The 144,179-nt window shown below is 50.8% G+C and overlaps 1 pseudogene; it reads right to left on the reverse strand.

Annotated features, from left to right (window-relative positions):
• Nucleotides 1-68,714: 68,714 nt before the first annotated feature.
• LOC134368960 (F-box-like/WD repeat-containing protein TBL1X) lies at nucleotides 68,715-112,029 on the reverse strand (annotated as a pseudogene).
• Nucleotides 112,030-144,179: the final 32,150 nt, after the last annotated feature.

A 144,179-nucleotide genomic window follows, 5' to 3' on the forward strand; every position in this document is an offset into this window, starting at 1 on the left:
TGTCACTTATAACCCCTCTTCCCAATTCTGGCGGTGACTGGCTGGCCACTCCACTCCCGCCCAAGCTGGTGTCTTAGGGGACCCACTATATAAACTGTCAGGTCAAGTCTGGCTGTGGCTGGGGGAACCTTTAGCCCTGCTTGAAATTCCTGCCCCTGGAAGCCCTGAGTTGAACGAATAAACCAAGCCCAAGGTCCGAGGTGAACTCTTTCCATTTCCTTTCTCTGCTGTCAGGAAAACCTTCAGCAAAGCCAAGTGCCTGAAGCCCTCTCAACACGTGCCTTCGCCCAGCCTCACTTCAAAGTTCTATCTCGGCCCCTTCAAAAGGGAGCTGCGACGTTCAGTGCTCCAGCAAAACGTCCTGTTCTCTCTGCATATGAGGAAGTTCTGCTGCTGTGCTGCTGACTCAGTGACAGCGGGCCAGGCTGCGTTCAGGAGCCGAGGCTGGGCTGTGCAGGGGTGGTGTTTTACCTCGCCAGCATGATGTTGGAGTTGGGGATGCTGGTGGGCGGCCCGGTGGGACTCCAGTTGAGGGTGTATATCTCTTTGCTGTGAGCTTTCAGGTCGTGCACACACGTGTCCTGCTTCATGCTCCAGATCTAGAAAACACAGTGGTAACAATATGAGCAAGCTATGTCCCTCCAGTGAGCCAAGAGAGTGCTGGCTGCGAACCGTACACAAGCCATTGGAGTGTCCCACTGGAAAAACTGCAGGTCATTGCCCAGGAAGGGCTGGGACTCCTAGCAGGACCCTTGACTGGGACATCAGAGTTCACTGGGCGAGAGCTAATCTGACAGTCAGTAATGGGACAAATTACGGAGGAAGGAAGAGGACTCAATACAGATAACCCCCAAAGGAACAGGGAATGTGAGACTTGCGTTGAGTACTGGGGGCTGTTTAGGGTTAAACAGCTCATCCCTGCAGATGCCAACCTTACCTTTAATGTCATGTCCTCAGAGCGGGATGCTAGCCACGTTCCAGAGGGATCCCATTTGATAGCATTGACCTCATTCTGAAAGATAGAACGGGTTTGGAAAAGAAATCAAGGCCTGAGATCAGACCCAGTGGCTGTCCACCAGGGGACAGTAGCGCTCTGTCATCATGGTGGCCGTCCACCAGGGGGCAGTAGCACTCTGTCACCCTGCCGTCCACCAGGGGGCAACAGGGCTCTGTCATCCGGCCGACCATCCACCAGGGGCAATAGTGCTCTGTAATCCCAGCAGCTGTCCACAAGTGGGCAGCAGCGCTTTCTCATCCTGCTTACCGTCCAGCAGGGGGCAGAAGCGCTCTGTCATCCAGCCGACCATCCACCAGGGGGCAATAGTGCTCTGTCATCCCAGCCGCTGTCCACCCGGGGGCAATAGTGCTCTGTCATCCGGCCGACCATCCACCAGGGGCAATAGTGCTCTGTAACCCCCCTGGCTGTCCTCAAGGGAGCAGTAGCACTCTCTCATCCTGCCTACTGTCCACCAGGGGTCAGTAGTGCTCTGTCATCCCAGTGACTGTCCACAAGGGGGCAGTAGCACCCTCTCTTCCTGCCTACCATCCACCAGGGGGCAGTAGTGCTCTGTCATCCTGCCATCCACCAGGGGGCCATAGTGCTCTGTCATCCCAGTGGCTGTCCACAAGGGGGTTGTAGCACCCTGTCATCCCAGCAGCTGTACACAAGTGGGCAGTAGCACTCTCTCATCCTGCCTACCGTCCGCCAGAGACTGCTGGTGGGGGCATTAGCGTTCTGTCATCCTGCTGGCCATCCTCCAGGGGGAGCAAGATTCTGTCATCCTGCTGACCGGCCACCTGACTGGGACTTTCCCCGAAAGCAAAGCACAGAGCCTGGGAGGCCATGCGTTTTGCTTTCTCTCACTTTGCCTTTTTCATTTCTATAAAAGCACAGCCATATACCACAAATGAGCAGCCACCCTCATCAATATTTCTTGAAGGGAAAAACTTCCATACTAGGAAGGAAGCAAATGAAGAATTCACATACAATATAGGCAGCAAATAAAAACACCAAAACCACAGCTCTTTTTAAAACTGGACATGGAAATCACTTCCCTGTGCATTTTTAATGCAACAGCTACTCCTTCTATCTAAATCTGCTACATTTTTCTGGCGAGTGGCAGTGGACGGGGGTCAATGCAGACAAACGAAGCCCCTCAGCCACGGTGGGGTTCCACGGGGAACAGGAGGCCCGTGTGCCCCAAGCGCACGAGCACACGCCAGAGCCCAGAGGGTGGCTCTGTGAGAACACACAGGAGAAACAAAACCCACCCAAGGGGCTTGCGCTCCAGTGCGAACAGCCTGGAAATACAAAGAGCAGGGGAGTTCTACCAGGCAGCTCAGCATGCTGGGTGCACAAAGGAACAGGACTGTTCCTGAGGGCCACCAGGGCCCCGAGACCCCGAGGCTAAGCCCTGGGGGACAAAGGCAGATGGTACTCGGCAGGCAAGGGAGAGGGGGACACACAGGGAACACGGTTCTACAAAGGAACAGCCTGTGGCAGAGGAACACTGTGCCGTACATGGAGACCAAGGAGAAGGTGCACCCACAAGGGTCTTTTCCTTAGGGTGACTGTAGGGCCCCATCTGCTCAGGACAATCCCACAATATTATGCCTGCTGTCCAGCCCAACAATTAACTAACTTCACACTCATAATTCATTTTCTAAATAATTTCACACTCCTAAGATCTCTGGTTTGGAGGACAAATTATACGGTCACACTACTCTTTAAGGAAACTGAGTTCTCAAGGGTGTGAAGAAAAGAAGTGACAGGGCCACCTCAGTGTTCCACATGGCACGGATGGCCTGGGGAAAGGGAGGAAGAAAGCCTGGAGGCCAGGGAGTACAAACTGGTCTTTGAACATCCTTTGCCGTAGCAGCTGTAGTGTCCCAATTGTCAGGGGAAAGAAAACACCAGCGCGAGGAGAGGACGTTTCCCCTTCTGGTTTATCACAGCATTTTGCTCCTTTGTTTTGTCTTTTGTTTTTGTTTTTTTGGCACAGCTTCCTCTTCTCTTGTTTTCCGTTCTGCCATCAGAGCCTCCTCCGGATGGAAACCACACCGTGCACGTCTAGCTTCCTGTTTCCTGGGCTGAATGTCCTGGGTGGAGACCACTCTTCCCCCTCTGATATGACTGTGTGCATGCTTTTGATTTTGCTTGTTGGTTTTGGAACTTCTTGATGAAGATTACGAAAACATATAGACTCCTGTGGCCAGGGACGAGTTGATTTCCAAGTACACTCGAACGCAAGTCAAGTTCGTACAGTTTTGGAGCTGACAGAATGGTGTCTGGAGAGGGCCACGACCCCACACGTTCTCTGCTGGTCCACGAGAACTCTTAAGTTTTTCTAGAATATTTTGTGTTTACTTCTGCAGATCTAAAACACACCCCTGGAAGGAAACACAGAGGCGCCTGTTATCTCGAGAGATGACACAAACGTGCCTTTAGAGCAGGGGTCGGTAGATGGTGGCCAACCACCGATTTTTGTGAGCAAAGTTTCATTGGAACACAGTCATGAAGGTCAGAGAAGCTCCGAGAACAGGCTAGTGCCTGCACACCTGACCAACCCAACTCAAGCAAACAGCACTGGGGGAAACACCAGGGCAAGGACTAAGGTCCACGTGGCAGAGTGACGGTGGCAGCAGCAGGAACCACAGCCAGATGCCTACGTGGCGAGGTAGGTGGCAGCTTAGGCCTAAGTGCAAGGCCTCCAAGAACATTTGGGGAGCCTGGCCTTCGAGGTCAATGCCGTGCTGTGCATGGGAGGAGGTTGTGCTGCATCTCTGGGTTCCACCCAGGAGATGCCAGGGGCCCCCCCAACCCCAAGCAGTGACAGCCCAACAGGCCTCCAGGTATTGCCTAATGTCCTCAGAGGGGCAGAGCACCCCAATTTCATCCAGGAAATGATGACCAGAAGGACATTCTGCAAGGGCTGAAGCGAGGGCCACTCTCAGATGTGAGGCCACCCCAAGCGGTCCCCGCGCACCAGCTGAGCCCTGCCGAGTGCCACCCCGGCTTGTCCCGACCCCACGCTTGCCCCTGCCAACTCGAGCACTGCTTACGGAGCCATCGGAGGTGCTGGCGCCCACTTTGACCCCGCGAGCGTTCCAGCACACCTCGAGGATGCCATCGGTGCCTCAGTAGCTGTGGACGAGACTGCCACTCTGCGGAGAAAGCACAGTGACCAGCGCTTACCACACGGGGTGCAGCCCTTCTGCCCGCCCAGGTGCTGCACGGGTCTCGGGGACAGCGGGGAGCGGCTCATAAAGGGGAAAAGAAGGTGGTGGCTCCTCCAAGGAGGGACGTCTCCAAGATGTCTTGCTTGGAGCTGTGAGCCCCGAGGACAGCAGAAGCAGACACCTTTCCCGGGGAGGGAGTGGCCCTGGGTGTCTGTCGCGGGCAAGGGCACAGCCAGGCGGAGCCGGACAGACAGCCCAGGACTGGGCTCTCCATGGGGGGCGGCAGCTCATTCCTGAGCGCCAGTTCCCCGCTGGCTCTTCTGAGCCCAGGTCACTGCAAACACAGCTACTCGGGCATTACTTTGCAAAGGACTCAACCCCGAGGGTCAAGAGATGACCTGAGTATTCCGGCCATGGACACACTTGTCAAAGGAGCCGCTGGCCAAGTACTTCCCGTCGGGGCTAAAAGCGACACTGTAGACAGGTTCCTGGTGTTTGGTCAGCGTGTGGATACACGCCCCTCGCTCCACATCCCACAGCCGGACCGTGCAGTCAAACGAAGCACTGCGGAGACGGAGGGGACACGTTATCACCTGCGCACGCGGGCGTTTAGCACAGGTCCCTCCAACACGGGCCACACCTCACAGGAGCTGTCTCTCTCTCCCCGCTTCTAGGTCCAGATCGGTGAGCTTCTCCTCCTGAAATGCAACTCAGATGCGGTGAAAACAAAGCCATCGTCACAAAACAAACAACTTTTGGTGCTGTTATTACGAAAGCAAATTGATACCCACGTTCCTATGTTTCTGCATTTGTTTAAAGATATAAAGGGTAAATACTTTTGAGGAATATTTATCAAGTTTTCTAAGATGCTCTTACATTGAAAAACTTCTCTTGTTACCAACAAATGCAGATAGCCAGGTTTGGAAAAACAGAGAATAGAGTGAATAAATATTTATAAAATTTTTAATCCAACAGGAATTAAAACACAGTCACATCTACACATTCGACCACACTGCTGAGAGCTGCAAATTTCAGTTATTTTCAAATTTAAAATAAAGTACCTATCACAAACCTGCTATCTGCCTTTCTTTTTCTCTACAGGGCTGGTACCACACTGTCCTTCTCGTGTGTGCTGACTAAAGGGTCATTTAGGTTCCTAATGGGTAACACGTGACACAAAAGGACCCCCCCGATTCACCAATACATGATTATAGCAAGCGGCGCTGTATCGTAGTAATTAAAGTGGCTTTTAGGACAATTACGTGAAATAAGAGAATCACGGCCTTTGTGTTATTCTGTTCAACCACTCGGCTGATACAGGGATTCTTTCCAGGCTTTTCTAAGAAACAAGCTTGGTTGGGCTGAGCACTTTCCACAAGCTGCTCGCTCCTGGCGCGGCCGGCTGGCTCCCGCTGCCCCAGAGGCAGGTGGCAGGGGTTCTCCCCTGACAGGAGGTGTGTGCCCGCCTGTCACTACCCTCTCTCTGCAGCTACGCAGAATAACCCGCTGCTGCCTCCTGGTACCCAAACATTCCCCTTAACTCTCCTCTCTTGTAGGCTAAGGGGACATCCACATTTCATGGGTCCAGATCCTGGTCTTCAGACCCCTAAGTAGCTCGGCATTGGGTCTCAGAATCTCTTTAGCTTGTTCTTCTAAAAGTTCTTCCTGTAATAACGAGAGTGGAACGTTCTACTCTTAATGGGGTCTGGCGAGCATCAGGGCACAACAATGCTCTTGAATGAAGCCTAAAGCCACGTGGTTTGGGGGAGGCCACCTTTGTCACTTATAACCCCTCTTCCCAATTCTGGCGGTGACTGGCTGGCCACTCCACTCCCGCCCAAGCTGGTGTCTTAGGGGACCCACTATATAAACTGTCAGGTCAAGTCTGGCTGTGGCTGGGGGAACCTTTAGCCCTGCTTGAAATTCCTGCCCCTGGAAGCCCTGAGTTGAACGAATAAACCAAGCCCAAGGTCCGAGGTGAACTCTTTCCATTTCCTTTCTCTGCTGTCAGGAAAACCTTCAGCAAAGCCAAGTGCCTGAAGCCCTCTCAACACGTGCCTTCTCCCAGCCTCACTTCAAAGTTCTATCTCGGCCCCTTCAAAAGGGAGCTGCGACGTTCAGTGCTCCAGCAAAACGTCCTGTTCTCTCTGCATATGAGGAAGTTCTGCTGCTGTGCTGCTGACTCAGTGACAGCGGGCCAGGCTGCGTTCAGGAGCCGAGGCTGGGCTGTGCAGGGGTGGTGTTTTACCTCGCCAGCATGATGTTGGAGTTGGGGATGCTGGTGGGCGGCCCGGTGGGACTCCAGTTGAGGGTGTATATCTCTTTGCTGTGAGCTTTCAGGTCGTGCACACACGTGTCCTGCTTCATGCTCCAGATCTAGAAAACACAGTGGTAACAATATGAGCAAGCTATGTCCCTCCAGTGAGCCAAGAGAGTGCTGGCTGCGAACCGTACACAAGCCATTGGAGTGTCCCACTGGAAAAACTGCAGGTCATTGCCCAGGAAGGGCTGGGACTCCTAGCAGGACCCTTGACTGGGACATCAGAGTTCACTGGGCGAGAGCTAATCTGACAGTCAGTAATGGGACAAATTACGGAGGAAGGAAGAGGACTCAATACAGATAACCCCCAAAGGAACAGGGAATGTGAGACTTGCGTTGAGTACTGGGGGCTGTTTAGGGTTAAACAGCTCATCCCTGCAGATGCCAACCTTACCTTTAATGTCATGTCCTCAGAGCGGGATGCTAGCCACGTTCCAGAGGGATCCCATTTGATAGCATTGACCTCATTCTGAAAGATAGAACGGGTTTGGAAAAGAAATCAAGGCCTGAGATCAGACCCAGTGGCTGTCCACCAGGGGACAGTAGCGCTCTGTCATCATGGTGGCCGTCCACCAGGGGGCAGTAGCACTCTGTCACCCTGCCGTCCACCAGGGGGCAACAGGGCTCTGTCATCCGGCCGACCATCCACCAGGGGCAATAGTGCTCTGTAATCCCAGCAGCTGTCCACAAGAGGGCAGCAGCGCTTTCTCATCCTGCTTACCGTCCAGCAGGGGGCAGAAGCGCTCTGTCATCCAGCCGACCATCCACCAGGGGGCAATAGTGCTCTGTCATCCCAGCCGCTGTCCACCCGGGGGCAATAGTGCTCTGTCATCCGGCCGACCATCCACCAGGGGCAATAGTGCTCTGTAACCCCCCTGGCTGTCCTCAAGGGAGCAGTAGCACTCTCTCATCCTGCCTACTGTCCACCAGGGGTCAGTAGTGCTCTGTCATCCCAGTGACTGTCCACAAGGGGGCAGTAGCACCCTCTCTTCCTGCCTACCATCCACCAGGGGGCAGTAGTGCTCTGTCATCCTGCCATCCACCAGGGGGCCATAGTGCTCTATCATCCCAGTGGCTGTCCACAAGGGGGTTGTAGCACCCTGTCATCCCAGCAGCTGTACACAAGTGGGCAGTAGCACTCTCTCATCCTGCCTACCGTCCGCCAGAGACTGCTGGTGGGGGCATTAGCGTTCTGTCATCCTGCTGGCCATCCTCCAGGGGGAGCAAGATTCTGTCATCCTGCTGACCGGCCACCTGACTGGGACTTTCCCCGAAAGCAAAGCACAGAGCCTGGGAGGCCATGCGTTTTGCTTTCTCTCACTTTGCCTTTTTCATTTCTATAAAAGCACAGCCATATACCACAAATGAGCAGCCACCCTCATCAATATTTCTTGAAGGGAAAAACTTCCATACTAGGAAGGAAGCAAATGAAGAATTCACATACAATATAGGCAGCAAATAAAAACACCAAAACCACAGCTCTTTTTAAAACTGGACATGGAAATCACTTCCCTGTGCATTTTTAATGCAACAGCTACTCCTTCTATCTAAATCTGCTACATTTTTCTGGCGAGTGGCAGTGGACGGGGGTCAATGCAGACAAACGAAGCCCCTCAGCCACGGTGGGGTTCCACGGGGAACAGGAGGCCCGTGTGCCCCAAGCGCACGAGCACACGCCAGAGCCCAGAGGGTGGCTCTGTGAGAACACACAGGAGAAACAAAACCCACCCAAGGGGCTTGCGCTCCAGTGCGAACAGCCTGGAAATACAAAGGGCAGGGGAGTTCTACCAGGCAGCTCAGCATGCTGGGTGCACAAAGGAACAGGACTGTTCCTGAGGGCCACCAGGGCCCCGAGACCCCGAGGCTAAGCCCTGGGGGACAAAGGCAGATGGTACTCGGCAGGCAAGGGAGAGGGGGACACACAGGGAACACGGTTCTACAAAGGAACAGCCTGTGGCAGAGGAACACTGTGCCGTACATGGAGACCAAGGAGAAGGTGCACCCACAAGGGTCTTTTCCTTAGGGTGACTGTAGGGCCCCATCTGCTCAGGACAATCCCACAATATTATGCCTGCTGTCCAGCCCAACAATTAACTAACTTCACACTCATAATTCATTTTCTAAATAATTTCACACTCCTAAGATCTCTGGTTTGGAGGACAAATTATACGGTCACACTACTCTTTAAGGAAACTGAGTTCTCAAGGGTGTGAAGAAAAGAAGTGACAGGGCCACCTCAGTGTTCCACATGGCACGGATGGCCTGGGGAAAGGGAGGAAGAAAGCCTGGAGGCCAGGGAGTACAAACTGGTCTTTGAACATCCTTTGCCGTAGCAGCTGTAGTGTCCCAATTGTCAGGGGAAAGAAAACACCAGCGCGAGGAGAGGACGTTTCCCCTTCTGGTTTATCACAGCATTTTGCTCCTTTGTTTTGTCTTTTGTTTTTGTTTTTTTGGCACAGCTTCCTCTTCTCTTGTTTTCCGTTCTGCCATCAGAGCCTCCTCCGGATGGAAACCACACCGTGCACGTCTAGCTTCCTGTTTCCTGGGCTGAATGTCCTGGGTGGAGACCACTCTTCCCCCTCTGATATGACTGTGTGCATGCTTTTGATTTTGCTTGTTGGTTTTGGAACTTCTTGATGAAGATTACGAAAACATATAGACTCCTGTGGCCAGGGACGAGTTGATTTCCAAGTACACTCGAACGCAAGTCAAGTTCGTACAGTTTTGGAGCTGACAGAATGGTGTCTGGAGAGGGCCACGACCCCACACGTTCTCTGCTGGTCCACGAGAACTCTTAAGTTTTTCTAGAATATTTTGTGTTTACTTCTGCAGATCTAAAACACACCCCTGGAAGGAAACACAGAGGCGCCTGTTATCTCGAGAGATGACACAAACGTGCCTTTAGAGCAGGGGTCGGTAGATGGTGGCCAACCACCGATTTTTGTGAGCAAAGTTTCATTGGAACACAGTCATGAAGGTCAGAGAAGCTCCGAGAACAGGCTAGTGCCTGCACACCTGACCAACCAAACTCAAGCAAACAGCACTGGGGGAAACACCAGGGCAAGGACTAAGGTCCACGTGGCAGAGTGACGGTGGCAGCAGCAGGAACCACAGCCAGATGCCTACGTGGCGAGGTAGGTGGCAGCTTAGGCCTAAGTGCAAGGCCTCCAAGAACATTTGGGGAGCCTGGCCTTCGAGGTCAATGCCGTGCTGTGCATGGGAGGAGGTTGTGCTGCATCTCTGGGTTCCACCCAGGAGATGCCAGGGGCCCCCCCAACCCCAAGCAGTGACAGCCCAACAGGCCTCCAGGTATTGCCTAATGTCCTCAGAGGGGCAGAGCACCCCAATTTCATCCAGGAAATGATGACCAGAAGGACATTCTGCAAGGGCTGAAGCGAGGGCCACTCTCAGATGTGAGGCCACCCCAAGCGGTCCCCGCGCACCAGCTGAGCCCTGCCGAGTGCCACCCCGGCTTGTCCCGACCCCACGCTTGCCCCTGCCAACTCGAGCACTGCTTACGGAGCCATCGGAGGTGCTGGCGCCCACTTTGACCCCGCGAGCGTTCCAGCACACCTCGAGGATGCCATCGGTGCCTCAGTAGCTGTGGACGAGACTGCCACTCTGCGGAGAAAGCACAGTGACCAGCGCTTACCACACGGGGTGCAGCCCTTCTGCCCGCCCAGGTGCTGCACGGGTCTCGGGGACAGCGGGGAGCGGCTCATAAAGGGGAAAAGAAGGTGGTGGCTCCTCCAAGGAGGGACGTCTCCAAGATGTCTTGCTTGGAGCTGTGAGCCCCGAGGACAGCAGAAGCAGACACCTTTCCCGGGGAGGGAGTGGCCCTGGGTGTCTGTCGCGGGCAAGGGCACAGCCAGGCGGAGCCGGACAGACAGCCCAGGACTGGGCTCTCCATGGGGGGCGGCAGCTCATTCCTGAGCGCCAGTTCCCCGCTGGCTCTTCTGAGCCCAGGTCACTGCAAACACAGCTACTCGGGCATTACTTTGCAAAGGACTCAACCCCGAGGGTCAAGAGATGACCTGAGTATTCCGGCCATGGACACACTTGTCAAAGGAGCCGCTGGCCAAGTACTTCCCGTCGGGGCTAAAAGCGACACTGTAGACAGGTTCCTGGTGTTTGGTCAGCGTGTGGATACACGCCCCTCGCTCCACATCCCACAGCCGGACCGTGCAGTCAAACGAAGCACTGCGGAGACGGAGGGGACACGTTATCACCTGCGCACGCGGGCGTTTAGCACAGGTCCCTCCAACACGGGCCACACCTCACAGGAGCTGTCTCTCTCTCCCCGCTTCTAGGTCCAGATCGGTGAGCTTCTCCTCCTGAAATGCAACTCAGATGCGGTGAAAACAAAGCCATCGTCACAAAACAAACAACTTTTGGTGCTGTTATTACGAAAGCAAATTGATACCCACGTTCCTATGTTTCTGCATTTGTTTAAAGATATAAAGGGTAAATACTTTTGAGGAATATTTATCAAGTTTTCTAAGATGCTCTTACATTGAAAAACTTCTCTTGTTACCAACAAATGCAGATAGCCAGGTTTGGAAAAACAGAGAATAGAGTGAATAAATATTTATAAAATTTTTAATCCAACAGGAATTAAAACACAGTCACATCTACACATTCGACCACACTGCTGAGAGCTGCAAATTTCAGTTATTTTCAAATTTAAAATAAAGTACCTATCACAAACCTGCTATCTGCCTTTCTTTTTCTCTACAGGGCTGGTACCACACTGTCCTTCTCGTGTGTGCTGACTAAAGGGTCATTTAGGTTCCTAATGGGTAACACGTGACACAAAAGGACCCCCCCGATTCACCAATACATGATTATAGCAAGCGGCGCTGTATCGTAGTAATTAAAGTGGCTTTTAGGACAATTACGTGAAATAAGAGAATCACGGCCTTTGTGTTATTCTGTTCAACCACTCGGCTGATACAGGGATTCTTTCCAGGCTTTTCTAAGAAACAAGCTTGGTTGGGCTGAGCACTTTCCACAAGCTGCTCGCTCCTGGCGCGGCCGGCTGGCTCCCGCTGCCCCAGAGGCAGGTGGCAGGGGTTCTCCCCTGACAGGAGGTGTGTGCCCGCCTGTCACTACCCTCTCTCTGCAGCTACGCAGAATAACCCGCTGCTGCCTCCTGGTACCCAAACATTCCCCTTAACTCTCCTCTCTTGTAGGCTAAGGGGACATCCACATTTCATGGGTCCAGATCCTGGTCTTCAGACCCCTAAGTAGCTCGGCATTGGGTCTCAGAATCTCTTTAGCTTGTTCTTCTAAAAGTTCTTCCTGTAATAACGAGAGTGGAACGTTCTACTCTTAATGGGGTCTGGCGAGCATCAGGGCACAATAATGCTCTTGAATGAAGCCTAAAGCCACGTGGTTTGGGGGAGGCCACCTTTGTCACTTATAACCCCTCTTCCCAATTCTGGCGGTGACTGGCTGGCCACTCCACTCCCGCCCAAGCTGGTGTCTTAGGGGACCCACTATATAAACTGTCAGGTCAAGTCTGGCTGTGGCTGGGGGAACCTTTAGCCCTGCTTGAAATTCCTGCCCCTGGAAGCCCTGAGTTGAACGAATAAACCAAGCCCAAGGTCCGAGGCGATTCTTTCCATTTCCTTTCTCTGCTGTCAGGAAAACCTTCAGCAAAGCCAAGTGCCTGAAGCCCTCTCAACACGTGCCTTCTCCCAGCCTCACTTCAAAGTTCTATCTCGGCCCCTTCAAAAGGGAGCTGCGACGTTCAGTGCTCCAGCAAAACGTCCTGTTCTCTCTGCGTATGAGGAAGTTCTGCTGCTGTGCTGCTGACTCAGTGACAGCGGGCCAGGCTGCGTTCAGGAGCCGAGGCTGGGCTGTGCAGGGGTGGTGTTTTACCTCGCCAGCATGATGTTGGAGTTGGGGATGCTGGTGGGCGGCCCGGTGGGACTCCAGTTGAGGGTGTATATCTCTTTGCTGTGAGCTTTCAGGTCGTGCACACACGTGTCCTGCTTCATGCTCCAGATCTAGAAAACACAGTGGTAACAGTATGAGCAAGCTATGTCCCTCCAGTGAGCCAAGAGAGTGCTGGCTGTGAACCGTACACAAGCCATTGGAGTGTCCCACTGGAAAAACTGCAGGTCATTGCCCAGGAAGGGCTGGGACTCCTAGCAGGACCCTTGACTGGTACATCAGAGTTCACTGGGCGAGAGCTAATCTGACAGTCAGTAATGGGACAAATTACGGAGGAAGGAAGAGGACTCAATATAGATAACCCCCAAAGGAACAGGGAATGTGAGACTTGCGTTGAGTACTGGGGGCTGTTTAGGGTTAAACAGCTCATCCCTGCAGATGCCAACTTTACCTTTAATGTCATGTCCTCAGAGCGGGATGCTAGCCACGTTCCAGAGGGATCCCATTTGATAGCATTGAACTCATTCTCAAAGATAGAACGGGTTTGGAAAAGAAATCAAGGCCTGAGATCAGACCCAGTGGCTGTCCACCAGGGGACAGTAGCGCTCTGTCATCATGGTGGCCGTCCACCAGTGGGCAGTAGCACTTGTCACCCTCCCGTCCACCATGGGGCAACAGGGCTCTGTCATCCGGCCGACCATCCACCAGGGGCAATAGTGCTCTGTAATCCCAGCAGCTGTCCACAATTGGGCAGCAGCACTTTCTCATCCTGCTTACCGTCCAGCGTGGGGCAGAAGCGCTCTGTCATCCGGCCGACCATCCACCAGGGGGCAATAGTGCTCTGTCATCCCAGCCGCTGTCCACCAGGGGTAATAGTGCTCTGTCATCCCAGCTGCTGCCCACCAGGGGCAATAGTGCTCTGTAACCCCCCTGGCTGTCCTCAAGGGAGCAGTAGCACTCTCTCATCCTGCCTACTGTCCACCCGGGGTCAGTAGTGCTCTGTCATCCCAGTGACTGTCCACAAAGGGGCAGTAGCACCCTCTCTTCCTGCCTACCATCCACCAGGGGGCAGTAGTGCTCTGTCATCCTGCCATCCACCAGGGGGCCATAGTGCTCTGTCATCCCAGTGGCTGTCCACAAGGGGGTTGTAGCACCCTGTCATCCCAGCAGCTGTACACAAGTGGGCAGTAGCACTCTCTCATCCTGCCTACCGTCCGCCAGAGACTGCTGGTGGGGGCATTAGCGTTCCGTCATCCTGCTGGCCATCCTCCAGGGGGAGCAAGATTCTGTCATCCTGCTGACCAGCCACCTGACTGGGACTTTCCCCGAAAGCAAAGCACAGAGCCTGGGAGGCCATGCGTTTTGCTTTCTCTCACTTTGCCTTTTTCATTTCTATAAAAGCACAGCCATATACCACAAATGAGCAGCCACCCTCATCAATATTTCTTGAAGGGAAAAACTTCCATACTAGGAAGGAAGCAAATGAAGAATTCACATACAATATAGGCAGCAAATAAAAACACCAAAACCACAGCTCTTTTTAAAACTGGACATGGAAATCACTTCCCTGTGCATTTTTAATGCAACAGCTACTCCTTCTATCTAAATCTGCTACATTTTTCTGGCGAGTGGCAGTGGACGGGGGTCAATGCAGACAAACGAAGCCCCTCAGCCACGGTGGGGTTCCACGGGGAACAGGAGGCCCGTGTGCCCCAAGCGCACGAGCACACGCCAGAGCCCAGAGGGTGGCTCTGTGAGAACACACAGGAGAAACAAAACCCACCCAAGGGGCTTGCGCTCCAGTGCGAACAGCCTGGAAATACAAAGGGCAGGGGAGTGAGCAAAGGGCAGCTCAGCATGCTGGGTGCACAAAGGAACAGGACTGTTCCTGAGGGCCACCAGGGCCCCGAGACCCCGAGGCTAAGCCCTGGGGGACAAAGGCAAATGGTACTCGGCAGGCAAGGGAGAGGGGGACACACAGGGAACACGGTTCTACAAAGGAACAGCCTGTGGCAGAGGAACACTGTGCCGTACATGGAGACCAAGGAGAAGGTGCACCCACAAGGGTCTTTTCCTTAGGGTGACTGTAGGGCCCCATCTGCTCAGGACAATCCCACAATATTATGCCTGCTGTCCAGCCCAACAATTAACTAACTTCACACTCATAATTCATTTTCTAAATAATTTCACACTCCTAAGATCTCTGGTTTGGAGGACAAATTATACGGTCACACTACTCTTTAAGGAAACTGAGTTCTCAAGGGTGTGAAGAAAAGAAGTGACAGGGCCACCTCAGTGTTCCACATGGCACGGATGGCCTGGGGAAAGGGAGGAAGAAAGCCTGGAGGCCAGGGAGTACAAACTGGTCTTTGAACATCCTTTGCCGTAGCAGCTGTAGTGTCCCAATTGTCAGGGGAAAGAAAACACCAGCGCGAGGAGAGGACGTTTCCCCTTCTGGTTTATCACAGCATTTTGCTCCTTTGTTTTGTCTTTTGTTTTTGTTTTTTTGGCACAGCTTCCTCTTCTCTTGTTTTCCGTTCTGCCATCAGAGCCTCCTCCGGATGGAAACCACACCGTGCACGTCTAGCTTCCTGTTTCCTGGGCTGAATGTCCTGGGTGGAGACCACTCTTCCCCCTCTGATATGACTGTGTGCATGCTTTTGATTTTGCTTGTTGGTTTTGGAACTTCTTGATGAAGATTACGAAAACATATAGACTCCTGTGGCCAGGGACGAGTTGATTTCCAAGTACACTCGAACGCAAGTCAAGTTCGTACAGTTTTGGAGCTGACAGAATGGTGTCTGGAGAGGGCCACGACCCCACACGTTCTCTGCTGGTCCACGAGAACTCTTGAGTTTTTCTAGAATATTTTGTGTTTACTTCTGCAGATCTAAAACACACCCCTGGAAGGAAAGACAGAGGCGCCTGTTATCTCGAGAGATGACACAAACGTGCCTTTAGAGCAGGGGTCGGTAGATGGTGGCCAACCACCGATTTTTGTGAGCAAAGTTTCATTGGAACACAGTCATGAAGGTCAGAGAAGCTCCGAGAACAGGCTAGTGCCTGCACACCTGACCAACCCAACTCAAGCAAACAGCACTGGGGGAAACACCAGGGCAAGGACTAAGGTCCACGTGGCAGAGTGACGGTGGCAGCAGCAGGAACCACAGCCAGATGCCTACGTGGCGAGGTAGGTGGCAGCTTAGGCCTAAGTGCAAGGCCTCCAAGAACATTTGGGGAGCCTGGCCTTCGAGGTCAATGCCGTGCTGTGCATGGGAGGAGGTTGTGCTGCATCTCTGGGTTCCACCCAGGAGATGCCAGGGGCCCCCCCAACCCCAAGCAGTGACAGCCCAACAGGCCTCCAGGTATTGCCTAATGTCCTCAGAGGGGCAGAGCACCCCAATTTCATCCAGGAAATGATGACCAGAAGGACATTCTGCAAGGGCTGAAGCGAGGGCCACTCTCAGATGTGAGGCCACCCCAAGCGGTCCCCGCGCACCAGCTGAGCCCTGCCGAGTGCCACCCCGGCTTGTCCCGACCCCACGCTTGCCCCTGCCAACTCGAGCACTGCTTACGGAGCCATCGGAGGTGCTGGCGCCCACTTTGACCCCGCGAGCGTTCCAGCACACCTCGAGGATGCCACCGGTGCCTCAGTAGCTGTGGACGAGACTGCCACTCTGCGGAGAAAGCACAGTGACCAGCGCTTACCACACGGGGTGCAGCCCTTCTGCCCGCCCAGGTGCTGCACGGGTCTCGGGGACAGCGGGGAGCGGCTCATAAAGGGGAAAAGAAGGTGGTGGCTCCTCCAAGGAGGGACGTCTCCAAGATGTCTTGCTTGGAGCTGTGAGCCCCGAGGACAGCAGAAGCAGACACCTTTCCCGGGGAGGGAGTGGCCCTGGGTGTCTGTCGCGGGCAAGGGCACAGCCAGGCGGAGCCGGACAGACAGCCCAGGACTGGGCTCTCCATGGGGGGCGGCAGCTCATTCCTGAGCGCCAGTTCCCCGCTGGCTCTTCTGAGCCCAGGTCACTGCAAACACAGCTACTCGGGCATTACTTTGCAAAGGACTCAACCCCGAGGGTCAAGAGATGACCTGAGTATTCCGGCCATGGACACACTTGTCAAAGGAGCCGCTGGCCAAGTACTTCCCGTCGGGGCTAAAAGCGACACTGTAGACAGGTTCCTGGTGTTTGGTCAGCGTGTGGATACACGCCCCTCGCTCCACATCCCACAGCCGGACCGTGCAGTCAAACGAAGCACTGCGGAGACGGAGGGGACACGTTATCACCTGCGCACGCGGGCGTTTAGCACAGGTCCCTCCAACACGGGCCACACCTCACAGGAGCTGTCTCTCTCTCCCCGCTTCTAGGTCCAGATCGGTGAGCTTCTCCTCCTGAAATGCAACTCAGATGCGGTGAAAACAAAGCCATCGTCACAAAACAAACAACTTTTGGTGCTGTTATTATGAAAGCAAATTGATACCCACGTTCCTATGTTTCTGCATTTGTTTAAAGATATAAAGGGTAAATACTTTTGTGGAATATTTATCAAGTTTTCTAAGATGCTCTTACATTGAAAAACTTCTCTTGTTACCAACAAATGCAGATAGCCAGGTTTGGAAAAACAGAGAATAGAGTGAATAAATATTTATAAAATCTTTAATCCAACAGGAATTAAAACACAGTCACATCTACACATTCGACCACACTGCTGAGAGCTGCAAATTTCAGTTATTTTCAAATTTAAAATAAAGTACCTATCACAAACCTGCTATCTGCCTTTCTTTTTCTCTACAGGGCTGGTACCACACTGTCCTTCTCGTGTGTGCTGACTAAAGGGTCATTTAGGTTCCTAATGGGTAACACGTGACACAAAAGGACCCCCCGATTCACCAATACATGATTATAGCAAGCGGCGCTGTATCGTAGTAATTAAAGTGGCTTTTAGGACAATTACGTGAAATAAGAGAATCACGGCCTTTGTGTTATTCTGTTCAACCACTCGGCTGATACAGGGATTCTTTCCAGGCTTTTCTAAGAAACAAGCTTGGTTGGGCTGAGCACTTTCCACAAGCTGCTCGCTCCTGGCGCGGCCGGCTGGCTCCCGCTGCCCCAGAGGCAGGTGGCAGGGGTTCTCCCCTGACAGGAGGTGTGTGCCCGCCTGTCACTACCCTCTCTCTGCAGCTACGCAGAATAACCCGCTGCTGCCTCCTGGTACCCAAACATTCCCCTTAACTCTCCTCTCTTGTAGGCTAAGGGGACATCCACATTTCATGGGTCCAGATCCTGGTCTTCAGACCCCTAAGTAGCTCGGCATTGGGTCTCAGAATCTCTTTAGCTTGTTCTTCTAAAAGTTCTTCCTGTAATAACGAGAGTGGAACGTTCTACTCTTAATGGGGTCTGGCGAGCATCAGGGCACAATAATGCTCTTGAATGAAGCCTAAAGCCACGTGGTTTGGGGGAGGCCACCTTTGTCACTTATAACCCCTCTTCCCAATTCTGGCGGTGACTGGCTGGCCACTCCACTCCCGCCCAAGCTGGTGTCTTAGGGGACCCACTATATAAACTGTCAGGTCAAGTCTGGCTGTGGCTGGGGGAACCTTTAGCCCTGCTTGAAATTCCTGCCCCTGGAAGCCCTGAGTTGAACGAATAAACCAAGCCCAAGGTCCGAGGTGAACTCTTTCCATTTCCTTTCTCTGCTGTCAGGAAAACCTTCAGCAAAGCCAAGTGCCTGAAGCCCTCTCAACACGTGCCTTCTCCCAGCCTCACTTCAAAGTTCTATCTCGGCCCCTTCAAAAGGGAGCTGCGACGTTCAGTGCTCCAGCAAAACGTCCTGTTCTCTCTGCGTATGAGGAAGTTCTGCTGCTGTGCTGCTGACTCAGTGACAGCGGGCCAGGCTGCGTTCAGGAGCCGAGGCTGGGCTGTGCAGGGGTGGTGTTTTACCTCGCCAGCATGATGTTGGAGTTGGGGATGCTGGTGGGCGGCCCGGTGGGACTCCAGTTGAGGGTGTATATCTCTTTGCTGTGAGCTTTCAGGTCGTGCACACACGTGTCCTGCTTCATGCTCCAGATCTAGAAAACACAGTGGTAACAATATGAGCAAGCTATGTCCCTCCAGTGAGCCAAGAGAGTGCTGGCTGCGAACCGTACACAAGCCATTGGAGTGTCCCACTGGAAAAACTGCAGGTCATTGCCCAGGAAGGGCTGGGACTCCTAGCAGGACCCTTGACTGGGACATCAGAGTTCACTGGGCGAGAGCTAATCTGACAGTCAGTAATGGGACAAATTACGGAGGAAGGAAGAGGACTCAATACAGATAACCCCCAAAGGAACAGGGAATGTGAGACTTGCGTTGAGTACTGGGGGCTGTTTAGGGTTAAACAGCTCATCCCTGCAGATGCCAACCTTACCTTTAATGTCATGTCCTCAGAGCGGGATGCTAGCCACGTTCCAGAGGGATCCCATTTGATAGCATTGACCTCATTCTGAAAGATAGAACGGGTTTGGAAAAGAAATCAAGGCCTGAGATCAGACCCAGTGGCTGTCCACCAGGCGACAGTAGCGCTCTGTCATCATGGTGGCCGTCCACCAGGGGGCAGTAGCACTCTGTCACCCTGCCGTCCACCAGGGGGCAACAGGGCTCTGTCATCCGGCCGACCATCCACCAGGGGCAATAGTGCTCTGTAATCCCAGCAGCTGTCCACAAGTGGGCAGCAGCACTTTCTCATCCTGCTTACCGTCCAGCAGGGGGCAGAAGCGCTCTGTCATCCGGCCGACCATCCACCAGGGGCAATAGTGCTCTGTAACCCCCCTGGCTGTCCTCAAGGGAGCAGTAGCACTCTCTCATCCTGCCTACTGTCCACCAGGGGTCAGTAGTGCTCTGTCATCCCAGTGACTGTCCACAAGGGGGCAGTAGCACCCTCTCTTCCTGCCTACCATCCACCAGGGGGCAGTAGTGCTCTGTCATCCTGCCATCCACCAGGGGGCCATAGTGCTCTGTCATCCCAGTGGCTGTCCACAAGGGGGTTGTAGCACCCTGTCATCCCAGCAGCTGTACACAAGTGGGCAGTAGCACTCTCTCATCCTGCCTACCGTCCGCCAGAGACTGCTGGTGGGGGCATTAGCGTTCTGTCATCCTGCTGGCCATCCTCCAGGGGGAGCAAGATTCTGTCATCCTGCTGACCGGCCACCTGACTGGGACTTTCCCCGAAAGCAAAGCACAGAGCCTGGGAGGCCATGCGTTTTGCTTTCTCTCACTTTGCCTTTTTCATTTCTATAAAAGCACAGCCATATACCACAAATGAGCAGCCACCCTCATCAATATTTCTTGAAGGGAAAAACTTCCATACTAGGAAGGAAGCAAATGAAGAATTCACATACAATATAGGCAGCAAATAAAAACACCAAAACCACAGCTCTTTTTAAAACTGGACATGGAAATCACTTCCCTGTGCATTTTTAATGCAACAGCTACTCCTTCTATCTAAATCTGCTACATTTTTCTGGCGAGTGGCAGTGGACGGGGGTCAATGCAGACAAACGAAGCCCCTCAGCCACGGTGGGGTTCCACGGGGAACAGGAGGCCCGTGTGCCCCAAGCGCACGAGCACACGCCAGAGCCCAGAGGGTGGCTCTGTGAGAACACACAGGAGAAACAAAACCCACCCAAGGGGCTTGCGCTCCAGTGCGAACAGCCTGGAAATACAAAGGGCAGGGGAGTGAGCAAAGGGCAGCTCAGCATGCTGGGTGCACAAAGGAACAGGACTGTTCCTGAGGGCCACCAGGGCCCCGAGACACCGAGGCTAAGCCCTGGGGGACAAAGGCAAATGGTACTCGGCAGGCAAGGGAGAGGGGGACACACAGGGAACACGGTTCTACAAAGGAACAGCCTGTGGCAGAGGAACACTGTGCCGTACATGGAGACCAAGGAGAAGGTGCACCCACAAGGGTCTTTTCCTTAGGGTGACTGTAGGGCCCCATCTGCTCAGGACAATCCCACAATATTATGCCTGCTGTCCAGCCCAACAATTAACTAACTTCACACTCATAATTCATTTTCTAAATAATTTCACACTCCTAAGATCTCTGGTTTGGAGGACAAATTATACGGTCACACTACTCTTTAAGGAAACTGAGTTCTCAAGGGTGTGAAGAAAAGAAGTGACAGGGCCACCTCAGTGTTCCACATGGCACGGATGGCCTGGGGAAAGGGAGGAAGAAAGCCTGGAGGCCAGGGAGTACAAACTGGTCTTTGAACATCGTTTGCCGTAGCAGCTGTAGTGTCCCAATTGTCAGGGGAAAGAAAACACCAGCGCGAGGAGAGGACGTTTCCCCTTCTGGTTTATCACAGCATTTTGCTCCTTTGTTTTGTCTTTTGTTTTTGTTTTTTTGGCACAGCTTCCTCTTCTCTTGTTTTCCGTTCTGCCATCAGAGCCTCCTCCGGATGGAAACCACACCGTGCACGTCTAGCTTCCTGTTTCCTGGGCTGAATGTCCTGGGTGGAGACCACTCTTCCCCCTCTGATATGACTGTGTGCATGCTTTTGATTTTGCTTGTTGGTTTTGGAACTTCTTGATGAAGATTACGAAAACATATAGACTCCTGTGGCCAGGGACGAGTTGATTTCCAAGTACACTCGAACGCAAGTCAAGTTCGTACAGTTTTGGAGCTGACAGAATGGTGTCTGGAGAGGGCCACGACCCCACACGTTCTCTGCTGGTCCACGAGAACTCTTGAGTTTTTCTAGAATATTTTGTGTTTACTTCTGCAGATCTAAAACACACCCCTGGAAGGAAAGACAGAGGCGCCTGTTATCTCGAGAGATGACACAAACGTGCCTTTAGAGCAGGGGTCGGTAGATGGTGGCCAACCACCGATTTTTGTGAGCAAAGTTTCATTGGAACACAGTCATGAAGGTCAGAGAAGCTCCGAGAACAGGCTAGTGCCTGCACACCTGACCAACCAAACTCAAGCAAACAGCACTGGGGGAAACACCAGGGCAAGGACTAAGGTCCACGTGGCAGAGTGACGGTGGCAGCAGCAGGAACCACAGCCAGATGCCTACGTGGCGAGGTAGGTGGCAGCTTAGGCCTAAGTGCAAGGCCTCCAAGAACATTTGGGGAGCCTGGCCTTCGAGGTCAATGCCGTGCTGTGCATGGGAGGAGGTTGTGCTGCATCTCTGGGTTCCACCCAGGAGATGCCAGGGGCCCCCCCAACCCCAAGCAGTGACAGCCCAACAGGCCTCCAGGTATTGCCTAATGTCCTCAGAGGGGCAGAGCACCCCAATTTCATCCAGGAAATGATGACCAGAAGGACATTCTGCAAGGGCTGAAGCGAGGGCCACTCTCAGATGTGAGGCCACCCCAAGCGGTCCCCGCGCACCAGCTGAGCCCTGCCGAGTGCCACCCCGGCTTGTCCCGACCCCACGCTTGCCCCTGCCAACTCGAGCACTGCTTACGGAGCCATCGGAGGTGCTGGCGCCCACTTTGACCCCGCGAGCGTTCCAGCACACCTCGAGGATGCCACCGGTGCCTCAGTAGCTGTGGACGAGACTGCCACTCTGCGGAGAAAGCACAGTGACCAGCGCTTACCACACGGGGTGCAGCCCTTCTGCCCGCCCAGGTGCTGCACGGGTCTCGGGGACAGCGGGGAGCGGCTCATAAAGGGGAAAAGAAGGTGGTGGCTCCTCCAAGGAGGGACGTCTCCAAGATGTCTTGCTTGGAGCTGTGAGCCCCGAGGACAGCAGAAGCAGACACCTTTCCCGGGGAGGGAGTGGCCCTGGGTGTCTGTCGCGGGCAAGGGCACAGCCAGGCGGAGCCGGACAGACAGCCCAGGACTGGGCTCTCCATGGGGGGCGGCAGCTCATTCCTGAGCGCCAGTTCCCCGCTGGCTCTTCTGAGCCCAGGTCACTGCAAACACAGCTACTCGGGCATTACTTTGCAAAGGACTCAACCCCGAGGGTCAAGAGATGACCTGAGTATTCCGGCCATGGACACACTTGTCAAAGGAGCCGCTGGCCAAGTACTTCCCGTCGGGGCTAAAAGCGACACTGTAGACAGGTTCCTGGTGTTTGGTCAGCGTGTGGATACACGCCCCTCGCTCCACATCCCACAGCCGGACCGTGCAGTCAAACGAAGCACTGCGGAGACGGAGGGGACACGTTATCACCTGCGCACGCGGGCGTTTAGCACAGGTCCCTCCAACACGGGCCACACCTCACAGGAGCTGTCTCTCTCTCCCCGCTTCTAGGTCCAGATCGGTGAGCTTCTCCTCCTGAAATGCAACTCAGATGCGGTGAAAACAAAGCCATCGTCACAAAACAAACAACTTTTGGTGCTGTTATTACGAAAGCAAATTGATACCCACGTTCCTATGTTTCTGCATTTGTTTAAAGATATAAAGGGTAAATACTTTTGTGGAATATTTATCAAGTTTTCTAAGATGCTCTTACATTGAAAAACTTCTCTTGTTACCAACAAATGCAGATAGCCAGGTTTGGAAAAACAGAGAATAGAGTGAATAAATATTTATAAAATCTTTAATCCAACAGGAATTAAAACACAGTCACATCTACACATTCGACCACACTGCTGAGAGCTGCAAATTTCAGTTATTTTCAAATTTAAAATAAAGTACCTATCACAAACCTGCTATCTGCCTTTCTTTTTCTCTACAGGGCTGGTACCACACTGTCCTTCTCGTGTGTGCTGACTAAAGGGTCATTTAGGTTCCTAATGGGTAACACGTGACACAAAAGGACCCCCCGATTCACCAATACATGATTATAGCAAGCGGCGCTGTATCGTAGTAATTAAAGTGGCTTTTAGGACAATTACGTGAAATAAGAGAATCACGGCCTTTGTGTTATTCTGTTCAACCACTCGGCTGATACAGGGATTCTTTCCAGGCTTTTCTAAGAAACAAGCTTGGTTGGGCTGAGCACTTTCCACAAGCTGCTCGCTCCTGGCGCGGCCGGCTGGCTCCCGCTGCCCCAGAGGCAGGTGGCAGGGGTTCTCCCCTGACAGGAGGTGTGTGCCCGCCTGTCACTACCCTCTCTCTGCAGCTACGCAGAATAACCCGCTGCTGCCTCCTGGTACCCAAACATTCCCCTTAACTCTCCTCTCTTGTAGGCTAAGGGGACATCCACATTTCATGGGTCCAGATCCTGGTCTTCAGACCCCTAAGTAGCTCGGCATTGGGTCTCAGAATCTCTTTAGCTTGTTCTTCTAAAAGTTCTTCCTGTAATAACGAGAGTGGAACGTTCTACTCTTAATGGGGTCTGGCGAGCATCAGGGCACAATAATGCTCTTGAATGAAGCCTAAAGCCACGTGGTTTGGGGGAGGCCACCTTTGTCACTTATAACCCCTCTTCCCAATTCTGGCGGTGACTGGCTGGCCACTCCACTCCCGCCCAAGCTGGTGTCTTAGGGGACCCACTATATAAACTGTCAGGTCAAGTCTGGCTGTGGCTGGGGGAACCTTTAGCCCTGCTTGAAATTCCTGCCCCTGGAAGCCCTGAGTTGAACGAATAAACCAAGCCCAAGGTCCGAGGTGAACTCTTTCCATTTCCTTTCTCTGCTGTCAGGAAAACCTTCAGCAAAGCCAAGTGCCTGAAGCCCTCTCAACACGTGCCTTCTCCCAGCCTCACTTCAAAGTTCTATCTCGGCCCCTTCAAAAGGGAGCTGCGACGTTCAGTGCTCCAGCAAAACGTCCTGTTCTCTCTGCGTATGAGGAAGTTCTGCTGCTGTGCTGCTGACTCAGTGACAGCGGGCCAGGCTGCGTTCAGGAGCCGAGGCTGGGCTGTGCAGGGGTGGTGTTTTACCTCGCCAGCATGATGTTGGAGTTGGGGATGCTGGTGGGCGGCCCGGTGGGACTCCAGTTGAGGGTGTATATCTCTTTGCTGTGAGCTTTCAGGTCGTGCACACACGTGTCCTGCTTCATGCTCCAGATCTAGAAAACACAGTGGTAACAGTATGAGCAAGCTATGTCCCTCCAGTGAGCCAAGAGAGTGCTGGCTGCGAACCGTACACAAGCCATTGGAGTGTCCCACTGGAAAAACTGCAGGTCATTGCCCAGGAAGGGCTGGGACTCCTAGCAGGACCCTTGACTGGGACATCAGAGTTCACTGGGCGAGAGCTAATCTGACAGTCAGTAATGGGACAAATTACGGAGGAAGGAAGAGGACTCAATACAGATAACCCCCAAAGGAACAGGGAATGTGAGACTTGCGTTGAGTACTGGGGGCTGTTTAGGGTTAAACAGCTCATCCCTGCAGATGCCAACCTTACCTTTAATGTCATGTCCTCAGAGCGGGATGCTAGCCACGTTCCAGAGGGATCCCATTTGATAGCATTGACCTCATTCTGAAAGATAGAACGGGTTTGGAAAAGAAATCAAGGCCTGAGATCAGACCCAGTGGCTGTCCACCAGGCGACAGTAGCGCTCTGTCATCATGGTGGCCGTCCACCAGGGGGCAGTAGCACTCTGTCACCCTGCCGTCCACCAGGGGGCAACAGGGCTCTGTCATCCGGCCGACCATCCACCAGGGGCAATAGTGCTCTGTAATCCCAGCAGCTGTCCACAAGTGGGCAGCAGCACTTTCTCATCCTGCTTACCGTCCAGCAGGGGGCAGAAGCGCTCTGTCATCCGGCCGACCATCCACCAGGGGCAATAGTGCTCTGTAACCCCCCTGGCTGTCCTCAAGGGAGCAGTAGCACTCTCTCATCCTGCCTACTGTCCACCAGGGGTCAGTAGTGCTCTGTCATCCCAGTGACTGTCCACAAGGGGGCAGTAGCACCCTCTCTTCCTGCCTACCATCCACCAGGGGGCAGTAGTGCTCTGTCATCCTGCCATCCACCAGGGGGCCATAGTGCTCTGTCATCCCAGTGGCTGTCCACAAGGGGGTTGTAGCACCCTGTCATCCCAGCAGCTGTACACAAGTGGGCAGTAGCACTCTCTCATCCTGCCTACCGTCCGCCAGAGACTGCTGGTGGGGGCATTAGCGTTCTGTCATCCTGCTGGCCATCCTCCAGGGGGAGCAAGATTCTGTCATCCTGCTGACCGGCCACCTGACTGGGACTTTCCCCGAAAGCAAAGCACAGAGCCTGGGAGGCCATGCGTTTTGCTTTCTCTCACTTTGCCTTTTTCATTTCTATAAAAGCACAGCCATATACCACAAATGAGCAGCCACCCTCATCAATATTTCTTGAAGGGAAAAACTTCCATACTAGGAAGGAAGCAAATGAAGAATTCACATACAATATAGGCAGCAAATAAAAACACCAAAACCACAGCTCTTTTTAAAACTGGACATGGAAATCACTTCCCTGTGCATTTTTAATGCAACAGCTACTCCTTCTATCTAAATCTGCTACATTTTTCTGGCGAGTGGCAGTGGACGGGGGTCAATGCAGACAAACGAAGCCCCTCAGCCACGGTGGGGTTCCACGGGGAACAGGAGGCCCGTGTGCCCCAAGCGCACGAGCACACGCCAGAGCCCAGAGGGTGGCTCTGTGAGAACACACAGGAGAAACAAAACCCACCCAAGGGGCTTGCGCTCCAGTGCGAACAGCCTGGAAATACAAAGGGCAGGGGAGTGAGCAAAGGGCAGCTCAGCATGCTGGGTGCACAAAGGAACAGGACTGTTCCTGAGGGCCACCAGGGCCCCGAGACCCCGAGGCTAAGCCCTGGGGGACAAAGGCAAATGGTACTCGGCAGGCAAGGGAGAGGGGGACACACAGGGAACACGGTTCTACAAAGGAACAGCCTGTGGCAGAGGAACACTGTGCCGTACATGGAGACCAAGGAGAAGGTGCACCCACAAGGGTCTTTTCCTTAGGGTGACTGTAGGGCCCCATCTGCTCAGGACAATCCCACAATATTATGCCTGCTGTCCAGCCCAACAATTAACTAACTTCACACTCATAATTCATTTTCTAAATAATTTCACACTCCTAAGATCTCTGGTTTGGAGGACAAATTATACGGTCACACTACTCTTTAAGGAAACTGAGTTCTCAAGGGTGTGAAGAAAAGAAGTGACAGGGCCACCTCAGTGTTCCACATGGCACGGATGGCCTGGGGAAAGGGAGGAAGAAAGCCTGGAGGCCAGGGAGTACAAACTGGTCTTTGAACATCCTTTGCCGTAGCAGCTGTAGTGTCCCAATTGTCAGGGGAAAGAAAACACCAGCGCGAGGAGAGGACGTTTCCCCTTCTGGTTTATCACAGCATTTTGCTCCTTTGTTTTGTCTTTTGTTTTTGTTTTTTTGGCACAGCTTCCTCTTCTCTTGTTTTCCGTTCTGCCATCAGAGCCTCCTCCGGATGGAAACCACACCGTGCACGTCTAGCTTCCTGTTTCCTGGGCTGAATGTCCTGGGTGGAGACCACTCTTCCCCCTCTGATATGACTGTGTGCATGCTTTTGATTTTGCTTGTTGGTTTTGGAACTTCTTGATGAAGATTAAGAAAACATATAGACTCCTGTGGCCAGGGACGAGTTGATTTCCAAGTACACTCGAACGCAAGTCAAGTTCGTACAGTTTTGGAGCTGACAGAATGGTGTCTGGAGAGGGCCACGACCCCACACGTTCTCTGCTGGTCCACGAGAACTCTTGAGTTTTTCTAGAATATTTTGTGTTTACTTCTGCAGATCTAAAACACACCCCTGGAAGGAAACACAGAGGCGCCTGTTATCTCGAGAGATGACACAAACGTGCCTTTAGAGCAGGGGTCGGTAGATGGTGGCCAACCACCGATTTTTGTGAGCAAAGTTTCATTGGAACACAGTCATGAAGGTCAGAGAAGCTCCGAGAACAGGCTAGTGCCTGCACACCTGACCAACCAAACTCAAGCAAACAGCACTGGGGGAAACACCAGGGCAAGGACTAAGGTCCACGTGGCAGAGTGACGGTGGCAGCAGCAGGAACCACAGCCAGATGCCTACGTGGCGAGGTAGGTGGCAGCTTAGGCCTAAGTGCAAGGCCTCCAAGAACATTTGGGGAGCCTGGCCTTCGAGGTCAATGCCGTGCTGTGCATGGGAGGAGGTTGTGCTGCATCTCTGGGTTCCACCCAGGAGATGCCAGGGGCCCCCCCAACCCCAAGCAGTGACAGCCCAACAGGCCTCCAGGTATTGCCTAATGTCCTCAGAGGGGCAGAGCACCCCAATTTCATCCAGGAAATGATGACCAGAAGGACATTCTGCAAGGGCTGAAGCGAGGGCCACTCTCAGATGTGAGGCCACCCCAAGCGGTCCCCGCGCACCAGCTGAGCCCTGCCGAGTGCCACCCCGGCTTGTCCCGACCCCACGCTTGCCCCTGCCAACTCGAGCACTGCTTACGGAGCCATCGGAGGTGCTGGCGCCCACTTTGACCCCGCGAGCGTTCCAGCACACCTCGAGGATGCCACCGGTGCCTCAGTAGCTGTGGACGAGACTGCCACTCTGCGGAGAAAGCACAGTGACCAGCGCTTACCACACGGGGTGCAGCCCTTCTGCCCGCCCAGGTGCTGCACGGGTCTCGGGGACAGCGGGGAGCGGCTCATAAAGGGGAAAAGAAGGTGGTGGCTCCTCCAAGGAGGGACGTCTCCAAGATGTCTTGCTTGGAGCTGTGAGCCCCGAGGACAGCAGAAGCAGACACCTTTCCCGGGGAGGGAGTGGCCCTGGGTGTCTGTCGCGGGCAAGGGCACAGCCAGGCGGAGCCGGACAGACAGCCCAGGACTGGGCTCTCCATGGGGGGCGGCAGCTCATTCCTGAGCGCCAGTTCCCCGCTGGCTCTTCTGAGCCCAGGTCACTGCAAACACAGCTACTCGGGCATTACTTTGCAAAGGACTCAACCCCGAGGGTCAAGAGATGACCTGAGTATTCCGGCCATGGACACACTTGTCAAAGGAGCCGCTGGCCAAGTACTTCCCGTCGGGGCTAAAAGCGACACTGTAGACAGGTTCCTGGTGTTTGGTCAGCGTGTGGATACACGCCCCTCGCTCCACATCCCACAGCCGGACCGTGCAGTCAAACGAAGCACTGCGGAGACGGAGGGGACACGTTATCACCTGCGCACGCGGGCGTTTAGCACAGGTCCCTCCAACACGGGCCACACCTCACAGGAGCTGTCTCTCTCTCCCCGCTTCTAGGTCCAGATCGGTGAGCTTCTCCTCCTGAAATGCAACTCAGATGCGGTGAAAACAAAGCCATCGTCACAAAACAAACAACTTTTGGTGCTGTTATTACGAAAGCAAATTGATACCCACGTTCCTATGTTTCTGCATTTGTTTAAAGATATAAAGGGTAAATACTTTTGAGGAATATTTATCAAGTTTTCTAAGATGCTCTTACATTGAAAAACTTCTCTTGTTACCAACAAATGCAGATAGCCAGGTTTGGAAAAACAGAGAATAGAGTGAATAAATATTTATAAAATTTTTAATCCAACAGGAATTAAAACACAGTCACATCTACACATTCGACCACACTGCTGAGAGCTGCAAATTTCAGTTATTTTCAAATTTAAAATAAAGTACCTATCACAAACCTGCTATCTGCCTTTCTTTTTCTCTACAGGGCTGGTACCACACTGTCCTTCTCGTGTGTGCTGACTAAAGGGTCATTTAGGTTCCTAATGGGTAACACGTGACACAAAAGGACCCCCCCGATTCACCAATACATGATTATAGCAAGCGGCGCTGTATCGTAGTAATTAAAGTGGCTTTTAGGACAATTACGTGAAATAAGAGAATCACGGCCTTTGTGTTATTCTGTTCAACCACTCGGCTGATACAGGGATTCTTTCCAGGCTTTTCTAAGAAACAAGCTTGGTTGGGCTGAGCACTTTCCACAAGCTGCTCGCTCCTGGCGCGGCCGGCTGGCTCCCGCTGCCCCAGAGGCAGGTGGCAGGGGTTCTCCCCTGACAGGAGGTGTGTGCCCGCCTGTCACTACCCTCTCTCTGCAGCTACGCAGAATAACCCGCTGCTGCCTCCTGGTACCCAAACATTCCCCTTAACTCTCCTCTCTTGTAGGCTAAGGGGACATCCACATTTCATGGGTCCAGATCCTGGTCTACAGACCCCTAAGTAGCTCGGCATTGGGTCTCAGAATCTCTTTAGCTTGTTCTTCTAAAAGTTCTTCCTGTAATAACGAGAGTGGAACGTTCTACTCTTAATGGGGTCTGGCGAGCATCAGGGCACAATAATGCTCTTGAATGAAGCCTAAAGCCACGTGGTTTGGGGGAGGCCACCTTTGTCACTTATAACCCCTCTTCCCAATTCTGGCGGTGACTGGCTGGCCACTCCACTCCCGCCCAAGCTGGTGTCTTAGGGGACCCACTATATAAACTGTCAGGTCAAGTCTGGCTGTGGCTGGGGGAACCTTTAGCCCTGCTTGAAATTCCTGCCCCTGGAAGCCCTGAGTTGAACGAATAAACCAAGCCCAAGGTCCGAGGTGAACTCTTTCCATTTCCTTTCTCTGCTGTCAGGAAAACCTTCAGCAAAGCCAAGTGCCTGAAGCCCTCTCAACACGTGCCTTCTCCCAGCCTCACTTCAAAGTTCTATCTCGGCCCCTTCAAAAGGGAGCTGCGACGTTCAGTGCTCCAGCAAAACATCCTGTTCTCTCTGCGTATGAGGAAGTTCTGCTGCTGTGCTGCTGACTCAGTGACAGCGGGCCAGGCTGCGTTCAGGAGCCGAGGCTGGGCTGTGCAGGGGTGGTGTTTTACCTCGCCAGCATGATGTTGGAGTTGGGGATGCTGGTGGGCGGCCCGGTGGGACTCCAGTTGAGGGTGTATATCTCTTTGCTGTGAGCTTTCAGGTCGTGCACACACGTGTCCTGCTTCATGCTCCAGATCTAGAAAACACAGTGGTAACAATATGAGCAAGCTATGTCCCTCCAGTGAGCCAAGAGAGTGCTGGCTGCGAACCGTACACAAGCCATTGGAGTGTCCCACTGGAAAAACTGCAGGTCATTGCCCAGGAAGGGCTGGGACTCCTAGCAGGACCCTTGACTGGGACATCAGAGTTCACTGGGCGAGAGCTAATCTGACAGTCAGTAATGGGACAAATTACGGAGGAAGGAAGAGGACTCAATACAGATAACCCCCAAAGGAACAGGGAATGTGAGACTTGCGTTGAGTACTGGGGGCTGTTTAGGGTTAAACAGCTCATCCCTGCAGATGCCAACCTTACCTTTAATGTCATGTCCTCAGAGCGGGATGCTAGCCACGTTCCAGAGGGATCCCATTTGATAGCATTGACCTCATTCTGAAAGATAGAACGGGTTTGGAAAAGAAATCAAGGCCTGAGATCAGACCCAGTGGCTGTCCACCAGGGGACAGTAGCGCTCTGTCATCATGGTGGCCGTCCACCAGGGGGCAGTAGCACTCTGTCACCCTGCCGTCCACCAGGGGGCAACAGGGCTCTGTCATCCGGCCAACCATCCACCAGGGGCAATAGTGCTCTGTAATCCCAGCAGCTGTCCACAAGTGGGCAGCAGCGCTTTCTCATCCTGCTTATCGTCCAGCAGGGGGCAGAAGCGCTCTGTCATCCGGCCGACCATCCACCAGGGGGCAATAGTGCTCTGTCATCCCAGCCGCTGTCCACCCGGGGGCAATAGTGCTCTGTCATCCGGCCGACCATCCACCAGGGGCAATAGTGGTCTGTAACCCCCCTGGCTGTCCTCAAGGGAGCAGTAGCACTCTCTCATCCTGCCTACTGTCCACCAGGGGTCAGTAGTGCTCTGTCATCCCAGTGACTGTCCACAAGGGGGCAGTAGCACCCTCTCTTCCTGCCTACCATCCACCAGGGGGCAGTAGTGCTCTGTCATCCTGCCATCCACCATGGGGCCATAGTGCTCTGTCATCCCAGTGGCTGTCCACAAGGGGGTTGTAGCACCCTGTCATCCCAGCAGCTGTACACAAGTGGGCAGTAGCACTCTCTCATCCTGCCTACCGTCCGCCAGAGACTGCTGGTGGGGGCATTAGCGTTCTGTCATCCTGCTGGCCATCCTCCAGGGGGAGCAAGATTCTGTCATCCTGCTGACCGGCCACCTGACTGGGACTTTCCCCGAAAGCAAAGCACAGAGCCTGGGAGGCCATGCGTTTTGCTTTCTCTCACTTTGCCTTTTTCATTTCTATAAAAGCACAGCCATATACCACAAATGAGCAGCCACCCTCATCAATATTTCTTGAAGGGAAAAACTTCCATACTAGGAAGGAAGCAAATGAAGAATTCACATACAATATAGGCAGCAAATAAAAACACCAAAACCACAGCTCTTTTTAAAACTGGACATGGAAATCACTTCCCTGTGCATTTTTAATGCAACAGCTACTCCTTCTATCTAAATCTGCTACATTTTTCTGGCGAGTGGCAGTGGACGGGGGTCAATGCAGACAAACGAAGCCCCTCAGCCACGGTGGGGTTCCACGGGGAACAGGAGGCCCGTGTGCCCCAAGCGCACGAGCACACGCCAGAGCCCAGAGGGTGGCTCTGTGAGAACACACAGGAGAAACAAAACCCACCCAAGGGGCTTGCGCTCCAGTGCGAACAGCCTGGAAATACAAAGGGCAGGGGAGTTCTACCAGGCAGCTCAGCATGCTGGGTGCACAAAGGAACAGGACTGTTCCTGAGGGCCACCAGGGACCCGAGACCCCGAGGCTAAGCCCTGGGGGACAAAGGCAGATGGTACTCGGCAGGCAAGGGAGAGGGGGACACACAGGGAACACGGTTCTACAAAGGAACAGCCTGTGGCAGAGGAACACTGTGCCGTACATGGAGACCAAGGAGAAGGTGCACCCACAAGGGTCTTTTCCTTAGGGTGACTGTAGGGCCCCATCTGCTCAGGACAATCCCACAATATTATGCCTGCTGTCCAGCCCAACAATTAACTAACTTCACACTCATAATTCATTTTCTAAATAATTTCACACTCCTAAGATCTCTGGTTTGGAGGACAAATTATACGGTCACACTACTCTTTAAGGAAACTGAGTTCTCAAGGGTGTGAAGAAAAGAAGTGACAGGGCCACCTCAGTGTTCCACATGGCACGGATGGCCTGGGGAAAGGGAGGAAGAAAGCCTGGAGGCCAGGGAGTACAAACTGGTCTTTGAACATCCTTTGCCGTAGCAGCTGTAGTGTCCCAATTGTCAGGGGAAAGAAAACACCAGCGCGAGGAGAGGACGTTTCCCCTTCTGGTTTATCACAGCATTTTGCTCCTTTGTTTTGTCTTTTGTTTTTGTTTTTTTGGCACAGCTTCCTCTTCTCTTGTTTTCCGTTCTGCCATCAGAGCCTCCTCCGGATGGAAACCACACCGTGCACGTCTAGCTTCCTGTTTCCTGGGCTGAATGTCCTGGGTGGAGACCACTCTTCCCCCTCTGATATGACTGTGTGCATGCTTTTGATTTTGCTTGTTGGTTTTGGAACTTCTTGATGAAGATTACGAAAACATATAGACTCCTGTGGCCAGGGACGAGTTGATTTCCAAGTACACTCGAACGCAAGTCAAGTTCGTACAGTTTTGGAGCTGACAGAATGGTGTCTGGAGAGGGCCACGACCCCACACGTTCTCTGCTGGTCCACGAGAACTCTTGAGTTTTTCTAGAATATTTTGTGTTTACTTCTGCAGATCTAAAACACACCCCTGGAAGGAAAGACAGAGGCGCCTGTTATCTCGAGAGATGACACAAACGTGCCTTTAGAGCAGGGGTCGGTAGATGGTGGCCAACCACCGATTTTTGTGAGCAAAGTTTCATTGGAACACAGTCATGAAGGTCAGAGAAGCTCCGAGAACAGGCTAGTGCCTGCACACCTGACCAACCAAACTCAAGCAAACAGCACTGGGGGAAACACCAGGGCAAGGACTAAGGTCCACGTGGCAGAGTGACGGTGGCAGCAGCAGGAACCACAGCCAGATGCCTACGTGGCGAGGTAGGTGGCAGCTTAGGCCTAAGTGCAAGGCCTCCAAGAACATTTGGGGAGCCTGGCCTTCGAGGTCAATGCCGTGCTGTGCATGGGAGGAGGTTGTGCTGCATCTCTGGGTTCCACCCAGGAGATGCCAGGGGCCCCCCCAACCCCAAGCAGTGACAGCCCAACAGGCCTCCAGGTATTGCCTAATGTCCTCAGAGGGGCAGAGCACCCCAATTTCATCCAGGAAATGATGACCAGAAGGACATTCTGCAAGGGCTGAAGCGAGGGCCACTCTCAGATGTGAGGCCACCCCAAGCGGTCCCCGCGCACCAGCTGAGCCCTGCCGAGTGCCACCCCGGCTTGTCCCGACCCCACGCTTGCCCCTGCCAACTCGAGCACTGCTTACGGAGCCATCGGAGGTGCTGGCGCCCACTTTGACCCCGCGAGCGTTCCAGCACACCTCGAGGATGCCACCGGTGCCTCAGTAGCTGTGGACGAGACTGCCACTCTGCGGAGAAAGCACAGTGACCAGCGCTTACCACACGGGGTGCAGCCCTTCTGCCCGCCCAGGTGCTGCACGGGTCTCGGGGACAGCGGGGAGCGGCTCATAAAGGGGAAAAGAAGGTGGTGGCTCCTCCAAGGAGGGACGTCTCCAAGATGTCTTGCTTGGAGCTGTGAGCCCCGAGGACAGCAGAAGCAGACACCTTTCCCGGGGAGGGAGTGGCCCTGGGTGTCTGTCGCGGGCAAGGGCACAGCCAGGCGGAGCCGGACAGACAGCCCAGGACTGGGCTCTCCATGGGGGGCGGCAGCTCATTCCTGAGCGCCAGTTCCCCGCTGGCTCTTCTGAGCCCAGGTCACTGCAAACACAGCTACTCGGGCATTACTTTGCAAAGGACTCAACCCCGAGGGTCAAGAGATGACCTGAGTATTCCGGCCATGGACACACTTGTCAAAGGAGCCGCTGGCCAAGTACTTCCCGTCGGGGCTAAAAGCGACACTGTAGACAGGTTCCTGGTGTTTGGTCAGCGTGTGGATACACGCCCCTCGCTCCACATCCCACAGCCGGACCGTGCAGTCAAACGAAGCACTGCGGAGACGGAGGGGACACGTTATCACCTGCGCACGCGGGCGTTTAGCACAGGTCCCTCCAACACGGGCCACACCTCACAGGAGCTGTCTCTCTCTCCCCGCTTCTAGGTCCAGATCGGTGAGCTTCTCCTCCTGAAATGCAACTCAGATGCGGTGAAAACAAAGCCATCGTCACAAAACAAACAACTTTTGGTGCTGTTATTACGAAAGCAAATTGATACCCACGTTCCTATGTTTCTGCATTTGTTTAAAGATATAAAGGGTAAATACTTTTGTGGAATATTTATCAAGTTTTCTAAGATGCTCTTACATTGAAAAACTTCTCTTGTTACCAACAAATGCAGATAGCCAGGTTTGGAAAAACAGAGAATAGAGTGAATAAATATTTATAAAATTTTTAATCCAACAGGAATTAAAACACAGTCACATCTACACATTCGACCACACTGCTGAGAGCTGCAAATTTCAGTTATTTTCAAATTTAAAATAAAGTACCTATCACAAACCTGCTATCTGCCTTTCTTTTTCTCTACAGGGCTGGTACCACACTGTCCTTCTCGTGTGTGCTGACTAAAGGGTCATTTAGGTTCCTAATGGGTAACACGTGACACAAAAGGACCCCCCCGATTCACCAATACATGATTATAGCAAGCGGCGCTGTATCGTAGTAATTAAAGTGGCTTTTAGGACAATTACGTGAAATAAGAGAATCACGGCCTTTGTGTTATTCTGTTCAACCACTCGGCTGATACAGGGATTCTTTCCAGGCTTTTCTAAGAAACAAGCTTGGTTGGGCTGAGCACTTTCCACAAGCTGCTCGCTCCTGGCGCGGCCGGCTGGCTCCCGCTGCCCCAGAGGCAGGTGGCAGGGGTTCTCCCCTGACAGGAGGTGTGTGCCCGCCTGTCACTACCCTCTCTCTGCAGCTACGCAGAATAACCCGCTGCTGCCTCCTGGTACCCAAACATTCCCCTTAACTCTCCTCTCTTGTAGGCTAAGGGGACATCCACATTTCATGGGTCCAGATCCTGGTCTTCAGACCCCTAAGTAGCTCGGCATTGGGTCTCAGAATCTCTTTAGCTTGTTCTTCTAAAAGTTCTTCCTGTAATAACGAGAGTGGAACGTTCTACTCTTAATGGGGTCTGGCGAGCATCAGGGCACAATAATGCTCTTGAATGAAGCCTAAACCACGTGGTTTGGGGGAGGCCACCTTTGTCACTTATAACCCCTCTTCCCAATTCTGGCGGTGACTGGCTGGCCACTCCACTCCCGCCCAAGCTGGTGTCTTAGGGGACCCACTATATAAACTGTCAGGTCAAGTCTGGCTGTGGCTGGGGGAACCTTTAGCCCTGCTTGAAATTCCTGCCCCTGGAAGCCCTGAGTTGAACGAATAAACCAAGCCCAAGGTCCGAGGTGAACTCTTTCCATTTCCTTTCTCTGCTGTCAGGAAAACCTTCAGCAAAGCCAAGTGCCTGAAGCCCTCTCAACACGTGCCTTCGCCCAGCCTCACTTCAAAGTTCTATCTCGGCCCCTTCAAAAGGGAGCTGCGACGTTCAGTGCTCCAGCAAAACGTCCTGTTCTCTCTGCATATGAGGAAGTTCTGCTGCTGTGCTGCTGACTCAGTGACAGCGGGCCAGGCTGCGTTCAGGAGCCGAGGCTGGGCTGTGCAGGGGTGGTGTTTTACCTCGCCAGCATGATGTTGGAGTTGGGGATGCTGGTGGGCGGCCCGGTGGGACTCCAGTTGAGGGTGTATATCTCTTTGCTGTGAGCTTTCAGGTCGTGCACACACGTGTCCTGCTTCATGCTCCAGATCTAGAAAACACAGTGGTAACAATATGAGCAAGCTATGTCCCTCCAGTGAGCCAAGAGAGTGCTGGCTGCGAACCGTACACAAGCCATTGGAGTGTCCCACTGGAAAAACTGCAGGTCATTGCCCAGGAAGGGCTGGGACTCCTAGCAGGACCCTTGACTGGGACATCAGAGTTCACTGGGCGAGAGCTAATCTGACAGTCAGTAATGGGACAAATTACGGAGGAAGGAAGAGGACTCAATACAGATAACCCCCAAAGGAACAGGGAATGTGAGACTTGCGTTGAGTACTGGGGGCTGTTTAGGGTTAAACAGCTCATCCCTGCAGATGCCAACCTTACCTTTAATGTCATGTCCTCAGAGCGGGATGCTAGCCACGTTCCAGAGGGATCCCATTTGATAGCATTGACCTCATTCTGAAAGATAGAACGGGTTTGGAAAAGAAATCAAGGCCTGAGATCAGACCCAGTGGCTGTCCACCAGGGGACAGTAGCGCTCTGTCATCATGGTGGCCGTCCACCAGGGGGCAGTAGCACTCTGTCACCCTGCCGTCCACCAGGGGGCAACAGGGCTCTGTCATCCGGCCGACCATCCACCAGGGGCAATAGTGCTCTGTAATCCCAGCAGCTGTCCACAAGTGGGCAGCAGCGCTTTCTCATCCTGCTTACCGTCCAGCAGGGGGCAGAAGCGCTCTGTCATCCAGCCGACCATCCACCAGGGGGCAATAGTGCTCTGTCATCCCAGCCGCTGTCCACCCGGGGGCAATAGTGCTCTGTCATCCGGCCGAACATCCACCAGGGGCAATAGTGCTCTGTAACCCCCCTGGCTGTCCTCAAGGGAGCAGTAGCACTCTCTCATCCTGCCTACTGTCCACCAGGGGTCAGTAGTGCTCTGTCATCCCAGTGACTGTCCACAAGGGGGCAGTAGCACCCTCTCTTCCTGCCTACCATCCACCAGGGGGCAGTAGTGCTCTGTCATCCTGCCATCCACCAGGGGGCCATAGTGCTCTGTCATCCCAGTGGCTGTCCACAAGGGGGTTGTAGCACCCTGTCATCCCAGCAGCTGTACACAAGTGGGCAGTAGCACTCTCTCATCCTGCCTACCGTCCGCCAGAGACTGCTGGTGGGGGCATTAGCGTTCTGTCATCCTGCTGGCCATCCTCCAGGGGGAGCAAGATTCTGTCATCCTGCTGACCGGCCACCTGACTGGGACTTTCCCCGAAAGCAAAGCACAGAGCCTGGGAGGCCATGCGTTTTGCTTTCTCTCACTTTGCCTTTTTCATTTCTATAAAAGCACAGCCATATACCACAAATGAGCAGCCACCCTCATCAATATTTCTTGAAGGGAAAAACTTCCATACTAGGAAGGAAGCAAATGAAGAATTCACATACAATATAGGCAGCAAATAAAAACACCAAAACCACAGCTCTTTTTAAAACTGGACATGGAAATCACTTCCCTGTGCATTTTTAATGCAACAGCTACTCCTTCTATCTAAATCTGCTACATTTTTCTGGCGAGTGGCAGTGGACGGGGGTCAATGCAGACAAACGAAGCCCCTCAGCCACGATGGGGTTCCACGGGGAACAGGAGGCCCGTGTGCCCCAAGCGCACGAGCACACGCCAGAGCCCAGAGGGTGGCTCTGTGAGAACACACAGGAGAAACAAAACCCACCCAAGGGGCTTGCGCTCCAGTGCGAACAGCCTGGAAATACAAAGAGCAGGGGAGTTCTACCAGGCAGCTCAGCATGCTGGGTGCACAAAGGAACAGGACTGTTCCTGAGGGCCACCAGGGCCCCGAGACCCCGAGGCTAAGCCCTGGGGGACAAAGGCAAATGGTACTCGGCAGGCAAGGGAGAGGGGGACACACAGGGAACACGGTTCTACAAAGGAACAGCCTGTGGCAGAGGAACACTGTGCCGTACATGGAGACCAAGGAGAAGGTGCACCCACAAGGGTCTTTTCCTTAGGGTGACTGTAGGGCCCCATCTGCTCAGGACAATCCCACAATATTATGCCTGCTGTCCAGCCCAACAATTAACTAACTTCACACTCATAATTCATTTTCTAAATAATTTCACACTCCTAAGATCTCTGGTTTGGAGGACAAATTATACGGTCACACTACTCTTTAAGGAAACTGAGTTCTCAAGGGTGTGAAGAAAAGAAGTGACAGGGCCACCTCAGTGTTCCACATGGCACGGATGGCCTGGGGAAAGGGAGGAAGAAAGCCTGGAGGCCAGGGAGTACAAACTGGTCTTTGAACATCCTTTGCCGTAGCAGCTGTAGTGTCCCAATTGTCAGGGGAAAGAAAACACCAGCGCGAGGAGAGGACGTTTCCCCTTCTGGTTTATCACAGCATTTTGCTCCTTTGTTTTGTCTTTTGTTTTTGTTTTTTTGGCACAGCTTCCTCTTCTCTTGTTTTCCGTTCTGCCATCAGAGCCTCCTCCGGATGGAAACCACACCGTGCACGTCTAGCTTCCTGTTTCCTGGGCTGAATGTCCTGGGTGGAGACCACTCTTCCCCCTCTGATATGACTGTGTGCATGCTTTTGATTTTGCTTGTTGGTTTTGGAACTTCTTGATGAAGATTACGAAAACATATAGACTCCTGTGGCCAGGGACGAGTTGATTTCCAAGTACACTCGAACGCAAGTCAAGTTCGTACAGTTTTGGAGCTGACAGAATGGTGTCTGGAGAGGGCCACGACCCCACACGTTCTCTGCTGGTCCACGAGAACTCTTAAGTTTTTCTAGAATATTTTGTGTTTACTTCTGCAGATCTAAAACACACCCCTGGAAGGAAACACAGAGGCGCCTGTTATCTCGAGAGATGACACAAACGTGCCTTTAGAGCAGGGGTCGGTAGATGGTGGCCAACCACCGATTTTTGTGAGCAAAGTTTCATTGGAACACAGTCATGAAGGTCAGAGAAGCTCCGAGAACAGGCTAGTGCCTGCACACCTGACCAACCCAACTCAAGCAAACAGCACTGGGGGAAACACCAGGGCAAGGACTAAGGTCCACGTGGCAGAGTGACGGTGGCAGCAGCAGGAACCACAGCCAGATGCCTACGTGGCGAGGTAGGTGGCAGCTTAGGCCTAAGTGCAAGGCCTCCAAGAACATTTGGGGAGCCTGGCCTTCGAGGTCAATGCCGTGCTGTGCATGGGAGGAGGTTGTGCTGCATCTCTGGGTTCCACCCAGGAGATGCCAGGGGCCCCCCCAACCCCAAGCAGTGACAGCCCAACAGGCCTCCAGGTATTGCCTAATGTCCTCAGAGGGGCAGAGCACCCCAATTTCATCCAGGAAATGATGACCAGAAGGACATTCTGCAAGGGCTGAAGCGAGGGCCACTCTCAGATGTGAGGCCACCCCAAGCGGTCCCCGCGCACCAGCTGAGCCCTGCCGAGTGCCACCCCGGCTTGTCCCGACCCCACGCTTGCCCCTGCCAACTCGAGCACTGCTTACGGAGCCATCGGAGGTGCTGGCGCCCACTTTGACCCCGCGAGCGTTCCAGCACACCTCGAGGATGCCACCGGTGCCTCAGTAGCTGTGGACGAGACTGCCACTCTGCGGAGAAAGCACAGTGACCAGCGCTTACCACACGGGGTGCAGCCCTTCTGCCCGCCCAGGTGCTGCACGGGTCTCGGGGACAGCGGGGAGCGGCTCATAAAGGGGAAAAGAAGGTGGTGGCTCCTCCAAGGAGGGACGTCTCCAAGATGTCTTGCTTGGAGCTGTGAGCCCCGAGGACAGCAGAAGCAGACACCTTTCCCGGGGAGGGAGTGGCCCTGGGTGTCTGTCGCGGGCAAGGGCACAGCCAGGCGGAGCCGGACAGACAGCCCAGGACTGGGCTCTCCATGGGGGGCGGCAGCTCATTCCTGAGCGCCAGTTCCCCGCTGGCTCTTCTGAGCCCAGGTCACTGCAAACACAGCTACTCGGGCATTACTTTGCAAAGGACTCAACCCCGAGGGTCAAGAGATGACCTGAGTATTCCGGCCATGGACACACTTGTCAAAGGAGCCGCTGGCCAAGTACTTCCCGTCGGGGCTAAAAGCGACACTGTAGACAGGTTCCTGGTGTTTGGTCAGCGTGTGGATACACGCCCCTCGCTCCACATCCCACAGCCGGACCGTGCAGTCAAACGAAGCACTGCGGAGACGGAGGGGACACGTTATCACCTGCGCACGCGGGCGTTTAGCACAGGTCCCTCCAACACGGGCCACACCTCACAGGAGCTGTCTCTCTCTCCCCGCTTCTAGGTCCAGATCGGTGAGCTTCTCCTCCTGAAATGCAACTCAGATGCGGTGAAAACAAAGCCATCGTCACAAAACAAACAACTTTTGGTGCTGTTATTACGAAAGCAAATTGATACCCACGTTCCTATGTTTCTGCATTTGTTTAAAGATATAAAGGGTAAATACTTTTGAGGAATATTTATCAAGTTTTCTAAGATGCTCTTACATTGAAAAACTTCTCTTGTTACCAACAAATGCAGATAGCCAGGTTTGGAAAAACAGAGAATAGAGTGAATAAATATTTATAAAATCTTTAATCCAACAGGAATTAAAACACAGTCACATCTACACATTCGACCACACTGCTGAGAGCTGCAAATTTCAGTTATTTTCAAATTTAAAATAAAGTACCTATCACAAACCTGCTATCTGCCTTTCTTTTTCTCTACAGGGCTGGTACCACACTGTCCTTCTCGTGTGTGCTGACTAAAGGGTCATTTAGGTTCCTAATGGGTAACACGTGACACAAAAGGACCCCCCCGATTCACCAATACATGATTATAGCAAGCGGCGCTGTATCGTAGTAATTAAAGTGGCTTTTAGGACAATTACGTGAAATAAGAGAATCACGGCCTTTGTGTTATTCTGTTCAACCACTCGGCTGATACAGGGATTCTTTCCAGGCTTTTCTAAGAAACAAGCTTGGTTGGGCTGAGCACTTTCCACAAGCTGCTCGCTCCTGGCGCGGCCGGCTGGCTCCCGCTGCCCCAGAGGCAGGTGGCAGGGGTTCTCCCCTGACAGGAGGTGTGTGCCCGCCTGTCACTACCCTCTCTCTGCAGCTACGCAGAATAACCCGCTGCTGCCTCCTGGTACCCAAACATTCCCCTTAACTCTCCTCTCTTGTAGGCTAAGGGGACATCCACATTTCATGGGTCCAGATCCTGGTCTTCAGACCCCTAAGTAGCTCGGCATTGGGTCTCAGAATCTCTTTAGCTTGTTCTTCTAAAAGTTCTTCCTGTAATAACGAGAGTGGAACGTTCTACTCTTAATGGGGTCTGGCGAGCATCAGGGCACAACAATGCTCTTGAATGAAGCCTAAAGCCACGTGGTTTGGGGGAGGCCACCTTTGTCACTTATAACCCCTCTTCCCAATTCTGGCGGTGACTGGCTGGCCACTCCACTCCCGCCCAAGCTGGTGTCTTAGGGGACCCACTATATAAACTGTCAGGTCAAGTCTGGCTGTGGCTGGGGGAACCTTTAGCCCTGCTTGAAATTCCTGCCCCTGGAAGCCCTGAGTTGAACGAATAAACCAAGCCCAAGGTCCGAGGTGAACTCTTTCCATTTCCTTTCTCTGCTGTCAGGAAAACCTTCAGCAAAGCCAAGTGCCTGAAGCCCTCTCAACACGTGCCTTCTCCCAGCCTCACTTCAAAGTTCTATCTCGGCCCCTTCAAAAGGGAGCTGCGACGTTCAGTGCTCCAGCAAAACGTCCTGTTCTCTCTGCATATGAGGAAGTTCTGCTGCTGTGCTGCTGACTCAGTGACAGCGGGCCAGGCTGCGTTCAGGAGCCGAGGCTGGGCTGTGCAGGGGTGGTGTTTTACCTCGCCAGCATGATGTTGGAGTTGGGGATGCTGGTGGGCGGCCCGGTGGGACTCCAGTTGAGGGTGTATATCTCTTTGCTGTGAGCTTTCAGGTCGTGCACACACGTGTCCTGCTTCATGCTCCAGATCTAGAAAACACAGTGGTAACAATATGAGCAAGCTATGTCCCTCCAGTGAGCCAAGAGAGTGCTGGCTGCGAACCGTACACAAGCCATTGGAGTGTCCCACTGGAAAAACTGCAGGTCATTGCCCAGGAAGGGCTGGGACTCCTAGCAGGACCCTTGACTGGGACATCAGAGTTCACTGGGCGAGAGCTAATCTGACAGTCAGTAATGGGACAAATTACGGAGGAAGGAAGAGGACTCAATACAGATAACCCCCAAAGGAACAGGGAATGTGAGACTTGCGTTGAGTACTGGGGGCTGTTTAGGGTTAAACAGCTCATCCCTGCAGATGCCAACCTTACCTTTAATGTCATGTCCTCAGAGCGGGATGCTAGCCACGTTCCAGAGGGATCCCATTTGATAGCATTGACCTCATTCTGAAAGATAGAACGGGTTTGGAAAAGAAATCAAGGCCTGAGATCAGACCCAGTGGCTGTCCACCAGGGGACAGTAGCGCTCTGTCATCATGGTGGCCGTCCACCAGGGGGCAGTAGCACTCTGTCACCCTGCCGTCCACCAGGGGGCAACAGGGCTCTGTCATCCGGCCGACCATCCACCAGGGGCAATAGTGCTCTGTAATCCCAGCAGCTGTCCACAAGTGGGCAGCAGCGCTTTCTCATCCTGCTTACCGTCCAGCAGGGGGCAGAAGCGCTCTGTCATCCAGCCGACCATCCACCAGGGGGCAATAGTGCTCTGTCATCCCAGCCGCTGTCCACCCGGGGGCAATAGTGCTCTGTCATCCGGCCGACCATCCACCAGGGGCAATAGTGCTCTGTAACCCCCCTGGCTGTCCTCAAGGGAGCAGTAGCACTCTCTCATCCTGCCTACTGTCCACCAGGGGTCAGTAGTGCTCTGTCATCCCAGTGACTGTCCACAAGGGGGCAGTAGCACCCTCTCTTCCTGCCTACCATCCACCAGGGGGCAGTAGTGCTCTGTCATCCTGCCATCCACCAGGGGGCCATAGTGCTCTATCATCCCAGTGGCTGTCCACAAGGGGGTTGTAGCACCCTGTCATCCCAGCAGCTGTACACAAGTGGGCAGTAGCACTCTCTCATCCTGCCTACCGTCCGCCAGAGACTGCTGGTGGGGGCATTAGCGTTCTGTCATCCTGCTGGCCATCCTCCAGGGGGAGCAAGATTCTGTCATCCTGCTGACCGGCCACCTGACTGGGACTTTCCCCGAAAGCAAAGCACAGAGCCTGGGAGGCCATGCGTTTTGCTTTCTCTCACTTTGCCTTTTTCATTTCTATAAAAGCACAGCCATATACCACAAATGAGCAGCCACCCTCATCAATATTTCTTGAAGGGAAAAACTTCCATACTAGGAAGGAAGCAAATGAAGAATTCACATACAATATAGGCAGCAAATAAAAACACCAAAACCACAGCTCTTTTTAAAACTGGACATGGAAATCACTTCCCTGTGCATTTTTAATGCAACAGCTACTCCTTCTATCTAAATCTGCTACATTTTTCTGGCGAGTGGCAGTGGACGGGGGTCAATGCAGACAAACGAAGCCCCTCAGCCACGGTGGGGTTCCACGGGGAACAGGAGGCCCGTGTGCCCCAAGCGCACGAGCACACGCCAGAGCCCAGAGGGTGGCTCTGTGAGAACACACAGGAGAAACAAAACCCACCCAAGGGGCTTGCGCTCCAGTGCGAACAGCCTGGAAATACAAAGAGCAGGGGAGTTCTACCAGGCAGCTCAGCATGCTGGGTGCACAAAGGAACAGGACTGTTCCTGAGGGCCACCAGGGCCCCGAGACCCCGAGGCTAAGCCCTGGGGGACAAAGGCAGATGGTACTCGGCAGGCAAGGGAGAGGGGGACACACAGGGAACACGGTTCTACAAAGGAACAGCCTGTGGCAGAGGAACACTGTGCCGTACATGGAGACCAAGGAGAAGGTGCACCCACAAGGGTCTTTTCCTTAGGGTGACTGTAGGGCCCCATCTGCTCAGGACAATCCCACAATATTATGCCTGCTGTCCAGCCCAACAATTAACTAACTTCACACTCATAATTCATTTTCTAAATAATTTCACACTCCTAAGATCTCTGGTTTGGAGGACAAATTATACGGTCACACTACTCTTTAAGGAAACTGAGTTCTCAAGGGTGTGAAGAAAAGAAGTGACAGGGCCACCTCAGTGTTCCACATGGCACGGATGGCCTGGGGAAAGGGAGGAAGAAAGCCTGGAGGCCAGGGAGTACAAACTGGTCTTTGAACATCCTTTGCCGTAGCAGCTGTAGTGTCCCAATTGTCAGGGGAAAGAAAACACCAGCGCGAGGAGAGGACGTTTCCCCTTCTGGTTTATCACAGCATTTTGCTCCTTTGTTTTGTCTTTTGTTTTTGTTTTTTTGGCACAGCTTCCTCTTCTCTTGTTTTCCGTTCTGCCATCAGAGCCTCCTCCGGATGGAAACCACACCGTGCACGTCTAGCTTCCTGTTTCCTGGGCTGAATGTCCTGGGTGGAGACCACTCTTCCCCCTCTGATATGACTGTGTGCATGCTTTTGATTTTGCTTGTTGGTTTTGGAACTTCTTGATGAAGATTACGAAAACATATAGACTCCTGTGGCCAGGGACGAGTTGATTTCCAAGTACACTCGAACGCAAGTCAAGTTCGTACAGTTTTGGAGCTGACAGAATGGTGTCTGGAGAGGGCCACGACCCCACACGTTCTCTGCTGGTCCACGAGAACTCTTAAGTTTTTCTAGAATATTTTGTGTTTACTTCTGCAGATCTAAAACACACCCCTGGAAGGAAACACAGAGGCGCCTGTTATCTCGAGAGATGACACAAACGTGCCTTTAGAGCAGGGGTCGGTAGATGGTGGCCAACCACCGATTTTTGTGAGCAAAGTTTCATTGGAACACAGTCATGAAGGTCAGAGAAGCTCCGAGAACAGGCTAGTGCCTGCACACCTGACCAACCAAACTCAAGCAAACAGCACTGGGGGAAACACCAGGGCAAGGACTAAGGTCCACGTGGCAGAGTGACGGTGGCAGCAGCAGGAACCACAGCCAGATGCCTACGTGGCGAGGTAGGTGGCAGCTTAGGCCTAAGTGCAAGGCCTCCAAGAACATTTGGGGAGCCTGGCCTTCGAGGTCAATGCCGTGCTGTGCATGGGAGGAGGTTGTGCTGCATCTCTGGGTTCCACCCAGGAGATGCCAGGGGCCCCCCCAACCCCAAGCAGTGACAGCCCAACAGGCCTCCAGGTATTGCCTAATGTCCTCAGAGGGGCAGAGCACCCCAATTTCATCCAGGAAATGATGACCAGAAGGACATTCTGCAAGGGCTGAAGCGAGGGCCACTCTCAGATGTGAGGCCACCCCAAGCGGTCCCCGCGCACCAGCTGAGCCCTGCCGAGTGCCACCCCGGCTTGTCCCGACCCCACGCTTGCCCCTGCCAACTCGAGCACTGCTTACGGAGCCATCGGAGGTGCTGGCGCCCACTTTGACCCCGCGAGCGTTCCAGCACACCTCGAGGATGCCATCGGTGCCTCAGTAGCTGTGGACGAGACTGCCACTCTGCGGAGAAAGCACAGTGACCAGCGCTTACCACACGGGGTGCAGCCCTTCTGCCCGCCCAGGTGCTGCACGGGTCTCGGGGACAGCGGGGAGCGGCTCATAAAGGGGAAAAGAAGGTGGTGGCTCCTCCAAGGAGGGACGTCTCCAAGATGTCTTGCTTGGAGCTGTGAGCCCCGAGGACAGCAGAAGCAGACACCTTTCCCGGGGAGGGAGTGGCCCTGGGTGTCTGTCGCGGGCAAGGGCACAGCCAGGCGGAGCCGGACAGACAGCCCAGGACTGGGCTCTCCATGGGGGGCGGCAGCTCATTCCTGAGCGCCAGTTCCCCGCTGGCTCTTCTGAGCCCAGGTCACTGCAAACACAGCTACTCGGGCATTACTTTGCAAAGGACTCAACCCCGAGGGTCAAGAGATGACCTGAGTATTCCGGCCATGGACACACTTGTCAAAGGAGCCGCTGGCCAAGTACTTCCCGTCGGGGCTAAAAGCGACACTGTAGACAGGTTCCTGGTGTTTGGTCAGCGTGTGGATACACGCCCCTCGCTCCACATCCCACAGCCGGACCGTGCAGTCAAACGAAGCACTGCGGAGACGGAGGGGACACGTTATCACCTGCGCACGCGGGCGTTTAGCACAGGTCCCTCCAACACGGGCCACACCTCACAGGAGCTGTCTCTCTCTCCCCGCTTCTAGGTCCAGATCGGTGAGCTTCTCCTCCTGAAATGCAACTCAGATGCGGTGAAAACAAAGCCATCGTCACAAAACAAACAACTTTTGGTGCTGTTATTACGAAAGCAAATTGATACCCACGTTCCTATGTTTCTGCATTTGTTTAAAGATATAAAGGGTAAATACTTTTGAGGAATATTTATCAAGTTTTCTAAGATGCTCTTACATTGAAAAACTTCTCTTGTTACCAACAAATGCAGATAGCCAGGTTTGGAAAAACAGAGAATAGAGTGAATAAATATTTATAAAATTTTTAATCCAACAGGAATTAAAACACAGTCACATCTACACATTCGACCACACTGCTGAGAGCTGCAAATTTCAGTTATTTTCAAATTTAAAATAAAGTACCTATCACAAACCTGCTATCTGCCTTTCTTTTTCTCTACAGGGCTGGTACCACACTGTCCTTCTCGTGTGTGCTGACTAAAGGGTCATTTAGGTTCCTAATGGGTAACACGTGACACAAAAGGACCCCCCCGATTCACCAATACATGATTATAGCAAGCGGCGCTGTATCGTAGTAATTAAAGTGGCTTTTAGGACAATTACGTGAAATAAGAGAATCACGGCCTTTGTGTTATTCTGTTCAACCACTCGGCTGATACAGGGATTCTTTCCAGGCTTTTCTAAGAAACAAGCTTGGTTGGGCTGAGCACTTTCCACAAGCTGCTCGCTCCTGGCGCGGCCGGCTGGCTCCCGCTGCCCCAGAGGCAGGTGGCAGGGGTTCTCCCCTGACAGGAGGTGTGTGCCCGCCTGTCACTACCCTCTCTCTGCAGCTACGCAGAATAACCCGCTGCTGCCTCCTGGTACCCAAACATTCCCCTTAACTCTCCTCTCTTGTAGGCTAAGGGGACATCCACATTTCATGGGTCCAGATCCTGGTCTTCAGACCCCTAAGTAGCTCGGCATTGGGTCTCAGAATCTCTTTAGCTTGTTCTTCTAAAAGTTCTTCCTGTAATAACGAGAGTGGAACGTTCTACTCTTAATGGGGTCTGGCGAGCATCAGGGCACAACAATGCTCTTGAATGAAGCCTAAAGCCACGTGGTTTGGGGGAGGCCACCTTTGTCACTTATAACCCCTCTTCCCAATTCTGGCGGTGACTGGCTGGCCACTCCACTCCCGCCCAAGCTGGTGTCTTAGGGGACCCACTATATAAACTGTCAGGTCAAGTCTGGCTGTGGCTGGGGGAACCTTTAGCCCTGCTTGAAATTCCTGCCCCTGGAAGCCCTGAGTTGAACGAATAAACCAAGCCCAAGGTCCGAGGTGAACTCTTTCCATTTCCTTTCTCTGCTGTCAGGAAAACCTTCAGCAAAGCCAAGTGCCTGAAGCCCTCTCAACACGTGCCTTCTCCCAGCCTCACTTCAAAGTTCTATCTCGGCCCCTTCAAAAGGGAGCTGCGACGTTCAGTGCTCCAGCAAAACGTCCTGTTCTCTCTGCATATGAGGAAGTTCTGCTGCTGTGCTGCTGACTCAGTGACAGCGGGCCAGGCTGCGTTCAGGAGCCGAGGCTGGGCTGTGCAGGGGTGGTGTTTTACCTCGCCAGCATGATGTTGGAGTTGGGGATGCTGGTGGGCGGCCCGGTGGGACTCCAGTTGAGGGTGTATATCTCTTTGCTGTGAGCTTTCAGGTCGTGCACACACGTGTCCTGCTTCATGCTCCAGATCTAGAAAACACAGTGGTAACAATATGAGCAAGCTATGTCCCTCCAGTGAGCCAAGAGAGTGCTGGCTGCGAACCGTACACAAGCCATTGGAGTGTCCCACTGGAAAAACTGCAGGTCATTGCCCAGGAAGGGCTGGGACTCCTAGCAGGACCCTTGACTGGGACATCAGAGTTCACTGGGCGAGAGCTAATCTGACAGTCAGTAATGGGACAAATTACGGAGGAAGGAAGAGGACTCAATACAGATAACCCCCAAAGGAACAGGGAATGTGAGACTTGCGTTGAGTACTGGGGGCTGTTTAGGGTTAAACAGCTCATCCCTGCAGATGCCAACCTTACCTTTAATGTCATGTCCTCAGAGCGGGATGCTAGCCACGTTCCAGAGGGATCCCATTTGATAGCATTGACCTCATTCTGAAAGATAGAACGGGTTTGGAAAAGAAATCAAGGCCTGAGATCAGACCCAGTGGCTGTCCACCAGGGGACAGTAGCGCTCTGTCATCATGGTGGCCGTCCACCAGGGGGCAGTAGCACTCTGTCACCCTGCCGTCCACCAGGGGGCAACAGGGCTCTGTCATCCGGCCGACCATCCACCAGGGGCAATAGTGCTCTGTAATCCCAGCAGCTGTCCACAAGTGGGCAGCAGCGCTTTCTCATCCTGCTTACCGTCCAGCAGGGGGCAGAAGCGCTCTGTCATCCAGCCGACCATCCACCAGGGGGCAATAGTGCTCTGTCATCCCAGCCGCTGTCCACCCGGGGGCAATAGTGCTCTGTCATCCGGCCGACCATCCACCAGGGGCAATAGTGCTCTGTAACCCCCCTGGCTGTCCTCAAGGGAGCAGTAGCACTCTCTCATCCTGCCTACTGTCCACCAGGGGTCAGTAGTGCTCTGTCATCCCAGTGACTGTCCACAAGGGGGCAGTAGCACCCTCTCTTCCTGCCTACCATCCACCAGGGGGCAGTAGTGCTCTGTCATCCTGCCATCCACCAGGGGGCCATAGTGCTCTATCATCCCAGTGGCTGTCCACAAGGGGGTTGTAGCACCCTGTCATCCCAGCAGCTGTACACAAGTGGGCAGTAGCACTCTCTCATCCTGCCTACCGTCCGCCAGAGACTGCTGGTGGGGGCATTAGCGTTCTGTCATCCTGCTGGCCATCCTCCAGGGGGAGCAAGATTCTGTCATCCTGCTGACCGGCCACCTGACTGGGACTTTCCCCGAAAGCAAAGCACAGAGCCTGGGAGGCCATGCGTTTTGCTTTCTCTCACTTTGCCTTTTTCATTTCTATAAAAGCACAGCCATATACCACAAATGAGCAGCCACCCTCATCAATATTTCTTGAAGGGAAAAACTTCCATACTAGGAAGGAAGCAAATGAAGAATTCACATACAATATAGGCAGCAAATAAAAACACCAAAACCACAGCTCTTTTTAAAACTGGACATGGAAATCACTTCCCTGTGCATTTTTAATGCAACAGCTACTCCTTCTATCTAAATCTGCTACATTTTTCTGGCGAGTGGCAGTGGACGGGGGTCAATGCAGACAAACGAAGCCCCTCAGCCACGGTGGGGTTCCACGGGGAACAGGAGGCCCGTGTGCCCCAAGCGCACGAGCACACGCCAGAGCCCAGAGGGTGGCTCTGTGAGAACACACAGGAGAAACAAAACCCACCCAAGGGGCTTGCGCTCCAGTGCGAACAGCCTGGAAATACAAAGGGCAGGGGAGTTCTACCAGGCAGCTCAGCATGCTGGGTGCACAAAGGAACAGGACTGTTCCTGAGGGCCACCAGGGCCCCGAGACCCCGAGGCTAAGCCCTGGGGGACAAAGGCAGATGGTACTCGGCAGGCAAGGGAGAGGGGGACACACAGGGAACACGGTTCTACAAAGGAACAGCCTGTGGCAGAGGAACACTGTGCCGTACATGGAGACCAAGGAGAAGGTGCACCCACAAGGGTCTTTTCCTTAGGGTGACTGTAGGGCCCCATCTGCTCAGGACAATCCCACAATATTATGCCTGCTGTCCAGCCCAACAATTAACTAACTTCACACTCATAATTCATTTTCTAAATAATTTCACACTCCTAAGATCTCTGGTTTGGAGGACAAATTATACGGTCACACTACTCTTTAAGGAAACTGAGTTCTCAAGGGTGTGAAGAAAAGAAGTGACAGGGCCACCTCAGTGTTCCACATGGCACGGATGGCCTGGGGAAAGGGAGGAAGAAAGCCTGGAGGCCAGGGAGTACAAACTGGTCTTTGAACATCCTTTGCCGTAGCAGCTGTAGTGTCCCAATTGTCAGGGGAAAGAAAACACCAGCGCGAGGAGAGGACGTTTCCCCTTCTGGTTTATCACAGCATTTTGCTCCTTTGTTTTGTCTTTTGTTTTTGTTTTTTTGGCACAGCTTCCTCTTCTCTTGTTTTCCGTTCTGCCATCAGAGCCTCCTCCGGATGGAAACCACACCGTGCACGTCTAGCTTCCTGTTTCCTGGGCTGAATGTCCTGGGTGGAGACCACTCTTCCCCCTCTGATATGACTGTGTGCATGCTTTTGATTTTGCTTGTTGGTTTTGGAACTTCTTGATGAAGATTACGAAAACATATAGACTCCTGTGGCCAGGGACGAGTTGATTTCCAAGTACACTCGAACGCAAGTCAAGTTCGTACAGTTTTGGAGCTGACAGAATGGTGTCTGGAGAGGGCCACGACCCCACACGTTCTCTGCTGGTCCACGAGAACTCTTGAGTTTTTCTAGAATATTTTGTGTTTACTTCTGCAGATCTAAAACACACCCCTGGAAGGAAACACAGAGGCGCCTGTTATCTCGAGAGATGACACAAACGTGCCTTTAGAGCAGGGGTCGGTAGATGGTGGCCAACCACCGATTTTTGTGAGCAAAGTTTCATTGGAACACAGTCATGAAGGTCAGAGAAGCTCCGAGAACAGGCTAGTGCCTGCACACCTGACCAACCCAACTCAAGCAAACAGCACTGGGGGAAACACCAGGGCAAGGACTAAGGTCCACGTGGCAGAGTGACGGTGGCAGCAGCAGGAACCACAGCCAGATGCCTACGTGGCGAGGTAGGTGGCAGCTTAGGCCTAAGTGCAAGGCCTCCAAGAACATTTGGGGAGCCTGGCCTTCGAGGTCAATGCCGTGCTGTGCATGGGAGGAGGTTGTGCTGCATCTCTGGGTTCCACCCAGGAGATGCCAGGGGCCCCCCCAACCCCAAGCAGTGACAGCCCAACAGGCCTCCAGGTATTGCCTAATGTCCTCAGAGGGGCAGAGCACCCCAATTTCATCCAGGAAATGATGACCAGAAGGACATTCTGCAAGGGCTGAAGCGAGGGCCACTCTCAGATGTGAGGCCACCCCAAGCGGTCCCCGCGCACCAGCTGAGCCCTGCCGAGTGCCACCCCGGCTTGTCCCGACCCCACGCTTGCCCCTGCCAACTCGAGCACTGCTTACGGAGCCATCGGAGGTGCTGGCGCCCACTTTGACCCCGCGAGCGTTCCAGCACACCTCGAGGATGCCACCGGTGCCTCAGTAGCTGTGGACGAGACTGCCACTCTGCGGAGAAAGCACAGTGACCAGCGCTTACCACACGGGGTGCAGCCCTTCTGCCCGCCCAGGTGCTGCACGGGTCTCGGGGACAGCGGGGAGCGGCTCATAAAGGGGAAAAGAAGGTGGTGGCTCCTCCAAGGAGGGACGTCTCCAAGATGTCTTGCTTGGAGCTGTGAGCCCCGAGGACAGCAGAAGCAGACACCTTTCCCGGGGAGGGAGTGGCCCTGGGTGTCTGTCGCGGGCAAGGGCACAGCCAGGCGGAGCCGGACAGACAGCCCAGGACTGGGCTCTCCATGGGGGGCGGCAGCTCATTCCTGAGCGCCAGTTCCCCGCTGGCTCTTCTGAGCCCAGGTCACTGCAAACACAGCTACTCGGGCATTACTTTGCAAAGGACTCAACCCCGAGGGTCAAGAGATGACCTGAGTATTCCGGCCATGGACACACTTGTCAAAGGAGCCGCTGGCCAAGTACTTCCCGTCGGGGCTAAAAGCGACACTGTAGACAGGTTCCTGGTGTTTGGTCAGCGTGTGGATACACGCCCCTCGCTCCACATCCCACAGCCGGACCGTGCAGTCAAACGAAGCACTGCGGAGACGGAGGGGACACGTTATCACCTGCGCACGCGGGCGTTTAGCACAGGTCCCTCCAACACGGGCCACACCTCACAGGAGCTGTCTCTCTCTCCCCGCTTCTAGGTCCAGATCGGTGAGCTTCTCCTCCTGAAATGCAACTCAGATGCGGTGAAAACAAAGCCATCGTCACAAAACAAACAACTTTTGGTGCTGTTATTACGAAAGCAAATTGATACCCACGTTCCTATGTTTCTGCATTTGTTTAAAGATATAAAGGGTAAATACTTTTGAGGAATATTTATCAAGTTTTCTAAGATGCTCTTACATTGAAAAACTTCTCTTGTTACCAACAAATGCAGATAGCCAGGTTTGGAAAAACAGAGAATAGAGTGAATAAATATTTATAAAATTTTTAATCCAACAGGAATTAAAACACAGTCACATCTACACATTCGACCACACTGCTGAGAGCTGCAAATTTCAGTTATTTTCAAATTTAAAATAAAGTACCTATCACAAACCTGCTATCTGCCTTTCTTTTTCTCTACAGGGCTGGTACCACACTGTCCTTCTCGTGTGTGCTGACTAAAGGGTCATTTAGGTTCCTAATGGGTAACACGTGACACAAAAGGACCCCCCCGATTCACCAATACATGATTATAGCAAGCGGCGCTGTATCGTAGTAATTAAAGTGGCTTTTAGGACAATTACGTGAAATAAGAGAATCACGGCCTTTGTGTTATTCTGTTCAACCACTCGGCTGATACAGGGATTCTTTCCAGGCTTTTCTAAGAAACAAGCTTGGTTGGGCTGAGCACTTTCCACAAGCTGCTCGCTCCTGGCGCGGCCGGCTGGCTCCCGCTGCCCCAGAGGCAGGTGGCAGGGGTTCTCCCCTGACAGGAGGTGTGTGCCCGCCTGTCACTACCCTCTCTCTGCAGCTACGCAGAATAACCCGCTGCTGCCTCCTGGTACCCAAACATTCCCCTTAACTCTCCTCTCTTGTAGGCTAAGGGGACATCCACATTTCATGGGTCCAGATCCTGGTCTTCAGACCCCTAAGTAGCTCGGCATTGGGTCTCAGAATCTCTTTAGCTTGTTCTTCTAAAAGTTCTTCCTGTAATAACGAGAGTGGAACGTTCTACTCTTAATGGGGTCTGGCGAGCATCAGGGCACAATAATGCTCTTGAATGAAGCCTAAAGCCACGTGGTTTGGGGGAGGCCACCTTTGTCACTTATAACCCCTCTTCCCAATTCTGGCGGTGACTGGCTGGCCACTCCACTCCCGCCCAAGCTGGTGTCTTAGGGGACCCACTATATAAACTGTCAGGTCAAGTCTGGCTGTGGCTGGGGGAACCTTTAGCCCTGCTTGAAATTCCTGCCCCTGGAAGCCCTGAGTTGAACGAATAAACCAAGCCCAAGGTCCGAGGCGATTCTTTCCATTTCCTTTCTCTGCTGTCAGGAAAACCTTCAGCAAAGCCAAGTGCCTGAAGCCCTCTCAACACGTGCCTTCTCCCAGCCTCACTTCAAAGTTCTATCTCGGCCCCTTCAAAAGGGAGCTGCGACGTTCAGTGCTCCAGCAAAACGTCCTGTTCTCTCTGCGTATGAGGAAGTTCTGCTGCTGTGCTGCTGACTCAGTGACAGCGGGCCAGGCTGCGTTCAGGAGCCGAGGCTGGGCTGTGCAGGGGTGGTGTTTTACCTCGCCAGCATGATGTTGGAGTTGGGGATGCTGGTGGGCGGCCCGGTGGGACTCCAGTTGAGGGTGTATATCTCTTTGCTGTGAGCTTTCAGGTCGTGCACACACGTGTCCTGCTTCATGCTCCAGATCTAGAAAACACAGTGGTAACAGTATGAGCAAGCTATGTCCCTCCAGTGAGCCAAGAGAGTGCTGGCTGTGAACCGTACACAAGCCATTGGAGTGTCCCACTGGAAAAACTGCAGGTCATTGCCCAGGAAGGGCTGGGACTCCTAGCAGGACCCTTGACTGGTACATCAGAGTTCACTGGGCGAGAGCTAATCTGACAGTCAGTAATGGGACAAATTACGGAGGAAGGAAGAGGACTCAATATAGATAACCCCCAAAGGAACAGGGAATGTGAGACTTGCGTTGAGTACTGGGGGCTGTTTAGGGTTAAACAGCTCATCCCTGCAGATGCCAACTTTACCTTTAATGTCATGTCCTCAGAGCGGGATGCTAGCCACGTTCCAGAGGGATCCCATTTGATAGCATTGAACTCATTCTCAAAGATAGAACGGGTTTGGAAAAGAAATCAAGGCCTGAGATCAGACCCAGTGGCTGTCCACCAGGGGACAGTAGCGCTCTGTCATCATGGTGGCCGTCCACCAGTGGGCAGTAGCACTTGTCACCCTCCCGTCCACCATGGGGCAACAGGGCTCTGTCATCCGGCCGACCATCCACCAGGGGCAATAGTGCTCTGTAATCCCAGCAGCTGTCCACAATTGGGCAGCAGCACTTTCTCATCCTGCTTACCGTCCAGCGTGGGGCAGAAGCGCTCTGTCATCCGGCCGACCATCCACCAGGGGGCAATAGTGCTCTGTCATCCCAGCCGCTGTCCACCAGGGGTAATAGTGCTCTGTCATCCCAGCTGCTGCCCACCAGGGGCAATAGTGCTCTGTAACCCCCCTGGCTGTCCTCAAGGGAGCAGTAGCACTCTCTCATCCTGCCTACTGTCCACCCGGGGTCAGTAGTGCTCTGTCATCCCAGTGACTGTCCACAAAGGGGCAGTAGCACCCTCTCTTCCTGCCTACCATCCACCAGGGGGCAGTAGTGCTCTGTCATCCTGCCATCCACCAGGGGGCCATAGTGCTCTGTCATCCCAGTGGCTGTCCACAAGGGGGTTGTAGCACCCTGTCATCCCAGCAGCTGTACACAAGTGGGCAGTAGCACTCTCTCATCCTGCCTACCGTCCGCCAGAGACTGCTGGTGGGGGCATTAGCGTTCCGTCATCCTGCTGGCCATCCTCCAGGGGGAGCAAGATTCTGTCATCCTGCTGACCAGCCACCTGACTGGGACTTTCCCCGAAAGCAAAGCACAGAGCCTGGGAGGCCATGCGTTTTGCTTTCTCTCACTTTGCCTTTTTCATTTCTATAAAAGCACAGCCATATACCACAAATGAGCAGCCACCCTCATCAATATTTCTTGAAGGGAAAAACTTCCATACTAGGAAGGAAGCAAATGAAGAATTCACATACAATATAGGCAGCAAATAAAAACACCAAAACCACAGCTCTTTTTAAAACTGGACATGGAAATCACTTCCCTGTGCATTTTTAATGCAACAGCTACTCCTTCTATCTAAATCTGCTACATTTTTCTGGCGAGTGGCAGTGGACGGGGGTCAATGCAGACAAACGAAGCCCCTCAGCCACGGTGGGGTTCCACGGGGAACAGGAGGCCCGTGTGCCCCAAGCGCACGAGCACACGCCAGAGCCCAGAGGGTGGCTCTGTGAGAACACACAGGAGAAACAAAACCCACCCAAGGGGCTTGCGCTCCAGTGCGAACAGCCTGGAAATACAAAGGGCAGGGGAGTGAGCAAAGGGCAGCTCAGCATGCTGGGTGCACAAAGGAACAGGACTGTTCCTGAGGGCCACCAGGGCCCCGAGACCCCGAGGCTAAGCCCTGGGGGACAAAGGCAAATGGTACTCGGCAGGCAAGGGAGAGGGGGACACACAGGGAACACGGTTCTACAAAGGAACAGCCTGTGGCAGAGGAACACTGTGCCGTACATGGAGACCAAGGAGAAGGTGCACCCACAAGGGTCTTTTCCTTAGGGTGACTGTAGGGCCCCATCTGCTCAGGACAATCCCACAATATTATGCCTGCTGTCCAGCCCAACAATTAACTAACTTCACACTCATAATTCATTTTCTAAATAATTTCACACTCCTAAGATCTCTGGTTTGGAGGACAAATTATACGGTCACACTACTCTTTAAGGAAACTGAGTTCTCAAGGGTGTGAAGAAAAGAAGTGACAGGGCCACCTCAGTGTTCCACATGGCACGGATGGCCTGGGGAAAGGGAGGAAGAAAGCCTGGAGGCCAGGGAGTACAAACTGGTCTTTGAACATCCTTTGCCGTAGCAGCTGTAGTGTCCCAATTGTCAGGGGAAAGAAAACACCAGCGCGAGGAGAGGACGTTTCCCCTTCTGGTTTATCACAGCATTTTGCTCCTTTGTTTTGTCTTTTGTTTTTGTTTTTTTGGCACAGCTTCCTCTTCTCTTGTTTTCCGTTCTGCCATCAGAGCCTCCTCCGGATGGAAACCACACCGTGCACGTCTAGCTTCCTGTTTCCTGGGCTGAATGTCCTGGGTGGAGACCACTCTTCCCCCTCTGATATGACTGTGTGCATGCTTTTGATTTTGCTTGTTGGTTTTGGAACTTCTTGATGAAGATTACGAAAACATATAGACTCCTGTGGCCAGGGACGAGTTGATTTCCAAGTACACTCGAACGCAAGTCAAGTTCGTACAGTTTTGGAGCTGACAGAATGGTGTCTGGAGAGGGCCACGACCCCACACGTTCTCTGCTGGTCCACGAGAACTCTTAAGTTTTTCTAGAATATTTTGTGTTTACTTCTGCAGATCTAAAACACACCCCTGGAAGGAAACACAGAGGCGCCTGTTATCTCGAGAGATGACACAAACGTGCCTTTAGAGCAGGGGTCGGTAGATGGTGGCCAACCACCGATTTTTGTGAGCAAAGTTTCATTGGAACACAGTCATGAAGGTCAGAGAAGCTCCGAGAACAGGCTAGTGCCTGCACACCTGACCAACCCAACTCAAGCAAACAGCACTGGGGGAAACACCAGGGCAAGGACTAAGGTCCACGTGGCAGAGTGACGGTGGCAGCAGCAGGAACCACAGCCAGATGCCTACGTGGCGAGGTAGGTGGCAGCTTAGGCCTAAGTGCAAGGCCTCCAAGAACATTTGGGGAGCCTGGCCTTCGAGGTCAATGCCGTGCTGTGCATGGGAGGAGGTTGTGCTGCATCTCTGGGTTCCACCCAGGAGATGCCAGGGGCCCCCCCAACCCCAAGCAGTGACAGCCCAACAGGCCTCCAGGTATTGCCTAATGTCCTCAGAGGGGCAGAGCACCCCAATTTCATCCAGGAAATGATGACCAGAAGGACATTCTGCAAGGGCTGAAGCGAGGGCCACTCTCAGATGTGAGGCCACCCCAAGCGGTCCCCGCGCACCAGCTGAGCCCTGCCGAGTGCCACCCCGGCTTGTCCCGACCCCACGCTTGCCCCTGCCAACTCGAGCACTGCTTACGGAGCCATCGGAGGTGCTGGCGCCCACTTTGACCCCGCGAGCGTTCCAGCACACCTCGAGGATGCCATCGGTGCCTCAGTAGCTGTGGACGAGACTGCCACTCTGCGGAGAAAGCACAGTGACCAGCGCTTACCACACGGGGTGCAGCCCTTCTGCCCGCCCAGGTGCTGCACGGGTCTCGGGGACAGCGGGGAGCGGCTCATAAAGGGGAAAAGAAGGTGGTGGCTCCTCCAAGGAGGGACGTCTCCAAGATGTCTTGCTTGGAGCTGTGAGCCCCGAGGACAGCAGAAGCAGACACCTTTCCCGGGGAGGGAGTGGCCCTGGGTGTCTGTCGCGGGCAAGGGCACAGCCAGGCGGAGCCGGACAGACAGCCCAGGACTGGGCTCTCCATGGGGGGCGGCAGCTCATTCCTGAGCGCCAGTTCCCCGCTGGCTCTTCTGAGCCCAGGTCACTGCAAACACAGCTACTCGGGCATTACTTTGCAAAGGACTCAACCCCGAGGGTCAAGAGATGACCTGAGTATTCCGGCCATGGACACACTTGTCAAAGGAGCCGCTGGCCAAGTACTTCCCGTCGGGGCTAAAAGCGACACTGTAGACAGGTTCCTGGTGTTTGGTCAGCGTGTGGATACACGCCCCTCGCTCCACATCCCACAGCCGGACCGTGCAGTCAAACGAAGCACTGCGGAGACGGAGGGGACACGTTATCACCTGCGCACGCGGGCGTTTAGCACAGGTCCCTCCAACACGGGCCACACCTCACAGGAGCTGTCTCTCTCTCCCCGCTTCTAGGTCCAGATCGGTGAGCTTCTCCTCCTGAAATGCAACTCAGATGCGGTGAAAACAAAGCCATCGTCACAAAACAAACAACTTTTGGTGCTGTTATTACGAAAGCAAATTGATACCCACGTTCCTATGTTTCTGCATTTGTTTAAAGATATAAAGGGTAAATACTTTTGAGGAATATTTATCAAGTTTTCTAAGATGCTCTTACATTGAAAAACTTCTCTTGTTACCAACAAATGCAGATAGCCAGGTTTGGAAAAACAGAGAATAGAGTGAATAAATATTTATAAAATTTTTAATCCAACAGGAATTAAAACACAGTCACATCTACACATTCGACCACACTGCTGAGAGCTGCAAATTTCAGTTATTTTCAAATTTAAAATAAAGTACCTATCACAAACCTGCTATCTGCCTTTCTTTTTCTCTACAGGGCTGGTACCACACTGTCCTTCTCGTGTGTGCTGACTAAAGGGTCATTTAGGTTCCTAATGGGTAACACGTGACACAAAAGGACCCCCCCGATTCACCAATACATGATTATAGCAAGCGGCGCTGTATCGTAGTAATTAAAGTGGCTTTTAGGACAATTACGTGAAATAAGAGAATCACGGCCTTTGTGTTATTCTGTTCAACCACTCGGCTGATACAGGGATTCTTTCCAGGCTTTTCTAAGAAACAAGCTTGGTTGGGCTGAGCACTTTCCACAAGCTGCTCGCTCCTGGCGCGGCCGGCTGGCTCCCGCTGCCCCAGAGGCAGGTGGCAGGGGTTCTCCCCTGACAGGAGGTGTGTGCCCGCCTGTCACTACCCTCTCTCTGCAGCTACGCAGAATAACCCGCTGCTGCCTCCTGGTACCCAAACATTCCCCTTAACTCTCCTCTCTTGTAGGCTAAGGGGACATCCACATTTCATGGGTCCAGATCCTGGTCTTCAGACCCCTAAGTAGCTCGGCATTGGGTCTCAGAATCTCTTTAGCTTGTTCTTCTAAAAGTTCTTCCTGTAATAACGAGAGTGGAACGTTCTACTCTTAATGGGGTCTGGCGAGCATCAGGGCACAACAATGCTCTTGAATGAAGCCTAAAGCCACGTGGTTTGGGGGAGGCCACCTTTGTCACTTATAACCCCTCTTCCCAATTCTGGCGGTGACTGGCTGGCCACTCCACTCCCGCCCAAGCTGGTGTCTTAGGGGACCCACTATATAAACTGTCAGGTCAAGTCTGGCTGTGGCTGGGGGAACCTTTAGCCCTGCTTGAAATTCCTGCCCCTGGAAGCCCTGAGTTGAACGAATAAACCAAGCCCAAGGTCCGAGGTGAACTCTTTCCATTTCCTTTCTCTGCTGTCAGGAAAACCTTCAGCAAAGCCAAGTGCCTGAAGCCCTCTCAACACGTGCCTTCTCCCAGCCTCACTTCAAAGTTCTATCTCGGCCCCTTCAAAAGGGAGCTGCGACGTTCAGTGCTCCAGCAAAACGTCCTGTTCTCTCTGCATATGAGGAAGTTCTGCTGCTGTGCTGCTGACTCAGTGACAGCGGGCCAGGCTGCGTTCAGGAGCCGAGGCTGGGCTGTGCAGGGGTGGTGTTTTACCTCGCCAGCATGATGTTGGAGTTGGGGATGCTGGTGGGCGGCCCGGTGGGACTCCAGTTGAGGGTGTATATCTCTTTGCTGTGAGCTTTCAGGTCGTGCACACACGTGTCCTGCTTCATGCTCCAGATCTAGAAAACACAGTGGTAACAATATGAGCAAGCTATGTCCCTCCAGTGAGCCAAGAGAGTGCTGGCTGCGAACCGTACACAAGCCATTGGAGTGTCCCACTGGAAAAACTGCAGGTCATTGCCCAGGAAGGGCTGGGACTCCTAGCAGGACCCTTGACTGGGACATCAGAGTTCACTGGGCGAGAGCTAATCTGACAGTCAGTAATGGGACAAATTACGGAGGAAGGAAGAGGACTCAATACAGATAACCCCCAAAGGAACAGGGAATGTGAGACTTGCGTTGAGTACTGGGGGCTGTTTAGGGTTAAACAGCTCATCCCTGCAGATGCCAACCTTACCTTTAATGTCATGTCCTCAGAGCGGGATGCTAGCCACGTTCCAGAGGGATCCCATTTGATAGCATTGACCTCATTCTGAAAGATAGAACGGGTTTGGAAAAGAAATCAAGGCCTGAGATCAGACCCAGTGGCTGTCCACCAGGGGACAGTAGCGCTCTGTCATCATGGTGGCCGTCCACCAGGGGGCAGTAGCACTCTGTCACCCTGCCGTCCACCAGGGGGCAACAGGGCTCTGTCATCCGGCCGACCATCCACCAGGGGCAATAGTGCTCTGTAATCCCAGCAGCTGTCCACAAGTGGGCAGCAGCGCTTTCTCATCCTGCTTACCGTCCAGCAGGGGGCAGAAGCGCTCTGTCATCCAGCCGACCATCCACCAGGGGGCAATAGTGCTCTGTCATCCCAGCCGCTGTCCACCCGGGGGCAATAGTGCTCTGTCATCCGGCCGACCATCCACCAGGGGCAATAGTGCTCTGTAACCCCCCTGGCTGTCCTCAAGGGAGCAGTAGCACTCTCTCATCCTGCCTACTGTCCACCAGGGGTCAGTAGTGCTCTGTCATCCCAGTGACTGTCCACAAGGGGGCAGTAGCACCCTCTCTTCCTGCCTACCATCCACCAGGGGGCAGTAGTGCTCTGTCATCCTGCCATCCACCAGGGGGCCATAGTGCTCTATCATCCCAGTGGCTGTCCACAAGGGGGTTGTAGCACCCTGTCATCCCAGCAGCTGTACACAAGTGGGCAGTAGCACTCTCTCATCCTGCCTACCGTCCGCCAGAGACTGCTGGTGGGGGCATTAGCGTTCTGTCATCCTGCTGGCCATCCTCCAGGGGGAGCAAGATTCTGTCATCCTGCTGACCGGCCACCTGACTGGGACTTTCCCCGAAAGCAAAGCACAGAGCCTGGGAGGCCATGCGTTTTGCTTTCTCTCACTTTGCCTTTTTCATTTCTATAAAAGCACAGCCATATACCACAAATGAGCAGCCACCCTCATCAATATTTCTTGAAGGGAAAAACTTCCATACTAGGAAGGAAGCAAATGAAGAATTCACATACAATATAGGCAGCAAATAAAAACACCAAAACCACAGCTCTTTTTAAAACTGGACATGGAAATCACTTCCCTGTGCATTTTTAATGCAACAGCTACTCCTTCTATCTAAATCTGCTACATTTTTCTGGCGAGTGGCAGTGGACGGGGGTCAATGCAGACAAACGAAGCCCCTCAGCCACGGTGGGGTTCCACGGGGAACAGGAGGCCCGTGTGCCCCAAGCGCACGAGCACACGCCAGAGCCCAGAGGGTGGCTCTGTGAGAACACACAGGAGAAACAAAACCCACCCAAGGGGCTTGCGCTCCAGTGCGAACAGCCTGGAAATACAAAGAGCAGGGGAGTTCTACCAGGCAGCTCAGCATGCTGGGTGCACAAAGGAACAGGACTGTTCCTGAGGGCCACCAGGGCCCCGAGACCCCGAGGCTAAGCCCTGGGGGACAAAGGCAGATGGTACTCGGCAGGCAAGGGAGAGGGGGACACACAGGGAACACGGTTCTACAAAGGAACAGCCTGTGGCAGAGGAACACTGTGCCGTACATGGAGACCAAGGAGAAGGTGCACCCACAAGGGTCTTTTCCTTAGGGTGACTGTAGGGCCCCATCTGCTCAGGACAATCCCACAATATTATGCCTGCTGTCCAGCCCAACAATTAACTAACTTCACACTCATAATTCATTTTCTAAATAATTTCACACTCCTAAGATCTCTGGTTTGGAGGACAAATTATACGGTCACACTACTCTTTAAGGAAACTGAGTTCTCAAGGGTGTGAAGAAAAGAAGTGACAGGGCCACCTCAGTGTTCCACATGGCACGGATGGCCTGGGGAAAGGGAGGAAGAAAGCCTGGAGGCCAGGGAGTACAAACTGGTCTTTGAACATCCTTTGCCGTAGCAGCTGTAGTGTCCCAATTGTCAGGGGAAAGAAAACACCAGCGCGAGGAGAGGACGTTTCCCCTTCTGGTTTATCACAGCATTTTGCTCCTTTGTTTTGTCTTTTGTTTTTGTTTTTTTGGCACAGCTTCCTCTTCTCTTGTTTTCCGTTCTGCCATCAGAGCCTCCTCCGGATGGAAACCACACCGTGCACGTCTAGCTTCCTGTTTCCTGGGCTGAATGTCCTGGGTGGAGACCACTCTTCCCCCTCTGATATGACTGTGTGCATGCTTTTGATTTTGCTTGTTGGTTTTGGAACTTCTTGATGAAGATTACGAAAACATATAGACTCCTGTGGCCAGGGACGAGTTGATTTCCAAGTACACTCGAACGCAAGTCAAGTTCGTACAGTTTTGGAGCTGACAGAATGGTGTCTGGAGAGGGCCACGACCCCACACGTTCTCTGCTGGTCCACGAGAACTCTTAAGTTTTTCTAGAATATTTTGTGTTTACTTCTGCAGATCTAAAACACACCCCTGGAAGGAAACACAGAGGCGCCTGTTATCTCGAGAGATGACACAAACGTGCCTTTAGAGCAGGGGTCGGTAGATGGTGGCCAACCACCGATTTTTGTGAGCAAAGTTTCATTGGAACACAGTCATGAAGGTCAGAGAAGCTCCGAGAACAGGCTAGTGCCTGCACACCTGACCAACCAAACTCAAGCAAACAGCACTGGGGGAAACACCAGGGCAAGGACTAAGGTCCACGTGGCAGAGTGACGGTGGCAGCAGCAGGAACCACAGCCAGATGCCTACGTGGCGAGGTAGGTGGCAGCTTAGGCCTAAGTGCAAGGCCTCCAAGAACATTTGGGGAGCCTGGCCTTCGAGGTCAATGCCGTGCTGTGCATGGGAGGAGGTTGTGCTGCATCTCTGGGTTCCACCCAGGAGATGCCAGGGGCCCCCCCAACCCCAAGCAGTGACAGCCCAACAGGCCTCCAGGTATTGCCTAATGTCCTCAGAGGGGCAGAGCACCCCAATTTCATCCAGGAAATGATGACCAGAAGGACATTCTGCAAGGGCTGAAGCGAGGGCCACTCTCAGATGTGAGGCCACCCCAAGCGGTCCCCGCGCACCAGCTGAGCCCTGCCGAGTGCCACCCCGGCTTGTCCCGACCCCACGCTTGCCCCTGCCAACTCGAGCACTGCTTACGGAGCCATCGGAGGTGCTGGCGCCCACTTTGACCCCGCGAGCGTTCCAGCACACCTCGAGGATGCCATCGGTGCCTCAGTAGCTGTGGACGAGACTGCCACTCTGCGGAGAAAGCACAGTGACCAGCGCTTACCACACGGGGTGCAGCCCTTCTGCCCGCCCAGGTGCTGCACGGGTCTCGGGGACAGCGGGGAGCGGCTCATAAAGGGGAAAAGAAGGTGGTGGCTCCTCCAAGGAGGGACGTCTCCAAGATGTCTTGCTTGGAGCTGTGAGCCCCGAGGACAGCAGAAGCAGACACCTTTCCCGGGGAGGGAGTGGCCCTGGGTGTCTGTCGCGGGCAAGGGCACAGCCAGGCGGAGCCGGACAGACAGCCCAGGACTGGGCTCTCCATGGGGGGCGGCAGCTCATTCCTGAGCGCCAGTTCCCCGCTGGCTCTTCTGAGCCCAGGTCACTGCAAACACAGCTACTCGGGCATTACTTTGCAAAGGACTCAACCCCGAGGGTCAAGAGATGACCTGAGTATTCCGGCCATGGACACACTTGTCAAAGGAGCCGCTGGCCAAGTACTTCCCGTCGGGGCTAAAAGCGACACTGTAGACAGGTTCCTGGTGTTTGGTCAGCGTGTGGATACACGCCCCTCGCTCCACATCCCACAGCCGGACCGTGCAGTCAAACGAAGCACTGCGGAGACGGAGGGGACACGTTATCACCTGCGCACGCGGGCGTTTAGCACAGGTCCCTCCAACACGGGCCACACCTCACAGGAGCTGTCTCTCTCTCCCCGCTTCTAGGTCCAGATCGGTGAGCTTCTCCTCCTGAAATGCAACTCAGATGCGGTGAAAACAAAGCCATCGTCACAAAACAAACAACTTTTGGTGCTGTTATTACGAAAGCAAATTGATACCCACGTTCCTATGTTTCTGCATTTGTTTAAAGATATAAAGGGTAAATACTTTTGAGGAATATTTATCAAGTTTTCTAAGATGCTCTTACATTGAAAAACTTCTCTTGTTACCAACAAATGCAGATAGCCAGGTTTGGAAAAACAGAGAATAGAGTGAATAAATATTTATAAAATTTTTAATCCAACAGGAATTAAAACACAGTCACATCTACACATTCGACCACACTGCTGAGAGCTGCAAATTTCAGTTATTTTCAAATTTAAAATAAAGTACCTATCACAAACCTGCTATCTGCCTTTCTTTTTCTCTACAGGGCTGGTACCACACTGTCCTTCTCGTGTGTGCTGACTAAAGGGTCATTTAGGTTCCTAATGGGTAACACGTGACACAAAAGGACCCCCCCGATTCACCAATACATGATTATAGCAAGCGGCGCTGTATCGTAGTAATTAAAGTGGCTTTTAGGACAATTACGTGAAATAAGAGAATCACGGCCTTTGTGTTATTCTGTTCAACCACTCGGCTGATACAGGGATTCTTTCCAGGCTTTTCTAAGAAACAAGCTTGGTTGGGCTGAGCACTTTCCACAAGCTGCTCGCTCCTGGCGCGGCCGGCTGGCTCCCGCTGCCCCAGAGGCAGGTGGCAGGGGTTCTCCCCTGACAGGAGGTGTGTGCCCGCCTGTCACTACCCTCTCTCTGCAGCTACGCAGAATAACCCGCTGCTGCCTCCTGGTACCCAAACATTCCCCTTAACTCTCCTCTCTTGTAGGCTAAGGGGACATCCACATTTCATGGGTCCAGATCCTGGTCTTCAGACCCCTAAGTAGCTCGGCATTGGGTCTCAGAATCTCTTTAGCTTGTTCTTCTAAAAGTTCTTCCTGTAATAACGAGAGTGGAACGTTCTACTCTTAATGGGGTCTGGCGAGCATCAGGGCACAACAATGCTCTTGAATGAAGCCTAAAGCCACGTGGTTTGGGGGAGGCCACCTTTGTCACTTATAACCCCTCTTCCCAATTCTGGCGGTGACTGGCTGGCCACTCCACTCCCGCCCAAGCTGGTGTCTTAGGGGACCCACTATATAAACTGTCAGGTCAAGTCTGGCTGTGGCTGGGGGAACCTTTAGCCCTGCTTGAAATTCCTGCCCCTGGAAGCCCTGAGTTGAACGAATAAACCAAGCCCAAGGTCCGAGGTGAACTCTTTCCATTTCCTTTCTCTGCTGTCAGGAAAACCTTCAGCAAAGCCAAGTGCCTGAAGCCCTCTCAACACGTGCCTTCTCCCAGCCTCACTTCAAAGTTCTATCTCGGCCCCTTCAAAAGGGAGCTGCGACGTTCAGTGCTCCAGCAAAACGTCCTGTTCTCTCTGCATATGAGGAAGTTCTGCTGCTGTGCTGCTGACTCAGTGACAGCGGGCCAGGCTGCGTTCAGGAGCCGAGGCTGGGCTGTGCAGGGGTGGTGTTTTACCTCGCCAGCATGATGTTGGAGTTGGGGATGCTGGTGGGCGGCCCGGTGGGACTCCAGTTGAGGGTGTATATCTCTTTGCTGTGAGCTTTCAGGTCGTGCACACACGTGTCCTGCTTCATGCTCCAGATCTAGAAAACACAGTGGTAACAATATGAGCAAGCTATGTCCCTCCAGTGAGCCAAGAGAGTGCTGGCTGCGAACCGTACACAAGCCATTGGAGTGTCCCACTGGAAAAACTGCAGGTCATTGCCCAGGAAGGGCTGGGACTCCTAGCAGGACCCTTGACTGGGACATCAGAGTTCACTGGGCGAGAGCTAATCTGACAGTCAGTAATGGGACAAATTACGGAGGAAGGAAGAGGACTCAATACAGATAACCCCCAAAGGAACAGGGAATGTGAGACTTGCGTTGAGTACTGGGGGCTGTTTAGGGTTAAACAGCTCATCCCTGCAGATGCCAACCTTACCTTTAATGTCATGTCCTCAGAGCGGGATGCTAGCCACGTTCCAGAGGGATCCCATTTGATAGCATTGACCTCATTCTGAAAGATAGAACGGGTTTGGAAAAGAAATCAAGGCCTGAGATCAGACCCAGTGGCTGTCCACCAGGGGACAGTAGCGCTCTGTCATCATGGTGGCCGTCCACCAGGGGGCAGTAGCACTCTGTCACCCTGCCGTCCACCAGGGGGCAACAGGGCTCTGTCATCCGGCCGACCATCCACCAGGGGCAATAGTGCTCTGTAATCCCAGCAGCTGTCCACAAGTGGGCAGCAGCGCTTTCTCATCCTGCTTACCGTCCAGCAGGGGGCAGAAGCGCTCTGTCATCCAGCCGACCATCCACCAGGGGGCAATAGTGCTCTGTCATCCCAGCCGCTGTCCACCCGGGGGCAATAGTGCTCTGTCATCCGGCCGACCATCCACCAGGGGCAATAGTGCTCTGTAACCCCCCTGGCTGTCCTCAAGGGAGCAGTAGCACTCTCTCATCCTGCCTACTGTCCACCAGGGGTCAGTAGTGCTCTGTCATCCCAGTGACTGTCCACAAGGGGGCAGTAGCACCCTCTCTTCCTGCCTACCATCCACCAGGGGGCAGTAGTGCTCTGTCATCCTGCCATCCACCAGGGGGCCATAGTGCTCTGTCATCCCAGTGGCTGTCCACAAGGGGGTTGTAGCACCCTGTCATCCCAGCAGCTGTACACAAGTGGGCAGTAGCACTCTCTCATCCTGCCTACCGTCCGCCAGAGACTGCTGGTGGGGGCATTAGCGTTCTGTCATCCTGCTGGCCATCCTCCAGGGGGAGCAAGATTCTGTCATCCTGCTGACCGGCCACCTGACTGGGACTTTCCCCGAAAGCAAAGCACAGAGCCTGGGAGGCCATGCGTTTTGCTTTCTCTCACTTTGCCTTTTTCATTTCTATAAAAGCACAGCCATATACCACAAATGAGCAGCCACCCTCATCAATATTTCTTGAAGGGAAAAACTTCCATACTAGGAAGGAAGCAAATGAAGAATTCACATACAATATAGGCAGCAAATAAAAACACCAAAACCACAGCTCTTTTTAAAACTGGACATGGAAATCACTTCCCTGTGCATTTTTAATGCAACAGCTACTCCTTCTATCTAAATCTGCTACATTTTTCTGGCGAGTGGCAGTGGACGGGGGTCAATGCAGACAAACGAAGCCCCTCAGCCACGGTGGGGTTCCACGGGGAACAGGAGGCCCGTGTGCCCCAAGCGCACGAGCACACGCCAGAGCCCAGAGGGTGGCTCTGTGAGAACACACAGGAGAAACAAAACCCACCCAAGGGGCTTGCGCTCCAGTGCGAACAGCCTGGAAATACAAAGGGCAGGGGAGTTCTACCAGGCAGCTCAGCATGCTGGGTGCACAAAGGAACAGGACTGTTCCTGAGGGCCACCAGGGCCCCGAGACCCCGAGGCTAAGCCCTGGGGGACAAAGGCAGATGGTACTCGGCAGGCAAGGGAGAGGGGGACACACAGGGAACACGGTTCTACAAAGGAACAGCCTGTGGCAGAGGAACACTGTGCCGTACATGGAGACCAAGGAGAAGGTGCACCCACAAGGGTCTTTTCCTTAGGGTGACTGTAGGGCCCCATCTGCTCAGGACAATCCCACAATATTATGCCTGCTGTCCAGCCCAACAATTAACTAACTTCACACTCATAATTCATTTTCTAAATAATTTCACACTCCTAAGATCTCTGGTTTGGAGGACAAATTATACGGTCACACTACTCTTTAAGGAAACTGAGTTCTCAAGGGTGTGAAGAAAAGAAGTGACAGGGCCACCTCAGTGTTCCACATGGCACGGATGGCCTGGGGAAAGGGAGGAAGAAAGCCTGGAGGCCAGGGAGTACAAACTGGTCTTTGAACATCCTTTGCCGTAGCAGCTGTAGTGTCCCAATTGTCAGGGGAAAGAAAACACCAGCGCGAGGAGAGGACGTTTCCCCTTCTGGTTTATCACAGCATTTTGCTCCTTTGTTTTGTCTTTTGTTTTTGTTTTTTTGGCACAGCTTCCTCTTCTCTTGTTTTCCGTTCTGCCATCAGAGCCTCCTCCGGATGGAAACCACACCGTGCACGTCTAGCTTCCTGTTTCCTGGGCTGAATGTCCTGGGTGGAGACCACTCTTCCCCCTCTGATATGACTGTGTGCATGCTTTTGATTTTGCTTGTTGGTTTTGGAACTTCTTGATGAAGATTACGAAAACATATAGACTCCTGTGGCCAGGGACGAGTTGATTTCCAAGTACACTCGAACGCAAGTCAAGTTCGTACAGTTTTGGAGCTGACAGAATGGTGTCTGGAGAGGGCCACGACCCCACACGTTCTCTGCTGGTCCACGAGAACTCTTGAGTTTTTCTAGAATATTTTGTGTTTACTTCTGCAGATCTAAAACACACCCCTGGAAGGAAACACAGAGGCGCCTGTTATCTCGAGAGATGACACAAACGTGCCTTTAGAGCAGGGGTCGGTAGATGGTGGCCAACCACCGATTTTTGTGAGCAAAGTTTCATTGGAACACAGTCATGAAGGTCAGAGAAGCTCCGAGAACAGGCTAGTGCCTGCACACCTGACCAACCCAACTCAAGCAAACAGCACTGGGGGAAACACCAGGGCAAGGACTAAGGTCCACGTGGCAGAGTGACGGTGGCAGCAGCAGGAACCACAGCCAGATGCCTACGTGGCGAGGTAGGTGGCAGCTTAGGCCTAAGTGCAAGGCCTCCAAGAACATTTGGGGAGCCTGGCCTTCGAGGTCAATGCCGTGCTGTGCATGGGAGGAGGTTGTGCTGCATCTCTGGGTTCCACCCAGGAGATGCCAGGGGCCCCCCCAACCCCAAGCAGTGACAGCCCAACAGGCCTCCAGGTATTGCCTAATGTCCTCAGAGGGGCAGAGCACCCCAATTTCATCCAGGAAATGATGACCAGAAGGACATTCTGCAAGGGCTGAAGCGAGGGCCACTCTCAGATGTGAGGCCACCCCAAGCGGTCCCCGCGCACCAGCTGAGCCCTGCCGAGTGCCACCCCGGCTTGTCCCGACCCCACGCTTGCCCCTGCCAACTCGAGCACTGCTTACGGAGCCATCGGAGGTGCTGGCGCCCACTTTGACCCCGCGAGCGTTCCAGCACACCTCGAGGATGCCACCGGTGCCTCAGTAGCTGTGGACGAGACTGCCACTCTGCGGAGAAAGCACAGTGACCAGCGCTTACCACACGGGGTGCAGCCCTTCTGCCCGCCCAGGTGCTGCACGGGTCTCGGGGACAGCGGGGAGCGGCTCATAAAGGGGAAAAGAAGGTGGTGGCTCCTCCAAGGAGGGACGTCTCCAAGATGTCTTGCTTGGAGCTGTGAGCCCCGAGGACAGCAGAAGCAGACACCTTTCCCGGGGAGGGAGTGGCCCTGGGTGTCTGTCGCGGGCAAGGGCACAGCCAGGCGGAGCCGGACAGACAGCCCAGGACTGGGCTCTCCATGGGGGGCGGCAGCTCATTCCTGAGCGCCAGTTCCCCGCTGGCTCTTCTGAGCCCAGGTCACTGCAAACACAGCTACTCGGGCATTACTTTGCAAAGGACTCAACCCCGAGGGTCAAGAGATGACCTGAGTATTCCGGCCATGGACACACTTGTCAAAGGAGCCGCTGGCCAAGTACTTCCCGTCGGGGCTAAAAGCGACACTGTAGACAGGTTCCTGGTGTTTGGTCAGCGTGTGGATACACGCCCCTCGCTCCACATCCCACAGCCGGACCGTGCAGTCAAACGAAGCACTGCGGAGACGGAGGGGACACGTTATCACCTGCGCACGCGGGCGTTTAGCACAGGTCCCTCCAACACGGGCCACACCTCACAGGAGCTGTCTCTCTCTCCCCGCTTCTAGGTCCAGATCGGTGAGCTTCTCCTCCTGAAATGCAACTCAGATGCGGTGAAAACAAAGCCATCGTCACAAAACAAACAACTTTTGGTGCTGTTATTACGAAAGCAAATTGATACCCACGTTCCTATGTTTCTGCATTTGTTTAAAGATATAAAGGGTAAATACTTTTGAGGAATATTTATCAAGTTTTCTAAGATGCTCTTACATTGAAAAACTTCTCTTGTTACCAACAAATGCAGATAGCCAGGTTTGGAAAAACAGAGAATAGAGTGAATAAATATTTATAAAATTTTTAATCCAACAGGAATTAAAACACAGTCACATCTACACATTCGACCACACTGCTGAGAGCTGCAAATTTCAGTTATTTTCAAATTTAAAATAAAGTACCTATCACAAACCTGCTATCTGCCTTTCTTTTTCTCTACAGGGCTGGTACCACACTGTCCTTCTCGTGTGTGCTGACTAAAGGGTCATTTAGGTTCCTAATGGGTAACACGTGACACAAAAGGACCCCCCCGATTCACCAATACATGATTATAGCAAGCGGCGCTGTATCGTAGTAATTAAAGTGGCTTTTAGGACAATTACGTGAAATAAGAGAATCACGGCCTTTGTGTTATTCTGTTCAACCACTCGGCTGATACAGGGATTCTTTCCAGGCTTTTCTAAGAAACAAGCTTGGTTGGGCTGAGCACTTTCCACAAGCTGCTCGCTCCTGGCGCGGCCGGCTGGCTCCCGCTGCCCCAGAGGCAGGTGGCAGGGGTTCTCCCCTGACAGGAGGTGTGTGCCCGCCTGTCACTACCCTCTCTCTGCAGCTACGCAGAATAACCCGCTGCTGCCTCCTGGTACCCAAACATTCCCCTTAACTCTCCTCTCTTGTAGGCTAAGGGGACATCCACATTTCATGGGTCCAGATCCTGGTCTTCAGACCCCTAAGTAGCTCGGCATTGGGTCTCAGAATCTCTTTAGCTTGTTCTTCTAAAAGTTCTTCCTGTAATAACGAGAGTGGAACGTTCTACTCTTAATGGGGTCTGGCGAGCATCAGGGCACAACAATGCTCTTGAATGAAGCCTAAAGCCACGTGGTTTGGGGGAGGCCACCTTTGTCACTTATAACCCCTCTTCCCAATTCTGGCGGTGACTGGCTGGCCACTCCACTCCCGCCCAAGCTGGTGTCTTAGGGGACCCACTATATAAACTGTCAGGTCAAGTCTGGCTGTGGCTGGGGGAACCTTTAGCCCTGCTTGAAATTCCTGCCCCTGGAAGCCCTGAGTTGAACGAATAAACCAAGCCCAAGGTCCGAGGTGAACTCTTTCCATTTCCTTTCTCTGCTGTCAGGAAAACCTTCAGCAAAGCCAAGTGCCTGAAGCCCTCTCAACACGTGCCTTCTCCCAGCCTCACTTCAAAGTTCTATCTCGGCCCCTTCAAAAGGGAGCTGCGACGTTCAGTGCTCCAGCAAAACGTCCTGTTCTCTCTGCGTATGAGGAAGTTCTGCTGCTGTGCTGCTGACTCAGTGACAGCGGGCCAGGCTGCGTTCAGGAGCCGAGGCTGGGCTGTGCAGGGGTGGTGTTTTACCTCGCCAGCATGATGTTGGAGTTGGGGATGCTGGTGGGCGGCCCGGTGGGACTCCAGTTGAGGGTGTATATCTCTTTGCTGTGAGCTTTCAGGTCGTGCACACACGTGTCCTGCTTCATGCTCCAGATCTAGAAAACACAGTGGTAACAGTATGAGCAAGCTATGTCCCTCCAGTGAGCCAAGAGAGTGCTGGCTGTGAACCGTACACAAGCCATTGGAGTGTCCCACTGGAAAAACTGCAGGTCATTGCCCAGGAAGGGCTGGGACTCCTAGCAGGACCCTTGACTGGTACATCAGAGTTCACTGGGCGAGAGCTAATCTGACAGTCAGTAATGGGACAAATTACGGAGGAAGGAAGAGGACTCAATATAGATAACCCCCAAAGGAACAGGGAATGTGAGACTTGCGTTGAGTACTGGGGGCTGTTTAGGGTTAAACAGCTCATCCCTGCAGATGCCAACTTTACCTTTAATGTCATGTCCTCAGAGCGGGATGCTAGCCACGTTCCAGAGGGATCCCATTTGATAGCATTGAACTCATTCTCAAAGATAGAACGGGTTTGGAAAAGAAATCAAGGCCTGAGATCAGACCCAGTGGCTGTCCACCAGGGGACAGTAGCGCTCTGTCATCATGGTGGCCGTCCACCAGTGGGCAGTAGCACTTGTCACCCTCCCGTCCACCATGGGGCAACAGGGCTCTGTCATCCGGCCGACCATCCACCAGGGGCAATAGTGCTCTGTAATCCCAGCAGCTGTCCACAATTGGGCAGCAGCACTTTCTCATCCTGCTTACCGTCCAGCGTGGGGCAGAAGCGCTCTGTCATCCGGCCGACCATCCACCAGGGGGCAATAGTGCTCTGTCATCCCAGCCGCTGTCCACCAGGGGTAATAGTGCTCTGTCATCCCAGCTGCTGCCCACCAGGGGCAATAGTGCTCTGTAACCCCCCTGGCTGTCCTCAAGGGAGCAGTAGCACTCTCTCATCCTGCCTACTGTCCACCCGGGGTCAGTAGTGCTCTGTCATCCCAGTGACTGTCCACAAAGGGGCAGTAGCACCCTCTCTTCCTGCCTACCATCCACCAGGGGGCAGTAGTGCTCTGTCATCCTGCCATCCACCAGGGGGCCATAGTGCTCTGTCATCCCAGTGGCTGTCCACAAGGGGGTTGTAGCACCCTGTCATCCCAGCAGCTGTACACAAGTGGGCAGTAGCACTCTCTCATCCTGCCTACCGTCCGCCAGAGACTGCTGGTGGGGGCATTAGCGTTCCGTCATCCTGCTGGCCATCCTCCAGGGGGAGCAAGATTCTGTCATCCTGCTGACCAGCCACCTGACTGGGACTTTCCCCGAAAGCAAAGCACAGAGCCTGGGAGGCCATGCGTTTTGCTTTCTCTCACTTTGCCTTTTTCATTTCTATAAAAGCACAGCCATATACCACAAATGAGCAGCCACCCTCATCAATATTTCTTGAAGGGAAAAACTTCCATACTAGGAAGGAAGCAAATGAAGAATTCACATACAATATAGGCAGCAAATAAAAACACCAAAACCACAGCTCTTTTTAAAACTGGACATGGAAATCACTTCCCTGTGCATTTTTAATGCAACAGCTACTCCTTCTATCTAAATCTGCTACATTTTTCTGGCGAGTGGCAGTGGACGGGGGTCAATGCAGACAAACGAAGCCCCTCAGCCACGGTGGGGTTCCACGGGGAACAGGAGGCCCGTGTGCCCCAAGCGCACGAGCACACGCCAGAGCCCAGAGGGTGGCTCTGTGAGAACACACAGGAGAAACAAAACCCACCCAAGGGGCTTGCGCTCCAGTGCGAACAGCCTGGAAATACAAAGGGCAGGGGAGTTCTACCAGGCAGCTCAGCATGCTGGGTGCACAAAGGAACAGGACTGTTCCTGAGGGCCACCAGGGCCCCGAGACCCCGAGGCTAAGCCCTGGGGGACAAAGGCAGATGGTACTCGGCAGGCAAGGGAGAGGGGGACACACAGGGAACACGGTTCTACAAAGGAACAGCCTGTGGCAGAGGAACACTGTGCCGTACATGGAGACCAAGGAGAAGGTGCACCCACAAGGGTCTTTTCCTTAGGGTGACTGTAGGGCCCCATCTGCTCAGGACAATCCCACAATATTATGCCTGCTGTCCAGCCCAACAATTAACTAACTTCACACTCATAATTCATTTTCTAAATAATTTCACACTCCTAAGAACTCTGGTTTAGAGGACAAATTATACGGTCACACTACTTTTTAAGGAAACTGAGTTCTGAAGGGTGTGAAGCAAAGAAGTGACAGGGCCACCTCAGTGTTCCACATGGCACGGATGGCCTGGGGAAAGGGAGGAAGAAAGCCTGGAGTCCTGGGAGTGGGCTCCTTTGTGAGCCAGGGGAGGATGAAGGGGCTGACTGGAGAGGGGATAACGTGTGGACCTGTGTGTGACTGTGCAGACGTGTGCTTGCACATATGTTTGCGCAAGTGTAAATGAGTGTGCATGACTGTGTGTGCATGTGCACAAGTGTGCATAAATGAGTGTGCATGTGTTTGTACGTGTGTGTGTGCATGTTGCCTTGTGGGAGTGCTCATTCATGTACATGAGTGTCCAGGCGTGTGAGTTGGCATGCATGTGAGTCCGAGGATTGGGCTCCTATGAGCCACGGGAGGATGAAGAGGTCAGACTGGAGAGGGGATAATGTGTGCACGTGTGAGTGTGCAGACGTGTGCATGCACATACGTTCGCGCAAGTGTACGTGAATGTGCATGAGCATGCATGACTTTGTGTGCATGTGCACAAGTGTGCATAAGTGTGTCAGCATGTGGCTGTGTGTGGGTTTTCATACACATACATGAGTGTCCAGGCATGTGAGTGTGCGTGCAAATATGCATGATTGTGCCTGCGTGTGTGCGAGTTTGTATGCATGTATGTGTGTGCATGCATGTGTGGGTGTGTGGGCGTGTGTAAATGTGCACAAGAGTAGCTGGTCCTGGCTGTGGATGCTGAGAGGAGAATCGATGGGCAGGTTTCTTCGGGCCCAGGAATTTGGAGCCAGTCACCATGAACTGTCTCTAGCTGAACCCTCCTGGGAATGGAGCGCCACCCCCACCCACCCGCCACTCTTAGCGTAAGTCACAATTCCTAGGAAGCATCGAGCAGCAGCTCAGAAGTCTCAGGAAGAAGTAGGCTCAGCCACATTTAGCTTGAGGCTTGTTCCAAACGATTAGCCACAAGGAGACCCATTTAAAGAGCCAAGTGGTGGCACGGTGGTAAAGTCCCGGGCACGGCAGCTGGAAATCACATAGCTATGTGACCTTGTACCCTACGGCACTCACAGACTGCAGGCAGCACTACTAAAAGTTTGCAGATCATCCAGGGTTAGAGGAGAAACAAGTTTAGACCAGAACAAGCAAGTGTCTCTTTGTAACCACAGCCAGATACTCACGGGACAATGGATGCCTGTGCTCCAAAAGCACCTTCTTTTGGAAGCAGGGACACAATGGGCCGGGAGTTGAGACTGGTGGGTACTAGGGAAAGGCACAGGCACTGAGGACAATGGAATTGAATTCCCTTAAATTGGTGGCATGTTGGGAACTCCCCAGTGGCTTTGATCAGACCCCTCTGCTTTAACAGGGGATCCCCAACATCTAATGACATTCTGGGTGCTGGTGAGAATAAACAAGAAGCCACATGAGAGAGCCCAGGTGGGAGCCATGAATTGTCCCCAGGGAATCCAGAGGACATCTGAATGGGGTCGTGGAAGATGGGAAGGATTTTGTGTCAGACCAGGGACATGGTGAGGGGGTGTAAGGTGGAGGCTGTGAGAGTTTAAGGCAGGGAAGCATTTCAGGAGGGGCTGAGATGAGGTGTGAGGGGCTCGACCACACGGGTCTTCCAGGAGAACTGAGGAATGGGGGGTTTTGGACGCTAGAGGGATCTGCTGGGGAAAGACTGGGAAGAGCCTCACGTGCTTTGCTAAAAAATCTGGTAAGTCAGCTGCTGCTCATATTGTTCTTTTCTGGTATATGATGAGATTATTTTTTCAGCCTCTGGTTGTTTTACGACTTTCTCTTTATCATTGGTTTTAGTGTTTGCTGACCACATGCCTAGGTGTACAGATCTCTTTCTAGATGTTCTGCTTGGGGTCTGCTCAGCTTCTTGGATTGAATGTTGATGTTTTCCACCAAATTTAGTAAAATGTGGCCACTGTCACTTCAAGTAATTTTCCTGTTCCGTTCTCTTTTTTCTACCCATATGTTTAATATTGTCCCATACATCAATAAGCCTCCACTCATTTTTTCATTCTTTTCTGTTCTTCAAATTGGCCATTCTATGATCTCCCTTCTGATTCACTAACCTTGCTTTTGCAATCTCCAGCCTGCTGCTACACCCATCTAATAAGATTTTCGTTTCAGACATTTTGCTTCTCAGTTCTCCAATTTCCATTTGCTTTTTAGAAACATAGTATTTCCATTCTCTGCTGACACTCCCCATCTATTTACTTATTACAAGCATCTTTTCCTTTATACAGTCGTACAGTTTTTTCATAGCCTTTGCCACAAAGTCCAACATCTAGATCACCTCAGGGTCAGTTTTTCTCACTGCCTTCCCATCACTGAGTTAATCCAACTGCCTAGGGTAGCTGTGACAGCTCAAGAGCAAAAGTCTGCAGAGGAACTGGTCTGCTGTCACAGTATCTTTTGATTCTAGGTAAAAAAATATAAAAAGGCTCCCACATCACATTCTCATGAACTCAAGTCTGAAACTCAGAAGTCCCACTTACTGTGTGTCCTTGGAAGGTTTTGATTGGGCGGTCACAGCCGAGTCTGCATACATGAATACACATGTCTGTGCTACAGGAGGCAAAGGTAGTGTTGTGCTGCCAGTCCACGTCAAGAGCAGGGGCTGTGGAGCAGGAAAGACAGGGAGGATGCTGACATTTATCAACTGTGCACAGAGCTCGGCTGACTTAGAACAATTAACAGCATGGTGGAGAAGCCATATCTAGTAACACGATAAAACATATTCCCGCGTGAACAGACTCTTACTTTCAAAGACCTTAAAGACCCTCTCCTCCTACATTTGCAGGGACGACAAGATGACTCTGGAGAGAGGCCCCATGGCCCTTTCTGTGCCCCATGGCATGCAGCATCTCTTGCTCCCATGGCACAGGTGAGAAAGGGCAGGTGAGGTGTGCCGGCTGCCTCCCCCCGCACCTTCCTGCTTGAGCAGTATCACCATGGTGGGCCTCTTAGATTTGTTTTCACAGAGAGAGGAGAAAACAGAAGAGGAAAAAGATTTCATAGCCTGTGCTCAAGACACCCCAATTAAAAAACCTCCTGCAACACATTAATGCATCCCATGGATTTGGGGATAATTAGAGTCAACAAGAATCCCATATTAGGGATGAAATTGGGTGAAAGGTTCAGGACTCGTGATGAACACCCTCCCTGAGTCCAAGAGACCCTCTGCTCTGCTGAGGGTTTTGAGGTGACTGCCCTCTGGTCACTCCCCGCTAGACCTCTCCATGTCCCAGCTTTCCCTACTCCTTATTCTAGTGTGAGCCCTGCCTCTGCAGGGACCTCAGAAGTAATGATGACAGGAACAATACAAAGGTTAACTAATGCTGCAGTTTAGTTACGTTCTCATTTTCTACTTTCTGGGTTCTTTGCTGAGACGGCAGCAGGAAGTCCAGCCACTTTCCAGTGCACCGAAATGCCTAGGGCCATTGTTAAAAGCCCAGTCCTCGTTCTGTCCTCAGAGCCCGGTGCCCCAAGATGTTGGAAGAACATGTAAAGACCAGGGTGGTGAAGTCAGAGCAGCCAGACTCCATCCTTGTTCTGTCCCTCAGGCAGGTCTGGGGTGTCAGCTGCACAAAGGAATGTTCTGATAAGCCCTCAGAGGATGCTGAGCATGGAGTGAGACAAGCCATCTCAGGCCATCAGCACAGCTACCAGCTAGAGAAGGGGTACAGATGTGTTAGTCCCCATGGCTGTTGTACCTGTGGCCTCCAAGCCTCATGCCTGTCCAGTTACAGGGAGAGGGTCTGCGGCTGAGGGCAGCTGCTCCCACCTCCTCTCAGGCACCCACTTGCTCAAGTGATCACTTGGCACTCCGGGGACCTCGTGGCCATGCACTGCTCATGTCTGTATAGTCTCTGCTCCCCTGAGGCAGTCCCACTGGGACACTCCCTAGAGTCATTTACGCATCAAATGAGAGGTGACAGCAGGAGGCAGGGGGCTCGGGAAGGAACAGCAAGGGGAAGAGGGAGCTGCTCACTTGATGTGTCCCTTCTCCTTGGGAATCTCAGTGAGTCCCTTTTATTTGGGATCATCACAGGCTGCTTCTGAGAAAGAGAAGCTCTGGAACTGAGCCCTGTGCTCACAGAACCCTGACTGGGAAAGCTCATGGCCTGAGGGCTGTGAACAGTGCTGCACTAGAGCACACGTCACACGGAGAACGGGGTGCTGCCTGCATAGCATTTTGGGCCATTGTAACCAGGTAATGTCTTCAGGGGCCAGGAGCTCAGTGGTTCGAGGCTTAGCCATCAAGGTCTGACCACCCTCTTACTATACGAGCTCTCACCATTCCTTCACTGATGGGAACGGCCCCTGCCTGTGCTGTCCGTGCAAACAGTGCAGTTTGTGCTGAGCACCTGCTTGACTCTGGGAGTCTGGAATCCGGGCATGGGGTAAGCAGTGGGTGCCTCCATGTGACCAGACCCAAATGAAAACCCTCAGCACCAAGTCTCTAATGGGCTTCCCTGGAAGATAGCTGACTTCTGGGGGAATTAAGCAGATCCCGTGCGACTCCCCTATGAGCTCATGTCTGTTCTCCCCAGGACTTCATCCCTCATGCCTTTTCCCTTTGCTGATGTTGCTTTGTATCCATTCCCACAAGAAGTCTTAGCTGTGTATGCTGAGTCCTGTGTGTCCACCCAGCAGACTGCCAAACACGGAGTGGTCTCAGGGACCCCAACACAGCAGCCCTCTTGGAGCAGCAGGACAGAGAAGCCTGCCCTGGCTCTTTGGCTGGTTCACAGTTGTGTTTCCAGACTCGGGAGCAGGTGGGTGTTGAGGCGTCTGTACCTTGCAAACCTGAATGACAACACTTAACACGAAATGGGTCTCCTTCCCACCAGCGAGGTTCCACAGGCTGCTCCCTCTGTGCATTCACAATTACTTTAAGGGACATTTCACAGAACTCTGAATCATTACTTTTAAATTACAAAATCAAAACAAACCTCACCTGAATGGAAAGGAAACTGTTGTTTGGCTTCTCCTGTGTGGGCATCCCAAATGATTGTTGTCTGCGCTCCGCAAACAAAGGAAAAAGTTAGTAATTATTCTTCTTGCAAAGTTTTCTCATGAAAAATGCATCATGCAAGAAAAGACAGTGGGCCCTTATTCCTTCTAAACCAGCACAGTCCAATAGAGCTATTCCTTTAATTTTTCAGGGAAGCTGTAGGAAGTTCAGGATGAGAAGAGGTCATATTATTAGGAGAAGGGGAAGCAGAGGGGAGTGTTCTTTTCTCTGTAGTTTTGGGGGTTTTCAGTGGCTGGCTGGTAAGGGGATGTGAACCTTGACCTTGGTGTGACACCATGCTCTCCCCAAATAAGCTAACTGCCTAGCACTGTCCCATAGAGGTATCATGTGAGTCACTACACCAATTTTTGATTTTACAGTCACCACATTAAAAAGAAAAAAGAAACTGGTACAATTCATTAAGAGTGTATTTTATTTCACTCCAATATTGCCAAAATACTATTGTTTCAACATGTAATCAGTATAGAAAAATATTAATGAGTTATCTGGCATTCTTTCTTGCCCCCCATCCTAGGGCTTGGAATCACAGCGTGTTTTACACACAGCAGTTTGGACGGCCACATGTGATGAGCTACAGCCACGTGAGCTGGTGGCTACTGCAGCGGACACAGCAGCCTTAACTGATACCTGAGAAAACTATCTAAATCAGTGGTGATTCCCCCTCATCCCAAAACGCTAAAAAACCTGTAACAAAACATATCTAAATGTCTTTTCAGCAGTTTTCCAAATGAAGAGCTGCACAAACAGACATTTCTGGAAATTCCTCTGACCGACCCTCCATGAACCAGGTCCACGAGATGTGGCAAAGCCATCGGATTACGCCCGGGTCAGGCGCTGATTTATGGGTCTGCAGTAAGGAAAAAGGTGATCGGCACCTCGGAACACAAAGTAAATCATGAATTCTGATGAACTTACTGATGCTAGGAACATACTTAAAGCAGCAGCCAGGGGCAGCTCCATAAATACCATTGGAATTAAGTGTTCATTAACCGGAATTTTCAACGTCATTGGAAACTTTACACCTGTCTGTCAGTGGGACTTCATAAAGATTTCGTTTTAAGAACTGGTTATGCTTTGGGTTGATTGTAGAAACGTTCAGAAGAAACACTCAGAGCATCAAGTGTCTTTGAAACATGGTATTCCTACATTTGGGGTCAGCTCTAGACCACCTGTCACTGTTTGTCTGCAACTATTTTCTTAATTTGTCAAGCACAAACAAATGTGGTTTATATATTGTGAGTACAATTGGTCCTTTAACAACGTGCGGGTTAGGGTACCGACCCGGACACAGTTGAAAATCCACGTGTAACTCTTGCCTTCCCCAAAACTTAACTACTAATAGCTGACTATTGATCTGACTCCTTACCAATAACATTAACATTCAATTAAAACATGTTTTCTAAGTTATCTATATTATATACTGTATTCTTACAATAAAATAAGCTAGAGAAAAGAAAATGTTATTTAAAAAATCATAAGGAAGAGAAAAGTACACTTATAGCACTGTGCAGTTTTTACCAGATCAAAAAAGTTCCATGTATAAGTGGACCTGTGCTGTTTAAGGGTGAAACTGTAAGTAAACTCACAAATGTCTGATACAATTTCACATACTGCAATCAGTCACTGGAACATTTAGTTGACGTTTATGTTAAATATACATTGAATGGAAGAAAACATTTCACAAAAGCTTTGAGAATGTGAAATATATTTTCATCACTTTGGGTTAAGCATACACTGAAGGTCACACCAGCATCCTCATAAATTACATTTTCTCCATGGGTATTATGTTCAAGGACACTGTTATTATTCCTGCCATTGTTGACTAAGGAGTAAAGAGGGACATATATGGCCCAAAAGACTAACATGATTCCAAATACACATTTTTACTGATCGTACAGTCCGTCACCTGGTAGAGTCAAAATAAATAATCGGTGAGAAACACACAAATGAATGTAAAATAAAAGATCCGCCAGGTGGGAAGGAGGCCAGGAAACGATTTAGAATGCTCGGCAAGTCAGAGGGTAGTTACTGGTAAGCCGGGGCCTGATCCTCCTCCACGCTGCACCAGCTGTGTGTCACTAGACAAGTTAATAAACCTCTCTGGGGCTCCAGTTCTTCCTCTGTAAAATGGGATTGATCATACTAATGCCTGCCTCGATCTTGAGAGTATCGGATGGGTTAACACACATAGTAGTAAAGTGCTTGCTGTAAATGTTAGCGATCATTTTCGTGAATTATTTTCATAATTCAAGTGGCAGTTACCAATAGCCTACTGAAGGCATGACAGAGTGCTGTGTATGTGTATTACTTGAACTAGAACATCTTGGGAAAAATTTGATGGTAGTTACACGACACATTTAGTTTGTCAACCACAGCAGCTTATCTTTTCTTATATTATAGTAAATTAGGCTCCCAAGTCTGAATGAAGAGTTTCTTGGCTTAAATATAGAGAAAAGGAACAAATGATTCATTGACCTACACAGTTATATCCACATATAGGCGCTGGCACTCTTTTTCTGTCACGGGACACCTGGTAAATACCTTAAGCTTTGAGGACCAATAGTCTTCTGTTGCAACTGCTCAACTCAGCCACTAAGGCGTGAAAGCAGCCACCAACAATTCTCAACAAATGGGAATGGCTGTGTATCAATAAAACTTTATTTAAAAGAACAGGTGATGGGCCAGTTATGGCCTGTATGGGCTGTACCCTGCCAAGTGCACCCATGACCTCTCCAAGAGTGTGATGATGTTTAGAGTTCGTTTATTATTCTATATTAAATTTTACAACTTGAATGAACAGAAAGCAGTAACAGAGTAAAGTTTTCAAACTATCATGAAACCAGTGTAGTTTCTGTGGGGGAATGGTTCAATGTCTCCTTCCTCTTTGTTCTGGGATCTTCCACCCCATGATGGCTTCGAGAGGCACCTGGCTCTACTGCCATCACGTCTCTCTGGCAGCCCTGTCCAAGTGCAGAGTAAGGGAGTCCCACTTTGGCTCTGTGGCCTGTCAGGGGACAGTGCCCTGTCCCTGGGTCCATTTTACTCCTGCTCAGGAAATGTGCAGTCTGCAGTGGGAAGCAGGAGCTTATCAAATTAGGAGAGCAGGCGTCTGCTAAGAGAACAGTCTGTGTCACTAACATCACTCTAGGGGTGAAAGTTTACACAGAGCACACCCACACCACCTGCTCTGTCCAGCCATTGATAAACACAGTCTGAAGATTTTCCTCTCTTTATCATTGAACTATGAACCTCAAAAGAAGGGACAATTTGCACAGAGGTCTGTAGAACAGTGGAATATACTGACAGAGATTACATGCTATAAATTAACACTAAGATCAAAATTACAAAAACAAAACCTATACAGGTCCTTTTGATTTCTTAAGGGGAAGGAGAAAGCCTAAGAATCCAAAGAAAACACCGTGTTATCTAGAGACTGAAAACAAACATGTATAGATCGAAAGTATGTGTTTTAAGTTAATACTCACTTTGTCTACACCAGCACTCAAAATATAATTCCCCTTTTTGTTCCATTTCAAGGCAAAGATGGGGTCTCTATGTTGGCCTAAGCTGCTGGCCAGGTTACCTTTTATGTAAAAAAAAATACAGACAAACATGTTGACTTCAAAGTCATGGTCTGTTCACTTCACGGTTACATCCAGAAGCAGGTCCTGTCCAACCCCAACACGACAGACGCAGGACTTACCGTCTTCCATCCATATCCTTGCAAAACCGTCGTATGAACCTGTGGCCAGAAGTGTCCCGTCGCTCTGCGGGCCAGAAAGAGACACAAACCCACAGAAGCAGCTTAGTAGTGGTGGCACCAGAAAAGCACACAGAACTCACCAGGATCCGAAGTCTAGAATATTCCTAAGCTGATAACTGATGCCACATTAAGAGACTAACGGGTCATCTGTGACTACTTCAGCACACACTGCTGTTAAATTAAATGCAAGGCATGTGGACCAGTAAGCGAGAAAGCCACACTGAAACCACTCACCTTGTGTGCTGTCTAATTAAGGACAGAATTTAAAATACCTACAGAAAGTCATCCTAAGACTTTGCAGAAAGCAAAAAGAAGTTGAACGGCGTGTGTCCCATGTATAAATGCACATAGCAGCTGGTCCTGAGCTCTCAAGGTGGAAAGTTTTCTTTCCTGGCTGCTTGTCACAGCTCCCCAGCTGAGCCTTCCCGGGGTCCCACCTTCACGCTGTGAGGTCCCCCTCACAGTGCCATCAGGCTCGACTCGCTCATGCGTGCTGACCATGGGAAGGCACGGCCACCCAACACCCAGCTCGTTCTGTGCCCGCCATGGCCTCAGCAGGAGCTCTTGGAGATGGAGGGCACCTGTGAGCCCGCAGCTCAGGGCAGGGCCACCGCACCCTGACATTTCAAGGGGCCTGGGGGGTGGAAGATGCTTACGTTCCAGTCCAGCGAGGTGACATCTTTGTTACTGGGGACATCGTGTCCCCCCTCCCGTATACAGTGCCTCAACACAAGCTGGGTGGAGTCCCCGTTGCTGTGTTCGTTAAGGTTCCATATCCTGGCCGTCGAGTCTCCAGAACTGCAGAATAAAATCACACGCACGTCGGCTCTTGGTGGGAACAGCTCTTTCCACCCCTCCCATGCACCCCCCCACTTCTCCCCATCTCTGCATTTAGCAGTTTTAAATGTCTTTGCTCCCCATCCCATGGAGAACACGGCGAGGAATGTCGACTTCACAATCCGAGACACATAGAGCTGTGGAGTGCACAGCACCCGCTCGGGATCTGCTCATGTCGGGGAGACGTGACACACGAGGTCAGTCAACAGCACGTGTCCCTTGAGGCAGAATGCCAGAGACGAGCAGGGGTTCCCCTGACCCTGGAGCGTCCCCAACCTGACATCCTCACCCAGAAGCCAGCAGATCGCTGACAGGGTTCCAGGCACAAATGAACACCTCGGACTCATGGCCCCGAAGGACTGTGGCTTTGTTGGGTGGAATCTCAATGTCCCCATCAATTTCCATGTGTTTTGAGTGATTATCTGTTGTAGGAAACACAAAAAGGCACGTGGCTTATCAATACAAAAGAAACTCATTCTCAGGGGGCTTCTGTTTTAGGAACACCTTGTTTTTATGTACTAGGCGATACCATCTCTGATGATTATAACTAAATCATGGCTTTGTGTGATTGGGTATTTTATGTCTCTTTGTATTTTGCCAGTCTTCAAATTTGAGTGAGGAATACACTAATTTATTCCTTAAAACTGGGGCCAGTCAACTATGACCCATGGGCCAAAATCTAGCCTGCTGCAGCCTCTCCTCATAAATAACGTTTAAGTTATTTACTGATGCCCACATATTTATGCATTACCTGCAGCGACTGTTACGGGATGAACCGTGTCCCCAGTAGCTCAGACAGTGGCTGTATTTGGGGATGGGGTCTTTAAAGAGGTGATTAAGGTAAAATGAGCTTGCTAGAGTGGGTTTTAATCCAATATGACTGAAGTCCTTATAAGAAGAGGAGATTAGGACACAGACACACACAGAGGGACAACCATGTGAGGACACAGGGAGAAGATGGTGTCTACTAGCCAAGGAGAGAGGACTCAGGAGGAACCAGCCTGCCTTGCCTTGAGCTCAGACTTGCAGCCTCCAGGCCTGTGGGGAGAAATGTCTGCTGTTTCTGCTGCAGATCTGCAGTGCTCTGTCACAGCAGCCCAAGCAGAAGAGGACAGCTGCTTCTGCATTTCAAGACAGAGTTGGGTCACTATGACAGAGACTGCCTGGCACTGAATGCCTGTGACAGCCACTGTCTGGCCCCTTAGGGAAAGTTTAGTAGCCCCTGCTTTACGGGAAAGAGAAGGCAGTGGTCCAGTCTAACCAGCACACAGTCAGCAGCAGCTAACAGTTTTGTAATGCAGTGTAGAGCTGAGTCTGCTGTTACATCTTCTTGTTCAGGTATTTTGGTGGAAAACCCCAGGAAGAGAAGGACTCACTTCTCAGTGGCAGGTAACCTAAGATCTACTGCTTCTGGGTCAACACATAAAAATAGGAAAATGCCTGGTGACCCTGCTTGAATTGAGAAGCCTGACACAAAATCTTCACAGCCTACCCTCATGAACAGTGGGGCTGTGAAGAAAACACTACTTCTTTTATGCTTCCCAAGTTCCCATGTGGCTGGGAGAAGATGAAGAAAAGCAAAATGATCTTCCACGTTTGGTGGATCCATCCCCTGGTGATGGCGAGAGGACAGCTAGCATCCTAGCCAGCCATGAAGTGGGGTCCTGGGACTCTGTAGAGGCGTGCAGAGGAGGCTGTCACCTGCTCACTTATCCATAGGCAGCCGTGGCACGCTCCAGCCCCGACAGGCTGGTCTGAAGACCAGGTGTGAGGTGCTGAGAAGGGGGTCGAGCCGGCTGCTGCAGAAATTAAGAGCAGTGAGCGAGGGTGTATTAGCCACGTGCACCAGCAAGAGAAGGAGGCTGGGCTCCCTGGGGCAGGGGTCAGTGCCCAGATACAGCCTGGGCAGAAGAACTCCCACTCCCACGGCCACAGCAGGGAACAGCCTCCAGAGGAACAGACCAGAGACGGGGAACGGGTAAGGAGTCGACCTCAGACCAGAGGGGTGGCAGAATGGCTCAGGTCCTGGATGGGGCACAGGCATGCCTTGCATTCTGACTTTGGGTCCCAGGACAGGGCACCTCTTTTGTCTCTGTTGTTCTAGTTTTAAATAGATTTTCTGATGTGGGAGTTAGTTGGTGGAAGGTGCACCGGGCCTGAGCAAGTTTTGTGATATGATTGTCGAGCTCTGACTCATCTGCTACATACTCTTGGGAGATTAGCTAACAGGTCTAACCTCCCAGGGTTTTGCAATGACCAAGTAAGATGATGCCTGGTGTCCGGGGCGTGGTGCCCTTGCACTGACCATGGGCTCGACTACTAGACCATAATTTGGCTGAAAACCCTTTGCATGGAAGGCTGAGAGAGACACTTGCTCATGTTGGACAGTGATCATCTGGTACATGTCCCTGTTACTCGCGAGCCCTCAGGAGCAGGGCAGCAGGATTTCATAAAATCCAGGATGTATGTCGAGAAGGTCAGTCTAAGGATTTTGGTGACAAACAGGGAACGTGAAGGTCTTCCGGCCAGACAGTAAGCAAGCACTGGAGAGCAACTGGTGAGAAGTTGACAGCAGGCAGATCTCTAAGAAGTCATTGCATTCGCCCAGCTTTAGAAGCACAATAAAGCGCCAGAAGCCCCACACTTACTTATTGCGTGTGCTCCATTCTCCTCCCCGTTGACCGTGGCCTCTCCGTTCTTTGGTGTATTTTGCTCGGAAACTGCTGCCGGGGCTGCCGGGGCTGCTGCTGCTGCCGCTGCGGCCGCCACCGCACTGGCCTGCTGCTGCGCGAGCTTCTCGCGGAACACCTGCTGCCGCGTCTGCACCACGTCGGGTATCACGGCGTCTATCAGGGACAGGGACTCTATGGGGCGGCCGTCAAACACCGTGCCATCCTGGGACAGTAAGTCAAAGGCATCCGTCAGCACCCGCAAAAGAGGACCTCCAGGACCAGACTCTGCCTTCCAGGTGGGAGAGGTGCAGGAAGGTGGCCCAGAAACAGAGATGCCTGGAAGCCCAGGGGCTGGGGTCGGGGGTCGGCGGCATCAAGCAGGTGCCCGGACTGTAGGGGCAGGGCAGAGGGACTCCATGGTGGGCCAAGGACAGGGAGGTGGACAAGGGGAACCATCGATGAAGAACTAGGTATGGTGGCTGTCCCGAGGGAGACCTGATATTTGGTAAGTGTCAACCTGAACTGGGGCATTAAGGACATGTGAAAGTGTCTCCTTTATTCCTAGACAAAAGTGCTATATCCCTGATGCAAGGATTCTCAACAGGGTCAGGGGTGTGTGTATGGGGGGAGTAATTTTGTCTCCTTGGGGGACATCAGGGAATGACTGGAGACATTTTTCATTGTCACCACTTGGCGGGGGGTCTACTGGCAGCTGGTGGGTGGAGACCAGGCATGCTGGTCCACATCCTCCAGTGCACAGGACAGTCCCCACCACAGAGCAGGGTCCAGCCACAAATGTACATAGTGCTGAGCAGGAGAAACCCTGCCCGGTGCCATGGCAAGTGTGGAATCTCTTAGTACCCACTTTTGTGGGAGGAGTAAGTCTTTGGAAGCATGGGCCCCGATTTAGAGATGCCTGCAGCATTCAGGATTTCCTTCCTGGTACACGTGCCCATCTGATCAAATAAAATAAGCACTTGCAGCTACTTGAAAAGATGCCCTGGGCTCAGGGTTTAGACCGAATACAGCCACGATACAACAGACAATGACCTCGTTTAGTTCTGATTCACATTTTTTGTTTTTTTAAAAGATGACTGGTAAGGGGATCACCCTTGACATGGTGTTGTCAGCACCACGCTCTCCCGAGTCGGCTCCAGTCTGGGCCTCTGATTCACATTTTTGTCTGAACATCCTTCGATTCTCTGGTACTATCAAAAAAATTTCTGTACACACTTGAAAGTAAGACGTTGCTTTCCAAATACTCGAATCACATGAAACCCGCAGTGCTCAAGGTGCTTCCTGGTGGACGGACAAACACATTTTTTTGTGCTCTGAACTTGAGGCAGGAGAGGAGGAAGGCAGGACAGAGCTGGGACACGTGGACTCATCCGTGGGACTCAGCTGAATCCCGAGAGCACAGATGAAGGGGCCAGGGAGGTGAAGGGAACTGTTTAAAACCCAAATAACTGACTTTCAAAATTTCTATCAAATTGGCACAGCCCCAATCTAGAAGGTGGGAGGGGATAAAAGAGAATCTGTGTGATTTTAATTGATGGTTTTTGTTCCATCTTTCCCCGGATCAGCTCCACAAAGAGCACAGTCGTGAAACCAGCACCTGAAGTCACTTTAACACAGGGCCATCATCTCTCTGTCCCTGACTGTCCCTCTGGTTATGCCCTCTGTCAGGCTCCCAGGAATGCTTGGGACCAGAAGCGTTTCACAGTGTGAAATTTGTTTCTGAGTTTGGAATATTTGCATTATACTTACTGGTTATGCACCCCAAATCCAAAAATCCAAAATCTGAAATGCTCAAGTGAGCATTTCCTCTGAGCATCACATTGACGCTCAAAAACTTCAGATTTTGGAACATTTAGGATTTCGGATTGGGGATGCTCAAAGTGTAACAAAAACCAAACAAGCAACCCCAGCTTGCTCTCAGACGCCTGCAGAAAGCACACGCGGGCTTTGGACCGGGGTCCCGAGCCCCCTGCTGCTGGGAAGCCCAGCCCCGCTCCCATCAGGTACCTCGTTGATGCTGATCTCAGCCTCCACATACTGCAGCCCCTTCTGCAGGATGGAGATGAGGGCGGCGGGCGGCACCAGCGTCCCATTGATGTTGGACTGGCTGATGTGGCTCTCGATCCCGAACGTGAAGGGTGAGTGGGAAAAACCTGCAGCGAGAGGGAGGCCAGGCAGGTGAGACCAGAGCTGGAAGAGCGGGCACAGTCAGCAAGCTCTGAAGGGGGCAGCGTGGATTTCAACCACGCTTCATTAACGGGGTGGACACTGCTGCAGGACTCCCGGCTTCCGATGTGGGGTCAGGCAGGCAGGAAAGGGCAGGGCGAGAGAGACGAGTGTGAGATCAAGTAAGACTGGGGAAGGGATGAGATGCCTTCATGGGAGAACCCTTTCAGTGCTATTAAGAAGCAAAAGGGAGCAGAGTGGAGGCGGCCCCACGTGCCCTGGATGGCTGTCTCTTGCAGAAATCCCACTCTGGGCGTCCCCCGACCCCTCGGTTCACATATTCTTTGCAGGCGCTCAGTGCCGCAGCCTCTCTGTGTCCCCTTCCTCCCCCAATGTGTCTCCTTTACTGCCTGTGTGGGAAGCTGCTTGGCAACTCAAAGGAATTTTGGATGAAGGTTTTTAAGGAAAAGTTCAGAAGAGCCAGGATGGCTACTGCGTGTGGATGACAGCGGCGTTGCGAAAAGAAGGCAGTGGCATGAGGCATGGAAGGAGGTGCTGGGGTCCACGTAGGGGTCTGAGGGCAGTGGGGAAGCTGCAACACCCCCTCCTCAAGGACAGAAAAGTGGCCCCCTGCTGTCGGTGGGGGGATCTGTGCAGCTGCAGGTAAAAGAGGCAGCCCAGTCTGGTGGGGCTTGATCGCCCCGTGTGGCCCACAGGCGGCCCTGGGGTGCTCGAGGGCTCGTAATCCCAGGGAGGTGAATGATGTGGGGGCATCCGAGTAACCTGGACCCCCATGCTCGGCTCCCTGGCCAGAGGTGGGGCAGGGCCTCTCACTCCGTTTCTATTGTCTGCTGATCGGGCAGCAAGGGTTCTCAAAGTGACCACTCCTCCTGACTTTGTTCTGCCCACTGTCTATGGCGACGTTGCCGGTTTGCAGGCTTAGTCCCTGGTTACCCGAGCAGGTGGGTGCCTTTCCACCTGGCCTGGCGATTGCTTCCCTTCCACCCTCCCCCAGTCACCTGAACAGAGGCAGCGGGATCAGGAGCGCGCGGGCTCGGCTCTCATCAGATGCAATATCATCAGCCCTGCTGCCTCCCGTTACCCAAATCGAACTGACTTTGCAATAAACCAAAGTCTCACTAGATGGGAGCACACCTCCATGAAAGGAGGCGTCTGTGTCTGCGCTCTCCTTCCCTGTCCCCTGCTCGCTTCCCTACCCACTCGCTCCTCCCCAATCCACCCCGTCCCTCCCTCATCTCCCTGTAATAACGGGTGTGTAAAATAGGTAGTTTATATTGACGGAATGGAGCAAACATGGTAGCTGTTATTAATTCTGCACTCAGTTGCATATAGCCCTGTAATTCTTTACAAAACCATACATAAATTATGTTGCAAGGCTTCCTCTCTTCTGCGTTTTTGGAGGATACAAGCACAGGCCATTTACAGTAGACCTTACTTTTCCCTTCTCCCCTGTTTTCTTTCTCTTTACCCACCTTCCTTTCCCTGACCCACTCCTAGCAAAACAAAACAAGCCACCCCTGCGTTCAACCAGTGACTCCCCTGTATCTCCACCATGCTCTGCAGCGTTATAGCTCCAGGCTTTCCTCGTCCATGTTTCCAGCAATGCTGATCAATGGATGGAGGGCTATGTCTCACCCTCCTGGTATCCTGAAAAGACCTCATGCAGGGCTATGACACTGCAGTCATAATAATAATGACAGCCAGCCTTCACAGGGCACCCACTCTCAGCATGGCACTGCTTCTGGGGCTTTATTCGAATTCACTCAAGCCTCCTGGCAGTCGTTCCCTCTGCCGTCTTTCCCTTGTTCCTCCGCTTCCCCATTCACAGAATAAGTCCCCGAGATCTATCAAGGGTGACTGATGGGCACACATCGCTGAGCTGGTAGGGGTGGGGCTGAGCTCCAAACCCCGGCAGTGGGACATTGTGCTTAGTCACTGTAAAACACTGTCGAGAAACATCTACTAAACGCTTCAGAGCACAGCATTTACTGCTGATGAGGGCTCCTGACAAACAAATCTCAGTAACTGCTGGAGCAATTGTGCAAGAGAAGTCCAGCTTCTGGTGTGCAGATGCTCCTCGACTTACAATGATGTCATGTCCTGATAAAACATCGCGTGTTAAAATACTGAAAGTCCAAAGTGCATTTAATACACCTAACCCACCAAGCATCACAGCTTAGCCTCGCCTGCCTTAAATGTGCTCAGAACACCTACATTAGCCTATAGGTGGGCAAAATCACCTCATGCAAAGCTTGTTTTATAATAAAGTGTTGAACATCTCACGTAATTTACTGAAAATCATATGGAAAGTTAAAAGCAGAATGGCTGTATGAGAACTCAAAGTACGATTTCTACTGAATCACATTTGCACCACCGTAAAGTCAAAAAAATCATAAATTGAACCATAGCAAGCCAGGGACTGTCTGTATTTCACTCATTCACTCACTCATTCATTCATTCGTTCTCTCAAGCAACACCGGGCCACAGAACTGACGTTTAAGAATGCATGCTCCGAGAAGCACAGCTGATCCTGACTGCATTGCTACCTTTAGCCAAATCTGGGAGCTTTGTAGCCATTACCAAAATCTTTACAGCAGCTGTTCAGAGCCGGTACTGTCTTTGTTTTACACATAAGAAGGGAAAATATTGGAGAAATTAGGTAACTTGCCCAAGGTTCACACCTTTGATGAGAGGCTGATCTAGAATTCGAACTCTAGACCCCGTGATTCTAAGATTCATCCTTTTACCTACATGGTAAGACCCGCAGGCACAGGAAGCAGAATTCCTGCAGCCTCTAGGCTGACGCAGATGGCACTCCCACCTGCTGCCCGGCTGCACGGCTGGCAGCTCTGAGCAGCAGCATCACTGCAGATGCTTGGGCCAGATAACCTGCAAACGGATGCAGAGCCCATTTCTATTTCTAACTGCAGGCCTGAATACGCCCCTTATTTCTCTCTTTCTCTGGGGTTTTAAGTGTTGAGTATATGGTTTGACTGCATCACTTTCTTACCTTTACGGGATGATGCTCTTTGGTGGGGATTCCAACTCTAGACTGCATTGATGACGGTACTGAGTTGAGTCTTCTTGAAAAAGGGACGGAGCAGTAAAGATGGGCTGAGGGTGTGGGAGTCTGAGCTGAAAACAGTCTGCTAGAACGAGTTTCCCCATGGCAGCAGAATGACGAGGAAAAGGCAGGATAAAGCTCTACAGGGTACCATTACCTTGAACATTTTTGATTAGCCTGGGTCTTCTACTGGAGACAGCGGGTAATCATGACTGGAAATTAGGCACCTCCATAAAGACTCGCAGTCTGTACGTTCCATATCCCTATTCAAAGAAGTTCTCCTAGTTGCTTAAATTCATATTAGTTGCATCTCTTTCAATGGATCTGTATATGAACTCTAAATCAATGGTTTTTCAGTCCATTTACTTGTAAGACTTTCTCGCTGACTCCTGGCCAGTCTGATGTCATCGAGGCCGGGGGGGGGCTCGATGGGGAAGACTTTGGGAAGAGTCACGATTGCTGGTTTCTATGTGTGCCCTGTCATCGAGCATCTGAGCCACATCACTCACTGTGGCTGGGCCTCTGTTTCCTCTTCCGTACTGTGGCAATAAAAGGGACCTCAAGGAGCTGACAGAAGAGCCAGATGCAAGAGCACCCAGACCCCAGACACTTATGGGTCAGGACAGAAGACCACGAGCTAGAGGAAACATCACTTTTTTGCATTTCTTTGTTGGTACAATGAAGACGTTGGATGAAACGGCTGCTAGGACTCTTTCCAGTTCTGATATTCATTCTGGATCAGGGAGGTGTCTGCTATGGTCTGAATGTTGGTGTCTCCCCAAATTTCATGTTGGGAACTAATACCCATTGTGACAGTATTAAGAGGTGGGGCCTCCGGGAAGTGATTAAGTCACGTGTTCTCCATGCTCATGAATGGGATTGTGTCCTTATACAAGAGACCCCAGAGAGCCCCCTCGCCTGTTCCACCATGTGAGGACACAGTGAGAAGACACTCTGTGAACCATAAAGCAGGTCCTCACCAGACACGGCATCTGCCACACCTTGATCTTGGACTTCCAGCCTCCAGAACTGTAAGCAATAAATTTCTGTTGTTTATAAATGACCCAGTCTAACGTATTTTGTTATAGCAGCCTGTACAGACTAAGACAATGCCCAAGGACTATGTAATTGAGGCCTGCTCTACTACTTCCTCTTAGGCCACAGTTGCTAGATTGCAGCCACGGCCAGGTGCTGTTTAAGGTGCTGTCTTGGAAGACGTGTACTTCCAGGCAGGACACTTCTCTTCCAGGGTGAGCCGACCTCCACCACTGCCGGCGTCCCACCCCTCCAATGGGACTCCAAGGCTCATGAGCACATCCGCTCGCAGTCTGCTGGCATGGTCAGACTTCTGTACCTTGTACCTCTCAGCTGTCCCATGACATTCAACACATCTATTCTGCCCAACAAGACATAGGTAGGCACAAAGATCAGAATGTCATTGGCAGATGCAACACTCAGGACTGCCCCAGCAACAGGTGCAGGAGTAGTTCAAAGAGAGAAGTACAAAAAGCGTGGTTTTGCATTGCCGAATACATTCCTGTATCTTTCCACAAGTATGAGAGTTAATGACAATTTGCCATTTGGCCTTTGGATGGTTTTCTGGTTGGTTTTACTTCTGTTTTGTCAGGCACTGAAACTACAGGAAGAAAAGGTGACTGGCTGGAGAGCAGCATGACTCTGAAGACAATTAAGAACTATAACGTCCCCAGGAGGTCGTCTGGTTTCACAAGACATCTCTCTGACAGCCATCGAACCACTCCCTCTTGCCTTCTCAATAAATAACTGTAAATAATGAAAATGATGAAAATGCATGGTACCCCTAAAACTAAGATGGACAGGCAAGCTTTTGCTAGTTTGGGAAATATTTCTACTACGTCTGAGGTTCTTGAAGTTGGATTGAGGAAATACCTACATCATCACTCTAAGATGTACTCCCCCAACACATGCATGAGTATGTGTCATTTCTGAAGGGGTTTTACCGTCTTCAGATTCCGTGATGTACAATCATTAGTATCTCGGACATGCTTTGCCACTTGCTTTTTTCTTCAGGATCTGCCGATTCCAAAACACTTAGTAAATGTTAGCCCGGGGGCAGACGAGACTCATGTTGCTCTTGGAGGTGGCATGTGGGGGTCGTACATGGGACCCCACAAGTGCAGCATCTTAGGTGGAAGCCGAGACGAGAACAGCTGTGACAGGGGCAAATGCTGAGAAGCGTAATTTTTCAACACTCAGTGCCAATGAACTAGGAAGTGGGATAGGAGAAAATGCCCCCACAAAGGTACTGAATAGTGACAGAGAGTTGGGCATAGAAGAGTGAATAAAGAAGGTAGGATCCCTGTCCTCAGGAGGCCTACAGTCTATATGGAAAGGCAGCATTAAAAAATACAAATATCTAGGTAATTTATAAGAGTACACCCTGTGGCAAAGGTGAAGCAGCCATGAGAGAGACACCCGGCGACCTTTACATGGTGGAGCAGATATGAACAGTTCTCTTGATGAAGTGTCTTTTTTGCCAAGACCAGAAGGATGCCAGTGGCAGTGGTGAAGGGAGGTGTGCGTTGAAGGCCAAGGACACTGAGCAAGAGTGAGATTCTCTCAAGACTCAATGGTCTCTCAACTTGTAGGTGTGTGACTTTCTTTTTACGATGTCAAATACAGCTGGTGATCATTTGCCTGTAAAGCTCCTGTCTTTTTCCCACATGGCTACCCAATTATTCCTACATCATACACCGAATAAGTCAACTGTTCCGGGTGCTGAAATGATCACTTTATTAAATATTAAACCATTATAAATTATTTTTAAAAGACCATGTATTTGTTATTTGTGTGGAATCCAATTAGCCCGAGACTTAGCAGCTTAAAACCACAAACACTTAGAATCTCACATTGTGTGATGATCAGAAATCCGGGAGGGGCTTAGGTGGGTGTTTCTGGCTCAGGGTCTTACAGAAAGTCACATTCAAGATGTTGGCTAGAACTGCAGTCACCTGGAGGCTTGACTAGGTCTGAGGGATCTGCTTCCAGGATTGTTCACTCGTGTGTAGGGTGACCTACTCATCCAGTTGCCTGGGACTTCACTGGTTTTGGCACTGAAAGTTTCCTGTTCTGTGTAACCCTTCTGTCTCAGAATGGGTGGTGACCGTACTCGTACGCATGTTGAATTCAATGCTCAGCTCCTCACTGGCTGTTGGCAGGAGGCCTCAGTTCTCCTCCACGTGGGCCTCTCCGTAGAGCTGCTCATAATGTGGCCGCAAAGTCCCTCTCGTGCAAGCAATCTAAGACTGAGGCATAGCACAGTAAGAAGCGATCCAAGAGAGAGGCAGAGGCATTCACAGAACTTTCACAAAACTGAGCAGATATTAAACTACAATGAACATATGAATCATACAAAATAAAAAATGTCTTTTGGAACCTAAGTGTCAGTCAGAAGTGACAGATGAACACTTGTCTATATTCTACCAGTCATGCAGATCAAACCTGATAGACTGTGGGTGGGAATTACACAAGAGTGTGGATAGCAGGAGGTGGGAACCATTGGGGACCATCTTGGAGGCTGAAAACTCTTGCATACATGAGAAATGTCAACCTTAAGTAATTAAAGAAATACGAAGGAAAACAGGATATATGTGATTCTTCACCTTTTAGAAATGTAGCAAAGGTCAAAACCAACAGTAAATGTTCATTCTAATAGGACATAAATTTGGTGTTACATGTCCAGAACGCAGTTTAGCATTACGTATAGAAAGCCTGAGGAATGTACGTGCCTGATGAATTAGTAATTTCAAGACTTCAAATGTTTCCTGTGGATCTAACCATCTGCTAAAAAGATTAAGGTTTTAACAAGCCTATACATCACAATATTCTCAGTAGTAGCAAAGAGTTAATAAACCAGTCCACAGTAGGGGAACTGTTTAAATTATGATTCATCCTTTCACTAGGATAGATTGAAGGCATTAATAATTACTTATGGGAAAGTTATTTATTTGCAGGAAAAGGGATTCATACAATATGCTGATCCAAGCAGGTCACAGATGTAGATGTATTCCATTACTTCTATAAGGGGATTATATTTTGTGTTTCTATACAGATGTGTTTACATGCCTAGAAGATATACATGAACCTGTTTAATGGGCATCTAGGGGGAGGTGGGATTCGGGATATGTTTCATTTCACTTTGCTCATCTTCATTTCTTATTTCTCTGTGGTGTATTGCTTTTATAATAATTGTTTAATTACAAGAATCCAGGCCATATCATGTCCTAATCACTGTGGAAGACAAACAAACAAAAAAATTTGCCATTTTGCAAACAGGAGAAACAGCAAAAACATAAGGAAAAAGGTACATGTCAGAAGACAAAGTTAATTTAATGATAGTATGTGTAAATAGATTAAATGACCACAAGGGTTGACTTGAAAAAACAATTATGTAATTTTACCTAGCTTCTCATTTGCCTTAAACATTAGAGCAGGGATCCATGCCCCTTCCTCTTTTTCTGCTTTCCTCAGCTTGTCGTTTCCAACACGTGGCCCAACACAGTTGCTAGAACTCCTGCCATCACATCCACATCCCCACTCAGTCACTTCTAGCCTCTGAGTGGTCTTTTAATGAAGTGGCCACATACCCAGTGAGAAGACTCTTAAGCTAAGAAGAGGAGAACTGAATTCGTGGACAAGCACATTCTCCGTCACACTCCTATTTAATTATCATGCAGCTACACGTGACGGTTGAAGCTTAAGTGACGGGATGAAATCTGTAAGGTAGAAAAAGTGGCAAAGACAAGGTTGATCGGTGGATTCATGATAGGGGAGGCTGTGGGTTTATGTGGGGTAGTGAGAGCTAGAGAGGATGGGGGATTTCCCAGGAGATACCAGGAATTGATGATCTGTGGCCCTTTAGATGATATCGGAAAGTCCAGTAGGAGTTAGGATTTGTTTTCTAGTATTTTTGGTCATAGAACGTCTCTGTGAAAGTCTCACCAGGTTAACACTGGGCATAATTGGGAATTACAGACTTACAGTGGGAAGAGCAACATCACAGCGACTCTTTGGGGAATTTTGATCATCCAAGAGTGACTCTAGCGAGGTGTGAGTGGAGTACAGAAGGGATCAGAGACACATCTGAGTGACACTATCACGACTTTTCTCCTGCAGCGTGAGGATTTGGGAGGACAAAGAAGAAAAAAACGCAGCCTCAAGGGGGTGAAGTTAGTCCTTGGCCAGGGGGTACTTTTTTCTTTTGGGGTACTTGTGCCCTGCTCTTGATCCCTCCCAGTCAGGGCCGCGTGTCTGGGGTTTCTGGTGTGTAAACGATGGCTTGGCTTCAGGCAGCAGGATCCCCAGTCTTTACAGAGACAAGAAGGCAGAGCAGCTGGCCCGAATGGAGGTGTTTAAAGGAGAACATGCCCAGGGGGAGATTTAGAGGCAGAAGGACATGTTTGTGGAGGGAGAAATTTGCTAGTGACAGCCTGAGGCTCGGTAAAGGGGTTGGGGAGCTTGATTTGCTCCTGGTGTGAGAATTCAATGTCACGATCCCTGGAGTGACCCGCGAGGTGCAGAGACGCTGGATCGCAGCCTGGCTGCCCGGGAGAGGCGCCCAGAGCGTTTCCACCCCAGCGCCCCTGGCCGGGGATGTGGGAGTCTCTGGGCAGGTGCTGGGCATCAGGAGTCTTTACAGGTCCCTGGTGATCCCAGGCTGTGACCAGGGAGGAGCACCAATGTCCCCTGTGACCTGGTGGCCCCTGACCGCCGTGCTCCCAGCCACCTGTCCTCCTCCAGCTGCCTAGGGGAACACGCCTTTCCCCCCTTCCCCTCCATTGCACTCCAAGATCCCCTGCCACCTCTCCCCGCTCGGTTTCTCTCGTCCCCGGCATCACTGAGTCCGTCATTTCAGCTCCACACACTGCAGTGTACGGTGTCCCGCAGCTTTTATTCCAGCCTGTATCGGAAGCCACGAAGTCGTAGGCCGGCGAGCCTCTGTCCCAGGCTGTGATGTTATACGGTTTTCCATTCGTGAAGGCTGAGGAGGCTCCCTTCTGATCACTGGGACCCGGCTGCATTTTCAGTCTGGACCCTTTCCACGCATGTGCTAAGATGCTCACAAACTCGCTTCCCACAGACGACCAAGGTGGCTAGCCAGGTGCCCGTGTCACGACCACGATGTCGGGAACTTCCCTGTGGTAGTTGGAGGGTGGGAGGGGTTGCAGCAGAGGCCTGTGTCCCCACAAACCTAGATGTTTTCATTGTTTCTTTTTCCTGTGTCTTATCTTCTCTGAGATCGGCTTATATTTCAGTTCATGCTACATATTCTATTTAAAAATTCTTTGTATAAGAACTGGACATTATCTCCACAGGAAAGCATTTTTGATTGCTTATTCCAGACACCTGGGGTTGTTGAATCCCCTTCTGATGTGAGCCTGAACTACAGTCCGTGTGGTTAACTGTTGGTTAATTCTGGATCACGTTGATCACGTTTACTCCGGAGATACCTCTGTTTGTGGTCCCAGCCCAAGACAGGAGGTGCTTTTCCACTTCCCCTCCTACGGTGTGTTCCAGATTCTGACTTTGGTCCCTCAGTGCCCCGAAGCCAGCAAAACTGCAGCCCAGGCCCTGTAGGCCTTTTCTAGATCAGTAAACGCCCAGGAGCAAAGGCGGTCCTCTCAGCATTTCACACCTCTCTGGGATTCTGATTCTTCCCAGCTCTTAGCTCAGCAATTGCCCATTGTTTTGTGAACTTTTTGATGTTGTTTAGTGCGATAACATTTCATTTATTTATTTATTTTTAAATCTTATTTTATTTTGGCAATGTACAATGTGGTTGATTATTGTGGCCCATTACCAAAACTTCCCTCCCTTCTGCATGTCTCCCCTCCCTCCCAAAAACTTCATATTTCTTTGCTTCTCATCTCAAATTCAAGGTATTGTAATTTTTGTGTCATCTTCCCTCCCCCACCGGTTTATTTATGTATTTATTTCTTTATTTGTAGCTCCCACAGATAAGTGAGAACCTGTGATATTTCTCTTTCTGTGCCTGACTCGTTTCACTTAATATAGTTCTGCCTAGCTCCATCCATGTTGTTGCAAATGGCGGTATTTCATTCTTTTTTATAGCAGAGTAGTATTCCATTGTGTAGATCTACCATATTTTCCATATCCACTCATCTGATGATGGACATTTGGGCTGGTTTCAGTTGTTAGGTACTGTAAGTAGGGCTGCAAAGGATGTTGGGGAACAGGCATACATTCGACTTGATGATTTCCATTCCTCTGGGTATATTCCCAGCAGTGAGATAGCTGGGTCATATGGTCTAGGTATCTGTATGGATCTATCTGCAATTGTTTGAGGAATCTCCATACCATTGTCTGTAGGGTCTGCACCATTTTTCAGTCCCACCAACGATGTATGAGAGTTCCTTTTTCTACACAACCTCACCTGCATTTATCATTCACAGTCTTTTGGATATTAGCCATCCTAACTGGGGTGAGATGGTATCTCAGTGTGGTTTACATTTTAAAAACACTTCATGCAGCTTTTCTAGTGGTCTTTAAGGGAAATGGCTGCTGTTATTACCCAGTGCCCATTACTGGTGGCAGAAATCCTGGCTGCCATGTCTTCATTCTGTGTTGACAGAAATACCTGCTTTGTCCATCACCTCTGTGCTCCAGCTTGTACCCGAGAACACGTCAATAGCACTTCCAGCACCTGCCCCATTCATCCCATTGCTGGGAGATCTCCAGCACCTGTTGGTCACTATAATTCTTCCCTACTCAGGTTAAGGCAGCTTAGGGACACCAGGAAATGGAAAGCCAGCCCTAGGAGTGACAGTATGGAAAGGGTCTCCCTCCACGGAGAAAAACAGGTCAAGTAAATGAATGGAGTGGATTGACCGGAAATGAAACTGAAGGGGATTGCTGAGTATCTGTTGGGTCTTCAATCACATTTTATGAACAAACCTTCTACAGCGATTTAGTATTAGGTATACAAGGAAATCCGGAAGGGCGAGTGCATCAGTCTGGGTGTGATACGAGACAAGAACCAAGGTCAACAGGGAAAGTTTAATGTACAGAAGAGATTGAGCTAGGGGACAATTTCCTTTGTATCTCATGAATATTCTTGATAGAGAAATAAATAAATAAATAAATAATGATAAAAACAAAAAGAAGAGTTTGAGCTGAGATAGAGTGCCCAAGCCTCCGTGAATAGGAGAAAAGTCACCATGGTGCTGTACTGCTGGAGCTTGCTGGAAACCTGTCCTCTAGAACTTGCCAGAAATTTGCCCTCTAGGGTGCAGGGGAAAGCTGCGCTGTGCAACAGCCTGACCAGAGAGTTCATAAGCACCAGGAGACAAAACCCTTTGCTCGTACAATCTCCATCCATTACCTTCTGCCGACAGAAGCTTAAATTGTGCCACCAGCGAGGGAAAAGTATTTAAAGGACCGCGCCCACTTAGACGGCCTCACGGGCTAGTCCGATCGGCTGGTCATGGGCCAGCGCGTGGCCTAGGTGCCTCTGAGCTTCGACGGGTGGCCGCCGGCTTCCACCCGCTGACCGGTCAGCGGTGCTGTCCCCATTGTGTAGATAGCGCGTGGCGACCCGGGCGCCCCGATCGGCTTATGGCCCCGTGTCCAGGGCGCCTCAGGGACTCACGATGACACTGAGAATCGAGGGGACCCTAGGGCATGTGGTGTCTCAGGGCTTGAGGTGACCCTAGGGCTTGTGGCATCTCAGGGCTGGAGGTGACCCTAGGGCTCATGGAGTCTCGGAGTTTGATGTGACCCTAGGGGTTGTGGCATCTCAGGGCTGGAGGTGACCCTCGGGCTAGTGGTGTCTCGTGGCTCTAGGTGACCCTAGGGCTCGCAGTGATCCTAGTGCTCGTGGTGTCCCACCGGCTGGAAGAGACTAGGGCCATCGACGAGCACGTGTCAAGTGGATGGGCTTGGTGTCCAGCATCCAGGGTCCACGGGATTTTCCAGAACGAGCCTGGAGGAGCCATAAAACAGTCCGGGCCATCGGCCATAGGGGGAGACTGCGCCAGCACGAGCTGTTTCTGGCGCCCTCTCGAGCTTCGGCGTGGCAGGCTCTGGCGTCTGGCGCCAGGGCACGACTGTCCCTCTGTGCTTTCTTTTTTGGAGCACAGCCGTGTTACAGCCGGAAAGCGATTTGGCTTCTGGGCTCGGGCGCCCCTGGGAGCAGAGATCTGCTTTGCGGGAAGAGCGAGTTAGCACTTTGCAGCCTCGAGTTTGAGCAGCGCTGCGGCGGGGTGCACAGGCCTGTCCTGGGACGGCAGCACGTCCCTGTGAGTGTGAGCTTTTCTTGTGTGTTTATTTTAAAATTGATATTATTTTAATCGACAAATCGTAACTATATATATTTAAGGGGCACCATGGGATATTTTGATATATGTATACAATGTGGTTTGATTATATCAAGCTTTTGAAAGAAGGATAGCAGAAAAGTGCATTTTTTTTTCTTTCTTTATGGGGGGCTTCTGTATTTTCATTTTTCTTGCTTTCTTTTTCTTTTTTCGGATTTGGCCATTTATTAGATGGTTGGTGCTGACTTTCTGGGCCGAGTTGATCTCTTCCTTGGTGCAGGCGAGCAAAGGACCCAGACTCTCAGATTTTGGGTTCTGAGAATTGACAGACCCGCGAATTGATTCCTTTAACTTCTTTTGAGATTGAGACGTAGATTTGGAGACTTTGATGGTGACCGCGTTTGGTCAAAGACAGATAGTGGAGCTTCGCTGTTTCATTGTTAATCCATATGTGAGGAAGAAAATAACGGTGTAGGGGTGTTGTGGAGAAGTCTCCGCGTATAGATCCTGTCCTTTGCTTGATGAGGGCAGATGCCAGAGTCAGGAAATGCTTCAAAATGTGGGGATCCCTGTAAAGCCGGGGAGCCCTTCCGTGCGAGCTCCAGGGCCCAGCCCGCCTGCTGAACAGGCCTTTCATAGAAAAGGCTCTACCTTAGGTCTGTAGGAGGTGGCTTCCCTCCCACCTCTATCCTGCTCTCCCGAGTTCGGACTGCCCTAGGTTTCATAACATGAGGTGGCAAACTGGTTTAGTGTTTCCAATTAGCGACTTTCCCAACGACTTTTCTGCTCGGTGTTCTATAAAGCAGGACACGGTCTAGATGCACTTCCCAAACTCACTTGTCTGGCCTGCAGCACATGCTGGACGATGGGATACAACTTTGGCTGCATTATCGCCGATTTTAGAGACAGCACCGGGTTTCTGTAAAGTTTGACACGACAATGAAAGGGATGCTTTTTAGAGCTCTGCCAGAAGATTCAGAAAGTGATTGGTCAGTGTATTAACATGCAGTATTTTATTTCATTTCATTTTATTTTATGTTTTGGTGGCTGGACAGGAGGGGATCCAAAACCTTGACCTTGGTGTTGTAACGCTGTGCTCTAACCAACCGAGAAACAGGTCAACCCTCAGTTTTGTTTTTTGAAAAAACTGGAGTGGTCTGGCTGTTGTGACAGGTTGCTGTGTATTCCTTGAAGTGGTCCTGGGGTGAAATGTCCTCATCATTGTGAACCATGCCTTATCTGACAAGTCGAATACAAGTGAATGCTTTCCACCTTGGAAGCGTAATTTTGAAAAAACTTCTCAATGTTATAATGCCTTTAAATTTTGATTATGAAGGTTATATGTAAACCTAAAGTAATTAATTGGAATTTTACACATTTATTGAGAAAACTTAGTGGAGTTGTCAGAGGCTTTAACTAATTGTAGTTTGAAAAACCTGTTGATATACAAAAGCTCGATATAACAGTAAATGTTCAGTTACCTTGGTAATTCGACTACCATTTTCTTCTGATGCTAAACTCGAAAGTTCATTGCAGAGAACCTACAGGGAAGTCTAATGAAGATAATAAATTTGCTATTCAGAGATAGCCACCTAGAGAACCATTGATGTTTACTTTGGTTCTCAAGGATGGGATTAGACTGTATTTCTCTGTTTTGAAAGCTTTTCACCCTTTGAACATTATGTCACAAGCATTTCTACCATCTTGTTAGAAATGTTTTTTGAGAACATGCTTATCTGGTGTACCTTCTATCTTATTGAAATGCCGTAATTTATGTAACATTTTGTTTATTGAAGCTTTTGATTATTTGACCTTTTTGTTTAGATAATTATTAGATAATTAGGGTAATTTCTAATGTTCCATTCCCCACGCCACACCCCCACCCCCATTAAGACTATTCAGTAGAATTCTCAGTGGCTCTTCAAACCCAACTGCACATTAAGGGTTAGAAAACAAGGGAAAGAGTCTATGTCTCTGGCCCAAAGGTTGTATTAGAAACATCATTATGTGATTTCTAATTTAGTATCATATTCACACCGTCACATACCACTCACACTTGCTAATTACCTTATTCTTCTGCTTTGGTCCATTTGGAATAAGTATAGTGAATCCAAGTTATCATGCAGTGGAAACGTGATCTTGTGAGTAAGTACTTCAAGTTTAAACATGTTCTTTTCCATGCCAACTTGATTAAATAATCCCATGGGTTGTTTTACGTATATATGAAAATGGTTTACTGAGTAGATATTTCACATCGTTTATTTGTGGTTATCTATTTCAAGGTCTCTCAGATTCAAATTGAATTGAATTTGCTTTATAACAACATTTACTTTTGCACTTTATTTCTGCATCTTTAATCAGTGTAACTATTAATACTAATTTTTAGAGCATAATTTCGGAAGTTCATGGTCACCACAAGTGTGGCTATGTAACACCAGTTGCATCAATTACAAGTTAAAGCATATCAGTGAACGCGTTGGAGCGTGAGCCAGGTGGTCACAATTCTTAACTGAGAATAAATTCATTGCTTTACAAATTTGAAACTAGTAAAAATATTACTCTGCATGTGTTTACATACATTCATACATACATACATACACACCTGTATATGTATCTCAAAGCTTTATACTAAACAATTCGTTTGTTAGCTAACCTGTACTGACTATAGATTTAAAAACACTTGATGTAATTTTTCCAGCTAAAATATGATTTTTAAGCAATCCATAACTTTATAAGGTAGTTTCTTCAAGGAACTGTTTATTTAATGTGGTTTCCAAACTAAACATTCTCTTTGCTTTTTCTTAGATTATATTGTTGTAACTGTTGGAGACGACTGCGACAGTAGAATTGATGATGATGATGTCATCATAATAGAAGATTCTGAAGGAGAGATTACTGATGACATGTTGAGTATACAACCAAATTTGGAAGGCCGCAGTGATAACTTATCAGCTGGCATCCCAAATGTCATACGGTAACTTTGTTGAATTTCTTTCCGGGCAAAATTTTGCTCTCTGGTTCCCATTTGCAGTGAGTTCCTGAAGTACCCCGATAAACTTTACATTAATAAGTGGATAGCAGAGGGCTAAGTTTTGTGGTAATACCCCAGAGTTTGGTTGTGCTTGCATTTACCCTTCACTTCATCTTTCGCATGTGCCCTTTTCTCTTTTCGCTCTTTGGGGAAACAGCCTCAGAAAAGGTTGTGGACAATGCATGCTCTGTCTCTGAAATTATTCATATCGGTCAACTATAATTATCACTATTTGGTGGCCAAGCAAAAGTGGAAAGCTAAAGTTGAACGTCTAGGAATAACAGGTCATGTCAAGAGTCCGGAGAGCAGATGCCATGATTATCTAGGTAGAAAGTCTCAAAGAATAATAAAAAAAAAAAAATCTCCTGGAACTAGTAAGTGATTTTGCAAGATACAATGTTAATACCCAAAAGCCAATCACTTTACTACATCCAAGCAATAAACCATCGGAATTTCAAGTTAAAAAACTAATACCAATTTCATCAGACCTCAAATGAATTCATGCAAAGTTGAGACCTGCAAGCAGAACTGCTAGAGCTATTTATCCCTCCCAGAGTTGCTTCCCAATCACAGTTATGAAAGAAATGTGAAACCATTTGTGTTTTCACTTCCACATACCCCTTGGAATATTTCTTCAGTAGCTTTATGACAATTTGTTCTCTTTTATTTGTTTGGGGCTTAGGGTTTCATACTTTTAGAAACATCGAAATGTTATTGCTTAGGTTGGAGATTGATTGGTAAACTTTCTGGAAGGGGCCAGATAGTAAGTATGTTAAGCTTTGCAGACTGTAAGGTCTCTGTCTGAAGTGTTTAACTCTGCTTTTGAAGCACGAAAACAGCTAAAATGGAAACAGATGGGTGTGGGTGTGTTTCAGTAAACCTTTATGGACACTGAAATTTAAATTTCCTATAATTTTTCCATTTTATGAAACATTCTTTTTTTTCAATCATTGAAAAATGTAAACAAATAACCCCCCCCCCCACTTTCTTAGCTTGTGGACTATACAAAAACAGGTGCGATGTCGACTTGGTGCACAGGTTGTCATTTGCTGACACCTGATCTGACTGCTGCCAAAAAGTCATTTCTTACTTCTTATCTGTTCTGGTTTTATCACTCTATGGAAGACCAGCAGGATACTCCCTTAATGTGTTCTAGAACACCTGGGTGACTCCAACAGCTGTCTCTTAGTGGAAAAGATGTAGAGGAGAATTTTCAAAGGTGGATACCCTTTGACCTACTGTTTCTACATTTAGGAATTTATCCCATAGAACTGGTTGCAGAAATGCAAGATGGTTCAGCAGTGTTCTTTGCAAGAGTAAACATTTAGAAGCAGCTTGAATACCCATGAATTAGGGGCTGGATAAATAAATTATGGCTTAACTGCAATGATGGAAAAATGAGGAGTTGTTAAAGTGACTGCAGTATATCTAAAAGTATTAGTGTGGAAAAACCAATTTTAGCCAAAAGAAGAGGATGCAGAAAAGTAATTATTATAGTCTGATCTCTTTTATCTGACCGATGGAAAAAACTAAGACTAAGAGATTTCTGTAAAGGCAGTTAGGCCATATTTTTTATTAAATAAAATATTCATAACATAATATTTATAATTTTTACCATTTGCAAGTGTACTATTCAGAGTCATTAAACACATTCACAATGTTGTATAACTCTCACTGCTGGCTATACCCAAACCCTTCCATCATCTCCAACCTAACCTCTGTACTCATTAAACAATAACCGCCCCCCCCAGCCCCTGGTAACGTTTTCATCTCTATGATTATGCCTATTCCAAGTACCTGATATATGTGGATTTGTACAATAGTTTTCCTTTTGTGTCTGGCTTATTTCACTCAGCATAATGTTTTCAGGGTCTATCCATTCTGTGGCATTTATCAGAATTTCCTTTCTCTTTAAAGACTGAATAACATTCCATTGTGTGTATATACCACACTTGTTTGATCAGTTCCACTGCTATTAGAAATTTCCGTTGTTTCCATCTATTGGCCATTTTGAACATTGTACGAATATCTGCTCGAGTTCCTGTTTTCAACTCTTTTGGGCATTTACCTAGAAGTGAAATCGCTGCATCATATGATAATTCTGTTTAATTTCTGAGGAAGAACCATGGTGTTTTCCACAGCAATTTCACCATTTTACATTCCTACCAGCAGTTCACAAGGGTTCCAGGTTTTCTACATGTTCACCAGCACTTGTTGTATTATATATTATTCAAATTATAACCATCCCAGTAGATGTAAAGTGGCATCTTATTGGGTTTTTGGCTTGCATTTCCATAATGACTCATGATGTTGAGCATTCTTTCACATCCTGATTGCCCATTCGTAGATCTTCTTTGGAGAAATGTGTATAAAGTTCCTTGCCTATTTTTGAATTGGCAAATAATTTCTGCCATTCTGTAGATTGTCTTTGTCTTTTCTCTATACTGTCCTTTAATGCACAAAAGTTCTTAATGTTGATTAACTCCAGTTTAACTATTGTTTTCTTTTGTTGCCTGTGTTTTGGTGTCCTATCTGTGAAATCGTTGCCAAATGTAATGCAGAAAAATAATGCCACAGAAAAGGCTGTTGGCATTTTGACAGGGGTTGCATGGAATTAGTAGATTGCTTTGTGTAGTATTGCCATCTTCACAACATTAAGTCTTCCTATCCATACACGGATTGCGTTCCCGTTTATGTAGGTCTTCTTTAATTTCTTTTGACAATGTTTTGTAGTTTTCAGTGTAGCGTTCTTTCACCTCCTTGGAGCGATTTATTCACAAGTATTTACTGCTTTTAGATGGTATTGTAAATGGAATTGCTTTCTTAATTTCCCTTTGGAAGGTTAATTCCTGATATGTAGAAACACAACTGATTTCTGTGTATTGATCTTGTACCCAGCACCTTTGCTGAACTGGTCCATCAGCTCTAGTAGCTTTTCTGTGGATTCTTTGGGATTTTCTATAGAGGGGATCATGTCATCTGTGAATAGAGGTAGTTTAACCTCTTCCTTTCCAAGTTGGATGCCTTGTTCCTTTCTGTCCCTGACTGTTCTGGCTAGGGTTTTCAGTGCAATGTTGAATAGCAGTGGTGAAAGTGGGCATCCTTGTCTTGGTCCTGAGCTTTGGGGGAATGCTTTCAGTCTTTCACCACTGGGAATAGTGTTAGCTGTGGGTTTTTCAGAAATACTCTTTTTTCAGATTATGCAATTTTCCTCTATTCCTAGTTTGCTAATAATTTTTCATCATAAAATGGTGTTGGGTTTTGTCAAATGCCTTTTCTGCATTAATTGAGATATTGATTTTTTTTTTGTCATTGTCTTAATGTGATATACTACATTGATTGCTTTTCTTATGTTGAAGCACCATTGCATTCTTGGGACAAACCCCACTTGGTCCTGGTGAACAATCCTTTTAATATGCTGTAAGATTAGATTTGCTATAATTTTGTTGAGGAGTTTTGCATCTGTATTTATAAGGGAAACTGGGCTGTAATTTCCTTTTCTTGTGATGTCTTTATGTGGCTTTGGAGTCACGGTAGTTCTGGCTTCATAGAATGTGTTAGGAAGACTTCCCTCCACTTCAAATTTATGGGATGAGTTTGAGAAGGATCGGTATTAATTCTTCTTTAAATGTTTCTTAGAATCCAGCTATGAAGTGATCTGGTCCTGGGCTTTTCTTTGTTGGGGGGTTTGTGATTACTGCTTCTATCTCTAGTTATAGGTTTGTCTGTTGAGATTTTTCTATTTCTTCTTTAGTCAGTCTGGCTAAATTTTTAAATAGCTATAAATAAAAGTAGCTTTCTCATATACTCGCATCAGGCACTTAGAAAGCTACACCCAATTGATAATGGCTACCAAAAAAAGTCTAAGGAATAAATGAGTAAAATTAACAGAACGTGTATGAAAGAAGTACGAATACCTTAGTGTGGAGTTACAAAATAAGTCTTTGGTAAGTGGAGAAACACAAATTATTCTTGGGTGTGAGAAAATTCTTTAGTGTAGCTTTAAAAATCTTGGAAAATCCTGCTTATGGGACATTGGTGACTTACCATATCAAATACTAAAACATTCGAAAGGTACAATTTTAAGATATTGTGGCTCTAGTTCTAAAATAGTCTGACAGGAAACTCAGCAAAACGTTTAGAGTTAACATAATATATTACATTCATTTGGGAAAGATGGGGAGTAAATCATGCTGGGACAAATGCTTAACTATTGGTGGGGGACACATTTGATTTCCTCTCACATCATACACTTAAATAATTTTGAGATCAATTCAAGAGTCTAATATTGAATAAATACAAGTATGGAAAAACTAGAAGAAAATATGGCTGGATGTTTTTCTCATCCAAGTGAAAGACCGAGTCTAAAAGCATTTGAAGGAATCATGAAGAATATTAATGAATTTGAATGAAATAAAAACAAACAACCCCTCCGTATGTGAAAGACATCAGACTTCAAAATCACACCACCGCCTGTGAAAAGCATTTGTTGCAATTACACATTTTAAAGGGTATTATCCCTAAGATAGCAAGATCTCATATTAATCAGACAGAAAACAGGGAAACCCCAATCAGGAAGGGAACAGGAGACACACAAAAAATAACAAGTCATAGAACAGGAAATACTGATGGGTAGAAAACATCGGAAAAAGTCAACTGAATTCATGGTGTGAGAAATGCAAATTAACAAACTTTAAGATTTCTTCAATCAAATTAGCAATTTTTAAAAGAGATAATGTGAGTAAAGGTGATAATGGAGAAAAACCATTGCATTGCTCTTCTCTCACAATGTAACGTAGTATAACTGTTTTGGTCATTTTGGCAGCACCTACCAGGTGTCCCCAAAAGGTCATAGCCTTTGACCTGGTGTTTCTTCTAGATATCCGTGATTAGGAACTATTCAGAGGTGTACAGAAATATTGGCATGTGAATGTGTACAGACAGTTCCTGATTTGCAGTGGTCTCACAACAGTTTTTTGACTTTACAATGGTTCAAAAGCCATATGCATTCAGTATGGTATTCAATAAGTGACATGAGATAAGCAATACTTTGTTATCAAGTAAGCTTTGTGTTTGATGATTTTGCCTATCTGTTCTGAGCATGTTTAGTAGGCGAGGCTAAGCTACGATGTTCAGTAGATGAGGTGTACAAGTATTAAATGCATTTCTGACGTGATATTTCCAACTTACCATGCGTTCATCCAAATGCAAACCTTTTGTAGGTTGAGGAGCATGTGTACACAGCATTCTATCAAAATAGTGAACACTTGGGAGCCACATAAATATCCCACAATAGAAAAAAGATAACATAACCTGTGGATATCCATAAAATGAAATATTATGCATGCATTTAAAAATCTTTTAAAAAGTATAAATGACATAAAAAATTGTTCAATATATATGTACAGTTGATTCGAGTGAGACAAAATATATATGGAGTATGCAAAAGAAAAGGAAGTATATCGAAAGGCTGTGATATTTGTTGGTGATATTTTATTTAGATTCTGAATATTTTGTAAAGAGCTTAATATTTTTAGGTAATTTTTTTATAAAAGTCTATCACATACAAAAATATGCAAAAATAATATATGCACTATATTATCTTTTATGTCTGTTTTCTTTACTCAATGTTTTGCTTGGGAGTTTCATCCTTGTTGTGTGCAGCAGCAGGCCATTTCTTCTCATTGCTATGATACTTCCTTTGTTTGAACACACCACAATTTAATTACTTATAGCTTGTATTAGTTTCATACTCAGAAAAAAATCCAAGGCTTTTTCTTTGATTTGCCTCTGCTGTCCTCTCTTCAATGCCAGTTCCAATGGGCCCAAGCCCGTCACAATCCAGGAGTAATGACCTGATCAATTTGTGAATTTTCGGGGTCAATCGCTCTGTAACAATTCCTTTCCTCATGTGCTCTTGGATCAGCCATTTGCTGTTACTCTTTTACAGTGCACCGTGCATGTGAGCATGTCCCCTACTCGTCCATTCATATCCTTAGACTCTTCTTCTCTCTGTGTTGCTGTCTGTGTCAGTGAGACGAGGTCACCTGATGTCACTAGCTGTATAGTTTGATGATTCTCGCAACTTCGATGCCTGCATGTCAAAATTCTCACATCAAGGTGTATATAGCACCCTGTGTGGAATGCCCTTGCTGCTCTTTCTCTCATCTTTGCCACCATTATTCTGCAGCCTTTCTGAAGGTGACTTGGACATCTCGTCTTTTTTCACTGATATAAAGGGAAAATATTTCATATCTCAATAAACCTGAATGTTTCTGACAGGTGGTTGATTCCATATGTTTAGGCTTCAGGGATTGCTTTTGGGGTTGGTATGTCCAAGGAAGACACACACTTTGGAACAGAAAAAGTAGTGACTCATACAAAGAGGGCGTTCTCATTCCATCCCAGACCAGGAGGCGTACTGAGAAATGTTCACTCCTGGAAAAGAGACCAATAATGACGATCCCCAGAGCAGGGACATTTCCCAGAACGGCCACTCCCATGCAGTGTCCGTGGGAGTGCAGTGCAAAGTTTCCATCGGGCAGCAGGGGAGGCCGCCTTCTCTTTTCCTCACTTTCAGATGACCTAATGCTTCGGCAAGCTTGCATGGGTGTACTTGGCTCAAAATCCCCTTCCTGATCTTTACCTAGACACTTTACCTTTGTGCATCGCAGGAGTAAAGGAGAACATCTCAGAGCTCACTGGCTCCCAGGGACCTCCTTTGGGTTTGTTAGAGAGAATAAAAGCCAGTGAAGACACGGGCTCACACAGCACCTGTTGTGAGGACACTTTCCGGAGAAGTTCAGGAAAAAGCATGGGAACATGTGTGCGCCATAAAAAAAAAAAAGTTGTACTCAGAGCCTGATTGACCAGAGAGTGCTTGAGGCTCAAGCATGGTGTCTGGGGACAGGGAGCATCGAGGAAGAAGGAGGTGGTGGTGCAGGTGTACTAATTGGTGCTAATCTGTCATCATCAACAGGGTCGAAGGACAAGTAGGACTTCACACATCTTGACCCCAGGCAGTTTTTACTGCATAGTTCATGCCCTCCTTGCCTCGGTCCCTTCCACGTTGCCTCTTTTGCAGGAGGTAGCCCGGGAGTTTACTTGTGCGAGTTAAAATGCAAAACCACGTTACCAGAATAAAGAAGGAAGCGCGGAAAACATAGTTGTGAAGCAAGGTGGTGCCCGTGTATAATTCCATCGAGATACTAGAACACAAGACAATGACATCTGTCACCCAACACAGCCTATGGGAAAAAAACGCTCGGTAGCCTCTACCCAACAGTGAGGGGAGAAAAGAGAAAGATCACGAGGAAGAAGGGTGTAGGAGATCTGGACGAAACCCTTGACCTACGGACCCACTGTACATACCGAAAAGAGGAACCTAGAAACCTGCGCACGACTTCCTTTCTCCCAAAGTAAACACGGCCAGTGACATCCACGCGGTGGCCATCTGCCATTGGTAGAAAGGAGTCCACGGCTTGCTCGCTCAGTCTCTGGGAAGGCACTGCATAAATGTGTGCATGCAGGCGGCCGGACACTGCTGAATCACCTCCATTGTGCCAGGCACTGAGGAGGAGAGGGTCTGACACTTACAGAGACAATCGTGCACGATGTCTGAGACCCGTAATTTTCCTAGCCCTGAGGGAGGGCTTGCAGTACTGCTCTGTGCCTCTAGACCCGATGAAATCCAGCTCAGCGACATACAGATCAACGCATGGGCCCGGCCCTCAGAGAACCTCACTCTGACTGTGGGCTGGAACTGAAACACCCAGGACTGTCCGCTGCGCCCGATTCGTGTCCTTAAGTACTTTATGTTGTCTCTGTTCGGTGCCACACAAGACGCAGGCATGAAGTTTGTAGTGGAACACTCATTGGACTTTGCAAAGGGCAACAGGGCTGTGTGTGCGCACTGCAGCGGGCAAGCTGGGAGAGCTTCCTGGAGACACGGGCCAGGGCTCGCAGGCAGGGCAGTTGTGCCCCAGATGCCGGCGTACGGGAGGCAGGCGCGTCGTGGGTGACAGCCACTATCTCTTCATCCATTGGCCTTGGAGTCACATTAGCAGTCTGGGCGTGGCTTGGCGCCTTGGGGCCAAGATGCCGGGAGAGGGCGCCAAAGTCCTGCGCTTGCGCCCAATGCAGAGCCTGACCACGAGGTTCCAGGAGGTTCCCAGAGCCGGAATCCGCCTGCGGCTCGGCTTCTCTAGCTGCTGCTGGGGGTGTGCAGCTCAAGGCTTTCGTCCTTGCGTACCCGGCGCAGCTGAGCCGGCTGAGGACCAGGGCAGCATGGCGACTGAGACGGGCTCCCGGGAGGAAGGGGCTCCCCTGGAACCCTGGATGAACGTAGGTGTGGGAAAGGGCCCTGGGGAGGGAGGGGCCGGTAGGCCTCTTAGGGAGCAGCCGCCAGAGGCCAGTAATGGCGTGGGTTGTGCAACCCAGGCAGAGTTGGGTGGGACGCCCGAGGAGGCCTCTGGGACCGCGGTTGAAGCTGTGGAGACGGAGGCGCTGGCTACCAGGCAGGAGGTGGCGCTGGACTTGCTGGACTTAATGGAGGTGGTGGAGGTAGTGGCCGAGGAGCAGGAGGAGGGGGACAGGACGACAGGCAGGCACCGCTAGTCTGGGGTCCCGTGGTGCCCGTGACACCGTTGGAGGCGTTGGAGATCCTTCAGTTGGAGCTGGGAGCCGTGTACACCCGAGGAAGCAGGGCTTCTGCTAGGCTCAAGCGGAAGCTGGGACAGACGTGCACGCGTCATCTTGAGCGGAGAACGGCCATCATCCAGGACATCCCTGGGTTCTGACCCAAAGTTGTATCCTTTGGGCTGTGTGTCGAGGGTGGCTGCCAAAGGGGGCTGTGGGTGGAGGGTGCGTGTCAGCGAGGAGGGATGCAGGATGAGCAGAGGGTTGGGAGCAGGTAGGGGCCGAGGCCATGTCCTAAAAAAGAGCTCAAAGCATGGGTGACATCCTGCTCCTAGAGTTCGAGCGTGAGTGCCTAATAGGGACCAGGAGCACTGGTCCACACTGGAAGGCAAGGGTGGCAAAACGTGTGCCGTTCACTCACACAACCACAAAGCTGAAGGACACGTTTTCCTGAGAAAGGCCCAGGAGAAACGAGATTCTTCCTCTCAACAGCCAGCACGGGTAAGCAAGTGACACGACACTGCTGTCCTCTGAAGACAGCTGCTCCCCAGACACACTGGTCAGCTACAAAGTGTGCAGCTGGGAGCATAAGCCCTGGCCATATGTGCCCTCCACTGCACTGTGTGACCCCATCAGAGTCCCGGGCAAGGCAGTTGAGCTCCGTTTTCGCACACAGCATGACCTTCTTGGGATCATGCCCACAGTCCCGGCAAGGCCACCATCACTACAGAGCCCCTCCGGACATCAGTATTATCTGTCCAGTGCCGAGCACCAAAGGACCACATAGAGCTTAGCAACGCCAGAAAAGTGCCCCTCCCTGAGTGTGCGTGGACAGTCTCCCATTTACACAGCCCTGAGGTGCCCATAGCCATGAGGCTGCGTCATGGAAGGCCGGGGCTCAGGACCAGGATGGCAGAATGCAATTCCTGAGGTCTGGAAGACCCCCGCACAGCACACTGTGCTTGCCCTTTACAAGTGCTCAGTTGCTTCAAGCGCCTGCCTGCATAGCAAGGGAAGGCCCCTTGACCTGAGGCGGATTGTGAACCATCCCCAGATATCAGCCATTATCAGAGCCCAAGATGAAGGTGTGCTTCACTTCATGACCAATCTACAGGTCAGAGAGGGAAGACTGAGTATGAAAGAGGGACAGCTGGGAAGTAGAAGTGATTTATCCCAGAAAACCAGGAATGTCCACAGACCTAGAGTGGGTTCTCCCTTATTTGCTTCTTTGGTCGCGCAGGTGGAGGAACTCAGCCAACCCTAGTACCGCTGCCACCTAAAGTATTTGTTTGGCAACAACCCCTACTTCCGCAATGCAGTGATAATGAAGGAGTATCACCTGAGCCTCACTGGTCAGAAGTGTCTCTGTGGACTTGGGGAGGTAGGTGTTGTGGTTGGAGGCAAGGCCAAACCTGGTTCTTCCCTACATTTTCCACTTCCTGCAGGGCACAGGGCATCTTGTTCCAGTAAAATCCAGTGGTTCTGGGATCATGAAGTTGAAGCCCCCTGCCCCACGGAGGACACCATCAGCCTGAGATTCTTCAACTGGATGTGTGACCACAACTGGCCAGGGTCAGACAGGATTGCTGAAGTGAGGCCCCTCTGGGCATCATCAGAAATGACATGATGTGCGAGTAAGTAGTGGGGATTCCTGTGTTCTGGGAATGGGGTATGAAGGGTGATCTGAGTTTTCTTGGTTCTCCCACCAGATTATCATCGAGGACCTGTGGCTTAATCCGCTGAAGTACTACCCCAGGGAGGAAGACAACTTGAGAGGAAACATAGAGGAGGCCATGTGAGCAGCCTGAAGGTGGGGCTGAATGTGTGCATGTGGGGTACCTGGGATACAGATGGAGAACCTGAGGCTCAGGGATGACCACAGTGACCACACCTGGTCATCCAGGGAGTGGGAGAGGTTAGGAGCTCAGGGGAAACGTAATGCGAGCAGCTTAGGAGTGGGTAAGCTTAATCCAGCTAGGCCGCCTGCCACATCCATGGTCCCTGGAGAAGAAGCCAGGCTCAGACAGTAATGATGTTCCTTTTCATTTTCATTGCAGGGCTCCCCTTAACCCCCACCCAACCTCAGGCCTCCAGAGGTCCACTGAGTTGGGGCCCACCTAGGTCACTCTCTGGCCTTTCACTCAGATGTGCACGGGTTCTTGTCCATTTGCTCTTTCCTGTGCCTCCTTTTACTATGGTGATAATTTGAGCAGGCTCTGAGTTTTCATTTCAATCCCCAGATTGCAAAAGCCATGCTGTCTGTGTACAGGGCCTTTAAGGATACCACTTGCTTTTAAGGGAGGGACTTTGGGAGGAATCCTAAAATGGCAAGGGATGGTGTGTCCCAGAAGGGAGCATGAGACCTGACAGTATGTTCAGTACTGGTCAGAGACACACACTTTCACGTCTTCCTGTGTGCATGTGTGTGCGTGTTAAGGAACCCCAGCTCTACTGAAGGAGAGTACTAAGGAAGAAAGTTTGGCTGCCGTGGACTTCTCTCAGCCCGAGAGATAAACAAGGAACAGCTTTCCAGAGAAACCGTACATGGAGAAGATGCCGTTGGTCTTGAACGGCACCTAGGGACAAATAAAACACTAAAAGACTGCATGGGTCTTCTGTGTGCTTGTTTGGGGAAGTGAACTGATCTGGAGAAGAGATTAAACCAGCGTGGGCTGTTGAATTGGCTGCCTGGGAATCCCTGTGTAAGAGCGTGTCTGGAGAGTGGCCTGGGAGAGTGGAGGAGGTGGGTACAGCCCCAGCTGAGCACTTTGGAGGCCAGAATTCTAGCCAACAGGACGGGAGCCAGGGAGTATGGGGAGAGAACAAGACAGGCTGCTAAACCGGAGACCTTCCACGTAGAGAGACCAAGGCATCTTAGAACAAGTGTGGTGAGCAGGGGTATAAGTGGCTGGTCACACGTTGTTGAGTGTCCAGTATTCGTGCCTGAGCTTCACTCAGGATCTTTAGGATCACTCGCCGATCCACATGGATTAGAAGTCACACAAGTACAGGCTCCCTTCAGGACTACGAAACAAGCCCTCAGTAGCAAGGTGCTTGGAGAAGGGGCTATAGATGCAGGTGGGAGGCATCTACAGGGAGAGGAGGAGGGTGTTGGGCGTGGTGTAAGTGATGTTGGGATTCTGACTATAGAGATTAGGGGAAATAGGGCAGTGCCGTAAAGAAGCACCACGCCTCTTGACTGCATGGGCCCCTGTGGATTCCTGTGTTACTCAGGGCTGGTGTCTACTGCAGGCGAATGTTGAGAGGCCTAGGTCAGAAGAGGGGATGGGGTAAATCCACGTCCAAGCTACCCCTCCACGTGCGTATCTTCCCCCACCGATGGCAGAGGTGGCAAGTACGGTTGTCCCATGTGTGTTTCCGATAGGAAGGATTAGGCCTTGGGCCCTGGCCACATGACTCGGAAATGCAAGTGCCCGCTATGAGTACTTTCTGCTCACGAGACAGTCCACTGAGGCTCTGTCTTCCTCTGGGTAGACTGGCCACCTACACACAGTATAAAGAACCCCGGGCCCTTCTGTGTGCTCTTACTGCTCTTTCTCTCATCTTGGTCACCATTCTTCTGTAGCCCATTTGAGAGTGACCTGGAAATCTCACCTTGTTTCATTGAGATAAAGGGAAACTCTTTCATATCTCAATAAACCAGGATGTTTCCGACAGGTGGTTGATTCCATATGTTAGGCCACAGGGATTGCGTTTGGTGTGGGAATGTCCAAGGAAGACACACTTTTCATACAGAAAAAGTAGTGACTCCTACGTAGAAATCAAAGAGGGCGTTCACATTCCATCCCAGACCAGGAGGTGAACTCAGAAATGTTCGCTCCTGGAAAAGTTAACAGTAATGACAATCCCAACAGCAGGGACATTTCCTGGAATGGCCACTCTCATGTGGTGTCCATGGGTGTGCAGTGCAAAGCCTCCATTGGTCAGGAGGGGAGGCTGCCTTCTCTTTTAATCACTTGCAGATGACCTAATGCTTTGACAAGCTTGCATGGCTCTACTTCCCTCAAAATCCCCTTCCTGATATTTACATAGACACTTTACATTTGTGCATGGCAGGAGCAAAGGAGAATATCTCAGAGCTCGCTGGCTCCCAGGGGCCTCCTCTGGGTTTGTTAGAGAGAATAGAAGCCAGTGAAGACATGGGCTCACACAGCAGCTGGTGTGAGGACATTCCCAGGGAAGTTCAGGGAAAATCATGAGAAAATGTGTGAGTCATGAAGAGAAAGTTGGACTCAGAGCCTGATTGACCAGAGAGTGCTTGAGGCTCAAGCATGGTGTCGGGGGACAGGGAGCATCCAGAAAGAAGGATGTGGTGGTACAGGTGTACTAATTGGTGCTAATCTGTCATCATCAACAGGGCTGAAGGACAAGTAGGACTTCACCCATCATGACCCCAGGGAGTTTTTACTGTGTAGTTCACGCCCTCCTTGCCCTGGTCCCTTTCACCTTGCCTCTTTTGCAAGAGGTAGCCCGGGAGTCTACCTGTGTGAGTGAAAGTGCAATACCACGTTACCAGAATAGAGAAGGGAGGGCAGAAAACACAGTTGTGCCCTTGTACAATTCTATCGAGACACTAGAACACAAGACAGTGACATCAGTCACCCAACACAGCTAATGGGGAACCACGCTTGGTAGCCTCTACCCAACAGTGAGGGGAGAAAAGAGAAAGATCACGAGGAAGAAGGGTGTAGGAGATCTGGACGACACCCTTATCCTACGGACCCACTATACATACTGAAGAGAGGAACCTAAAAACCTGCTCACGACTTCCCTTTTTCCAGAGTACACACGGCCAGTGACATCCAGGCGGTGGCCATCTGCCATTCGTAGAAAGGAGGCCACGGCTTGCTCTCTCAGTCTCTGGGAAGGCACTGCATAAATGTGTGCACTCAGGTGGCCGGACATTCTGCTGAATCAGTTCCATTGTGCCAGGCACTGAGGAGGAGAGGGTCTGATACTTGCAGAGACAATCGTGCACTATGTCTGAGACCCATAATTTTCCTAATCCTGAGGGATACGTTGCAGTAGTGCTCTCTGCCTCTAGACCCAATGAAATCCAGCGTAGCAACATATAGAGCAACACATGGGCTCGACCCTCAGAGAACCTCACTCTGACTGTGCGCTGGAACTGAAAAACCCAGTACTGTCCACTGCGCCCGCTTCGTGAACTTAAGTACTTTATGTTGTCTGGGTTCGGTGCCACACAAGACGCAGGCATGGACTTTGGAGTGGAACACTCATTGGTCTTTGCAAGAGCAAACCGGCTGTGTGTGTGCACTGCACCTGGCAAGCTGGGAGGGCTTCCTGGAGACACGAGCCAGGGCTCAAAGGCAGGGCAGTTGTGCCCCAGATGCCTGCGGCCTGCCGTTGGGACCATCGTGCGTGACAGCCACTACCTCTTCATCCATTGGCCGTTGAGCCACACTAGCAGTCTGGGCGTGGCTGGGCACCTTGGCGCCATGAAGACAGGAGAGGGCGCCAAAGCCATGCGCATGCGCCTGAGGCAGAGCCCGACCGCCAGGCTCCCGGAGGTTCGCAGAGCTGGAAGCTGCCTGCGGCTCTGCTTCTCTAGCTGCTGCTGGGGGTGTGCAGCTCAAGGCTTTCGACCTTGCGTACCCGGCGCAGCTGAGCCTGCTGAGGACCAGGGCAGCATGGCGAGTGAGGTGGGCTCCAGTGAGAGAGGGGCTCCCTCGCAACCCTGGATGAACGTAGGTGTGGGAAATGGCTTTGGGGACGGAGGGGCCGGTAGGCCTCTTGGGGAGCAGCCGCCAGAGGCCAGTAAAGGCGTGGAGTGTGCCACCCAGGCAGAGTTGGGTGGGACGCCCGAGGAGGCCCCCGGACCGGGGTTGAAGCTGTGCAGGAATAATGAGGCCGTAGTGTAGAGGGAGGCGGCAGCGACCGGGCAGGAGGTGGCGCTGGACTTGCTGGACGTAATGGAGGTGGTGGAGGTCGTGGTCGAGGAGCAGGAGGAGGGGGACGAGGACGACAGGCAGGCACCGCTAGCCTGGTTTCCCAAGGTGACACAGCCCCTGTTGGAGGCGTTGGAGATCCTTCAGATGGAGCTGGGAGCCGTGAATGCCCGATGACGCAGGGCTTCTGCTCGACTCAAGCGGAAGCTGGGACAGACGCGCAGGTGTCATATTGAGCGGAGAACGGCCATCATCCAGGACATCCCTGCATTCTGGCCCAAAGTTGTATACTTTGGGCTGTGTGTCGAGAGAGGCTGCCAAAGGGGGCTGGTCGTGGAGGGTGCCTGTCAACGAAGAGGGATGCAGAATGGGCAGAGGGTTGGGAGGAGGGAGGGGCCGAGGCGATGTCCTATAAAAGAGCTCAAAGCGTGGGTGACTTCCCGCCCCTAGAGGTCGAGCGTGAGCAGGTGATAGGTGCCAGGAGCACTGGTCCACATGGAAGGTAAGGGTGGCACAACGTGTGCCATTCACTGACACACACCACAAAACAGAAAAACACGTTTTCCTGCGAAATGCCCAGGAGAAACGAGAGTCTTCCTGCCCACATCCGGCAGGGGTAAGCAAGGGACAGGAGAGTGCTGTCTTCTGAAAACAGCTGCTCCCAAGACACACAGGTCAGCTACAAAGTGTGCAGCTGCGAGCATAAGCTCTGGCCATATGTGCCCCCACTGGACTGTGTGTCCCCATCAGAGCCCCGGGCAAGGCAGTTCAGCCCCGTTTTCGCAAACAGCGGGACCTTCATGTGATCACGCCCGCACTACCGGCAAGGCCACCATCAGGACAGAGCCCCTCCGGACAGAAGAAGTATCTGTCCAGCCCCAGGAACACAAGGACCACATAGAGTTTAGCAATCCCAGAAAACAGCCCCTCCCGGTGTGTGCATAGACAGTCTCCCATTTACACAGCCCTGAGGTGCCCATAGCCCTGAGCCTATGTCATGTAATGCAGGGGCTCAGGACCTGGATGACAGGGTGCAATTCCTGAGGTCAGGAAGACCCCCGCACAGCACACTGTGCTTGCCCTCTACAAGTGCTCACTTGCCTCTAGCGCCTGCCTGCATAGCAAGGGAAGGCTCCTTGACCTGAGGCAGATTGTGAACCACCCCCAGATATCAGCCGTGATCAGCGCCCAAGATGAAGACGTGCTTAGCTGCATGACCAGCCTGCAGGTCATAGCGTGAAGACTGAGTGTGAAAGAGGGACAGCTGGGAAGTAGAGGTGATTTATCCCAGAAAACCACATTGCTATCTCAGTACTGCCGGAGAACATTTCCTCCTTTCTTGCCTCTTTCCACTGCCACGTAGAGGAACGGGATCATCCTATGGATGGCTGTCAAATGCTATTTTGCTTTTGAAAGAACCCAGACTTCCGGAATGCAGTGATCATGAAGGAGCATCAGCTGAGCCTCACTGGTCAGAAGTGTCTCTGTGGATTTGGGGGCGTATGTGTTAGGGTTGGAGGCACAGCCAAACCTGCTTCGTCCCTACATTTTCCTCTTTCATCAGGGCACAGGGCATATATTTCCAGTAAAATCCTGTGGTTCTGGGATCATGAAGTTGAAGCCCCTTGCCCCACGGAGGACACTGTTAGCCTGAGCTTCTTCAACTGGTTGTGTGACCACAACCGCCCAGGGCCAGACAGGATTGCTGAGGTGAGGCCCATCTGGGCATCATCAGAAATGACTTGATGTGCGGGTAAAGAGCGGGGATCCCTGTGTTCTGGGAATGGGGTATGAAGGGTGTACTGAGATTTCCTGGTTCCCCCACCAGATTATCATAGAGGACCTGTGGCTTAATCTGCTGAAATACTACCCCAGGGAGGAAGACAACTTGAGAGGAAACATAGAGAAGGCCGGGTGTGCAGCCTGAATTTGGGGCTGAGTATGTGCATGTGGGGTACCTGGGATGCAGATGGAGAACTTGAGGCTCAGGGATGACCACAGTGACCTCAACTTGGTCATCCAGGGAGTGGGAGAGCTAGGAGCTCAGGGTAAATGTAATGACAGCAGCTTAAGAGCGGGTAAGCTTAAGCCAGCTAGGCCACCTGCTACGTCCATGGTCCCTGGAGAAGAAGCCAGGCTCAGACAGTAACGATGTTCCTTTTAATTTTCATTGCAGAGCTCCCTTACACCCCCACCCAACCTCAGGCCTGCTGAGGTCCACTGAGTTGGGGCCCACCTAGGTCACTCTCTGGCCATTCACTCAGATGTGCACGGGTTCTTGTACAATAGCTCTTTCCTGTGCCTCCTTTCACTTTGGTGATAATTTGAGCAGGCTCTGCATTTCCATTTCAATCCCCAGACTGCCACAGCCATGCAGTCTGTGTACAGGGCAAAGGTTCAGTGCCTCTAAAGATCCCACTGTCATTTAAGGGAGGGACTTTGGGAGGAATCCTAAAATGGCAAGGGATGGTGTGTCCCAGAAGATGGCCTGAGAACAGACAGTATGTGCAGTACTCGTCAGAGACACACATTTTCAAGTCTCCCTTTATGCATGTGTGTGCTTGTTAACGAACGCAAGCTCTACAGAAGGAGAGGACTAAGGAAGAACGTTTGGCTGCTGTGCACTTTTCTCAGCCTGAGAGATAAACAAGGAACAGCTTCCCAGAGAAACCGTATATGGAGAAGACGCCGTCGGTCTAGAACGGCACCTAGGGACAAATAAAACACTAAAAGACTGAATGGGTCTTCTGTGTGCTTGTTTGGGGAAGCGAACAGATCCGGTGAATAGATGAAACCGGAGTGGGCTGTTGAATTGGCTGCCTGGGAATCCCTGTGTAAGAACGCGTCTGGAGAGTGGCCTGGGGGAGTGGAGGAGGTGGGCACAGCCCCAGCTGAGCACTGTTGAGGCCAGAATTCTAGCCAATGGGGCAGGAGCCAGGGAGTATGGGGAGAGAACAAGACAGGTGGCTAAACCGGAGACCTTCCATGTAGAGAGTCCAAGGCATCAAAGAACAAGTGTGGTGAGCAGGGGTGTAAGTGGCTATTCACACCTTGTTCAGTGTGCAGTATGCGTGCTTGAGCTTCACTCGGGATCTTTAGGATCTCTCGCATATCCACATGGATTAGAAGCCACACACATACAGGCTCCCTTCGGGACTATGAAGCAAGCCCTCAGGAGGAAGGTGCTCAGACGGGGTTGGATATGCAGGTGGGAGGCGTCTACGGGGAGAGTAGGAGGGTGTTGTGCATGGCGTAAGTGATACTGGGATTCTGATTATAGAGATTAGGGAAAATAGGGCAGTGTCAGAAAGAAACACAAGCCCTCTTGACTGCGTGGGCCCCTGTGGATTCCTGTGTTACTCGGGGCTGGCTTCCACTGCAGACGTATGCTGAGAGGCTAAGGTCAGAAGACAGGGGATGGGGTAAATTCAAGTCCAAGCTACCCACCCCTGTGCATCTTCCCCCCTGATGGCAGAGGTGGCAAGTATGGTTGTCCCAACTGTGTTTCTGATGAGAAGGCTTAGGCCTTGTACCCAGGCCGCACGACTCGGAAACATAAATGCCTGCTATGAGTACTTTCTGCTCAGGAGTCCGTCCACTGAGGCTCTTTCTTCCTCTGGGTAGACTGGCCCCCCACACACAGTATCAAGAACCCCGGGCCCTTCGTTGTTCTGAGGCCCTGCCAGCTTATGGTTGGCAGAACAAAGGAAGTGACAGACAACAGGACAGGCACAGCAAAAGTCAAAAGCCTCATGTGCTTGGTGGCAAGCACTTCCTGAGTATGGCTCCTTCCCGATTGGGTTGCTGCTCCCTGGGAATACTTGAAACTGGCACTCACCGTAAAGGGTGTATCCTGCCAGAGCTGGGGGTGGCATGTCTCAATGTGTGCCTCAGGTCTTCCTCTCAATCTACATATGTGATGTTTCTGACCATCACGGGACATGTCATGCTGACCTTCTCAGTAAACTCTAAGGACTCCTCCTCACATGTGATGGCAGATGAGGAATCCCGGTGGCAGCGGTAGCTTGAGCAAGTGGGTTTCTGAATCCCCTTGCCCACCGCTACTTCTGACCCTCAAACTCACTTGCTGTTTCTCAGCATTGGACTGCAGACCGACGGCCCCTCTTATGCAAACCTGGGCTGGAAGGCAAGTGAATCTGGAGAGAGGAAGTGTTGACCTGTTCTGCCTGCTGTCCCCCCAGACACTCCACAGCCAGGACTGAGACAGGCTTTCATAGCCTGCAGGCCCTAACTTCAGGGACTATGCCACCTCTCACGCGCCAGTGCACAGGATTTATCCTGATGGGACATGCAACTATGTTTCAGGGACAGTGATGATGCGATAGGAACCTTGGTGCCCAACACCGAGCTCCTGAGACAGGTCCATTTCATTGTGTCCTTGGCTTCTTCGTGTCATTTCCAGGCTTCCAGGAAGGAGCCACTCAGGCTCTGAAGAGCAGGGGAAAGGCTGGGCTGTGTCTCGAAGCCAAGGTCATCTCCCAGCAGGGACAAACGATGGCACAATTAAACTCTGCCATGCCTTAAAATTAAGCGTGCAAGTGGAGGGCAATGACGTGCACTGCACAGTGAAGACTGACGGAGCCGTCAGCAGACTCATGTGCCAACGTTTGGTCTCGGGTGCCATCCCAGAGAACACGACTAAGCTGAGTGTCTTCTCGGATCACAGATCTACACATAGGGGGAACCCATTCTCACTAGGGATCTTTCCAGATCCAAATGTTAGGGGGTTATCCCAAGTGAGGTTTTACGGGTTTGATTTGCCTCTGCTGTCCTCTCTTCAATGCCAGTTCAAATGGGCCCAAGCCCATCACAATCCAGGAGTAATGACCTGAGCAATCTGTGAGTTTTCTGGCTCAATTCCTCTGTAACAATTCTTTTCCTCATGTCCTCTTCCCACATTCCGCAATGCAGTTATCATGAAGGAGTATCACCTGAGCCTCACTGGTCAGAAGTGTCTCTGTGGATTTGGGGGGGTATGTGTTGGGGCTAGAGGCAAAGCCAAACCTGCTTCATCCCTCCATTTTCCTCTTCCAGCAGGGCACAGGGCATATTTTTCCAGTAAAATCCAGTGGTTCTGGGATGATGAAGTTGAAGCCTCTTATCCCACGGAGGACACTGTCAGCCTGCGCTTCTTCAACTGGTTGTGTGACCACAACCACCCAGGGCCAGACAGGATTGCTAAGGTGAGGCCCATCTGGGCATCATCAGAAATGACTTGATGTGTGGGTAAAGAGCTGGGATTCCTGTGTTCTGGGAATGGGGTATGAAGGGTGTACTGAGTTTTCCTGGTTCCGCCACCAGATTATCATCGAAGACCTGTGGCTTAATCTGCTGAAATACTACCCCAGGGAGGAAGACAACTTGAGAGGAAACATAGAGGAGGCCAGGTGTGCAGCCTGAATTTGGGGCTGAGTGTGTGTATGTGGGGTACCTGGGATGCAGATGGAGAACTTGAGGCTCAGGGATGACCACAGTGACCTCAACTTGGTCATCCAGGGAGTGGGAGAGCTAGGAGCTCAGGGTAAATGTAATGACAGCAGCTTAAGAGCGGGTAAGCTTAAGCCAGCTAGGCCACCTGCTACGTCCATGGTCCCTGGAGAAGAAGCCAGGCTCAGACAGTAACGATGTTCCTTTTAATTTTCATTGCAGAGCTCCCTTACACCCCCACCCAACCTCAGGCCTGCTGAGGTCCACTGAGTTGGGGCCCACCTAGGTCACTCTCTGGCCATTCACTCAGTTGTGCACAGATTCTTGTACAATTACTCTTTCCTGTGCCTCCTTTCACTGTGGTGATAAGTTTAGCAGGCTCTGAGCTTCCATTTCAATCCCCAGATTGCCACAGCCATGCAGTCTGTTTACAGGGCAAGGGTTCAGGGCCTCTAAGGATCCCACTGACTTTTAAGGAAGGGACTTTGGGAGGAATCCTAAAATGGCAAGGGATGGTGTGTCCCAGAAGGGGGCCTGAGAACTGACAGTATGTGCAGTACTGGTCAGAGACACACATTTTCATGTCTTCCTGTGTGCGTATGTGTTCGTGTTAATGAACCCCAGCTCTACTGAAGGAGAGGACTAAGGAAGAACGTTTGGCTGCTGTGGACTTTTCTCAACCTGAGAGATAAACAAGGAACAGCTTCCCAGAGACACCGTATATGGAGAAGATGCCGTTGGTCTGGAATGGCACCCAGGGACAAATAAAACACTAAAAGACTGAATGGGTCTTCTGTGTGCTTGTTTGGGAAAGCGAACCGATCCGGTGAATAGATTAAACCGGCGTGGACTGTTGAATTGGCTGTCTGGGAATCCTTGTGTAAGAACGCGTCTGGAGAGTGACCTGGGAGAGTGGAGGAGGTGGGCACAGCCCCAGCTGAGCAATGTGGAGGCCAGAATTCTAGCCAATGGGGCGCGAGCCAGGGAGTAAGGGGTGAGAACAAGACAGGCTGCCGAAGTGGAGACCTTCCACGTAGAGAGGCCAAGGCATCAAAGAACAAGTGTGGTGAGCAGGGGTGTAAGTGGCTATTCACACCTTGTTCAGTGTGCAGTATGCGTACCTGAGCTTCACTCAGGATCTTTAGGATCAGTCTCCGATCCGCATGGTTTAGAAGGCACATACATACCGACTCCCTTCGGGTCTACGAACCAAGGCCTCAGGAGCAAGGTGCTCAGACGGGGCTGGATATCCAGGTGGGAGGCATCTACAGGGAGAGCAGGAGGGTGTTGGGCGTGGTGTAAGTGATGCTGGGATTCTGAATATAGAGATTAGGGGAAATAGGGCAGTGCCGGAAAGAAACACCAGCCCTCTTGACTGCGTGGGTCTCTGTGGATTCCTGTGTTACTTGGGGTGGGCGTTCACTGCAGGCGTATGGTTAGAGGCCAAGGTTAGAAGACAGGGGATGGGGTAAAAGCCATGTCCAAGATACACCTCCACCTGTGCATCTTCCCCAACCGATGGCAGAGGTGGAAAGTATGGTTGTCCCACCTGTGTTTCTGATAAGAAGGCTTAGGCCTTGTACCCAGGCCCCACGACTCAGAAACAAAAGTGCCCGCTATGAGTACTTTCTGCTCAGGAGACCGTCCACTCAGGCTCTTTCTTCCTCTGGGTAGACTGGCCCCCCACACACAGTCTCAAGAACCCCAGGCCTTTCTGTGTTCTGAGTCCCTGCCAGCTTATGGGCGGCAGGACAATGGAAGTGACAGACAACAGGGCAGGCACAGCAAAGCTCAAAAGCCTCATGTGCTTGGTGGCAAGCACTTCCTGAGTATGGCTCCTTCCCTATTGGGCTGCTGCTCATCGGGAATTTTTGAAACTGGCACTCACCGTGAAGGGTATATCCTGCCAGAGCTGGGGGTGGCAGGTCTCAATGTGTGCCTCAGGTCTTCCTCCCAACCTGCGTATGTGATAGTCCTACCCGTCACGAAACATGTCATGACGACGTTCTCAGTGAGCTCTAAGGACTCCACCTCATATGTGATGCTGGCTGATGTATCCCAGTGGCACCGGTTGTTTGAGCAAGTGGGTTTCTGAATCCCCTTGCCCACCCCTCCTTCAGGCCCTCGAACTCACTTGCTGTTTCTCAGCATCAGACTGCAGACCGATGGCCCCTCTGGTGCAAACCTGCGCTGCAGGGAAGTCAATCTGGAGAGAGGGACCTGTTCTGCCTGCTGTTCCCCCAGACACGCCACACCAAGGACGGAGACAGGCCTTCATAGCCTGCAGGCCCTAACTTCAGGGACTATGCCACCTCTCACGCACCAGCGCTCAGGATTTATCCTGATGCGACATGCAACTATGTTTCTGGGACAGTGTTGATGGGATAGCAACCTGGTGCCCGACACCGAGCTCCTGAGACAGGTCCATTTCCCTGTGTCCTAGGCTCCTTCGTGTCACGTCCAGGCTTTCAGGAAGGAGCCACTCAGGCTCTGAAGAGCAGGGGAAAGCCTGGGCTGTGTCTCAAAGCCAAGGTTATCTAACAGTTGGGACAAACGATGGCACCATTAAACTCTGCCCTACCCTATAATGAAGCGTGCAGGTGGAGGGCAATGACGTGCACCGGACAGCGAAGTCTGATAGAGCGGTCTTCAGGCTCATGTGCCAACGGTTGTTCTCGGGTGCCATCCCAGAGAACACGACTGAACTGAGTGTCTTCTCGGAGCACAGATCTACACATAGGGGGAACCCATTCTCACTAGGGATTTTTCCAGGGCCAGATGATAGGGGGGTATCCCAAGTGAGGTTCCATGGGTTTGATTTGCCTCTGCTGTCCTCTCTTCAATGCCAGTTCCAATGGGCCCAAGCCCATCACAAGCCAGGAGTAATCACCTCATCAATTTGTGAGTTTTCTGGCTCAATCCCTCTGTAACAATTCCTTTCATCATTTCCTCTTTGACCAGGCGTTTTCTGTTACTCTTTTACAGTGCACTGTGCACGTGAGGATGTCCCCGTATTCGTCCATTCATATCCTCATTCTCTGCCTCTCTCTGTCTCTCTGTCTGTGTCAGTGAGATGGTGTCACCTGATCTCACTAGGTGTATAGTTTGATGAGTCTCGCGTCTTCGATGCCTGCATGTCAAAATTTTCACTTCAAGATGTCCACAGCACTCTGTGTCGAATGCCCTTACTGCTCTTTCTCTCATCTTGGTCACCATTATTCTGCAGCCTTTCTGAACGTGACTTGGACATCTCGCCTTTTTTCACTGAGATAAAGAGAAAATATTTCATATCTCAATGAACGTGAATGTTTCTGGCAGCTGGTTGAATCCATATGTTTAGGCTACTGGGATTACTTCTGGTGTGGGTATGTCCAAGGAAGACACACACTTTGGAACAGAAAAAGTAGTGACTCATACAAAGAGGGCGTTCACATTCCATCCCAGACCAGGAGGCGTAGTGAGAAATGTTCACTCCTGGAAAAGAGACCAGTATTAATGATCCCCAGAGCAGGGACATTTCCCAGAATGGCCACTCTCATGCAGTGTCCATGGGTGTGCAGTGCAAAGTCTCCATCGGTCAGGAGGGGAGTCCGCCTACTCTTTTAATCACTTTCAGATGACCTAATGCTTCGACAAGCTTTCATGGCTCTATTTCCCTCAAAATCCCCTTCCTGATATTGACCTAGACAGTTTACATTTGTGCATGTAGGGGAAAAGGAGAACATCTCAGAGCTTGCTTGTTCCCAGGGGACACCTCCAGGTTTGTTAGAGAGAATCGAAGTCTGTGAAGACATGGATCAGACAGCAGCTGGTGTAAGAACCCTCCCAGGGAAGTTCAGGGAAAAGGATGGGAACATGTGTGCACCGTGGAGAAAGTGGGACTCAAAGTCTGATTGACCAGAGAGTGCTTGAGGCTCAAGCATGGTGTCTGGGGACAGAGAGCATCCAGAAAGAAGGATGTGGTGGTACAGGTGTACTAATTGGTGCTAATCTGTGAATATCACCAGGGTCGAAGGACAAGTAGGATTTCACACATCTTGGCCCCAGGCAGTTTTTACTGTGTAGTTCATGTGCTCTTTGCCCTGGTCCCTTTCACATTGCCTCTTTTGCAAGAGGTAGCCCGGGAGTCTACTTGTGCGAGTGCAAGTGCAAAACCACGTTACCAGAAAAAAGAAGGAAGGGCAGAAAACACAGTTGTGAAGAAAGAGGGTGCCCGTGTACAATTCCATCGAGACACTAGAACACAAGACAGTGAAATCAGTCACCCAACACAGCCTGTGGGGAACCACTCTCGGTACCGTCTACCGAACAGGGAGGAGAGAAAAGAGAAAGTTCACGAGGAAGAAGGGTGTAGGAGATCTGGACGACACGCTGACCTACGGACCCACGATACGTACCGAAGAGAGGAACCTAAAAACCTGCGCACGACTTCCTTTCTTCCAAAGTACACACAGCCAGTGACATCCAGGCGGTGGCCATCTGTCATTCGTAGAAAGGAGGCCACGGCTTGCTCTCTCAGTCTCTGGGAAGGCACTGCATAAATTTGTTCATGCAGGCAGCCGGACACTGCTGAATCACCTCCATAGTGCCAGGCACTGAGGAGGAGAGGGTCTGATACCTGCAGAGACAATCGTGCACTATGTCTGAGACCCTAATTTTCCTAATCCTGAGGGAGACGTTGCAGTGGTGCTCTCTGCCTCTAGACCCGATGAAATCCAGCGCAGCAACATAGAACAACACATGGGCCCGGCCCTCGAGAACCTCACTCTGACTGTGCGCTGGAACTGAAATACCCAGTACTGTCCACTGCGCCCACTTCGTGTCCTTAAGTACTTTATGTTGTCTGTGTTCGGTGCCACACAAGACGCAGGCATGAACTTTGGAGTGGAACACTCTTTGGACTTTGCAAAGGGCAAATTGGCTGTGTGTGTGCACTGCACCTGGCAAGTTGGAGGGCTTCCTGGATACACGGGCCAGGGCTCGCAGGCAGGGCAGTTGGGACCCAGATGCCTGCATCCGAGAGGCCGGGCCATCGTGGGTGACAGCCACTACCTCTTCATCCATTGGCCGTGGAGCCACAGTAGCAGTCTGGGCTTGGCTGGGTGCCTTGGCACCAAGAAGCCGGCAGAGCGCGCCAAAGCCCTGCGAATGTGCAGGATGCCGAGCCCTCCCGTGAGGCTCCCGGAGGTTCCCAGAGCCGGAATCTGCCTTGCGTCTCGGCTTCTCTAAGTGCTGCTGGGGGTGTGCAGCTCAAGGCTTTCGACCTTGCGTACCCGGCACAGCTAAGCCTGCTGAGGACCAGGGCAGCATGGCGAGTGAGGCGGGCTCCCGGGAGGAAGGGGCTCCCGCGGGACCTTGGATGAACGTAGGTGTGGGAAAGGACCCTCGGGAGGGAGTGGCCGGTAGGCCTCTTAGGAAGCAGTCGCCAGAGGCCAGTAATGGCATGGGGTGTGTCACCCAGGCAGAGTTGGGTGGGACGCCCGAGGAGGCCTCCGGGACCGGGGTTGAAGCTGTGCAGGAAAAATGAGGAGGCGGCGAAGAGGGAGGCGGCGGCGACAGGGCAGGAGGTGGTGCTGGACTTGCTGGACTTAATGGAGGTGGAGGAGGTCGTGGCCGAGGAGCAGGAGGAGGGGGACGAGGACGACAGGCAGGTACCGCTAGTCTGGGGTCCCGTGGTGCCCGTGACACCGTTGGAGGCGTTGGAGATCCTTCAGTTGGAGCTGGGAGCCGCGAATGCCTGAGGAAGCAGGGCTTCTGCTAGGCTCAAGCGGAAGCTGGGACAGACGCGCAGGCGTCATCTTGAGCGGAGAACGGCCATCATCCAGGACATCCCTGGGTTCTGACCCGAAGTTGTATCCTTTGGGCTGTGTGTCGAGGGTGGCTGCCAAAGGGGGCTGTGGGTGGAGGGTGAGTGTCAGCGAGGAGGGATGCAGGATGGGCAGAGGGTTGGGAGCAGGGAGGGGCCGAGGCGATGTCCTATAATAGAGCCCAAAGCGTGGGTGACTTCCCGCCCCTAGAGGTCGAGCGTGAGCACGTGATAGGGGCCAGGAGCACTGGTCCACACTGGAAGGTAAGGGTGGCACAACGTGTGCCGTTCACTCACACACACCACAAAGCTGAAGGACACGTTTTCCTGAGAAAGGCCCAGGAGAAACGAGAGTCTTACTGCCCACAGCTGACAGGGATAACCAAGGGACACGACACTGCTGTCCTCTGAAGACAGCTGCTCCCAAGACTCACTGGTCAGCTACAAAGTGTGCAGCTGCCAGCATAAGCCCTGTCCATATGTGCCCCCCACTGGACTGTGTGACCCCATCAGAATCCAGGGCAAGGCAGTGAGCCCCGTTTGCGCACACAGCGTGAACTTCGTGTGATCACGCCCACACTACCTGCAAGGCCACCGTCAGGACAGAGCCCCTCCGGACATCAGTATTATCTGTCCAGTGCCGAGCACCAAAGGACCACATAGAGTTTAGCACGCCAGAAAAGTGCCTCTCCCTGAGTGTGCGTGGTCAGTCTCTCATTTATACAGCCCTGAGGTGCCCATAGCTCTGAGGCTGCGTCACGGAAGGCAGGGGTTCAGGACCAGGATGGCAGAATACAATTCCTGAGGTCTGGAAGACCCCCGCACAGCACACTGTGCTTGCCCTTTACAAGTGCTCATTTGCTTCTAGCCCCTGCCTTCATAGCAAGGGAAGGCCCCTTGACCTGAGGCAGATTGTGAACCATCCCCAGATATCAGCCGTGGTCAGTGCCCAAGATGAAGACATGCTTAGCTACGTGACAGACCTGCAGGTCAGAGCGGGAAGACTGAGTGTGATAGAGGGACAGCTGGGAAGTAGAAGTGATTTATCCCAGAAAATCACATTGCTATCTCAGTACAGCCGGGGAACATCACCTCCTTTCTTGCCTCATTCCACTGTCAGGTAGAGGAACTGGATAATCCTACGGATGGCTGTCAAATGCTATTTTGCTTTTGAAAGAACCCAGACTTCCGCAATGCAGTGATCATGAAGGAGCATCAGCTGAGCCTCACTGGTCAGAAGTGTCTCTGTGGATTTGGGAGGTAGGTATTGGTGTTGGAGGCAAGGCCAATGTTGGTTCGCCCCCCATGTTCCTCTTCCAGCAGGGCACAGGGCATCTTGTTCCAGTAAAATCCAGTGGTTCTGGGATGATGAATTTGAGGCCACATGCCCCATGGACGATACTGTCAGCCTGAGCTTCTTGAACTAGTGGTGTGACCACAACCACTCAGGGCCAGATAGGATTGCCGAGGTGAGACCCCTCTGGGAATCATCAGAAAGGATGAGATGTGCAGGTAAGGAGCAGGGATTCCTGTGTTCTGGGAATGGGGTATGAAGGGTGAGTTTTCTGGTTTCCTGAGTTTTCCCGGTCCCCCCACCAGATTATCTTCGAGGACCTGTGGCTTAATCCGCTTAAGTAATACTCCAGGGAGGCAGACAACTTGAGAGGAAACGTAGAGGAGGACAGGTGTGCAGCCCGAATGTGGGGCTGAGTGTGTGCATGTGGGTTACCTGGTATGCCGATGGAGAACCTGAGGCTCAGGGATGATCACAGTGACCACAACGTGGTCATCCAGTGAGTGGGAGAGGTAGGAGCTCAGGGGAAACATAATGGCAGCAGCTTAGGAGCAGGTAAGCTTAAGCCAGCTAGGCCGCCTGCCACATCCATGGTCCCTGGAGAAGAAGCCAGGCTCACATAGTAACAATGTTCCTTTTAATTTTCATTGCAGGGCTCCCTTTCCTCCCAACCAACCTCAGGGCTCCAGGGGTCCACTGAGTTGGGGCCCACCTGTTACTCGCTGGCTTTCCACTCAGATGTGCACGGGTTCATGTCCAATTGCTCTTTCCTGTGCCTCTTTTCACTGCGGTGATAATTTGAGGAGGCTCTGAGTTTTCATTTCAATACCCAGATTGCCACAGCCATGCAGTCTGTGTACGGGGCAAGGGTTCAGGGCGTCTAATGATCCGACTGGCTTTTAAGGGAGGGACTTTGGGAGGAATCCTAAAATGGCAAGGGATGGTGTGTCCGGAAGGGGGTCTGAGTACTGACAATATGTGCAGTACTAGTCACAGACACACATTTTCATGTCTTCCTGTGTGCATTTGTGTACGTGTTAATGAACCCCAGCTCTACTGAAGGAGAGGACTAAGGAAGAACGTTTGGCTGCCATGGACTTTTCTCAGCCCGAGAGATGAGGAAGGAATGGCTTGCCAAAGAAACCGTACATGGAGAAAATGCCGTTGGTCTGGAACGGCCCCCAGGGACAAATAAAACACTAAAAGACTGAATGGGTCTTCTGTGTGTTGTGGGAAGCGAACGGATACGGTGAATAGATGAAACCGGAGTGGGCTGTTGAATTGGCTGCCTGGGAATCCCTGTATAGAACATGTCTGGAGACTGACCTGGGAGAGTGGAGAAGGAGGGCACAGCCCCAGCTGAGCACTGTCGAGGCCAGAATTCTAGCCAACGTGGCGGGAGCCAGGGAGTATGGGGAGAGAACAGGACACGCTGCTGATCTGGAGACCTTCCACATAGAGAGGCCACGGCATCAAAGAAGAAGTGTGGTGAACAGGGGTGTAAGTGGCTGGTCACACCTTGTTCAGTGTGCAGTATGCATGCTTGAGCTTCACTCGGGATCTTTATGATCACTCGCCGATCCACATGGTTTAGAAGACACATACATACAGACTCCCTTCAGGACTACGAACCAAGCCCTCTGGAGCAACGTGCTCAGATGGCGCTGAATATGCAGGTGGGAGGCATCTACAGGGAGAGCAGGAGGGTGTTGGGCATGGTGTAAGTGATGCTGGGATTCTGACAATATAGATTACGGGAAATAGGGCAGTGCCGAAGAAGCACCACCCCTCTTGACTGCGTAGGCCCCTGTGGATTCCTGTGTTACTCGGGGCTGGTGTCCACTGCAGGCGAATGGTGAGAGGCCAAGGTCAGAAGAGGGATGGGGTAAAAGCCACGTCCGAGCTAAACCTCCACGTGTGCCTCTTCCCCCGACGATGGTAGAGGTGGGAAGTACGGTTGTCCCACGTGTGTTTCCGATAAGAAGGCTTAGGCCTTGGACCCAAGCCGCACGACTCAGAAACACAAGTCCCCGCTATAAATACTTTCTGCTCAGGAGACAGTCCACTGAAGCTCTGTCTTCCTCTGGGTACACTGGCCACTCACACACGTATTAAGAACCCTGAGCCCTTCTGTGTTCTTAGACCATCGCAGCTTCTGGGCTGTAGGACAATGGAAATGACAGACAACAGGGCAGGCACAGCAAAGGTCAAAAGCCTCATGTGCTTGGTGGCAAGCACTTCCTGAGTATGGCTCCTTCCCGATTGGGCTGCTGCTCCCTGGGAATACTTGAAACTGGCACTCACGGTAAAGGGTGTATCCTGCCACAGCTGGGGGAGGCAGGTCTCAATGTGTTCTTCACATCTTCCACCAACTCTGCGAATGTGACAATTCTGACCATCACGGGACATGTCATGCTGACATTCTCACTAAGCTCTAAGGACTCCTCTTCACATGTGATGGCGGCATAGGTATCCTGGTGGCACCGGTAGCTTGAGCAAGCGGGTTTCTGAATCCCCTTGCCCACCCCTCCTTCAGGCCCTCGAACTCACTTGCTGTTTCTCAGCATCAGACTGCAGACCGATGGCCCCTCTGGTGCAAACCTGTGCTGGCAGGCAAGTGAATCTGGAGAGAGGAAGTGTTGACCTGTTCTGCCTGCTGTCCCCACAGACACTCCACAGCCAGGACAGAGACAGGCCTTCATAGCCTGCAGGCCCTAACTTCAGGGACTATGCCACCTCTCACGCGCCAGCACTCAGGATTTATCCTGATGGGACATGCAACTATGTTTCCGGGACAGTGTTGATGGGAATAGCAACCTGGTGCCCGACACCGAGCTCCTGAGACAGGTCCATTTCCCTGTGTCCTAGGCTCCTTTGTGTCACGTCCTGGCTTTCAGGAAGGAGCCACTCAGGCTCTGAAGAGCAGGGGAAAGCCTGGGCTGTGTCTCGAAGTCCAGGTCATCTCCCGGCAGGGACAAAACATGGCACCATTAAACTCTGCCATGCCCTAAAATGAAGAGTGCAGGTGGGGGGCAATGACTTTCACCAGACAGGGAAGTCTGATGGAGTGGTCTGCAGGCTCCTGTGCCAACGATTGGTCTCTTGTGCCATCCCAGAGAACACGACAGAACTGAGGCTCTTCTCGCAGCACAGATCTACACCTAGTGGGAACCCATTCTCACTAGGGATTTTTCCAGGGCCAAATGATAGGGGGGTATCCCAAGTGAGGTTCCATGGGTTTGATTTGCCTCTGCTGTCCTCTCTTCAATGCCAGTTCCAATGGGCCCAAGCCCGTCACAATCCAGGAGTTATGACCTGATCAATTTGTGAGTTTTTGGCTCAATCCCTCTGTAACAATTCCTTTCCTCATGTCCTCTTCGACCAGGTGTTTGCTGTTACTCTTTTCTTTAACAGTGCACCGTGCATGTGAGGATGTCCCCATACTCGTCCATTCACATCCTCAATCTCTGCCTCTCTCTCTCTCTGTCTCCCTGTCTTTGTCCGTGAGACTTTGTCACCTGATCTCACCAGGTGTATGGTTCTATGAGTCTCACATCTTCTATGCCTGCATGTCAAAATTTTCACTTCAAGATGTCCATAGCACTCTGTGTTGAATGCCCTCACTGCTCTTTCTCTCATATTGGTCACCATTATTCTGCAGGCTGTCTGAGGGTGACTTGGACATTTCACCTTGTTTCACTGAGATAAAGGGAAACTCTTTCATATCTCAATGAACCAGGATGTTTCTGACAGGTGGTTGATTCCATATATTTAGACTACAGGGATTGCTTTTGGTGTGGGAATGTCCAAGGAAGACACACACTTTGGGACAGAAAAAATAGTGACTCATACAAAGAGGGCGTTCACATTCCATCCCAGACAAGGAGGCGTACTGAGAAATGTTCGCTCCTGGAAAAGAGACCAGTAATGACGATCCCCAGAGCAGCGGCCACTGGGTGTGCTGTGCAAAGTCTCCATCGGGCAGGAGGGGAGGCCGCCTTCTCTTTTCCTTACTTTCAGATGACCTAATGCTTTGGCAAGCTTGCATGGCTGTACTTCCCTCAAAATCCCCTTCCTGATATTTACCTAGACACTTTACATTTGTGCCTGACAGGAGGAAAGGAGAACATCTCTGAACTTGCTGGCTCCCAGGGGCCTCCTCTGGGTTTGTTAGAGAGAATAAAAGCCAGTGTAGACATGGGCTCACACAGCAGCTCGTGTGAGGACACTCCCGGGGAAGTTCAGGGAAAAGCATGGGAACATGTGTGTGCCGTGAAGAGAAAGTTGGACTCAGAGCCTGATTGACCAGAGCGTGCTTGAGGCTCAAGCATGGTGTCTGGGGACAGGGAGCATCTAGAAAGAAGGATGTGGTGGTGCAGGTGTACTAATTGGTGCTAATCTGTCAACATAACAGGGTTTAAGGACAAGTAGGATTTCACACATCTTGGCCCCAGGCAGTTTTTACTGCGTAGTTCACGCCCTCTTTGCCCTGGTCCCTTTCACCTTGCCTCTTTTGCAAGAGGTAGCCCGGGAGTCTACTTGTGCGAGTGAAAGTGCAATACCACGTTACCAGAATAAAGAAGGAAGGGCAGAAAGCACAGTTGTGAAGAAAGGGGGTGCCCGTGTACAATTCCATCGAGACACTAGAACACAAGACAGTGAAATCAGTCACCCAACACAGCCTGTGGGGAACCACGCTCGGTAGCCTCTACCCAACAGTGAGGGGAGAAAAGAGAAAGATCACGAGGAAGAAGGGTGTAGGAGATCTGGACGACACCCTTGACCTACGGGCCCACTATACATACTGAAGAGAGGAACCTAAATACCTGCGCTCGACTTACTTTCTTCCAGAGTACTCACGACCAGTGACATCCACCCGGTGGCCATCTGCCATTGGTAGAAAGGAGGCCACGGCTTGCTCTCTCAGTCTCTGGGAAGGCACTGCATAAATGTGTGCATGCAGGCGGACGGACATTCTGCTGAATCACTTTCATTGTGCCAGGCACTGAGGAGGAGAGGGTCTGATACTTGCAGAGACAATCGTGCACTATTTCTGAGACCCCTAATTTTCCTAATCCTGAGGGAGACGTTGCAGTAGTGCTCTTTGCCTCTAGACCCGGTGAAATCCAGCGCAGCAACATATAGAGCAACACATGGGCCCAGCCCTCAGAGAACCTCACTCTGTCTGTGGGCTGGAACTGAAATACCCAGTACTGTCCACTGCGCCCGCTTCGTGTCCTTAAGTACTTTATGTTGTCTGAATTCGGTTCCACACAAGACGCAGGCATGGACCATGGTCTTTGCAAAGGGCAAACCAGCTGTGTGTGCGCACTGCACCTGGCAAGTTGGAGGGCTTCCTGGAGACACGGGCCAGGGCTCGCAGGCAGGGCAGTTGTGCCTCAGATGTCTACGTCCGGGAGGCAGGGCCGTCATGGGTGACAGCCACTACCTCTTCATCCATTGGCCGTGGAGCAACAGTAGCGGTCTGGGCGTGGCTGGGCTCCTTGGCCCCATGAAGACGGCCGAACGCGCCAAAGCCATGCGCATGCACCCGATGCCGAGCCGGACCGCGAGGCTCCCGGAAGTTCCCAGAGCCGGAAGCTGCCTGGGGCTCTGCTTCTCTAGCTGCTGCTGGGGGTGTGCAGCTCAAGGCTTTCGGCCTTGCGTACCCGGCGCAGCTGAGCCTGCTGAGGACCAGGGCAGCATGGCGAGTGAGGCAGGCTCCCGGGAGAAAGGGGCTTCCGCCGAACCCTGGATGAACGTAGGTGTGGGAAAGGGCCCTGGGGAGAGAGGGGCCGGTAGGCCTCTTGGGGAGCAGCGGCCAGAGGCCAGTAATGGCGTGGGGTGTGCGACCCAGGCAGAGTTGGGTGGGACGCCCGAGGAGGCCTCCGGGACCGGGGTTGAAGCTGTGCAGGAAAGCGAGGCCTTGGCAGAGAGGGAGGCGGCGGCGACCGGGCAGGAGGTGGCGCCAGTTTTGTTTGAGGTAGTGGAGGAATTGGAGGTCGCTGTTGAGGAGGAAAGAGGAGAAACCGGAAGAGGCGTGTGAGGAAGGAAAAGTGGAGGACCAGGAGGATAAAGAGCAGGAAGACGTGGTGCTGTCCTTGTGGATGTAATGGCGTTGGCGGAGGTCGTTGAGTGGCAGGAGGAGCAGGAAGAGAAGGGGAAATCCGAAGAGGGACAAGAGGAGAGAGAAGTCGAGGAGCAGGAGGATGTGGTGCTTGTGTTGGTGGATGTTATTCAGGAGGTGGAGGCAGTTGAGCAGGACGAGGAGGAGGAGGAGCAGGAGCAGTGGAAGGGGGAGTGGGCGCAGCACGTGATGGACGGTGAGAGGGTGGTGTAGGAGCCTGACAGGGAAGAGGAGGAGGAGGAATTTGAGGAAAAAGTTCAGGAAGAAGACGTGGGGGAGGAAACTCTGATGCAACTTGTAGAGCCTGAGGAGAAGCTTGAATAGAAGACCCCGACACAGACTCTGTGGAGCCCCATGTTGTCCTTATCCTCTCTGTAGTCACTGGAGGCCCTTCAGTTAGAGTTGGAGCCCGTGAACAACCAAGCCAGGAGGGCCTTTGCTCGTTTGAGGCAGAACCTGGTGCAGAGACGCAGGACTCATCTCGGTCACCGAAGGGCCATCATCCAGAGCATCCCTGGCTTCTGGGCCAAAGCCGTATCCTTTCGAATCTCGCTTTGTACTGACCAGTAGGAGCATGGGCAAGGGTAATAGCAATCGATCCATGGGACAGCTCAGCATGAGAATATACAGGCTTTTCTGGCCGGTTGCTCAGTTGTTTAGAGAATGGTACTGATAGCACCAAGGACCAGTGTTCCATTCCTGTACTGGAAAACATCTACTTGGGGGTTGTGGGGGAAGGTACAGACTGAGGGAAGACGGAGCTGCAGCCACACTCGTGCAAATACAAATACTTATGGCCCAGAGACACTAACTGGGGCGGAGAATTAGAAGTCATTCTGGATCAGTGTCGTGAATAGCACAAAGGAGTTCTCATGTAGAAAAGGTGTTTGAAGGACAGGCTTTCCTGACAATAATGCTGTAGGAAAGTGTATGAATTCCCACCCTAGTCAGTAAGAGCTGATAAAGTGCATACTTAGATACAAGCAGATTCACTTTTGCCCCTAGTACATCAGGGACACATAGAGCTCAGCATCCCTCAGAAAGGATCCCCTCCCTGTGTCAACGTGGACAGTCTCCCATTTAAGGCCACGCAAGGCACCCATTGCCTTGAGTGTGTCTCATGAAAGGCAGGGAGGGCACAGTGCATAAGGTGTGGGAGACACAATGTGTGAGGTGTGGGAGACCCCTGCGCAACACACTCTCCTAGCTGTTTATACATGCTCAGTTGCTTCTAGCGCCTACTTCCGTAGCATGGAAAGGCTCCTTGACCTGAGGCAGATTGTGAACCACCCCGAGATGTTGGCCATGATCAGCGATGAAGATGAAGACTTGCTTATCTACATGATCGACTTGGAGGTCAGAACTAGTGAGACTGAGGCTGGAAGGTTGAGCGGGGAAGGATAAGAGAAGCAATTCTTTCAGGCAAACAGAAAAGGGTAGGTGACCTGAAAAGAAATTTTAGCCTTCTCCACTTTGTCATGACAGGTGGAGGAAATCAGGTATCCCATTCACTGCTGCAAGATCATGTTGTTCTTTCGGAACAACCCGTACTTCCGGAATAAAGTGATTATTAAGGAATATCTCATTAATGTCACTGGTAGGAGGTGGATCCCAGGATGGGTAGTGAAGGTGTTGGGTTTATCATTGTCAGCATGCTTCAACCCCTTCCTGTATACTTTTCTTCCCTGCAGGATATAGGGCATCTCATTCAACTCCAGTTCAGTGGTATCAGGATTATGAACATGAGGCTTATAGCCGCAGGCACCACAACAGCAGTGTTAACTTCTTCAACTGGTTTTCTGACCACAACTTTGCAGGATCTAACAGGATCGCTGAGGTAGGGCCTCACTGTGAAAATTCAGAAATGACCAGGGAGGGTTCCCAGCCTTCTTGGGAATGGTGTCTGAACCCTGAGCGGTCCTGTCCTGATTCCCCTAACAGATCATCTGTAAAGACCTATGGCTCAATCCCCTGCATGAGGATGCAGGTGCCTGGACAGGGAACCGAGAGGGCAGGTGAGCAGCTCAGGAAGTAGGGGCTGAAATGCATGTTTTTAGGTACCTGGACACTCATTTCACAAGTGTAGAAATTGAAAGACAGGGAATGACACAAACCAGGTCACCCAGGGCATCAAGATGAAACAGGAACGTTGGAGAAACTGCACTGCAAAACAAGTTATAGCTGGGGAAGCTTAAGCCCACTGCACTATAGTCAGTGTCCGGAGTCGTTTGGACAGAAGCAAAGCTCAATCCTTTACTTCTCTGAACTTAATTCCATGACGGCCAACCCCACCCTCAGTCATTTCTCCACCCCCTTAAATTTTGGCTCATCAAATGTTCCTCCTTTCACCCTTTCCACAAAAGGCTATGAATATTTGTACAGTCTCTCATTCCTTTCTCTCATCAATTTTCCATTTTGGTAATCAGTGTCTTTTAATTTTCTTGTTTATCTCCTTAGCTTATTCTACTCATACAGAGAACACTGGCAGTGGGGCAGATGTTATGGAGAGCAATTTCTAACACATGGTAAGGGGAAATTGAAGAGGTCACAAACGGGGAAGGGCTAGTTTTTCCTGGGCAGGACCTTGCATAATTAAAGCAATTTTTAACATTTTTCAGAGAAAATGAGTTTTTATGTGTGTTTGTGTGTTTTAGAGTATTCCAAGTTTTTGAGTTGAATATCTCAGAGCATCAAACTTTACCTAAAAAAGCAGAACTTCTAAAAAGTGACTTCAGATACAGTGTTCTCATGCTCAGGATTGAAAGAAAAGCAGATCAGGTGATGAAAAATGCATACAGCAAGACACTTGGATAAAATCGGATTGGTGTGAAGGAGAAATAAACACCATCAAGCGTATGTGTCTCTGTGTATGTGCTTGTGTACTGGATTGGGGTGAGATTATACATAGGTCAAATCCATGTGGGATTTTTAATTCTTTGTCCAGGAACTGTCAGTCTGTGGAGGATCTGGGCTTATAAAGTTGTAGAGAGCTGATACACCAAGGTTTGGGATTCCGTCTGAGGACTTTTTTTTTTTCCTTCCCCACAGAGGAGGGGTTGTGGAGAAAGAAGAAAGGAAAGAGAAACAGTTTAATTTGACACTTCTTGTTTTTCCCAGGAATGTGAGGTTAGTTCAAAGAAAGGACCTAGTGATTACAGAAGTAAAATAATCAGGGTGAAATTTTCTTGCACAGGGTTCCTCCAAATATTCTCTCTTGTGCATATTGTCAGACACGTTAGGAGAATTCAAGGTGAAAATATTAAAGTTCGTTTCTCTTCTGAACCAAACGTCATCCTTAGGTAGATGAATGCACAGTGCTTTGCTAGGACAATCAACCTGTCAGGGCCAGGCTTCCCAGCAACATTTTAAGAAATGGGAATATAAGGTATATGAAGGGACTGTGGGAAAGGACACAAAGGGATGAGGGAAGGCAGTGAAGGTGTGGCTTTGTTTCTTGCAAAGGTGACTAAGTGAAAAGATAAACTTTTGGGAAAAAGCAAGTCTCCTCATAGTTGTATGTGAGTGCCGTTGTTTTTCCAGGTGACTGAGTTTGGGCAAAAAATATAAACAGAGCAGGGAGATGGAGTGGTTAAATATACAACTGCCAGACTTTCACCCATGTGCTGTCTGTCCCTAGATGATCCTAGATGTAGACTTTATTCTTAATATTTCTATTTTCAGATGGTCTAAGCTTTTACAAAAAAAAGCAAGACCCTGTGTATTAGGTGAAGATCCCAAAATGTAAATAGGTAAAGCCATTATGAGTACATTCCTTTCTTGGTATACTCCAGTGAGAATGTTGTCTTAGTAAATGATACCCCACACCATATTAGGAACCCAGAAACCTTTCATTTTCTGTGGTGTTTTCAGCATGTTGTGCATAAGGTTAACATAAAAGGAAAGAACGGGACAGGCTTTCTAAGCAACTTGATCCATCTTTATCCAAACAGCAGGAACCTTTTCCGGTGCCATGTGCTGCTACCTATCTTCCATTGTGCTTGTAAAAGAAAGCAGTTCCAGAAGCCCTGCATGAGAGCAGGTCAGCAGATTTCTGTGTGCCCTTTTCTTAGTATTTACCTGCAAGTTTAGGGGTCTTACTTAGCGTTTAATGAATGGAGAAAAGGTTAGGAAAGGGTTCTCCAAATACTTATCTCCTGCTAGCCCTTGGTTGCCAGTTTTAACTGTAGCTGCTCTTGGAGTAAAATGTGAGGAGAACTTCAATGGAGGGTCTAGCAAAACCGTAGCTGTCTACTGTTGACTAAACTGCTACTGCCTAGTGGCTTGGTCATGTCCACGCAAGAAAATGCAGCTTCCTGAGTTTCGTCCTTGACTCATAGGCGTAATTCAGTCATATTACTGCTTTCACATGGTCCCGCTGTTTTGGGGTTACCAAAAGAAGTGTGAAATTGTACATTTTCCCTAATGCTTCCTTCCATTGAGTATCAGTGCATGTGGGCCTCATAATCACATGATTAATTTGTGAGCATTCTGACTTGATATCTCTGAACCACATTTGTTTTTCCTGATGTCAGTGTCTTGGTATTCTCTGTTTAAAATTCAAATTGTGTGTCTACATTTCCCCAGGTTTCTTTCTCATTCTGTGTGTGAGTGTGTGTCTCTTCCTCTGACTCTGCCTATACTTTTATCACCTGATATCATTTATCCTTGCTGATGTAAACTGAACATCTCTACAATGGTTTCAATATTTTCATCTCTTTGCTTTGCTATCTGCCACTCTGTTACCGTTTGTTCATTCATTCATATATAGTTTGTGTCTGAGTCTGTCTCCAAGTGAATTTGGCTGTTTTCTCCATTTCTGCATCAAATCCTTCTATCTCCTTTAACTGAGATTTTCTGTGAGTTATTTTTGTGAGACACAGAAATGCTTTACTATAGGCATAACTAACCTTGTTACATATTTAGAAACAGGGATAGCTTGTGCACTCACTGAAGTTAACAAGGAACATAAATACCACTTGGATCACATAAGAGAGGCTTTCGGAAAAGTCAGTAACAACTATGCTCCCTAGTTCTGCCCCCTTTACCCCTCGCCCCCAGAAGAGAATGAATGCTTTGAAGGGATGTGTCAGGTCGTTTTCAAGGTGGGGGCAATCTTAGGTTTACTTGTAAGGTTTACTTGTAAGTGTTCTGTAAACACAATGCAGTGGTGAATGGAGTTGATGGTCACAGCCCCTCCAGTTTTTAACTGGATTATTCCTTTAATAAACTTAATCTATGCACAAATTCTTCATGATTTGTTTGTTCTAAGCTATTTATGTATGGGTTTGTCATTGCATGAGAAGGTGTCAAAAAATCTCTATTCTCGTTGACCTCCTGCAGAGAAGTGAGAGGGGGACATAAACTAAACAGGGCATTCAGAAAGGGCAGGCAACAGTGTGAGCCTATTTTGCCTACAGGGTCTGGGTGTTGAAGAAATGTGAGGGCTTCAGGAAGAGATAATTTGGTCTAAAGGCTTCTAAGCCAAAGAACATTCTATCTGAACTTTCATGTCTTCTCAAGAATTTTGGGAGTTTGGGCAATTATTCTTTGAATGTTTTTTTTCTGCCCTTTTCTCTATAACCTCTCTTCTGGGACTGTCATTCTGGGGATCGACTGTCCCTCAAAACTCACTGGGGCTTGACCTCCATTGTAACAGTGCTAAGAGAGTGGGAAGTACTATTATAATATTTGCAAGATAGGGCCTTTGAGGAGGGATTGGATTGTGAGTACTATGCCCTTGTCCATGAAGTAATGAGTTATCATGGGTGTGGTTCTGACAGCTTTAGAAGGAAAACAAGTGAGCAGGTTAGCTCTCTTGCTCACCCATTCTCTCCCTGTGACAGCCTGCATTGCTGTGGAGTCACCACCAAGAAGAAGGCCCTCACCGCATGTGTTTTCTGGACCTTGGACTTCCCAGGCTCCAGAACTGTAAGAAACATGTTTTGTTTCTTTATAAATCACTCAGTTTCAGGTTTTCTGTTATCAGCAACAGAAGTGGATTAATACAATTGGCTTGCTTTATGGGGATCACACAGTCTCCTAGGCTGTGTTTAATTTTTTCTTTCTTCTCTCTTTCTGCTCGTCATACAGGATCATTTCAAGTGACCTAACTAAGTTTTCTGATTTTTTCTTCTGCATGCTCAAACCTTCATTTGAAACCTTTAGTGAAGGTGTCAATTCACATGTTATGGTTTTCGAGCTGTTGATTTCTATCTCCTTATTGAGAATCTCTATTTGGTTAGACATTGTTCCCTTGGTTTCTTTTATTTCTTTGTGCATCATTCCCTTTACCTCTTGGACATATGTATGATAGTTGTTTTGGGTGATTTAAAGACTGTCTAATAAGTTCATTGGCTGGGATTCCCCACCCACCATTTTTAAACTTATCATCATCATCATCATCATTACTATTTTCCTGAGAATGGGAAGTGCTTTCATGTTTCTTTGCATGCTTTGAAAAGTTTTCCTGTTTGTTAGGTTTTTGTTTTGTTTTGTTTTTGAAAACTGGAATTTATGATTATTGTAATGTAGTAATTTTGGAGAACACGTTATTCTCCCTTACCATGGTTTATTTCTGATCATTATAGTCGATTTTTTTAACTTACTTTTCAAAACTGTTTTGAGTAGACCATATTTGTCGTGTGCAATCACTGATGTCTCTGTTCCATTAAGCAGTAATTTGGGAGACATTTCTTTATGTGCCCAGAACAAAATGCAAGACAGGACAAATAAAAAAATGCTGTCTTGTTCTTTTCAGATTGGCTCAGAATTTTGGTACACCGTCAAAACTATACGAGCAGTTTACATCTGCTCAAGTCTTCTCTTGTGGATTACCTGAAGCCTAAAGATGAGCCTGAGAGAAAAGCTTGGTGTATTAGTCTGTTTTTGTTGCTTATAAAAAAATACCTGAACTGGGTGATTTATAAAGAAAATGAAATTTATTGCGAAAGT

This window comes from Cynocephalus volans, chromosome Y (assembly GCF_027409185.1).
Source record: "Cynocephalus volans isolate mCynVol1 chromosome Y, mCynVol1.pri, whole genome shotgun sequence".
Lineage (NCBI taxonomy): Eukaryota > Metazoa > Chordata > Mammalia > Dermoptera > Cynocephalidae > Cynocephalus > Cynocephalus volans.